General features: G+C 61.4%; 6 protein-coding genes across 10 annotated transcripts in view; 3 read left to right on the top strand and 3 right to left on the bottom strand.

Moving 5' to 3' along the window:
• Window positions 1–15,500, top strand: part of C3H7orf50 (chromosome 3 C7orf50 homolog) — a 67,102-nt gene extending 51,602 nt beyond the window's left edge. For both annotated transcript variants that reach the window (XM_068968926.1, XM_068968925.1), the window contains exons 3-5: window positions 10,462–10,634; window positions 13,463–13,544; window positions 15,068–15,500. In XM_068968926.1, coding sequence (XP_068825027.1) covers window positions 10,462–10,634; window positions 13,463–13,544; window positions 15,068–15,247 — 435 coding nt within the window. In that variant the 3' untranslated portion in view covers window positions 15,248–15,500. The remainder of the gene's footprint in view (window positions 1–10,461; window positions 10,635–13,462; window positions 13,545–15,067) is intronic.
• A 3,282-nt stretch (window positions 15,501–18,782) lies between these two features.
• CYP2W1 (cytochrome P450 family 2 subfamily W member 1) lies at window positions 18,783–22,981 on the bottom strand. Its single transcript, XM_068967395.1, has 9 exons — window positions 22,808–22,981; window positions 22,410–22,572; window positions 21,995–22,144; window positions 21,769–21,926; window positions 20,288–20,461; window positions 19,849–19,987; window positions 19,403–19,587; window positions 19,095–19,236; window positions 18,783–18,979 (listed from the first exon to the last, which is right to left on the bottom strand). Exons 1-9 carry the CDS (start codon window positions 22,979–22,981, stop codon window positions 18,783–18,785), a joined length of 1,482 nt encoding a protein of 493 aa, XP_068823496.1.
• A 5,741-nt stretch (window positions 22,982–28,722) lies between these two features.
• On the top strand, window positions 28,723–34,194 carry COX19 (cytochrome c oxidase assembly factor COX19). Its single transcript, XM_068968630.1, has 3 exons — window positions 28,723–28,821; window positions 29,232–29,343; window positions 31,820–34,194. The coding sequence occupies exons 1-3, from the start codon at window positions 28,740–28,742 to the stop codon at window positions 31,893–31,895; spliced, it is 270 nt and encodes an 89-aa protein (XP_068824731.1). The 5' UTR covers window positions 28,723–28,739; the 3' UTR covers window positions 31,896–34,194.
• Window positions 34,195–41,360: 7,166 nt separating this feature from the next.
• ADAP1 (ArfGAP with dual PH domains 1) lies at window positions 41,361–75,699 on the top strand. Of its 2 annotated transcripts, none has more exons than XM_068967123.1 (11): window positions 41,361–41,442; window positions 56,524–56,654; window positions 63,149–63,240; window positions 65,522–65,604; window positions 69,838–69,950; window positions 70,424–70,570; window positions 72,474–72,557; window positions 72,985–73,047; window positions 73,387–73,455; window positions 73,625–73,853; window positions 73,935–75,699. In XM_068967123.1, exons 1-11 carry the CDS (start codon window positions 41,361–41,363, stop codon window positions 73,961–73,963), a joined length of 1,122 nt encoding a protein of 373 aa, XP_068823224.1. In that variant the 3' UTR covers window positions 73,964–75,699. The 2 variants fall into 2 exon arrangements, with proteins under 2 accessions (XP_068823224.1, XP_068823223.1); XM_068967122.1 differs by having other exon boundaries at window positions 73,384–73,455.
• Window positions 75,598–90,541, bottom strand: GET4 (guided entry of tail-anchored proteins factor 4). Of its 3 annotated transcripts, none has more exons than XM_068967124.1 (9): window positions 90,387–90,541; window positions 86,812–86,890; window positions 86,522–86,603; window positions 86,031–86,180; window positions 84,363–84,501; window positions 83,118–83,258; window positions 80,900–80,975; window positions 80,444–80,516; window positions 75,598–76,223 (listed from the first exon to the last, which is right to left on the bottom strand). In XM_068967124.1, the coding sequence occupies exons 1-9, from the start codon at window positions 90,539–90,541 to the stop codon at window positions 76,138–76,140; spliced, it is 981 nt and encodes a 326-aa protein (XP_068823225.1). In that variant the 3' UTR covers window positions 75,598–76,137. The 3 variants fall into 3 exon arrangements, with proteins under 3 accessions (XP_068823225.1, XP_068823226.1, XP_068823227.1); XM_068967125.1 differs by lacking the exon at window positions 90,387–90,541 and adding an exon at window positions 89,740–89,861; XM_068967126.1 differs by lacking the exon at window positions 90,387–90,541 and adding an exon at window positions 87,634–88,065.
• A 679-nt stretch (window positions 90,542–91,220) lies between these two features.
• Window positions 91,221–132,710, bottom strand: SUN1 (Sad1 and UNC84 domain containing 1). The gene is made up of 24 exons (XM_068967417.1): window positions 132,677–132,710; window positions 124,159–124,295; window positions 120,057–120,153; window positions 116,380–116,529; window positions 114,646–114,830; window positions 113,311–113,337; window positions 113,018–113,203; window positions 108,846–109,031; window positions 108,349–108,432; window positions 108,055–108,165; window positions 106,868–106,966; window positions 106,257–106,350; window positions 105,618–105,676; window positions 105,258–105,403; window positions 104,337–104,513; window positions 103,618–103,704; window positions 102,550–102,593; window positions 100,835–100,970; window positions 99,286–99,540; window positions 98,664–98,748; window positions 96,249–96,364; window positions 95,002–95,169; window positions 93,266–93,358; window positions 91,221–92,910 (listed from the first exon to the last, which is right to left on the bottom strand). The coding sequence occupies exons 3-24, from the start codon at window positions 120,131–120,133 to the stop codon at window positions 92,797–92,799; spliced, it is 2,679 nt and encodes an 892-aa protein (XP_068823518.1). The 5' UTR covers window positions 120,134–120,153; window positions 124,159–124,295; window positions 132,677–132,710; the 3' UTR covers window positions 91,221–92,796.
• Between the last annotated feature and the right edge of the window lie 3,609 nt (window positions 132,711–136,319).

Genomic DNA, 136,319 nt, shown 5'->3' with positions numbered 1-136,319 from the left:
GGTGGGCCCCCGCTGGAGAGAGCCCGGCTTCCCATGGGGAAGGCAGTCCTCCCCGTGCCAGGATCCTGACTGAGGCCTTAGGGGACAGTGGGTGGGGGTCTTTGTTTTTACCCCCTAGGGCCTGTTGAAATGAAGGCAGAGGGGGGAGGGGAGCTGGCAGACTCCCCTGCACAGGAAAACCTGGGCTCAGGACTGAGGCTGGGTGCCTGGCATCTGTGCAGGCTGGCTCCCCACGTGTTGGCCCTGCTCCTTCTGCCTGGGATGGACGGCCAGCCGTCACTGAGCTGCGCACTAGATTTCAGGATGCAAGGTCAGCATACAAAGTCAGCTGTGTTTCCGTGCGCTCGCTGTGAACGCTTGGAAACTGATACTTGACGTGGCAGTGTGGCGCCGTTCCCACCGGCCCGGCCTTGTGCTGGCTTTCCCTGTCCTTGGGCCAGTGGTAACACCGGGGTTTCCCAGGGAGCCCTCCTTGGTGCCTCTTCCTCCTCATTCTCTTTCCTAACCCCAAGCAAGCAGCTCTGCCTGCCATCATCCAGGAGGCCAGAGGGCCGCCAGCCTGGCTCTTGGGCCCAGGGGTAACGCCTCTGAGAGGGAGAGTGCCTCCGGGTGCTCTGGCAGGGTCTGAAGGGTGGGTGTACATGCTTGGTGGGCGGCACGGGGAGGTGACGGGGAAGGGTGCGGGCGCCTGTTGTGGCCCCTGGGAGCTTGGTAAGGATGGTGCCCCTAAGGATGCCTCTAAGGCTTGGCAAGTGCCACTCTGGCAGGTTTAGAAATTTCCAAATAAATATTAGTGGTGAACAAAAAGCCCCTGACAGTGTGGTTTGATGGGAGGAGAGACACGTGTTTGAATAGTGACCCGGAAGCCACCCCGCACCAGCAACCTGAGTCCCGGCAGAGGTGCAAGAGCAAGTCAGAGGAGGAGGAAGGAGGCTCGGTGCGGTCTGCACGGCGAGCGTTGCTGCAGCGACAGGACGTGCAGAAGAGAAGATGCTCAGACTCCTGGGGCCCTCACCCCGCCGGGAGACAGACGGTTTTGTTTCTTCCTTTCCCGTCTGTGCGCCTTTGATTTCACTTCCTTGCTTTATTGCACAGGCTAGAACTTGTAGAGCGGTGTCGAATAGCGCCAGTGAGGACAGGTCCCCTCACCCTGTTCCCAGCCTGCTGGGGGAGGGGGCCAGTCTGCGTGTTATTTACCGAGTCGAGGAAGCTCTCCTCTATTACTGGTTTTCTGAGAACGCATATCGTGAGTGGGTTTCAAACTGTGTCAAGCGCTTTTTCCGTGTCAGTGGACATGATCATGTGATATTTCTTCTTTAGCTTTATAGATTGATTCTTGGATATTAAACCAGCCTTGCATCTGTGAAATAAGCTCCACTTGTTAACCGTGTATAATTCTTTTTATACGTTGCCGAATAAGATTTTTGCATTTATATTTATGAGATTTTCATCTATATTTTTCTTTGCCTTTTCTTTTGGTACTATTTTTGTCTGATTTGATATCAAGGTAGCGTTGGCCTCATAGAGCAAATTGGGAAGTGGTTTCTTTGCTTCCATTTTCTGGAAGAGGTTATGTAATTGGTGTTAATGCTTCTTTAAGTGTCTCAGAATTCCAGGAAAACCATCTGGGCTTGGACACAGGCTTCTGGAGCCAGGCCTGCCATCACCTGTCACTTTAGTGATGGCCGGGGCTAGTGGGCAGCCGCACGGAAGCCTCCGGAAGTACTTTGCTTCCTCCTCTCGCAGACTCTGCTCCCCTCCTCTACCCCACCGGGGGCTGAGGCTCCCCTCATGCCCACACTCACAGTTCCCACCTGCCAAGTGCCTCCGCACAGGCCTGCGGAAGCTTGTGGGTGTCCCGGTGGGTGTTCCAACGCCCCGCAGCATTTCCTGTGGATTGCACCAGGGCTTGGTTCTGGGAGGCAGGGAGGCGCGTGCCCGGGAAGTCGCGGTTGGATCAGCCAGATGGTCTCCTTGATGGCGTCTGTGTCAGACAGATTTACTCTTCCCTTAATGACTCAGAACGAGCCCCGTGCTCCTGGGCACTGGCGCCCTGGTTTCGAAAGCTTGCTCTCACTGTCTCGGGGGAGGGGTTTGGTGGCACCTCACGCTCCTAGAACTCCAGCTTGGCAGAGCTGTTCTGTCCCCCCTCCCCATGCCCCCAGCCATCCTGACTTCTCCTCTGCCTCCCGCGGGACCCTGTGCGCTGCCCCCGCCAGGATATGGGCTTGCTGCACCCCTGGCCTGCGCCGCCTCTCCCCCAAACGGCCGTGCGAGGTCCCCTCACCTCCGAGTCTCAAGAGTCACCTTCCTGAGGCCGTTTTCCTTGGCCTGTGCCCTCCTACAACCGCTCTAAATCACAGAACGAAGATGAACCTGCTCCCTCTGAGGCACCTCGTTTTCCTCCGTAACGTTGTGGCCTTCCAGTGTAGCCTCCCTGCAGCCAGGTGTCTTAGTTCAGCCTGTCACAGAATACCGCAGGCTGGGTGGCTCAGAAATAGCAGGTTTATTTCTCACACTTCTGGAGGCTGGAGGTCGGAGATCAGGGCGCTGGCGGGTTTGGTGTCTGGTGGGTTCTCATCCCAGATCTCGCGGTGTCCCCTTGTGGGGGTGGGAGGAGCTCCCTGGGTCTCTCTGATGAGGGCACCCATCCCCTTCAGGAGGCACCCATCCCCTTCAGGAGGCCCCCACCCTCACCATCTGATCACCCCCCAAAGGCCCCACCCCCTAGTGCCATCACAGGGGGTGGGGGTGGGTAGGAGTATAATACGGGGGTTCTGGGGGACTGGAGCTTGGTCTGAGGTAGCAGGCATTTTTATCTGTTCTGGTCCCCACAGTGGGCCAGCTCTCCGCTCTTCCCGATCTGTTCTCGTCTCTGTCCCAGTCTCCCACGGCGGCCCATTCGCGTCACCAGGACAGGACCGTGGGAGGAGGAGGCCAGATCAGGGGTTCTCGGGTCAGAGGAGTGACACAAAGTGCAGAAGGCCCTAAATGGAGTCCATTCCACGGAATCGCAGATCGTGAAAACTGCTTGATTTCATTTCCGAGCCTCAGTTTCCTTCTCTGTGAAGCGAGAGTACCGATGCACGCATCCAGGGAGTGAACAGGATCACAGAGGTGAGACCTCCTAACACCGAGGCTGGGCTAGCAGCGAGCCCAGTCCTCCGCTCTGCTCCCCCGACCCAGCTCTGGCCCAGTCCTCTGTGATCCTGCCCCCACCAGCACCACCGAGCCCGCCTGTGTGTGGACCGGCCTTGAGTGGCGGGGAAACGGCCAAGAGGGAGAGCACAGAAAGACGCAGTCTTGGCTCCAGACCTGGGAGATCCTTATCGGGCCGGGAAGCTGGGACACCTACGCCCAAAGCGGGAAGCCCACAACCGCCAGCGCACAGCGGGGGGTATGAAGAGAGGCTGCCAGCACCCTCAGCAGCCAGGGCCAGCGTGCCCTCAGGCCAGGGGGGGCCCCCCAGCAGCCCCCGGACCCAGCCCCGCCTCCAGAGCGCACGCGGGCAGCTAGAAACGCTGGCCTGCGGCGTTGTCCCGGCGGCGGGGTCCTGCATGCACCGACTGCGAGCCTCTACTGAGCACCTGCCTTTTGTCAGTCCCGGTGGTGGGCAGACGCGCCCCCACCCCCGGGCAGCTCACAGGGTGGGGATCGAGACCCTGATAGAGGCCTCCAGGGTGAGTTTAGTGGGCGAGGCAAGAAGGCCTCCCTGAAGCTGGGGGCTGAAGTGGCGCTCCAGTCCGCGGGCAGGACCCAGCCTGTGGTCGGCGCGCGTGCGTGCGAGGTGGCGGCACCGCGTGGCCTTCTGCGCCCCTGCGCGCCGCCAGGCGGCCGGGCCCCTGTGCCCTGAGGGGAGCTGGAGGCCGGGCCCGGCCTCCGCACTCGCTCCCGGCCCGCGGCCCTCGGCCTCCCCAGCCGGTGCAGACCGGCCGCGGCCCCGCCCCCGCGCCCCGCCGCGCCTGCGTCACCGCCCCCGCGCCGGCAGCCCCGCCCCCGCGCCCCGCCGCGCTTGCGTCACCGCCCAGCCGGCTGGATCTGGTTCCAGCCGAGCCCGGCCGGCCTGACATGCGCGGTGCGCGGGGGCTGCGGCGGCCGGGCGCGCCGCGCTGCCGGCTGCTCTTGGCGGCGGGCGATCCGGAGGTCAGGGCTCCGGGCCGGGAGGGGGCCGTGGGGGGCTCGGGGGCTCGTCCCGCGGGGCGGGGGCGGCGCCCTGCGGACCGCGGGCTCGGGGCCGGCCTGGGCGCGCTCGCCGCGGGGCGGGCCCGGGCCCCGAGCTGCGCCTCGGCCCGTCCCCCTGCCGCCGAGGCCTCGGGCCCGCTGCGCCCGCGCGAGTTCCGGGACCCCGCGCGCCTTCTCGCTCTGCCGGCAGGCGGCGTCTGCACCGCGCCCGCCGGGCTGTCCCCTCGTGCGGCCCCGCACTCGGGCCTTGGTCGCCGGAGGCCTCCGTGGCCCCGCGAGGCCCACCGCCGCAGCGTTAACTGTCAGGGCCTGGGGGCGGAACCCGCCGGAGCGTTTACCGCTTTGCTTGCGAAATCGCTTGAGTGTGAGTAACTCGTTACTTGGCTCTGTGAGTTTTTTTAAAAATTCATTGTTACACTCAAGAATTCTTGGGAAGTGAGGGAAAAAAAAAGCCAGCCAGCAGTTCCCTAGTGTTTTGAAGTGATTTTGGAAATTACGTTTAACGACGAACGAAGGGATGAGGTAGTGACGTGCTTTGTTTCGTGTTTTTCCCTGAACAGTCTTCAGCCTGGTGCCCGGAGGGCCGCCGGGCCCCCGAGAGGCCCGGGTGGAGGAGTCAGCACTCGGCCCTGGTCGTGCAGGCTTCTCTCCGAAGGGCCCAGGGCCCGGGAGCCGCTGAGGACTGTCCAGAGCCTGCTGGGTCGCCGCGGGGCGAAAACGTGATTGAAAATCCTGTGCAGAAACGTGGGGCTTTGCTTGAGGGAAGCAGTGTCGGGAGTGGGAAAGCTGGTGCCGGGCCCACCTCGACTGAAGGGGAAAGAGGCCTTGTACGTATTTCTTAAAATGACTCTGGTTTTCCTTTAAATGGCAAGATCGGGGCTGCCAAACTAGGAGCGGCTTGGCTGATTTTTCGGGAGCCGCTGGGAATGGCGCCTTCTGCGTGTTGCAAGTTGTTTCCAGGCTCGCAGCTCCGACACCTGGCGTTTCGCCCCGCTCCACCGGTGCTGACTGTTCGGCCGGAACAGTGTTTCCAGGTGAAACGCAAAATGCAGCCTAAACCCCTCCCGGGCCTCACGTCTCCAAAGATGAAAGGGCAGCGGGCTCTCTAGGGAGGAGGCGGGCGTAGCCGTGGCCTGCGGAGCACAGCGGCTTCTTTGAACACTGGCAGTGGAGCCCGGGTGACCTTTGCCTTCCGATAGCTGGGATGGCCCACGTGAGGCTGTTGACTGAGCAGAGGGCAGCTGGGCTGCAAGCCTGTGTGGGCCTCCCAGTAGTGAAAGTTTCAGGGAGGGTCGTGCAGTGCTGCCCTCCTTCCTAAAGCCCGAGGACGGCCCACGGGCCAGTGTTCCTCATGCACATCGAAGCTCTTGCAGAGGACAGCTGACGCCTGTTGGCTCCCTGGATGTGGGTGAGATCAGCCTAGAAGCCTAGCCGAGATTCTGGGGAGCGGTGCGGTCTGGGGGTTCATGAGGATGCCTGGCCCCTGTAGCTGGGAGGGGCTGTGGCAGAGGGAGTGGGGCAGGCAGCCCCTCCTGCCCTTAGAAGGCCCTGAAGGCTGGGCGAGGAGCCAGGTTCCCCTGTAGGTCAGTAGGCGCAAGCGGCTCCCCGCTAAGCACCCGGTAAGAGGACTCACTGGCCCAGCTCATTGGGGAGCCGGTGGCCTCTGGAAGCAGAGTTGCCCCCAACTTACTGCCTTGGAGCGCTGGAAGTCTTCCCGATGCCGCATGCTGTGTGCTCGTGGCCCTCTGCTGTGTGTTCTGAGATCTCGTCTGAGACCTCAGTATCTCTGGGGACCATGTGGGCCTGCACACAGCGCCCTGCGTGGCAGATGCTGGGTGCAGCAGGTTCCCCAGGTCCAGGCCCTGGGCCTCGCGGGGTGGTGCTGGCCGCCTGTGTGCCTGCCAGCGGGCATGATGCTTACTGCCCCCACTGGCTGACTGGTGGGGGAGGGGTCTCATTTGCATTTTTGCTGGACTTGGCTCTCCTGTGACCACAGGTCCCCGAGGGCTCCCACAGCCCTTCCCTGGGATCGGGGGTCCTGCCTCCCAGCCCTCCCCCAAAGCTCTAGCCTGGCTTTGCTGCCTTGTCCATTCACGGGCAGGAGCAGATGGACGGCCTTTGGAAAGGGAGAGCGAGTGAAGTGTCATTTGCAGCATCTCAGGATTTTCTGTTTCCAGAAATCGAATCTGATCTTTATAAACAGGGTTTCTGTCTCAGGGGGTTCACACCAGGCCTCCCCTTGGACACGGGCCGGGGCTCACAGTCTGTCCTGGCTGGGACACCACCACCACCACCCCACTCCTGGCCAGAGGAAACCAGAAGGTGGTCCCAGCACAGCCTTGTGAGGTCCCCCCCTCTGCCCCCAGGTCACACAGGCTGAAGCTCTGGGCCCTTGAAGGGACTTGTCTGGCTGGTCACCAGCTCCCTGGCTCCGGCTCCCTGATCTGTGTCCTGTGTCTTCTGGCTTTTCCCGTGCACATGGACATAAACGTTCATTTTAATTCTTGGGTCACAAGAGAAGCAGGATGAAAGTTAAGTCTGTGATCCCTGGCGCCCCCAGCCCGCTGAGCGTGCCTCCCAGCTCAGAGCCTTGGTTCTGGAGCTGCTCTGAAGAGGGCCAGTGTCTCCCACCCAGGTGGAGAGCAGGTCCTGCTTGCAGCCTAGGCCGCAGGGTTTGAAAAGATGACTGTGAAATACCCTCCCCAGAGCCCTGGCTTGTCTGCGTGGGCCGTCAGCCCATGGCTATGGTGAGACCCCCGATAATACCCGAAACTCCCCTCTTGCTCTGTAACTGAGCAGCCGGTCTCACACAGGATTCGTGTGTGTAAACAGGGTCTGATGTGTGCGTCTTAACTGCCCAAGCCCTGCGCAGAAGAGGCTGGAAGGGCAGAGGTGGGCTTGGGAAAGGGACGCCCTTCTACGAGGTGCCCGTGGAGCCCGGTGCAGCCCGGGGGCCTACAAGCCGGAGACTTGGGCTGGGCCTGGTGGGGTCAAGTACGGGCTCCGTCTCACCAGTTCAGGGGCTGACTGGATTTTAGCGTTTCCTTCCACTGGTACCTGTTGCCAGTTGATGAGAGTGGCCCAAGGGGCGGGGGTGGGGGGGTGTGCAGGGAAATCTCAGCGTGTCCTCTCGTGTTTCTGAGCTGGGGGGGTTGATGACGCAAGGAGGCTGTGTGCTGTGATCTGGTCTGGTTCCCTCATCTGAAGGCCCTGCAGCGTCTGGATGGAGGGCCCTGCTCCGAGGGCCGCCCAGCCGGGGCAGCCGCTGTCCCTGTCCTCCAGGAGCTCACTTGGTCCGGCCGTGCGCTCCTCGAGGCCAGAGCCCGCGTCTGCTTCCCGCCAGCACCAGCACCTCTGCAGGGCCAGGACCCACGGCAGCCCCGCATCCCTGCCGAGGTTGCTCACAGCCCCCTGCGCTTCCTAAAGTTGTTTGGAATCGTTTTCACCAGGACACTGCAAATAAGAGATGGCAAACAGCACTTCCTGAGTCAGCAAAGGCCGCTCGGCGGCGGGCACTGGGGCCGCGAGCCTCTGAAGAGCCCAGCGGTTTGTCCCTGCAGTTTGTTTGTAGGGGCAACTGAAACATCTCTGTCTCCTGTGTTTTGCGTGTGTAGGGAGGCTGGGTGGAGGGCTCGTGGTGTCTGTATGTTGCTGTCCAGGTTGCATCTAGTTAATTTCAAAATATAAAGTTTTATTAAAGTACCGTAGGAAACACTCTCTCTTTTGTTCTTTATTTTCGGAAAAGGAAACGGTAATTGGCTACTGTGAATAGTGCGCGGCTGCTCAGTCGCGTCCGACTCAGTGAGACCCCTGGGCCTGCGGCCCCCCAAGCTCCTCTGTCCACAGGACTTCCCAGGCGAGGACATGGATGGGTGACTGTTTACTCCTCCGCATCGAGAGTTACGATTTTGAGTCTTAATAACTGCAATAGCGCTTCTGGTGAAAGTTCAGTTCTCACAGCGGAGCAGGGTCCCCTGGGGGCTGAGCCAGGGGCGGGGCTTCAGGCCGGAAGGAAGAGCCGGCTGTGTGGCCTGGGGAGGCCCCTGGCCTGCAGCCCTGAGCAATGCGAGAGGGGGCAGGGCTCTGGGCCTCGGTGGTGGTTGGACAACGAGCACTGTGGGCGCTGGGCAGCTTGGGGGAGAGCTGTGCCCTTCGGCGGCCGCCCAGCCTGTGTGGGCAGACAGCCGGGCAGAGGACTGGGCTCTGCCGCCCACACACACACAGACACGCACGCCAGGGCCACTGGGACTGTGACCTCAGCCTGCTCAGACCTGGTTCAGGCTCGTATGCCACTGACAGGGACTGAACACACGCCTTTCTGGTCTGCTGATTGTGCGGGGTTGGTTGAGATGTTTCACCCAGACAGCATGTGGGTTATGGGCTGGTGGGTGGGGGTGCTGCCCTGCAGCTGGCCGGCCCCCACCCCAGCCTCCCCTGCCTGTACGCATCTGGTCAGCCAGGAGCAGCCCCTTTCCCCCCGGAATCCCACGCAGGGGGCACATCCTGCTGGCCCAGCCCCGTCCAGGCACCTGCAGGTGATGGGGGGCAGGGGGCTGGACCCCTAGGCTGTGGTGGATGCTCTTTACAGCAGGAGGCTTCTGGGGCCCATGTGGGTGATGGGCACTGCCCTCCCCCTGCTGGGTCAGCCCACCCCAGGGCCCCCCAGCTCCTGAGAGTTGCTGCAGAGATCTCACCACCCCCAGTGGGGCCGCAGCCCTGCAGTGAGGCCTGGGGGGACCTTGAGACCAGAGGTGGGCTCCCAGGGTCTAAGGGAGGAGAGCCCGCCAGGCCCATGCCAACCCGAAGCCCTGGTGTAACCGGTCAGCACGAGATGGCGAGGGCCCCCAGCACAACCCCACTCTGGCCGTCCCAGCTGACCCTTGCTTGGCCCCTCCCCAGACCAGGGGCCCTCAGGGTGGAGAGGCAGACTCCCCCACCCCCGCTTCCCAAGCATCAGCCCCTCGGGCGGGAGCTGACAGAGGGTCCAGGCTCCAGTGGGAACCCGTGTGTGTGGTTTGGGAGGCTGAGGTGGTCAGGCACCCCACACAGTGGGACCTGAGATGCCCCAGGGGCTACACTGACTGGCTATCTCCAGACGCACACGGAACTCCGGAAAGCCTCACGTGAGCGTGGCGCGGGATCCGTGTAGGAGGGCCCCAGGGGAGGGACACTGACCCAGCTCGCAGACTGCCCTGCCCTCCTGGGTCTGTGCTGCGCCCGCCAGCCTCCTCGTGGCGGAAGACTCTGCTCCCCGAGGCGAGGGAAGGGAGGAACGGCTGGGAGAAGCCTGTGTGTAACCGGGACCCTGGGCCCCCTGAGTGTGGGCAGGACGCCAGCCCTCCCTGCGAACTCTGGAGGAGCGGTTGGACCCTTCAGGCCCCGCCCAGTGCCCCGCCCCCCGGGGGGCCTGGGCCCGTGCCCCGCCCTCCCAGAGCACTCTGGCTCACGCTGCTGCTGCCCTTCTGCAGCGGACCAGGCCCCTGCCAGCCTCCTTCCTGCGCCCCTCTATGGGGCCGCGGGGCCAGCGTAGGGTCCTCAGAAGCAGCAGCTCATGATGGTGCGAGCCAGTGTTACTCCAGCAAAGAATATGCTGTTGTAAAAATCTGATTCTATTCCTTGTCAGCAGGAATCTGGCCGTGACTGGTGTTGGTATTTTAGGCACGGGTGTGATTCTTAAAGTGCGCACGCACCCAGGGCAGCCAGGTTGGGGCCCTGCTGTCCTGTCCTCTGGCTGTTCTGGAACCTGCCCCCACCCCAGGGAAGGCGCCTCCTGTGCGGGTGGGCGGTGTGTCTCACGGCAGGGCTGCCGGGAGTCCTGGGGTGCAGCCCTGAAGCTCCACGCAGGCGGGTAAACCCCAGCTGGTTCCAGGAGAAGGCGGGAGCAGCTGTGGAGAGCATCTCTTGTTTTAGAAGATTCCGGAAGGAGGGGTGTGGCGTGGGAGCAGAAAGGGTGTCATGCGCTGGCATCTAGGAGGAGTCTGCCTGCCAGAGGCCCCACTGTGCCTCACTCTGGGGTGCGGGGGCAGCGCCCAGGGCTCGGGGCCTGCACTCCACTGAAGTCGCTGCGTTCCGGGGAGGTCCGGCGGGGCGGGGCAGGGCGGGTTGCATCACAGCCCTAGTGCCCCCACCCCTCCTGCTGCCCTCAGGCCTGGGTGGGAGAGGGGGGGTATCCTTGCAGGCAAGTGCAGCTCCCCCCAGGTCCGGGGCAGAGGGGCCCAGGGGTCCCAGATCCTGTGCTGCCCCCTCCCGACGCCCTCACGGCGGTCCCTGTGCTTCCAGGGGCCTGCATCCACGTCCCTGTCCCCGGAGGAGCAGAGGGTCCTGGAAAGGAAGCGGAAGAAGGAGCGGAAGAAGGAAGCGCGGAGGCAGCTGCGGGAGGCGGGCATCGCTGCGGCTCCAAGCCCGGCAATCAAGCGCTCAGGGGCCGCACTGGCCCTGGAGTACTTGTGCAGGTGAGCGGCGCTGGGCCTGCACCTCGCCAGGAAAACGAGGGTCAGGCGGGCACCGGACGAGAGGCGGTCTCCGAGTTTCCTTGAAAGGCTCATGGGCACGTGATAGAGGTGGCGTCTCAGCGCCACCGTCGGCCGTCACCCCGTCACCACCCCGTCACCCCGTCACCACCCCGTCACCCCGTCACCACCCCGTCACCCCATTACCACCTCCATCACCCCGTCACCCCCCCCCCGTCACCCGTCAGCCAGCCCTGTCCTCTGGGGCCCCCACCCTCAGCATTGTTACTGCCCCCACAGTCACGTGCACTGCAGGCTTCCCTCCAGGAACTGTTCTTTCGTGGGATCCTGGACACCCAGCCAGGAACTGGGGTTGGTGACCTGGAGCCAGTTCAGGAGCAGGGCTGCTGGGGGTCCCTTGGGGTGGTCTGGGGGGGCAGACAGGCCTGCGCATGTGTGCAGAGTGAACCCAGAGGTCAGCCAGGAAGGGCGCTGTGGAGACGGTGGGATTCTGGAGGCTTTTTCTTGGAAGGAGCTGCTTTGCCCAGGCTCCCTGGGGCTTGGTATAGGGCAGAATCCTCCTGATCCCTAAACAGGGCTGACCCCCCCGGGAGTCAGCTGCAGGGCAGCCATTCCCCTCAACTCCCCTCCCCTCCCCTCCCCTCTCCTTCCCCCTCCCCTCCCCTCTCCTTCCCCCTCCCCTCCCCTCTCCTTCCCCCTCCCCTCCCCTCTCCTTCCCCCTCCCCTCCCCTCTCCTTCCCCCTCCCCTCCCCTCTCCTTCCCCCTCCCCTCCCCTCTCCTTCCCCCTCCCCTCCCCTCTCCTTCCCCCTCCCCTCCCCTCTCCTTCCCCCTCCCCTCTCCTCTCCTTCCCCCTCCCCTCCCCTCTCCTTCCCCCTCCCCTCCCCTCTCCTTCCCCCTCCCCTCCCCTCTCCTTCCCCCTCCCCTCCCCTCTCCTTCCCCCTCCCCTCCCCTCTCCTTCCCCCTCCCCTCCCCTCTCCTTCCCCCTCCCCTCCCCTCTCCTTCCCCCTCCCCTCCCCTCTCCTTCCCCCTCCCCTCCCCTCTCCTTCCCCCTCCCCTCCCCTCTCCTTCCCCCTCCCCTCCCCTCTCCTTCCCCCTCCCCTCCCCTCTCCTTCCCCCTCCCCTCCCCTCTCCTTCCCCCTCCCCTCCCCTCTCCTTCCCCCTCCCCTCCCCTCTCCTTCCCCCTCCCCTCCCCTCTCCTTCCCCCTCCCCTCCCCTCTCCTTCCCCCTCCCCTCCCCTCTCCTTCCCCCTCCCCTCTCTTGGGGAAATGCTAGAGCCTGGGGACCCCGCCCTGGGCCTGGGCAAGGCCCACAGGCCCCTGTTGGACAGATTGGGGCCTGCCTTCCCCCCAGCCCATCGGAGCCTGGCACAAAGTGGGGGCGCAGGCCACGAGCAGGACGGCATGGGCGCGGGCTGGGGGGCCTCGGCCCTGCCGCGGTTCCTCGCGGGGCGGAGGCATGCTCCCCACTGAGGCCTGCCCACTGCCTGCAGGAAGTCCACCTTCGGCCACCCTGTCCTCACAGGAAGTCCTTACCCTGCAGTGACCACCCTTGACCGTGTGGAACCCAGGGAGCAGGAGCCACCTGGCAGAGCAGCCTTCCCTGGGCCTGGGTGGTTCTCTGCGAGGTGGGGGGTGCCATTGGGACCAGGCCCTTTGTTTACACCTGGTCCCATCCAGGCGCTTCCACCTGCAGCAGCGGCCCGCTGGCACTAGGGGGCAGCTCTGAAGACGGTGGTCCCAGGGAGGGGCGGTGGACCCACCCTGGATCCCTGGAGGACCAGCTTCCTGTGGTCTGTAGTCGCGGGAGACTCCTCACTCCTGGGGCCTGCCCCGTGGGCGGCACCTGAACCGGCCTCTCCTCGTTTGGGAAGAAAGAGCATCCTCCTGGGGGTCGGGCTCAGCCTTTTCTGTCCCCCGTCCCCTGCCACCCCCCACACACACCCAAGGGTCAGTGCTCCCTCCATGCTGACCTCTGACCTCACTGTAATCACACAGACTTTCAGCTGCAGGCCCTCCCCCACCAGGGCCACGGTCACGTGGTCCTGGTGCGTCTGCAAGCCGCCTTTCGGCTTCTGTGGGGCCCCACACTCTCGAGGCCCCAGTCCAGTGCCCACTGCCCCCCGAGGGCAGGGCATCCGCAGCCAGCTCAACGCCCCCAGACCCCAGAACCACCTCTGGGGCCCCGCTGACCGCACAGGTGCTGAGTTGGCCGTCAGGAGGAGGCATTGCTTTGAGCAGATGCCCTGCCCGTCCACGCCAGCAGTGAGGGGATAGGGCCGGTGGGGCCCCAAAGCCGCGCTCCAGACCTCCGTCCCCCTCGGCGCCTCCGTCCCAGCGTTGGGGCCTCGCCTGGGCTCTGCCCAGTGTCCTCGTCACCCGGGGGCGGGCACATCCAAGGCCACGGGGACCCCCGCGTGGCCCTCGAGGTCGGGGGGTCCTGGCTGCTCCCTGCCTCCCCTTCCCCATCCTCCAGGGCAGGAAGGCTGTGCCTGCGCCCCTGGTAGTCCGGGGGACCCTGGCTCATCCGTATTTCTGGAAGGACAGGGTTTGTGAAATTCAGGGTATATCCCATTAGAATCGTAAAACAGTGGCCACACAGAGCTGAAAGAAAGTGGCCTCGTGCCCCCCTGGGCCTGACGTCCCGGCCGAGGGCCCCCAGCAGGCGAGCAGAAGCCTCGCGGACGCCCTGAGACTCCCCCACCCCGGCCGCCCTCCCTGGCAGGATCCTCTGCAGACACCCTGGCCCTCATCAGGGAGAGGCCGCTGGCGTCTCCCCTTCGGCACCTGAGCCGCCCTGTCCTTGCTCCCCAGCTGGGCCCAGAAGCACGGCGACTGGAGGTTTCAGAAGACAAGGCAGACCTGGCTGCTGTCGCACATGTATGACCGCGACCAGGTGTGGCTCCTCCCCTGGGGGTGGGGAGGCCTGTGCACACCCAGGGGCCAAGGGGGCGGTCCGGTCTCGCTGGGATGGAAGGGAAGGACTGGCCGGCAGCGCCTGCTTGGGCCACACTGGACTCGGAATTCCTCCAGGCATGCGGAAGCCCTCCCCCTCCCGGGGCCTGTCTGTGTTAGGAAGACAAGGAATCATGGCGCTCAGGCAGGCCACGTGGGGGAACTGCGCTGAGCCCTCCGCCTAACAGAGACGAAACTGGGCTCAGAGGGAGGGACCCCTGGGGGCTGGGGACAGAAGCCCTGCCGGCTTTGCCCAGCGGCCGGACTCAGCCATGGGGCTCCCGGCTCCCAGCGCCGGAAGCGGCTGCCGCTCCAGGAAGGCCACGGTCCATGTGCTTGGAGGTCCTGCCCCCTCTGCCGAGCCACGGCTCCTCCACTGAGACCGGGGGCCACCGTCAGACCCGGCGGTGCGCGTCTCCGATGATGGGGCATCCACCAGGCAACGGTCCTGCCGTCTCTGCAGAACCGCGCTCGCCCGGGACCTGCCCTCTGACCTGACCTGCCCCGCCTGGCCCTGCGTGCTCCCAGAGGGCAGCTGCGTGGCACTTGTGTGCCCGGTGTGGCCAGTCCGCGGTGGCTTGACGTTACCAGCCGTGTGACCCGGGTGGGGGGTGGGTGTGTGGCCGTTGGGCTTGTTCCTGTAGCGTCTCTCCTGACTCCTTCAGTGACGGGCACCTGCCTGGGGGCTGCTTTGAGCTGCGCTCCCTGCCCCTCAGTGACCCTGCCCGGGGCCTGTCTGTGTCTTGCCGCCACTGCCCCGCCCCGCCGTGGGCTGCGAGTTCCGCGTCAGCCTAGACTCGCCCGTTTCCCTGGACGGGCTGTAATCCGTTTCTTTGGGGCCGTCATATCCACCGTGACGAGCATCAGAGTCATCCCAGTTATGAGGGCTCCACCGGTGGGGACGTCGAGGGCCGCCTCTGCGTGCGCGGGACGGGGTGGAGGGGGGGAGGCCCTGCGCGGCGGGGCAGCACGCGGGGCGCAGAGGCCGGAAACACGCGCCCCTCCCCACTCGGCGCGCGGGACACCCGCCGCTTCTCAGGTTCTGAAGGCCGCGGGGCGCCAGCCGTTTCTCAGGTGGACCCCAGCCCCCGTTTCAGCCCCGCCCTTGCTGCTGCTTCTAGAAGGGCCGCGCAGCCAGCCCCGGCCGGGCTGGCGGTCGGGAGGGGCTGAGCAGGCCTCCCGGGTCTCGCTTCCTCTTCCTGGGACCTGGCACCCTCATCCGTCTCCGCCCCAGAACGCTGTCAACTTTTTCCTGGATTCTCTGTCCCAAGAGAGTCCTCTCTTTAAAAAACGATCTGCCGACAGTTAGCAGTGTTTCAGGAGGGCCGACGTCTGCCAGCCCCTGGAGCGTAAGGAGAGCCTGTGCGGGGAATGGGGGCGCCGTCTGGGAGCAGCTCGTCGGGGTGAGCCCTGGACACCCGGTGTCTCCACGCTCCGCCCTGACGACCTTCCCGCCCCTTCCAGGTCCCTGACAAGCACTTCCCCGCCCTGCTGGCCTACCTGGAGGGCCTCAGGGGCCGCGCCCGCGAGCTGACGGTGCAGAAGGCGGAGGCGCTGATGCGGGAGCTGGACGAGGCGGGCGCCGGCGCCCTGCCTCCCGGGGGGACCCAGCGCGCCCGGCAGGTGCTGCAGCTGCTCTCCTAGCGGGTGGCTTGGGGGCACCTGGGCCTGGTGGACCCCAGCGAGGGCAAGGGCCCTCTCTCCTGACTCCTCGATCAGGGACTCTAGAGGGGATGACGAGTCACCCCTCCATGGTAGAACAAGGTCACTCTGAAATGACCTGGTCTCCTGGTGGCCCGCAGGCTCCCACGGAAGGTGCTTTTTGCGGGAGACGTCTTGTCTTTCTACCAGGACTATCCTAGAGCTCAGAGCTGGCCTTTCCTGTCAGCTGGGGCCCATCCGCGTGGGGGCGAGGCCGCCGCCTCCTCATGATCCCGCCTGTGCGTCTGCCTGGCCACTTGCCTGCCTTCGCTGACAGCTGGGCTGGGGTCCATCGCGCCTCCCCCAGCTGTATTTTCAATAAACACAGGCCCCTGGGGGCCGTGGCTCATCACGTGACTCGTTTTCTGCCCGGGGGCGTGAGCGTGGGCTCCGTGGCCTCCCTGGGGTGATGTCTGGGGGCGCCCCTCGGGTGGGGCGTCTGCTCTGCAGCCACATCTCCAGGCACCGGGAGGGACGAGCCCTGCCTAGTCCTCGGTGCCCAGTGGCGCGCCCGAGTTCAGGGAGCGGCTGGGCCGCCTCAGACAGTTGGACAGGTGGGGGGCGGCTTTGGCCCACCAGGTCTGGTGCTCTGCCCTCGGGCATGGTCGGCGTCCAGCGACTGTTGACATGCTGCTGGGGCCGGGGGTGAGGTGACTGAGGACACTGCGCTGTGGTGCCCTGAGCCCTGGGAACCAAGCCCTCAAGATGGACCACAGGGCATAGAGGTCACAGGTGGAGCTCCCACCTGTCCCCCACAGGGATTCTCGCCTACGAGAGCTTCAGCCCAGAAACGAGGTTCCCCAACTCTGCCACGCAGGGACACCCCTGGGGTCACCGTGGTTCCCAGTCGCGTCCGGGGCCTCTGCCCACCCCACCCCCCAACCTCTCCACTGTGCCCAGGGCAAGGCATGTTCTCTCAGCCCCCAATCCAATGCCTAAGTGTTTCAGACCGACAGGAAGAGGACACAGGACTGTTGGTTCAGTGGTGAAGCATCCACCCTGCAGTGGAGGGGATGAGGCTTCGATCCCCAGCCGGGGAGACTCAGATCGCACCTGCCTCGCAGCAGTCGAGCCCGTGAGCGCTGAAGCCCACTGACCCAAGCAGTCAGTGCACCCCAGCAAGTCTCCTCCTGCCAGGATGGAGGTCCCGCAAACCGTAACTGAGGCCACCTTGGAAGTCACTGACTTCGCTGAGTTATTCGGAAAAAGGGGAAACTGCCAACTTCAAGCTTCAGCTCAGGATGCCCTGAGCCAGGGTCACAGCACAGCCTGACGGGCACGGTTGTCAGCTGCCCTCTGCACCACGCTGTCACCTGGGACCTGGCCATCGCTCAGGGTGCAGGTATGGGAGGCCATGGGACATTCTGTCTCCCTGGAGCCCCTGACCCTCCAGCCTCAGGCCAGCTGGGGCCCCCTGGTGGGACGCGGCCAGGGTACTTTCGGCAGGAAGTCCAATGTTCTGCCAGCCTGAGGCTCCGCCAGTCCCTGCCCCATGCCCATGGCCTCAGGTCCTGGAGAGATGGGGCTGGAAAGTACACGTGAGCCCCGTGCCACCAGACACACATGCCCCGCCCCCACCCAGACACGCGTGCCTGAGCGAGTTAGAGTTAAAACTGGTCACGGTGCCTACACATTAGGAACACTTATAAGTTAGTGGCTCAGTTGGTGAGGAATCCGCCTGCAACGCAGGCGACCCGGGTTCAATCCCTGGGTCTGGAAGATCCCCTGGAGAAGGGAATGGCACCCACTGCAGTGTTCTTGCCTGGAGAATTCCTACAGTCTGTGAGATCGCACAGAGTCGGACACCACTGTGCAACTAACTTCCTTTATTTTTAAGTTCTGGAGAAAAACGAAATGCACGCAGCCATGAGGTTTGGAAATCAGGGCTGGTCCTCACGATTCCTGACTCTGGAGGAGGTTCAGGGACTGGAGGGAACCGAGCCCCATTTCCGAGAGGAACTGCCCAGGGCCACCCCCACCGATGAGCAGGTGCGCCTATTACTGATTTGATGGTGGGCAGGTGGGGACCGCTGCCCTCGGCTCCCCTGATTTCCAGGAGCGCAGGGCACTGGCCTGGGGTCAGTGGGGCAATGAAAGCCCAACCAGCTGAGTAAAGAGACAAATCCAGAGAAGAGGAGGGCTTGGCGGCGCCTCCACCCTCCGCTCCCCAGGCCCGCTGTGCCGTCCATCAGGGCACCCACGCATGGCGCCCACAGCCCTGCCCCAGGTTCTCGGGAAGCTTCTCCTCCCCACCTCTCCCCCAGATCTATGTGCTGCCCGAGGCGTCCTGGGCCGGTCCATGTGAACCTCTGGAGGGAAACGTGCCTGTCACCCAGTTCCTCCCACCCCAACCTGTCCTGCTCACCAGCTCACGCCCCGAGGGCAGCCTCCCCATGTGGTCACCGACACTCAGCAAGGGCAGACCTTTAAATTCGTGCTCCTCGGATGCACCCCTCCCCCCTCCTCCAGGAAGGCCCTATGGCCCCAGCTGGGAACCAGGGCCCCATGCCTCCCTCGGTCCCGTCAGTTCAGTCGGTGAGCTCTGAGCTCCAGGAGGGCGGGAACCATGCCTTGATTGCCCATGTCTCGCTCGCAGAGGTGGTGTTGGGCAGGCAGGGCTGTGATCTCAGCTGACCTCCTGCACGTCCTGGCCCGCCCCTCGCCCCTCAGAGTGTGGTCTCCACTGAGAGACCAAAAGCTGACTTGTGGGGAGGGTCCTGGGGGATTGTAGGGCAAGAGCTCTTGGAGGAGGCCTCCCTGCAAACTCCTACGACCTGCCCCACCCCAGCCTGGCTGACCCACTCTGGGCAGCGGCTCTCCCTCGACTGGCCCACGGTCCACAGGGCACCTAGGAGCCCTGAGAACAGGGTGGGGTCTGCAGAGGTCCCGGTGGGCCCAGGGCCTGGCGCGGTGCAGAGCAAGCCGGGGACGCTGGTCCGAGGTTGGCCTCTGGGTGGACGTTGCCATGGGGCCCAGTAGCCCTGGCTATCTCCCTGCACCCCAAGTTCAGGCGGGTGACACCCCTGTGCCTGGCACGTGGCCTTGCTGGGGAACTGGGTGAGGGCCAGTGGGGAGAGGAGCATGGGAGAGGGGGCAGCAGGAAGCCCGAGGTGCCTGTGGGAACGGGGGGTTGTGGCACCTGTTGAGGGGTTCTCAGAGGGCTGGCAGGGGCCCTGGTGTAGACAGAGGCAGCAGAAACGCTCAGGGTCGGGGGGCAGAGTGGAAGGGGACCCAGCTCTGCCCTGGGCTGTGGGTACTGGGAGCCGGAGAAGAGAGCTAGGCTGGGAGGGGCCCTCGGGCCGGGGGGGGGGTCACCCCATCCCCTATGGTGCCCAGATGAGGCTCCCTGGCCCGGGACACACAGCCCGTGGTGGCCGCAGCAGAGAGCCCCAGTGAGGGCCTGCATGTCTGTCCATCCATCCTGTCCTGACCCCAACCCCGGGGCCCTGGGAGTGTGTCACAGCCCAGGCCTCTGCGGTCAGCGCCCCTGCAGCCTGGGCACAGCGCACAGTGCCTGGGCGGACGGCCGTGCGGTGAAGGCAGGGGCAGGCGTGGTGTCCAGGGCAGCGGCGCTGAGGCCGGGCGGGGGCAGCAGGCGGTACCTTTGCAGGAGGCCGGCGAACAGCAGGAACAGCTCCGACCTGGCCAGGCTCTCCCCCACGCAGACACGGCGACCTGCAGGGACATGGGGCGCCGGTGGGTCCCGGAGGCTGTGGGGGAAGCCCCGAGGGCGGGGCCCTGAGCTCAGAGGCCCTGGGGACCAGGCCACCGCCGGCGGGGACTGCAGTACCTGCGGAGAAAGGCAGGAAGGCCGGCCGCTTGACAAAGCGCCCGTCGGCGTCGAGGAAGTGGCCCGGGTTGAAATGGCGGGGCGTCTCCCACTGGGTCTCGTCCAGGAGCACGGAGTTCAGTAGGGCCAGCACGGGTGTGCCCTGTGAGGGCGCCAGGTGAGCGGCGGGGCTGGCCGCTCTCCGCAGACCGGGAGCACGGGAAGCCCTGCTCAACATCTCTGTCCCTGAGACCCCGTCCCAGCCCCATCTACCGCGGCCGAGAGGAGAGGGGGCAGGGTCTGGAGCGGCGGGGGCCTGGCCCTCGCACCTTGGGGAGCAAGTAGGGGCCCAGCTGGGTGTTGGCGACCGTGCACCGCGGCGCGTGGGGCAGCAGCGTGATGAAGCGCTGCACTTCGTGCAGCACGGCGTTAGTGTAGGGCAGGGCGTGCACGTCCTCCGGCCGCGGGAGCCGTGCGGGCCCCAGCGCGCGGTCCAGCTCCTCCTGCACACGGCCTGCGGGCGAGACAGAGGGCCAGCATGCCGGGACTCCGCCCTGCGCCCCGGGCCCCGCCCCCCGCGGCCCGGGCCCCGCCCCCGCTACCCCGGGCCCGCCCCCGGCGCCCCGGGCCCCGCCCCCCGCGGCCCGGGCCCCGCCCCCTGCGACCCCGGTCCTGCACCCAGGCCCCGCCCCCGCGACCCCGGCCCCGCCCCACCGCGCCCCGGGCCCCGCCCCCCTGCGCCCCGGGCCCCGCGGAGACGCGCCCCCCGGCTCACTCTGCACGCGCGGGTGCTTGCCCATCAGCAGGGCGGCCCACTGCAGCGTGGCGGCGGTGGTTTCCGTGCCGGCCATGACCATGTCCAGGACACAGGCCACCACGTTGGCCTCGGTAAACAGGCCCTCGGGGTCTTTCCCCTGCAGAAGTGGGCGGGGCCGCGCTCAGCGGGAGGCAGGCTCCATGGAACCCCCAAGAAGCCAGCCCCCGGCTCGAGACAGTCGTCGAAGACAGGCGCATGCTACGTCGCGGGCTCACGCGGCCTCGCAGCCGCCCCGCTTCTCAGGTGAGGTGACCGAGGCTCAGAGGGGCCCGGCCAGGGGGTGGAGGGGCACGGCCCAGAGTCGGTCGGCTCCCTCCCCAGCCCCTCTCCCCCAGGCGGGGCCCCAAGATTCCCCCCCTCCCGCGGCCTCTTGGGCGGGGGCGGGTCTCGCCCACACCTGGCCCTGCTGGATCAGGGCGTCCAGGTAGCTCTGCTCCGGCCCTCGCGGGGGTGTGCGGCGCCGCCGAGCCTCCAGGAGGGCCCTCAGGATGGCCCGCACCTCCTCGATCTTGCGCAGGACCGGCCGGTGCAGCTGGAGGAGGGCCCCGAGCCGCGGGTAGAGGTTGAAGAGCTGGAGTGGGGGGGCAGGGCCGCGCGGTGAGGGCTGAGGGCAGGCCATCCGCTCGGAGGTGCGGCCACCTGTGCGGACCGGCAGCGCCCCAGGCTCCTGGCAGAGGTGCCACCTGGGTGCAGGCCTCCCCATGGGACCAGCAGCCCCGGGGCACGGAGGAAAGCCTCCACCTGGGTGCTCAGAGGAGGGGCCAACCAACAGGTAACACACCTGGGGTCCGTGCAAGTCACAGCAGGCAGCTGTCACCGAGGCCCCTGCTCCACACCCACCAGAGCGGGGGAGAGGGAGGTGGGGCCGGCCGCTGCCTTGGAAGTCACTGACTTCGCTGAGTTATTCGGAAAAAAGGGAAACTGCCAACTTCAAGCTTCAGCTCAGGATGCCCTGAGCCGGGGTCACAGCACAGCCTGACGGGCACGGTTGTCAGCTGCCCTCTGCACCACGCTGTCCCCTGGGACCTGGCCATCGCTCAGGGTGCAGGTATGGGAGGCCATGGGACATTCTGTCTCCCTGGAGCCCCTGACCCTCCAGCCTCAGGCCAGCTGGGGCCCCCTGGTGGGACGCGGCCAGGGTACTTTCGGCAGGAAGTCCAATGTTCTGCCAGCCTGAGGCTCCGCCAGTCCCTGCCCCATGCCCATGGCCTCAGGTCCTGGAGAGATGGGGCTGGAAAGTACACGTGAGCCCTGTGCCACCAGACACACATGCCCCGCCCCCACCCAGACACGCGTGCCTGAGCGAGTTAGAGTTAAAACTGGTCACGGTGCCTACACATTAGGAACACTTATAAGTTAGTGGCTCAGTTGGTGAGGAATCCGCCTGCAACGCAGGCGACCCGGGTTCAATCCCTGGGTCTGGAAGATCCCCTGGAGAAGGGAACGGCACCCACTCCAGTGTTCTTGCCTGGAGAATTCCTACAGTCCATGAGATCGCACAGAGTCGGACACCACTGTGCGACTAACTTCCTTTATTTTTAAGTTCTGGAGAAAAGCGAAATGCACGCAGCCGTGGGGTTTGGAAATCAGGGCTGGTCCTCACGATTCCTGACCCTGGAGGAGGTCCAGGGACTGGAGGGAACCGAGCCCCATTTCCGAGAGGACCTGCCCAGGGCCACCCCCACCGATGAGCAGGTGCGCCTATTACTGATTTGATGGCGGGCAGGTGGGGACCGCTGCCCTCGGCGCCCCTGATTTCCGGGAGCGCAGGGCACTGGCCTGGGTCACGTGGCCGGTGAAGCCTGGAGCCTCTCCCTGCCCCCACCTCGCTCCTTGCCACCGCACCCCCCGGCCCAGGCTAGAACATCGACCTCTCACCTGCACACTTGGCTTCCCCAGGAGGACCATGACGTCGTCAACGAGGCCCAGCAGGGACCGGAACACAGGATCCCGGTAGTCGAACCGCTGGCCGAAGAGGAGCGCGAAGGTGATGTTGGAGGGAGCCCAGCGGAGCACGGCCAGCGGGAAGGGCCGGCCTGCGGGTGGAGAGCGGCTTTCAGGGCTGCGGGCCGCGCGGGGTGGAGGCGCCCCGGCCCCCACTCACCTCCGTAGCTGTCCAGCTGTGCCGCGAGGCACCTCAGCTCCTGCAAGACCTTGTCGGCCACGGGCGCCCTCCCCACGCCCAGGCTGTGGAGGGCGCGCACGGTGAGCTGGCGGGCGGCCCGCCAGCGTGGGCCTGAGGAGAAGAAGACGCCTGCGGGCCGCACATGCCCGGTGGTGAGTGGCCCTGGGGCAGGGTCTCGGCGGAGCCTCCGGCCCCCTGAGCCGCCAGCCCCCACCTCCAGCTGGCCTGGCGGGGCCTGTCTGTCGGTGTGCCCTGCCCCCGTTGCTCTGGGCCCGCCAGGCAGGCACCCTGGTGCTGCCCCCTGGGCCTCCTGGGAGCACTCACCCATGCCGCAGAGAGGGACAAGCCCTGCAGGCCCCACGCATGCGGGCACCCTCCCCGCGCACACACCTACCCCCGCCTCTGTTGATGAGCTGGAAGATGGCAATGGGGGGCCGGCCAGCCAGCTCCTGCCTGGTGCCCACCAGGGCCTCCTTCACCGCCTCATAGCCAGTCAGCACCACCGTCTTCTGGTGCCCAAGATGCACGGTGAACACCGGCCCGTACTGTTTGCTGAGCTGGTGGAGAGGGGCAGGGTCCATCCGCTGCCCCACCCCCAGGTCCCTGGGGTCCCCTCACGCCCCTCCGGCCCCCTCTGTCCTCACGACTCCCCTGCCCCTTCTGCAGATGAGGCCTGGGGGTGGGCAGTGAGCCTCTGTGCATCACACAGCGGGGCAGGGCCGGCTGCTGCTGTCTGCCGGCAGCTCTGGCCCCAGCCTGCGGACGGCGGCCCCCAGGGCCCCGTGGACCCACCTGCATCAGCGCCTCATCCTGCTGTGCCCCGCGCAGCAAGTGGAGGTTCCCGACGAGGGGCAGGGGCCGCGGTCCCGGGGGCCAGCGGGGGGCCGGGGCTGGGGTACCGGCGCGGGCACAGAGCAGCCCCCAGAGCGCCAGCAGCGCCAGCAGCGCCAGGAGCAGCAGGGCCATGAGTCTGGCGGGTGGCGGGCAGCTCCCCTCCCGGGTGCCGCCCGCCCTGCACCTTATGGGCCTCACGGGAGGGCGTGCCGGCACCCCACCCTCCCGCCACCCCACCACCCCGAGAATGTGGAAGGAGCAGTTTGCAGGGACAGCCAGGCGCTTAAAGCGACAGGCGTGCAAGGATCGTGGGGGCCAGTCTGTGCCAGGGGGCGGGGGACCGTCTGGGGGGCCGGCGTCCAGTTGGGCCCTCGGGGCCTCCTCGGCCCTCGCCTTGTTGCGGGGGACACAGCGCAGTGACCGTCTACTCCCCGCGGGATCCGCCTCTGCCCCGGCTCCCCACCAGAACCAGGGCTCCAGGGCCTTGGGCCCCACCCTCCCCAGGCTCTGAGCCTCCCTCCCCGGGAGCCCCGTGGCCCGCCCAAGCCCACCAGCGCCTGTGTCCATCCAGCACCTCTGTGCCTGGGCCAGGGCGGGCATCAGGTCTACACGGCCAGTGCCTGAATGCTAGGGCTCCAGAGCCCGACAGCGAGCTTGCCAGAGTGGCAGTGTGCCCCTTGGGGGCTGTCGGAGCCCGGCCCCCGGGAAGACGGCCCTGGCCTCCCCGGGACAGGGTGGGCATGAGGGCAGGTCGGCCGCGCAGAGGGGCCCAGCCTGCAAGGCAAGGCCGCTGGGGCGCCAGGTGCCGGGTTTATGAGCTCTCTCTGGGCTGCACTCTGCTCCAAAGCCTGGAGGCCCAGCTGGGAGGGAGGAGGCGCCCTTTGGAATCGAGCTCTGAGGGGCCAGAGGCTGGTGGCCCCAGAAGCAGCTGGGCCTGTGCTGGGCCTCCCGCCCCGGCAAGCGGCAGCGGGACCTCCCTCCCTGCCGCTGGGCCCCTCGCCCCGGGCCTGTCCCCTGGGCTGACATCTGTGCCCCTACACCCACCCCAGAGCCAAGGCAGTCTGCGGGCCCTTAGCCCTCCCAACCTCCATTTGCACACCTGCCGTGATGGGGTGCTCACTGCCTCACAGGCAGCCCGTCCAGATACACAGTCCTGGGGTTGCCAGGAGGGGTAACTGTTCTCTAGCCGCTTGGTCTCTGGGTCTTTTGGGCTGAGGAGCTGTTCCCAAGGTCCCTACTGGGCGCAGAGGCTGAAGGCACAGCGCAGTTCAGGTGGTCAGCTCAGCGTGCGCGTACTGAGCTCTGTGTGTGACCAGGCTCTCTAGGGGCTAGGGCTGCAGGAATGGGCGCTGCAGGGATCCTGAAGTGTTCTTGCAGCCCAGCGGGGGCGACCGGGGGGCATGTGGCCGTGACTTTGCGCAGAAAACCCCTCGGGCGTTGGAGCTGGAGTGTGGGTCTCAGGAGGACGGGCATTCGTGAGGAGGGGACAGCTTGTGTGGACCTGCAGGGGCGGTGTGTGTGGGGGCCCTGGCAGCCGTGGGTCACAACCACAGAGCCACACTGTGGGCCCAGCCTCGTGGGACGGGCAGTGTGGCTGCGGGGCCGGAGGGGAGCACACATCCCCGTCGGGGGCTCTGCTCCGGGCCGGTGAAGCCCGTGCGCAGGGGCCTGCTGGGCGGGAGCCTGGTCTTGGTGCTGCTGCCGTGCGCGGGGAGGCCGTCTCGAGGCCCATCCTGATGGAGCCGCCCCTGGCGTCTGGGAGTGGGCTCAGCTGGGTGGCGCGGTGGCCTGTGCCCCAGGGGCGCAGGGGGCGGGCCCCACAGCACCTGCTGAGTGACCTGCTGCTCTGCCTGCGTCCCGTCCAGTGAGGGGGGCACCGTGGGGAGGGTCCTGGGAAAACCCAAACTGGCTGGAGCAGGGCACTGGGTCTAAGGACGCTCCCCCGACAGTCACAGAACAGGGGCCTCTTTGGAGGGCGGCTCTTTAACCCAGTCACCTCGCCCTTCATTCAGTGACAGAGGCAAGGGACCCGGGAGCCCCAGAAGCTGGCGGGGCTAGGAAGGACCCCCCCTGGAGCCATCTTCGGTAGGTGCCCTGCCTTCTGGCCTCCGGAGCTGAGTGGGTGGTGGTGGTGTTTCCAGCTCCCCCAGGCTATGTCCGTTGTGGGGGCAGCCCTGGGAGGCCTTGGGAGCCTTGGGATGGTTCAGAACATCACGCAACTCCAGAAACACGGCAGACGGGTCTCATGGGTCCCTTCGTGGGGTCGCCATCTAACCGCCTGCCTGGGCGTCACTTCGTCCCCCCGGGAACGGGGGTTCGCTCCATTTGTTGTCTATGACCGATGGGGCCCAGAGGCCACCAAGCCGACCAGTAACAGGACAGATGCAGCTGAGCCCCCGTAAACACACAGAGGACTTCTGTCTCATGGAGGAGGTCACCCCAGAGGCTCGGCTCTGCTGTCCGTCAGACGTTAACGCGTCCTGAGCCTGCTCGGCGGGCTTGTCCAGTGCTCTCTACTCTGACTGGATGTGATTGTCGGCATTTGCACATTTCTCTTTGAAGCAGCCTTGCCGTCTCTCCCTGCTCCCTCGTTAATGGGTAAGATAAAGCTCGGCCGTGTGCTCCATACCTGTTAGTCTGAGAGCCTTTTGAAATTACACTTGGACAGCAGAATTTATTAACGTCATAACACCAGCAAGATCTGGTTTCAGGCCAGGGTGGGTTTAGGGGCCCAGTGACATCATCAGGACTCTGATGAACCCTCCTCTCTCTTGGGTCTGCGGGCAGCACTCTGGGCTGGGCTGGGGAGTGGGGGTTGTCGGGCAAGTGGTGTTTCCGTGTCTGCCCCTGGTGGCCAGGTGACCACCTGCTCCGAGGCTCACCTCCTCCCAGCTGCAGTCCAGGGGGCAGTTCTGCCAGCCCCGTACTGCTGCTCGAGCAGAAGCCTGGGAACTGTGTGGTCAGAAGTGAGTGGCTGGGGTCCCCTGGGGCTCAGGTCACACCTGGCCTGACGCCTGAGGCGCAGGTTGTTCCCTAGAGGGCTCTGGAGTTGCACATACCACACTTGGCCCCTCCATCTACTCCTCGGCTGAGATGGCGTCTTCCAGTGGCAGCTCCCAGCCCATAAGCTCTCCATCTACTTGGCCCTCAGCCATGGCGAGCCGGGGACTGTGCCCTTGAATCTGGGTGGGGGATAGTGACCGTGATGGAGGCAACGTTCTGAGACTTTGGAGGTAGGCCATGAAGGCCACACGGCTTCCACCTGTTGCTTCTGGGATCCTTTGTGCAGGACGCAGTCAGCATCCTGGGAGGAAGCCCTGGGAGGCGGGCGGAGGGCCACGGGGACAGGAGCCACCGCCCCCAAGACCCAGGCCCAGCATGCAGCCACGCGTGGTCAGTCCTGAGGGGCTTCCCTATCCTGAGGTGTGGCCCCAGCGGATGGCCCATGGGGCCAGCCCCACGAGGCCTGCCTTCTCCCCGCGTTTCGGAGCACAGCGGATCACTGCTGTGAGTCTGGGCTGTTTGTTACACAGTGGAAGAACACTCATACACTGGCTGTGTAACCCTGGGCAAGGGGCTTGCCCTCCGTGTGTCTCTATGTGTGACCTGAAAACAGCATCTATTCTTCAGAAATCATTTGTAACTTCACTTTGCAGTTTCTTTGTTTTTGGCTGCACCAAGTCTGTGTCCTACGCACAGGCTTCCTCTGGTGACGAGCGGGCTTTCTCGTCACTGCAGCTCAAGACTCTCGCTCAGGGGCTCCGTGTGGTCCAGGGGCTGTAGCGTCCGTAGTTGTAGTTCTCAGGCTTTCGAGGGCGGGCTCAGGGGCTCCAAGGCACATGGAGCCTTTCCTGACTGGGGATCGAAGCCACGTCCCCTGCATTGGCAGGGGGATTCTTAACCGCCAGACCACCAGAGTCTCCCCAAATGTTTTAAATGAACTAATTAATTAAATTTTTGGCTCTGCTGCATGGCTTATGGGATGTTAGTTCCTTAAGCAGGAATCGAAACCAGGCCCCAGGCAGTAAAAGCATCAAATCCTAACTACTGGACTGCCAGGGAATTCCCTCTTCAAAAGATACTAACTGAACAGCTGCTGTGTGCCAGGCACTGTGAGCCCATGAACAACAGCCCAGCGTGTAAGAGGGTTTCCAGAAGCATTACTCCCCGCTTTTTGACCCAAACATTTGATGAACTGCTGAAAATCTCCTATGAAGCAGTAACCACTTGGCAGGCTGACACCTCCTGGCCGTTGGGCCTCGGGGCTTCATGGGTCCCCCAGGGCCGCCCCACGGAGAGGAGAGGCGGGGAGAAGCGGTCCCTTCCACTGCTAAGTGGTGCGATCTAGTCGCAGGGACAGGTGCTCTCTGCTGGGTCAGAAACGCTTCTGTTGCTCGCAGCCCTGGGGCATTAAAGAGTAACCGGTGCAGGGCCCCTGGCTCCTGTGGTGTCCACAGCTGATATGGCAGGAACGAGGAACAGGTGCCACCGTCCTCCTGTCGCTTTCTGTGGCCCAGAGCCCCAGGCCGACTCAGGCCCAGCGACAGGGCTGGGCTTTCCCCATGGGCCCGGCCCACTGACTTCGGTGGAGCTCTGGGCGGGCTCCGGACAAACAAGGTGGAATCCCACCTCAGGCCAGAGGTTGGGTGGTGTGCCCAACGCGGGGCCTTGCGAGTGGGTGCGGGCATACTGGATGCCTTCTGCAGAAGGGGGCATCCGACCCAGGCCCTGTGGGGAGGGAGTGCTGCTGGGACTGGTGGGCAAGCCCCCGACATTACAGGGGGCAGTGGTGCTGGGCCTGGCGGGGAGACTGCTTGTCCAGGGGGCCAGCTGGTGACTCTCGGTCCTGAGCGCCCTATGTGCTTATGACTAGGGTCTGGCACGTGGCTGGCGCCAGGGACCGCTACGTGGGTGGAGTGGATGCGTGAACGGGGGTTGGAGCTCAGGGAAGAATCAGACAACAGGGTGGTGGGCGGGCGGCCACCCACCTCCATCAGCTCTGCCCCGGGTACAAGGTTGGGAGGAGCCCTGCTGCAGAGAGCTGGTGACCCCCGACCCCAGCCCCTTCCCTGCTTTTACTGTTGCTGTTTTTAGTTTTTACTGTTTACAGTAATAAACGACCACCAGGGGCTTTCCTGCTGCAATGCGTTTTCACTCTTTAATCTGTTGAATTGTGTGCCTGGATTCACGTGTTGAAGTCCTAGCTCCCCCTACCTTAGAATGTGACCTTTCTGGGAACAGGGCCGCTGCATATGTAGTTAGCTAAGGTGAGGTCATGGGGTGGGTCCTAATCCTCATGGAAAGATGCTGTGTGGACACAGACACACCGGGAGAGGCCACGTGGTGAGGCCGAGGGGGGGATGTGTCCACAAGCCAGGGGCACCAAGGGTTGCCGGCAACCCACCATCAGGGAGCGAACACCCGGCCCCCGGATGACCGGCCCCCTGGAACTGTGAGAGAAGGAATCTCTGTTGCCCTAAGCTGCAGCCTCGCGGGGATGCAGAGACCCCCCTCACCCCTGCCAGGGACAGCCTTCCAGGAGCGCCCACCTGCCCTTTGGCTTCTTATGGATTGAAGCTGTGTGTCCTTGGGCAAGTTGCTGGCCCTCTCTGAACTTCGTTTCCTCGTCCTAAATAGATGACGGCTGGACCCTCTGCCATTGTGTTGCCTCGAGGATAGTAAGAAGCCCCACCGCAGAGCAAGTGCCCGAGGGTCCCGGCCTTTCGGAGCCCAGGGGCGGGGCCTGGGTGCGAGGGGCGGGGTCTCGGAGCTGATCAGGGGCGGCTCGCCGCTCGACGTGCTCGGCGCTCCCGCGGGGGCCTGCTCCGCGATCGGCCGGCCGGCCTGCGTACGGCGCGCGGCGCGCTGGGAGCGTCTGGGCGCCGCCGGCATGTCGACGGCTATGAACTTCGGGTCCAAGAGCTTCCAGCCGCGTGCCCCGGACAAGGGCAGCTTCCCGCTCGACCACTTCGGTGAGCGCGGGCGGGCCGGACTCGCCGGCCGGGCCCGCACAGCGCTGGGCCGGCCCTCTGCGGCGCGGCCGGGGCGGGGGCGGGGGGCGCGCCTGCTCGCCGCGGCTCCGCGGAAGCGAAGGCCTCGAAAACGGCTTTCGAGAGGCTCTGTATTTGCCAGTCTTTTACCGACAGATATTCCAGGCAAAGGGCGACGTCGGCAGGGAGCGCCTGGCGCCGCCGCTGGGACGCCCGCCGTTTCCTGCCCTCGCTCTTCCGCCTGGAACATTGTCTTTTCTCCTGTTTCCAGAGGGTTTCTGAAGGAAACTAGTTTCCCGAGGAGGAGGAGGAGGAGGGCTGCCTGTAAGGTTGCTGGGCGGGCATGTCCTGTGTCCACTTTAAAAAGAAAGTGTTTTTCTGTTTCGTTCCAGGTGAATGTAAAAGCTTTAAAGAGAAATTCATGAAGTGTCTCCGGGACAATAATTTTGAAAATGCTTTGTGCAGAAATGAATCAAAAGAATACCTGGAGTGCAGGATGGAGAGGCAAGTACCTGCCAACCAGGACTTAGGCCTTCCCCGCCCACCGGGTCTCCAGCGGAAGTGTTCGTCCCAAGAGGCCTCACCCAGGCCTGGCTTCTCCTTGTGTTTGGACCCGAGGGGCTGCCTGCCTGTGAAACTGAGGCATTTCGGAGATGAGTTGTACTCAGTTGTTGGCAGCCGTGGGAACCTTTTCTCCGGTGATTGCATTCCCAGAGTTTTTTCCTTCCAAATGTGTGATGAGTCATTCAGGTTTCCCAATCGTACATCATAAAAATGCTGTGAGTGAAAAGATCTGTGGGTACAAGCTTGTTCTTAAAACATCCTCAGAACATAAAATACCTGCTGCTTTGCTCGACATCCGCTCGGAGCTGTCTGTAGTGTCGACAGGCAAGACAGTGGGCCGGAGAAACGGTGAGAGATGAGTGACTCTTCCCGTCTCAGCCAGAGTTCACAAGACCCACCTTTAAACAAAACGAGAACTCTTCTAACTGACCCACTGAGATTTTACTTCAGAAGTACCATTGTAAGGCATCATGGGGAAAGCATGCAACCCATTGTTATGTGCTTTGGTGGAGAGTTTTATTTCTGCCTTTTGAGCCCTTTGCTCAGGAGGGAACCCAGTCTGTCAGAGGCCTTGTCTGATGACAGGTTGACAGAAAGCGATGCACTTGGGCCTGTTGTCAATATTTCCTTAACAGACTCGGACCTTCCCCTCCAGGCAGGCTCGGTGGTGCTCCTTGGGCCCCAGGTGCGTTGAGGGCTCTGCGGACGTTTGGGAGTTTGAGGGAGGTGGGCCTTCTTGGCGCTTGGGCCTCAGGTGGTGCCCTTCTCCTGCCTCGTGAGTAACGCAGGCTCACAGGTGTTACAGGATAACGGTGGGCTGGCCTGACGCCAGCTGTCATCTCTGCAGGAAATGGCAACCCACTCCAGTGTTCCTGCCTGGAGAATCCCAGGGACGGGGGAGCCTGGCGGGCTGCTGTCTATGGGGTCGCACAGAGTCGGACACGACTGAGGCGACTTAGCAGCAGCAGCAGCATGCTTCACTCACTCCAGTCGAAACGTTGAGCTCAGTGAGTCTCTTCTTGGCACTGCCGACCTTGGTGACAGAGTTTGGAGCTCGTCTCAGCCTCCCCGAAGCTGGGGTCACCATCCCCGAGTCGGTCGTCCCTGGCCCAGCACAGGGTTGCCTGGAGGGTCAGTTGCTTTGGCTCTGGAGCCACTTCTGCTGTGAGAGAGGCCTTCCCTGCAGGGCCAGCAGAAGGGCCGTCTTTTCCCTGTTCGCCCCTGGGCCTCTGAGGAAGGCCCGCAGACGGGAAGGCATCAGCTGCTCTGCGAGTTCCACGATTCAGGTGGCCTCACGGGTTGATCAGGCCACATTTGGTTGTGAGGGGGTGTGTGTTTCCAGCTGGGTCCGTATCTTGCCCACTTGCTTCTCCATCACTCTTTTACAAAGCTGCTTTCTCTCCGTTTTTTTCCTTTTTGCTGATGCCCCACACCTTCCTTCTGTGTGCCTCACGCGCGTCTTTTCAGGAACTGGGCCTCCGTAGGATTTGTCAGGTGGCTCCCATGGGCCCCGTCGGCCCGGAGTGGAGGTGTCTGCTGCTGAGGGCGGGGCTCCGCTTCGTCACGGCAGCTTCTGTTAACATTGGGCTTGCACGGTCAGCAGAGACACAGCGTATCCACGTGGGATCCAGGGCCTCACGTCGGCCGGGCCTGCTGACCTGGCGTGGAGTGTAGAGCACCTGGTCCTGGGAAGGCGCCGGGCCCGACCAGGTGCAGCCCGGCGCTCCCCTCAGGAGGGTCTGTCCTGACCGGCCCAGCTCCCGGGCTCCGTGCCCTTGGCTGTGGCGCGCCTGCTGTCCTCACGGCCCGCGGGGCTGCGTCTTCAGATCCTCCCCCGCTTTGCGCCTTGTCTTTCCGAGCAGAGGCAGCCAAGGGTCTCTGATTTTAAGGATCCTGGGATTAGGTTGGGTCCCCTTGGATAATCCACGGTGGTCTCCTCTCTGAGTTGGCTGAGGGGCAGCCTCGTTTCCTCAGCAGCCTTAATACTAACCCCCTGCCCCTGGTATCAGGTCTCACTCAGATTCTAGGGCTCAGGGCGTCACCTGGGGGCCCTGGGCCTGTCAACCACGTTGGGTCTGAGTGGCCGGTTCTGAGACCCGTGTTCTGACTGTAGTGGGAGCTCATCGTCCTTTGCGTCCTTGGGTTTCAGGAGCGTCTCGTGCATTCTGTCGCTGTGGGGTTAGTGTAATCTGTTGCCAGCTAGGTTCCGTGAACTGGTGTTTGTGATTCTGGGGGCGTTGTCCGAAGGGCTGTTGCCAAGCCTCTGGGCTTTGTGGGTGTGGCGGGTAGGGGCGCAGGGGCCTGCGCACGGGAGCACGGCAGGGTGCGGGTCGGAGGCTGCTGTTCCTGGAGGGGGTGGAGGTGCCTGGGCCCGAGCGGGCGCGTGGACCCTGACAGCTCTCACTTTTCCTTTCAGGCAACTGATGGCACAGGAACCCCTGGAAAAGCTCGGATTTGGAGATTTGATTGGTGGGAAGTCAGACAAAAACTGAGCTGTGCTGGGAGGAAGCCTGCCTCCCCAGCGGCGTGCTCGTAGGCGCCGTGACTCAGGAGGGGACTGTGGGGGGTGCCTGCGAGATGCCCCTCGGAACCGTGCCAGATGCCTCTCCCTGGTGGATGTGCCTTGACGCGGGGAACGGTGCGTCTTCTGAAGCTCCTGGAAGGATTTTGGAAAAGCGGTCTCCCTTTTGGATTGCTGTTTCCCTCGGGCTTGTGACGGTTTATCCTAAGTTCGCGTGGGTGATGGCCCCCAGGGAGGTGAGGTGCCGGGTGGCGTCTGCCCACCGAGAGGGCACCGTGGGCACCAGTGAGATGCTGGGTTCACGTCACAGGCTGTGTGTGTCCTTTCTGTGCTGGTGGTAGTCAGCTCAGAACGTCACGTAGAAGTGACGCAGACGTCAGGAGAACGCTCCTAGCGAGTGGGTTGCTCTTGGTATTCAGCATATTCTCTGTTCATTTCTTTTCCTTTCCTTTTTTTTTTTTAAAAAAAACAAAAAACAGTGGGTAAGCCTGGAAGGGGAAACTGGCTTCTGACATATCTGACTTGCTTCTTTCCTGATGATGCCTGAACACCACACGTCTTCTGATCCGTAGCAGGTGACACTGTACAGTCAGATGCTTAGTTTCAAGAAGTCGTCTGCTGTAACCGAGGAGGGGGCTCTCTGTCCTTGTCAGGCGGGCACGCGGCGGCCTCTGGCGCTTGTCCTCTGAGGAGCGGCCAAGCCTGCGGCCAGCCGCGCTTCTTGCCCGTGAGGGGTCAGGGCAGCGTGGGCCCATTGAGCGCTGCCCGAGTGCTGGCAGACCCCAGGGCTGTGTTTCTGGGGCGCCTTGTGGGTTCAGAGCCTCAGCGAAGACCCTGGACCTGCCCTGTGACTCCCTCCCTGGCCCCAGTCAGCTGAGTTTTGTCCCAGTGTGGCCGGCGGGGGTGGGGGGGGGTGGGGGGTGCCAGGAATACCCAGGTGAGGGCCCTGACCCCCTCCTGCTTGGCGGCCCAGGCCGGCTGTGGGGAGCCCCCGCGCCTCCCCAGCCACGTCCAGTTGTCTGCGTGGCCTCCCTCCCCTTGGTCCTGCGGGCGGCCGTGCTCACTCAGGCCCTCCCCTCGCTCCCTCCAAGGCCGGCTGTCTGCTGGGGGCTCCGGCACCACTGGCCCCGTGGGGGTCCAGCCCCCGGGGCTCAGTGTGTGCTTTGTCAATGGGCAGCATCGTCTCTGCCTACGCTTCTAGCTAGTTTATGAAAAGCCTTGCTTTTCATCACCAGGCCGAGCCATGGCAATACCCAGTGTGATGCACAGGGTTATTGCGGCATTGTTTGTAATTGTAAAGCATTGGGGCGACCCGGCCACCCATGCTTGTCCCCAAGGCAGGGCCCTGGGCGGCTGCCGGAAGGGCTGGGGGAGCCACGGCGTGCCGTGCATGGCCCTGCAGGTGGTGTGAGAGAGAACTTGGGGCCCAGAAGGCAGCGTGGCGGGAGAGGGCCGTGGGTAGGGAAGCAGACGCACAGAAGTGTGTGCCCGCGCTTGTCCCTGTTCAGACGGACCTCCCTTCTCTCTGGGGCCTGGGGTCAGTGACCCCTGGCAGCGAGGGGCTTGCCTGGTGGCTGACTCTTTGATTTGAGCCTCTCTCCAGCAGGAAGAACCAGGGCCAGTAAGTCCATTTGACCCTGGATCTTCTTGTGTCAGTAAGGAGTTGCTGAAGCCTTGATGGGCTTGTCAGGAGCACGCAACAGGGCTCCCCATGGCCTGGTTGGCAGCAGCAGGAATGACCGTTAGGGTTTGGCCGCAGCATCAGTTCCTGCCCAGGAGTCTCGCTGAGGGAGTCACAAGTGGATGAACTTTCCCGCGCAGGAAGAGACAGCCCTCCTCTCAACCCCGGCCCGTGTGGGAGGATGGGCATCTGGGCGTCGGTGTGTCCGGAGGTGGGTGGGCAGCGTTAGGTGAGTGGGTTTGCCTGTTCTGGAGGACGCCCCGGGAAGCACTCAGCCAACAGCTAAAACCTCTGGGATGTTGCCCACAGCAAGGTCCACGGCACCTGCCCTGATCTGCCCCACGGAGGCGGTGTCACTGCTGTTTTCTCTGAGTGCGTCACCTCCGTTTCCGAGGACACACTGACCTGCCCAGCCCGAAGGCCAAGCCTGGCGTGAGGACCCACGGTGCCGTCCCCGAGGACGGGTGAGGGGCTGCTGGTTGGTCACAGCGTGTCATGTCCATGCACACGGGGTGTCGTCAGGAGAAGCGGGCAAACTCTGGCCTGCTTCTGCAACTTTTGGAAGTTTGGAGTTATTTCAAAATAGAGAATTTTAAAAATGTTCCGTGCTCATCTGTTCGTAGCTGAACTTTGTTCATACGCGACTGGGTGAATTCGTGTTTTGAAACACATTTGGGAATCCCACAGAGAACGCAGCTGTGGTGGCGTCGGGAGGGGGCGCGGGGCCGGAGGACACCGCACGTGGACCGCGGGCTCCTCATGGAGGCGCGGCAGCTCCTGCAACCGCTGCTAAGAATACGAGGCTTCGTCTGGTCCTGCCGAAGCCCCCATGAGGTGTTTTTGGTTGCCCATCATTTGTCAAGTAAAGAATGCATGTTACTTGTCGTATCTACTTGTCTCAATGAGCCAGTGACTTTACTAGAGGGCCCCTGAAGACAATGGGCAGAACATTCTCCAAGCGTCTTCCTTAGGATTATGTCAGGGCAGTCTGACGACCACCGTCAACCCTGGGCCCGCAGCCACCTTCCTGAAGAGCGATGCTGATGGAACCCCTGGGACGGGAGCTGGGGGCCGGGCCCCCCGCCTTAAGAAGCAAGCCAGCTCCTTGTAACAGCTCTGGAAAACTCGAGTGGAGGAAAACAAGGTGGTTGGAATAGCTTTTACTCTGTCTGTTTAGGGAGGCAGTGCTTTTGTTAAAAAAAGCAAGTTAGGTTCTTTCCCCACTAACAGATCAGCACAAACTTGGTGGCTTAAGCAACAGTTACGCTGAAGACCGGAGGCCCCACGTTCAATAGCTCCCGCGAGCTGGCTCCTTCCGGAGGCGCTGGGCAGGGTCTGCGTCCTCCTCTCCCAGCTCCTGGGGGTGCCAAGCTCTGTGGCCCGTCCTCGTCCTGAGCTGGTGGCTTCTCCCTCCGCGACTGCCTCCTCCCCCGTCCTCTCTCTGACCCGGGGCCCCCACCTCCCTCCAGGAGGGTCCTTCATGATGATGTCGGGCCGTCCAGGTACGGGCAGCTTAGAACCGGGGGACACGATAGAGAACCCCGCTTGTTTCATATATGTGAACAGCTTAAACTGGAGGACACAGAGAACCCTGCTTGTTTTACACATGTGGCTCACGTGTTACCGTGTGCGGCGCTTTGCGGTGTGTGGTGGTTTTATTACTCAGTAGACGTCCTTCAAAGGGAACTGAAGGGTGTGCGCGTTGACCTCACTCCTGCTGGAGAGAAGCCCCGTGGCCTCTGCCCTCCCTGCATCCTGGACGGCGCGGCTCCAGCCCTTGGGAGCAGCGGGGGTCTTAGGTGGCTGCTCTCTGTCCTTGGGAAGCATGCGGGGGCAGCGGGAGCCCAGAGCAGGACAGCCCCCCAGCCCCGGGGTTCGGGAGAGCTTCCCGGAGCGTGTGGAGTAGGCCCCGGGCCGGCCCTTGGCGAACAGGGCCGTCTCGGCACCGTGCACAGGGGGCCGCCTGTTTTTCTTTGTGACTGTTTATAACAAGCATCTATCGTTTTTTAGAAACAATAGAAACATCAACTAGGGGAACAGCCTTGTGAAGGTGCCAGGCTGTTTTACTAAGCTCGGGCTTACAACGCCGCGAGGCTGGGGTTAGGGTTGGCTGGAGGGGGCCGGCCGCCCCGTGCCAGAAGCTGGACCTGGGAAGGGCCCTTCTCCACGGGCACAGACTGTGGCGGCGTGGCGGCCCCTGCTGGCCGGGGGTGGCGCCGCACTGCCTGGGGACACCTGCGGGAGGGCGGCCGCCTGGGGCCCCCAAGGGCGCAGCGAACCTGCAGTGGCCGCCGCCCTCCGGGAGTGACACCGCAGGCCAGGGCTGTGCGCCTCTGAGGCCCTGGTTGCTCCTGACACGGGGGCCAGGCTGGAGGCCCCAGCTGAGGTCCAGCCCCCAGCGCCCGCGCCCCTGGTCACCCCGGGCTCGGAGCAGTGAGGGGCTGCGGGCGCTCGCCGTCCACACCTGCGGGCTGTGTGCCCAGGGGGCAGTGGGGCCCCTGCAGAGGAGACCGCCCCGGGGCAGAGGGCGCTGGGGGAGGGCCAGGGCCGGGCTTTTGCCCCACTCTGAAGAGTCCCGGGCGTGGTGATGCGGGGAGGGCTCTGGAGAGGAGACCCCTGTGCCCGCGCTGGCGGCAGCTCCCCAGGCTTGGCTTCTGACCCCAGCGCCTGATGGTTGCCATCCTCACGGCCCCGGATGGGCTGTGGTCAGATGGTGGCTGATGCCCCTCTGACACCGTACCCGGTGCCTGGCACATGAGCCGGGTGGGGGGCGGGCGGGAGGTGGGGGACCCCCACTGGGCCTTGGCAGGTGGCGGCTCAGGAGAGACTTGGGGAGACAGGGCAGTGGCGGGAGCTGAGTCCTCTCCCAGTCTTGAAGGCGGGGGTCCTGGGTCCTCCTGGGTTGGAGGCTTCCGGCCCCACCTTTTGGTGGGCGGGGCAGCGGCTAGGCCCCACCTCTCGGTGGGCGGGACAGCCACAAACCCCACCTCTAGGTGGGTGGGGCGGTCAGTAGGCCCCACCCTATGGGGCGGGGCAGTCAGTAGGCCCCACCTCTGGGGCGGGGCAGGAATCTCCTCGGGGAGGGCGTGTGGGAGGCTGACGCGCGGACAGGGTGGGGCAGAGACCCTCCCGGGGAAGGCCGGGACCCCTCACGCCCCGCCTGTCCCCCCGTCCGCGGCCTGACCTGTCCTGCCCCTGCGTGTCAGCCCAGGACCTGGCCCTGCCGTGTGCGCAGCCTGCAGGGCCTGGTGAGCTGAGGGGTGCTTCCACAGGGCTGTGGACTCCCAGCACCTCGCCCTGCAGGTGGGGCGGGGTCCCTCGCGCTCATTCTACTGACAGGCTTGGGGCTGGTCCTGCAGAGAAGCCTCGGGCAGCCGGTGAGCAGGGCCTCGCAGCCCCGGCTCCCCGCCCCTGAGGACCGCTGACCCGTCCATTCCGCGGGCCTGGTGGCTCAGCACGGGCTGGAAGGGACAGGCCCGAGGCCCCGGCCCGCCATGGGCGTTCACGCCCGGCTGCCCTCACCGACCGCTGCGGTTCGTCCGGGCTGTAGCGCTGTAGCGCTGCTGTCTTTTCAGCGGCCGAGTCCAGACCCCCGTACCCACGCCTCGGCCGACGGACAGGGGCTGCCCCGCTTTGGCTCCTGTGAGAGCGCTGCGGTCAACGTTCAGGCACACGTTTCTGAGCGGGTGCGCGTTCTGTCTCAGGCGCGCACTTGGTGGAGTGGGTCCGCGCTGCTGCAGCCGCCCCCCGTCTCCCGATAGCTGTGATGCTGGGTGCGTGTACGTCTGTGTGTCTTCCTGGGAGCGAGTGCTGCTCAGGTTCTCTTCTCACTGGAGTGCTGCTCAGGTTCTCTTCTCACTGGAGTGCTGCTCAGGTTCTCTTCTCACTGGAGTGCTGCTCAGGTTCTCTTCTCACTGGCTTGTCAGAGGTCTTTGTGAGTTTTGAGTCACGCTAATTTGTGAACTTTAAGTCCCGGGCTGGATGTCAGTGCTCAAAGAGCCGGGGCCCGGGACACTGAGCATCACCGCGGCCGCAGCCCGCTCCCCAGACCGCACCTGGGCCTCCCCTGGCTCCCACGCCCGCCCCAGGGGGGGCACCCTGGGAGCCCAGGTCCTCCAGGAGCCCGGGGGGCCTGCAGACACCTCCCCCTGCCACACGCTTGTTCTCTTCAGGATACCAGGCAGAAACTCTTTAAATGTCCCCACACCCACTGAACGAGCCCTGGAGCTCTGCCCCCACCGAGACCCCACCCCACCCATCCCCTCTGGGCATCCCCCCGAGACCCTCCCGGGTTGCTAGGGCCAGCGCCGCTCGTAGAAGGACACACGGTCCTGGTCCCGGGACCGTCCCCACCGCCCCGGCTGTGGTTCGGGGAGGGGCGCACACCCTACACACTGAGGGTCACCTTCCTTGGGGTGTTTCCGTGTCCCCGCTGGGGCGGGGCTGGAGGCTGAGGCTCAGGAATCACACAGGATGAGGGCTTTAAAACAGGGACTGTGCCAGCCACACCGGAAGCCGCCGCTCATGGCCAGGCGTGTCAGCCGTGCCTCTGTGGGCCTCCCACATTCTGGGAGGTGCTTGCTTCCTCAGCCCCCGGAGTCCCCATGGGGACCTTGCCCTCCGCTGCCACCCAGTCCCCAACGGAGGACTGACCCCAACCTCCCAGCTTGTCCACTCCTGGGAAGACCCATGGGGTTCCCGGCCCAGGTGTGGCTCAGCGGGCCGGGCGGGGATGGAGGGTACAGGGAGGAATGCCCCAAGGGCCCTCCCAGGCCCAGGAGGGTTTGGGCTGAGCCAGCTTCTGGCTGGGTTCCTGCCCTGCTCCTGTCTTGCCCAACGCCACCCCGGAAGCTTGTGGTTGCTCAGCCCCAGCCACGACGAGGCCAGGAAAGGCTGGAGGGCAGTGTCCACTTTCCCTCCCCCACGCACCCCAAACCCAGGTCTTAGGCAGGGATGCTGGTGGGGGCAGTGGATACAGCCTGGGGCTCCCTGTTTTCTCCCCTTGGTAGACTGCTGCTCAGGGCTCTGCACAGAACAGGCGCACTGAGGGTGCTGTCCAGGGCCTGGCTGCCCAGCAGGCCCCTTCTGGGTGCCCTGCCCCACCCAGGCTGGAGTGCCAACCCCTCTGCCCTGCAGAAGTCCCTCAGGAGTCTGGGCACTGCTGCCAGGGGCTGGTGGCCGGCATCCCGTGGGGCGCCCGCTTCAGCCCCGGCACCGCCTCCTGCCAGCTGTGTCTCTGTGCCTGCACCCGTTGCCCTGCAGCCCCTGGGGCTCAGATCCTGCCTCTTGGGCCCTCCCCTCCCTTGCCCTCCACCCCGTCCTCGTGACTCCCCCACCTCCTGCCCGGCCCCCCTCTATGCGGCCCTGCTGGGGGGCCCGCTGCGGCCTCCATGCCATCGACTGCCCCAGACTCTGTCTCCAGCCCTCAGGAGGACCCCTCCCCGGGTTTCCCGGGCGCTTTGGCGCCCTCCCCAATCCTCAAAGCCATTCTCAGGCTGCAAGGCTCTGAGTCCCAGGCGTTTTCCTGTCAGTGTGTCCCCCACATCTTGGCGGGCAGGACTGGCTCCTGGTCACACTCAGGTGCCCCCTCCCAAAGCAGACAGTGTGGTCACTCCCCTTCCTCCTGCCCCCTCAGCACAGGGGCCGGGCGCTGGCCTCCAGCCCCTCTGACAACCCCCCGGAGCCTGGGCAAGGGCCTGTTGGGCATGGCCCGCCCGGGGCTGCGTGTGTCCTGCGCCCTGGGAGCCCCACATCAGCCCAGTGCACCCTGTGCTTCCCTTCGGCCTGGGAGCCCGGTCAGGGGCTGCAGAGCTCCGTCCTGCCTGTCTCTTTAAGGATCTCACGTCCAGACCTCTGTCCTTGAATCCGCCTCCCTGGACGGTGTCATCACCCCCATAGTTGGATGGGAAGACAGAAGGCGAAGGACCCGCTGCAGACAGGCCGCGGCTGTGCGCTCGCCCGCCTGCGCCTCCTTGCTGCGAGCCCCTGTCTTCCTGCCCCCACCCATCCCTCCTCGGCCCTCAGCAACCCTACCGCTGGGGTGGGGGGCTCAGCTCTTTCCCCCCAGCTGTGTGTTCATCCCAGTCCTTCCACCTAGAAGCCACGTGTGGCCTTGGGTGTGACTGAACAGTTCCATGCCTCTGTTTCAGCATCTGTAAAATGGGGATTCAGTGGGAAGGGGTTTGACCTAATGCCTGATGTCGGGTAAGTGTCAGTGAAGTCACTCAGTCGTGTCCGACTCTCTGTGACCGCACTGACGGTAGCCCACCAGGCTCCTCTGTCCAGGGGATTCTCCAGGCCAGAATACTGGCGTGGGATGCTGTTCCCGTTTCCAGATCTTCCCCACCTAGCGGTTGAACCGGGGTCTCCTGCGTTGCAGGTGGACTCTTTACCATCTGAGCCGCCACTAGGTGAGGTAGTTGCTATTCTGACTGACGCCAGTTTGTCTTCGTGAAGCGCCACCCCCCACTCTGCTCTGTGGCAGATACTGACCCTGGCACGGGGACCCCGAGATGAGGACACCAGCCATCCCTCCCGGAAAAGCGCCATCTGATGAGGGAGAGGGGGGCCAGTTCAAGCACGTGGTGATGCAGGACCTGTGGTTTAGAGACTCATGCCCAGTGGGCTCCCGTGTCCTGCCCGAGGGACCCTCAGGGCTCTGGAAGCACCGCGCCCCAGTGTTGGCCAGAGCAGGCCTCGGTGGGCAGTGCCCACGCCGCCTCCGTGGAGGGCGAGGTGGCAGGTCCGCCCCCGGCCAGAGGCCCTTCCCCTTGTCCTGGAGGCGCTCTCCTGGTTGTGGGCCCCCCGGGACTCCGGCACAGCATCCAGCAGAGACCCTGGCAGATGGAACGCACCGGCAGCGCCGCCCCTCCCCGCGGACTGACCGGCGAGGAGCATTCTGGAAGAATGCTAGCAGTTGTCGACAACGGCTGGCTCCGTCGCCGGGGCGGGGTGGTGGGGAGGCTGCATCACCGCATTCATAATTTAAGAATCTGAGCAAACAGGGGCCCGTCCCCTCCCCTCCCCCATGCTGTCCTGGCATCTGGGTGCTGGCCTCCTGACTCGGAAGGCTTTATCCAGAGCACCCTTCTCCCCCCACGCCCTGCCCCGCCTGTCCCCGCTGGGTGCAGAGTGGGGCCCTTCTGTGGCCTGAGCGCCCACCGCACTGGGGCTTGTCACCCGCCGGCCTCTCCGCCGAGGACAGGGAGGTGGTCCTCAGGGCCGCGCACGCACCCCTCCCAGCAAGCATCCCCTGCTCGCCCGCTGGGCCCGGCCCACTGCCCCGGGGCACAGTAGGTGTCCAGGCGCTGTAGCGGCGAGTAACCAGGGATGGCCCCACCCCCACCGTGGCTGCTGGCACCTTGCCCGGGCAGGTGGGCCCTCTGCACGGGGATAGGGTGGGCGGCGGCCCGCAGACCGCCCCTGAGGGTCCCTGGGCGGGTCCTGGGAGCGCGGGCTGGGGCGTCGGGCCGGCGCGGGAGGAGGCCGTCCGCCCGCCCTTCCGCCCGCGCCGCTGGGGGCCGCCCGCGGGCCGCGCCGGCCAGAGCGCGCCGTGCGCCCCGGGCCCCGCGCCGGCACACGCTCGGCGGCCGCGGCGGCGAGGAGAGCGGCGGCGGCGGGGCCGGGCGGGCGGCAGGAATGCGGAACCGGCGCGCGGGCTGAGCTGCCCGGGATGGCGCAGAGGCGGCGGCGGCGGGCGGCCTGCGTGGGGCCCTAGTGCGGCGGGGCGGGCGCTCCCCACCCGGCGGCGCGGCCATGGCCGAGGAGCGGCGGAAGGCCGTGCTCGAGCTGCTGCAGCGGCCGGGGAACGCGCGCTGCGCCGACTGCGGCGCCCCGGGTAGGTGCGGGCCGGCCGGGCGCGCCGGGGTGCTGTGGGCCCGCGTGGGTGCGGGCGCGGGCGGCTGCGGCCCGGGCCGGGTGCCGGCCTGGATGCCAGCCCCGGGCCGGGGAGGGCTGCTGCGGCGCCGGCAGGGCTGGGGGGGCGCGCGCCGCGGAGCCCGGCTCCCGCTCGGGTGGGGCGCGGGCCCGGATCGCGCCAGCCCCCGGCCCCTGGCGCTGTCGCCGCCTCCCCTCCCCCAGGCTGCGTGTCTTGTCACCCGCCGGCAGCCACCGCCTTGCGAAACCCGGGGCTCCGCAAAGAAAGAGGAAATCCCGGCGGGAGCCCGGCAGCAGGGAGGGGATGGGCGAGCGGGGCCGCGGCTCCTCCGCGGGGATGGAGGGTCCGCCGGCGCCCCCACCTGCGGTGACGTCATGGCCCGTCTGCAGCCGCCCCCCCACCCCCGGCCCTGCGCTGGGAGCGGGGGAGGAAGCACCTGCCGCGGCCGCGTGGGCCCGCTGGGAAAGGGGTCGCGGGGCCCCTCACCCCCAAGCCTCGCTGCCCTGGCCAGTGGCCGGTTCAGGTGGGGCCCTGGGCAGGTGCCGTCTCCCGGCGCGCGTCTCCTGGACTCCGCTCCTGGGTGGTGCCTGCGCTGGGGCGATTTCCGAGTCGCGGGAGCCCTGGGGCTAGCGTTCAGGGATCGGCAGGAAGAGCAAAGGCTTTGCTCTCAGGCCCCGCGGACCCTGCTAGGGAGCTGGCCGCCCCTGGCGGGTGGTGCTGCAGTGGGGGTGAGGCAGGAACAGCCCCCAGCAGCCGGGCGGCCCTCCGGCCTGCAGGGACACGCTGGGTGCTCCTGGGGGCGCCTAGCCTGAGCCCCTCAGAGCAAGCCGAACAGCATGGAGTGGCTGAGGCCCCAGAGAGGGCCGGTGGGGACACGGACTGTGGACATCGTCGGCCAAGCAGGACCCACCGCCCGGCTCCCGGCCGCGGCTCGCGCACTGGGCTGGGAGAATCTGCTGGCGCGCCCCGAGAGGAGGCAGCGGCAGGCTTCCCTGGAGGCGGGCGGGCCGAGGGCCTTCCCCACGGCCTCCCTCCGAGCCGGCTGCCCAGGGCCTGTGGCTGTGCGCGGAGCCCGCATCGCCGCCGCCTGCTGCTGCCGCCCGCCTGTGTTTCCACTTGTCAGGAGGGCGAGCCGTGCCAGGGAGTGGTCTGGGGAAGAAGGCAGCCTGCACCGGCTCCTGCCAGGCCTGGTCTGAGGGGCAGGGCCATGGGGCCAGCCTGCCCAGAGAAGCTTCTTGGGACACCGAGCCTCCCTGGCAGGAGGGAGAGGGGGCCTCCTTGGTGTGGTGGTCCTGCAGCCGCCGCACCCACCCACACACCCACTTGGCCAGGGGCACTCCGCCCCTGCCCCGCGGGCACAGGCGCTCAGGAGAGCCGCTGCCTGGTGCTGGGCCACACCCCTGCCCTTCAGACTCGCTCCAGGGCCTCAGATCCTTGCCTCGTCTGTTTGGCAGCCTGAGGAGCAGCCAGGACCTGGGCCCCTGTTTCACAGCTGGGGACACCGAGGCCTGGAGACCTGCAGCTGACTCCGTGGGCGTGGGGCCTCAGGGGTGACCGCTGTCCGGGTGCCCGGCCCCCTGACCTGTGTCACACCGCAGCCCACCCGGAGCGGCGCCTTGGGGCTGGGGGTCCCCAGGGCCCTGGCCCCCCAACCACCAGGTGTGGGGCTGTGGGGATAGATTTGGGCAGGTCGCCACATGAGGGCTGCTGGCAGGGAGGCCGTCTGGGGGTGGTTGCAGCCCCTAGACCCTAGACTGTGGGGCTGTGACCTTAGAGTGGGCGCTGCTGCCCTTGAACATGGGGCCTGGTCTGAGGCTCCTGGAGGTGCTTCTCACTGCAGGCCTGCACGGGGGGATCTCCGTTCCAGAGGTGGGGGGGCTGCACTTCTTTCCTCTGGGTTACCCGCCTTGTTGGTCACCCACCAGGTGACCGTCTGGCCTCCGACAGGCAGGAAGGGCGAGGCCTCCACGCGTTCCCTGGGCTGAGGTGTGGGTGGCCCTCCTGTGGGGCTTTGATGCCTGTCACCTGGACCGCCAGGTGAAACCAGTTCTGACTGGCGAGGTCTGGGCTTGTCAAGGAGCGCTTTCTGGGAGTGCGTGTGGTGGGATGGTGGTGTGGAGACCCTGCTGGGGGCCCGGGGCTGGGGGCCGGGGCTCCCTCATCCCTCAGCTGGGACTGGAGCGTCTGCTTGCCCGATCTCAGAACAGGAGGTCTGTGCCCCACCCCAGGGGGCTTCAAGGCAGAGGTGACTTTTCAGACGTTGCTGTGACGCGGGGCAGGAGCGCCCAGGCTGGGCTCCGCAACGTGGCTTGATTTGGGAGAGGGTCCCCTGAGAGCGTGGCCGGCAGGGGGCTGCTGAGGAGTGGGCTGGGCAGATGGTCCCCGCCCCCTGGAGCCGCAGCCCGCTTGGGCTTTAGGTCGCTATTTTCTTCATTGTGGGGAAGTACGCGCAGAGTCACCCTGTCACTGGGCGCTCGGCGGCGTTAAGTGCATCCACGTGGCGCAGCGTCCCCACCGTCCGCCTCAGTCTGTCTCGCGAGCTCTTTCCATCTTGCAACAGAGGCCTGTTCAGTTAGACACTGCCTCCCTCCTCTCCCCAGCCCGCAGCCTTCCCTGGCCGTCTGTGGGCTCGCCCCAGACGCGCAGGATCGCGCAGGCTCTGTCCTGCGTCTGATGCGTTTCTCTGAGCAAAACATCCTCAGCGTTTATCCTGCTGAGTCTGGCGTCACAGTTCCCCGCCTTCTTTAAACAGTAGTGATGTTGTTGGCTGCGGCATCGCGCTGGTCTCAGGTGTGAACACAGTGACTCGACGCTTGTGTGCCCTGAGAAACGGCCGCCGCAAGAGGTCTAGCTAGCGCCCTCGCACAGCGTCCCTTCCTCGTGGCGAGCGCCTTGCAGACTTGCCCTCAGCAACTCCCGGGTGTCTGCTGCCGCGCTGTCGGCCCCAGTCAGCACGCTGTGCATTCCGTCCGCAGGCCTCGTTGATTCTGTAACTGGAAGTTGGTACTTTCTGACCCCTCTTCACCCAGCCCCACCTCTGACAACCTGTTCTCTCTCTGTGAGTGTGGGGTTTGGGGTTTTGCTTCTTAGATTGCACGTGTTAATACAGCATTTGTCTTTCTGTCTGGTTTATTTCACTCAGCGTAACGCCCTCAGGATCCATCCACGTGGTCACGAATGGCAAGGCCTCCTTTTTGACGGCTGAACAGTATCCGTGTGTGACACGTCTTTATCCAGCCATCCGTAGCTTCACTGTGGTAGACGGTGTGTGGTAAACATGGGGATACAGATATCTTTATGAATTCATGTTCGTTTCCCTCAGTGAAATATCTGGAAGTGAAATTACTAGATTGTACGGAAGTCCTTTTTTAACTTTCTGAGGAACCTCCGTACTCTCTTCTGCCTGCAGGTCGCCCAGATGTATCCTTATATCCACCGCCGCCCTTGCATCCTCGTCTTTGCAGGCTTCTTATTTCCCGTCTTTTTCTTGATGGCTCTTCTCATGGGAGTGAGCTGACACCTCCCTGTGGAGTCGATCTGCGTTTGCCTGGTGGTTAGTGGTGTGAGCGTCTCTCCACGCACCCGGCATTGGCACCTCTTCTTTGGAACGATGTCTCCTCAGAGGCTTTGCCCACTTTTTAATTGAAGTGTTGAGTCTTTTGCTGGTTTGCTATCACGTGAGTTCTTCGTGTGTTTTTGGATGTATTTAGGCCCGTCGTTAGGTACACGATTTACAGATGCTTTCTCCCATGGATCGCCTCTTTATTTTGCTGGCGGTCTTGCTGTGCAGGAGTCTTTAGCCGCACTTGTTCATTTTTGCTTCTCTGCCTTTGCTTTTGGGGTCAGACCCCAGACTCATCGCCAGGACTGGCGTCAGGGAGCTCGCTGCCTCTACTCCTCCGGGAGCTCCGCAGCTCCCGGCCTCGCACTCAAGTCTTTAGTCCATTCTGAGCTGATTTTTTGTAAGACAGTGGTCCCATTCATTCTTTTGCACATGGAGGTCCAGTTTTCCTGTTCATTGAAAACACCGTCCGATTTCCTTTGTATAGTCTTGGTTCCCTCGTTGTAAATTAATTGACCACACAGGTGTGGGCTGACTTCTAAGCTCTCTGCCCTGTTCCGTTGATGTGTACGTCTGCTTTAATGCTAACGCCATCCTTTTCTGCGCACTTTCTCGGTTACGACAGCTTTGGAACGCAGTCTGAAATCAGGAACCGGGATGCCGCCCGCCTTCTTCCTCTTTTTAAAGCTTGCTCTGGCTGTTTGGACTTCGAGGTTCATAAACATGTTAGGATGGTTTGCTTTGTGGTGCCATTGGAATCTTGACAGGGGTCTCTGTAGATACCTACTTTGACACTGCGGATGGCTTTGGGGAGTGTGGCCGTTCTGATGTCAGCTGTCCCTATGCGTGAGCGCAGCGCGTCTCCATCCGCCCGTGTCTCCGGTCTCTGGCTTCAGTGCCTTGCAGCTTTCAGTATATGTGTCTTTCACCCCCTTGCCTAAACCTATCCCTGCTAAGTCGGCTTCAGTCATGTCCGACCCTGTGCGACCCCATAGACGGTAGCCCACCAGGCTTCCCTGTCCCTGGGATTCTCTAGGCAAGAACACTGGAGTGGGTTGCCATTTCCTTCTCCAATGCATGAAAGTGAAAAGGGAAAGTGAAGTCGCTCAGTCGTGTCCGACCCTGTGCGACCCCATAGATGGCAGCCCACCAGGCTCCTCCGTCCATGGGATTCTCCAGGCGAGAGCTCTGGAGTGGGTGCCATCGCCTTCTCCAAACCTATCCCTAGGTGTGTTATTCTCTTTGATGCAACTGTAAATGTGCCGTTAGCTTACTTTCTCTCTCTGATACTTTTATTTGTGTGGCTTTGTTTTGGGCCGTGCCGGGCGCTTGCTGCCGCGCGGGCTCTGTGTCGAGCTGCGGTGTGTGGGCGTCTCTTGCTGCAGAGCAGACTCCGGGGCACTTGGCCTTCAGCGGCGGCGGCTCCTGGGCTCTAGAGCACAGACTCAGTGGCCGGGGCGCAGGCTGACCCCTGCATGGCGCGCGGGGTCTTCCCGGCTCAGTGGCCCTGGTGCAGGCTGGCCCCTGCACAGCGCGTGGGGTCTTCCCGGGTCGGGGCTTGGACTTGTGTCCCCTGTCTTGGCAGGTGGAGTCTTTGCCGCTGAGCTGCTAGGGGAGCCTCTGATCATCTGTGTGTGTTGGTGTCTAGTGTAAAGAAACACAGTAAATTGATGTACATTGATTTCTGTCCTGCAACTTTGCTGAAGTCGTGGAATAGTTCTAACAGCCTCTCCATGGAGGCTTGGTTTTCCACGTATTATACATTGTCGTCTGCAAACAGCGACAGTCTTACTTTCTCCTTTCTTGCTTAGGTTTCATTTTTTTCTTTTTCTCGCCTGTTTGCTCTGGCTAAGCGTTCCAATACTTCGTTGAATAACAGTGGCGAGCCTGGGCACCCTTGACTTGTTCCTGGTCTTGGAGGAAAGGCTTTCCGCTGTTCTCTGCTGACTATGCTGTCAGGGAGGCTTGCCGCGGCCTTTGCTGTTGAGAGGACTCCCTCTGCTCGCTTTCCTGAGAGCTTTTCCATAGATGGGCACTGAATCTTGTCAAGCGCGTCTTCTGCGTCTGTCGGGAGGGCCGTGGTTTCCACTTTCCGTCTGGCGGACCGCACGGATCCTGTTGCTCCCCTGGCGGCTCAGTCGGGAATCTGCCTGCAGTGCAGCCGACAGAGGAGGCTCGTGTTCGATCCCTGGGTCGGGAAGATGCCCGGAGGCTGAAGTGGCTAACCCACCCCAGTATTCTTGCCTGGAAAATCCCATGGACAGAGGAGCCTGGCGGGATACAGCCCATGGGGTCTCAAAGAGTCAGACACGACTCAGCGGCTAACCCACCACCACTGATTGATTTGGGAATATTGAACCGTCCTTGCATCCCTTGTGAGAGTTGGACTGTAAAGAAGGCTGAGTGATGAAGAATTGATGCTTTTGAAGTGTGGTTGGAGAAGACTCTTGAAGAGTCCCTTGGACTACAAGGAGATCCAACCAGTCCATCCTAAAGGAGATCAGTCCTGGGTGCTCATTGGAAGGACTGATGCTGAAGCTGAAACTCCAATACTTTGGCCACCTGATGTGAAGAGCTGACTCACTGGAACAGACCCTGGGAAGGTTGAAGGCAGGAGGAGAAGGGGACGACAGAGGAGGAGATGGCTGGATGGCATCACCTACACGATGGACATGAGTTTTAGCAAGCTCTGGCAGTTGGTGACGGACAGGGAAGCCTGGTGTGTTGCAGTCCATGGGGTCGCAAAAAGTCAGACACGGCTGAGTGACTGAACTGAACTGAACTTCGTCCCTAGAATAAATCTCAGCTGATGATGGTATATGTCCTTCTAATGCATTGTTGAATTTAGTTTGATGACAGTTTGTTGAGGATTTTGTATCAGGGATATTGGCCTGTGATTTCCTTTTTGTGTATCTTTATACAGAAAACCAGGTATCTATCTGATTTTGGTATCAGGGTAATGCTGGCCTTGTACAGTGAGTTTCAAAGTGTTCCCTCCTGTTTCTGGAAGAGTTTGGGAAGGACTGGAATTAATTATTTTTTAAATGTTTGGAAGAATTCACCAATGAGGCTGTCTGTCTTGCACTCGGGGTTGCTGGGAGGTTTTCGATTATGGACTCAGGATCCTGGCTCGTTATTGGCCTGTTCAGACTTGCTGTTCCTCCGTGATTCAGTCTCGGCAGGTTGCATGTTTCTAGGAAATAATCAGTTTCTTCCAAGTTGTCCAATTTCTTGATTTCTAGTTTCATACTACTGTGGTTAGAAAAGACACTTGATGCGATTACGGCCTTCTCAAATTAGCCCTGTTTTCTGGCCTAACGTGTGATTGATCCTGGGGAATGCCCGTGTGCACTCGGGGAGGATGTGTGCTCTCTGTGGCTTCTGGATGGAATTTCCTACGTGTGTTGTCCAAAGCCAGAGCTTCCTGCTTGGTTTTCTGTCTGGATAATCCAACCACTGGTGAGCGTGGGTGTTAGCGTCCCCTCCTCTTACTGTGTTGCCGTCTTTTCTCCTTTTACGTCTGTTGACATTTGCTTTACATTTTGGGGTGCTCCTGTGTTGGGTACCTCAGTTCAGTTCAGTTGCTCAGTCGTGTCCGACTCTTTGCGACCCCGTGGACTGCAGCACGCCAGGCCTCCCTGTCCCTCACCAACTCCCGGAGCTTCTCAAACTCATGTCCATCGAGTCGATGATGCCGTCCAGCCATCTCCTTTGAGTGCCTAAATATTTGTGAATACTCACACTGCCTTGCTGGGTTGATCTCTTTATGGAACGTCCTTCTTTGTCTCTCATTGCCATACTTGTCTCAAAGTCTTTTTTTTTTTCTGAGTATTTTTTCCTAAGCATAGCTATCCCAGCTTTCTTTAGACTTCCATTTCCTTCCATTTTAAGGTCAGATCATACTCCATTGTACGGATGGACTATTTTACTTGCGCGTTCTTCCATCGGTGGGCGCTTAGGCAGCGTCCACGTTTCAGCTGTCGTGGACAAAGCTGCTGTTGACGTGGGTGAGCAGACGTCTCAAGGGTCTGCTCTCGGTCCTTCTGGGTGTACTCGCGGAGGTGGACTTGCTGGGTCACATGGTTAATTCTTTCTTTACTCTTGTGAGGAATCTTGTGCTGCTTTCCAGAGTGGCTGTAGCATTTTATATGCCACCAACAGCGCACGTGGGTTTGAATCTCTCCCCATCGTCACCGTCTCTTGTTTTGGTTTGGGGGCAGCAGTTGCCTCACGGGTGTGAGATGCTATCTCGCTGTGGTCCTGATTTGCACTTTCTTAAATCATTCATCACGGTGAGGATCTTTTCATGTGCTGACTGGCCGTTTATATATCTTCTTTGGAGAAATGTCTTTTTAAATCCTTTGCCCACTTAGAAATTGGATTGTTGGTTTTTTTTTGCTGTTGAGTTTTGGGAGTTTATATATTCTGGATATTAACCCCTTATCAGATATGTTATTTGAAAATATTTTCTATGTTTCTGTGGTTTCAGTTTTTACTTGGTAGATAGTATATTTTGATGCACAAAATTTAAAATATTTTCATGAGGGAATTCCATGGCAGACCAGTGGTTATGACTGAGTGCTCTCTCTGCTGAGGGCCAGGGTTCAGGCCCTAGTCAGGGAATTAAGATTCCACAAAGCCATATGGCATGACCAAGAAAAAGCTTTTTTAATTTTCATGAAATCCAGTTTGCTTGTTTTTTCTTTTCTTGCCTTTGCCCTTTGGTGTCACGTCCAAGAAAGCATTTTCAAACCTGGCGTCATGAAGGTCCTCCCGTGTTTGCTTCTCAGGGCTTTGTTGGCTTAGGCCTCACACTTAGGCGCCTGGTCTGTTTAGAGCTGATTTCTGCATCTGGTGTGAGTCAGGGTCCAGCTGTCTTCTGCAGGTGATAGCCAACATTCCAGCACTGTTTCTTGAACAGACAGTTTTTCCCGCTGATCTTGGCACTTTGTCAAAAAATAATTTGACCATATATGTGAGGTTTATTTCTGGGCTCTCTATTCTGTTCTGTTGGTCTCTGCCTACTTTTATGCCAATATGTTTTGATTATGATTTGATTACTGTAGCTTTGGAGGTCCCTTCAGATTGCATATGAATTTTAGGATGGGTTTTCCTATTTCTGCAAAAAAAAATTTTTGGAATTTTGATAAATATTGCATTGACTTTTTAGATCATTTTGGGTAATTTGGCATTTTAACAGTATGAAGTTTGCAATCCATGGACGCACGATGTGTTTCCTTTTATTTATTTCTTCTTTAAATTCTTTCAGGAACGTTACGTTGCACAGGTCTTTCTCCTCCTTGGCTAAGAAGATTCTGAAGCACTTTGTTCTTTCGATGCTAATGTGAATGGCGTTACTTTCGTGGTGTCCTGCTGAAACTGTGCTGTGTGTATACGTGGTGTGTGAGCATAGACACGTGTGCGTCTGTACGGCAGCTGGTTTCCTGCGTGTCAACGTTGAACCCTTTGCTGCTTTGCTTAATTCATCTACTAGTCTTGGTGGCTTTTCGGTGGCGTCCTTACGCGTCTCTGCGCACCGGGCCGCTTTGCTGGCGAGCGAGATGGTGCTGCCGCCGCTCCTCCTCTGCCGGGTGGATGGCTCTCACTTCTTCTTCTCGCCTGACCCTCCGGCCAGAGTCCCCAGAACCCTGCTGAGCACAGAGGTGCAGCTCCTGTTCTGGTTTCTCTGTGTGTCTCGCCAGCCGTTCGAGTCTAAGGACACGGAGACTCTGGGGTGGGCAGCCACGTGGGCTCAGAGCTGAAGCTGAGCAGAACCGATGCCGTTGACGTGCAGACCGCCCCTCGAAGCTGGCTGGCTCCCGCAGGCTCCGGAGCTCAGGACCAGTTCTGTCGTCCGAATCTGCAGGCGCCGTGACGCTCCAGGTGGAGAGACTCCGGGTGCTCCCTGCCCCACCAGCTTCCCGGAATCTTGTCCAGGATGGGCCCTCCACTGTGGCTGTGCAGGACAGCGTGTAGGCCCAGAGGTGGCCAGCAGCGGGCCAGCCTCACCTGGCCCACGGCAGCCCCACCCAGAGCCAGAGTCAGCCGTTGCTGACCTCGGATCTGCCCCAGAGCCGGCGCTGCCCTGCCCGTGTGTGAGTGTTGGGGCACCTTGCCCTGTGCCTTGCTTGAGCTGTGCGCTCTCGTGGGGGTGGCCGGTGGGCAGGTGGCCCCGTGCAGAGCCCAGACGGGCTGCGGGCGCGGCAGCCCCTCCTTCCTGGGGGTCGGGAAGATGCTGCCTGCTGGAATGTGGAGGACAAGCTTTCGGACTGTTGGAGCCGCTGCCCACCCGGCCCTGTCGAGGCTGCTGCAGGGAGTGGGCGGCGGCTCTGGGGACAGCAGGGGAGCTCGGGGTCACCTCAGCTAAGGGCCGGCCTGGGGTGGGTTCAGTGGGGAGCTGCCTGAGCCGTGTTCGGGGGCCCGGGGGAGGGGAGCTGGAGGACACTGAGCCCTAGGCGATCCTCGTGGGGACCCAGCCAGCAGAGCATTCGGGGGACCACAGGGAGGGGGGCCCCACTGTTACAGAGGGGCAACTCGGGGTCACCAGTTGGTGGGGCCCGGGATGGTGGGAGCTGCCCCGCGGAGGGAGCAGGCCCGCCCCTGCTGTGACCAGGATCCCCAGAGGAAGCAGTGCTCGAGGTGCTTTTGTTGTGGGGGGCAGCTCTGATGGAGGGGCCGGATGCCCCCGCCTGTGTGTGGCCCCAGGTTAACCGGCGAGCCTTTTTGGGCTGGGCTTCCCCTGCCTGTGGCCGCCCTGGCACAGGCCTTGGTAAGAGTGGGGAGCATTGGGCAACAGGGGGCCGTGGAGCCTTGGCCAGGCGGCGGTCAGCACGGGGCCCCCGGGTGGGGGTGAGCGGCCTCCGTGATGGGAGCGTGTGGGTGCAGCCGGGCCTGGGGCTCTCACGGGGGGAGACTGTTGCTGCGGTGTGACCTGTGGACAGGTGGTACCGTGGCTGCCAGGGTCCCCCGGTCACGGGGGTGCAGCTCCTCCCGAAGCAGGAACCTGCCGGGCCCCTGCGAGCCTCGCTTGTTGCAGGGAGAAGTGGAGAAGGCCGCGTGTCCAGCGCTGGGACGCGGGCTCGGAGGTGCCCGCGGTGCAGAAGGACTGAGTGGTGGGGGGACCGTCGAAGCCTGAGGAGCTGGGTGTGCCGGCAGCTCGGGTGTGGGCAGAAGGGCCGGGAGGGCCTGCGGGAAGAGGGGGAGCCGTCCAGGCGCCCGGGACGCGGGCGGCGGATGGACTGGAGATGCCTGGCACTCGCGGGGGTTCCGGAGCTGAGGGCCGGGCTGGGGGCGGCAGAGCCGGCCGAAGGTGCTTCCCCGTTCGCTCTCCTTCACCTTCACTGTGGCGAGAGTCACGCAAGGCAGAGCTGACCGTGGAAAGGGAAGAATTCACGGCTTTAGAACGTCCCCTGGTTGCGTGACCACCGCCTGCGTCGAGCTCAGATCGTAGAGCCAAGAGCCCAGATGAGAAGCTGGAGGGCCCCTGGTGGGGTGTGCGTAGCCTGCGGGGGGCTGTGGGCAGGGGACCCGCGGTGGTGCCTGGTCCAGGAGGGCTGGGCTTGGCACCAGGGAGGCCAGGGTCTCAGAGGGCACCCGGTGGAGCGGCGGAGGTGCGGCTGGGAGGCGAGGAGGCCCTCGGGCCCAAGAGGGGCTCTGACCACTGGGTCTGGCCGCTGCTGGGAGCGATCCGAGAGAGAAGGGAGCGGGGCCCAGGCGGGGAGGCCACGCCAGGCCCGGGTCCACTGCTTGCCTCTCCAGGGACTGGGTGGGAGGAGAGAAGGTGTGGCCACAGACAGGCGCTGAGTGCCTGCTGGATGCAGCGCCCCCAGAGCTCGGGCTCCAGTGGGAGGCGAGGGTGGGCACCCCAGCAGCGCTGGACGCATGGAGGGCGGCTCAGCAGGGGGCGCCTGCAACAGGCGTGGGCAGTGCACCCCGAGGCTGGCGCCTGCCCCCCACCTCGGTGCCCCTTGGGCCTCTGCCCAGAGCTCAGCCCTCCCCGCTGCAGCCCGCGGCCTTGCCGGGGGCCCCCCACCCCGGGCTCAGCAAGGGGCACACCTGCTCCTCCTGCCTCAGCCCCAGGACGTGTCTCATCTGCCCTGGAAGAGCCAGGGGGCTGAGTCACGCAGTGTCCCAGGAGAAGGCAGGGTAGCTGGGGCAGCTGCAGGGCAGGAGAGGTGAGTGGGCAGCTGGCGGCCTGGGGCACAGTCTGGCTGGCCGGCGGGTCTGGTCACCGCCCCCCCACCCCCCAGTGCCGGGGCCCAGAGTAGCGCGGGGCAGCCCCGACCCCTCTGCCACGGGGCGCTGTGCTCCCCCGACGCAGGCCGTGCCCTCGGCCAGAGCTGCTGACCCACGGCCTCTGCTGGGGACACAGGTCCTGGCGGCTGAGTCCAGGCCGTCGGGAAGGGGGTCCCTGTGTCCTGAGTGCACAGAGGGGCAGGGCAGCCCCTCACCCTTGGGGCCGGGCCAGGGCGTGCCCCCAGAGCAGAGCTGGGCCCAGCATGGGGCCCTCTGCTGGGGCGCCCGACCGGCTGTCCCGCCCTGGGGCCCTGGGCTCAGGGTGAGGCTCTCGCAGACGCGTGCACCCCAGCTCCCGCGCTGTCTCCTGGTGCTGGCGTGGGGGCACAGCTGGCCCCCCGGAGCCGAAGGTCTCCCCGCCCCCAGCAGCCCCCACCCCCCGCCTGGGGCTTTTGGCCACAGGGTGGGCATTGAGCGCCCCCAGGAGACTGTGCTGAGAGGCTGTTTCCAGGAGGAGGGAAGGGCTGGGCGAGTGACTTGCTGACCCACTGAAGCGCAGACACCCAGATGGACCGGAAGTGGTCATCAGTTATACCCAGAGGTGCTGCAGGGTGCCGGCTCCCCTGAACAGCCGCACACGCACTCGGCCCCACTTCCTGCTCTGGCAGCTTCAGGGGGCTGGGGCAGTCACTCTTCTGATCCCTGAGGCCTTAGACTGCTGTTCAGAGTCACCCCCAGAATTCTCCCCCCAGGGTCTGAACCCTTCCTTAAATCACTTGATTGGAGCGCCTTTCTGGGCCCTCCAGGGATGCCCTGCTGCCGCCTGGAGGGTTTGAAGCCTTTTGCAGGGCAGAGGGCAGACAGGCACGCACCCGGCCAGCGGGTGACTCGAGCACCCGTGCTGCGGGCCCTGGGGCAGGGGCGGCCGGTGCCTCTTCACCCACACGGAGGGGCCACTCTGCAGGCAGCCTGCGTGCTCACAGGCTGCAGTGTGGAGGCTTCCGGCTGAGATGCCCCTGCCTCCAACTTACTCGAAACCATCTCCCTGTCCCGGTGCTGCCAGGGACCCCAGGCAGGAGGAGACAGGAGCCGTCTGCCCCCGAGAGGAGGACGGGCTTCCTCGTGGCCTGGCCGCTGGGCGGGGCCCCTGTGGACGCCGGCCGGGGGACGCTCCCGGCACCTGCCCGCTCTGAACCAGGAAGGTGGTCCTGGGAGACACGGGCCGGCCGCCTGCTGCTGTGCGACCTCAGTCCCTGCTTATGCCTCCCTGGGCTTCGTTCCTGTGGGACTGCGCTGGTGGCGGGGCCGCAGCCTGGCAGCGTGGCCAGCTGTGGCCAGCGAGGGTAAGGAGGCTGTGGACCCCAGGACCCCAGCGGCCGAGCTGCGTCCCGAGTGGGTGTGAGGGTCTGGGGTAGGCTGGAACACACCTGCGGATGCTCCTCCAGGCCCAGCCGCTGGATGCCCGTCCGGGAGGATGCGGGAGCCGCCGGCCCCTCAGGCCCAGCCTTCTTGCTTCTCTGTCTTTTGGGATGGGGCTGGGGCTGTCAACACACACACAGCACCTTCCTTGGGTGTGACTGTCGGAGAGTGAAGGGAGCCCTTTTGAGTGCAGACGACGTGGCCACTGTCACCCCGAGACTCCGGGGCGGGCGTGATGGAGCCGCAGGGCCGTGAGTTCCGCAGGGCCGTGAGTTCCGCTGGGCCGGGTCCCGCAGGGAGGCCGGGGCGGGGGTGCCGGGGCGGGGGTGCCGGGAGGGAGCCGTGGCCCTCACCCTGCCCTGTGCCCAGGCCCCCACCTCGTCCCCGCTCCGGCGCACGAGGGTTCCTGCTCAGAGGACCTGGGCTCCCCGCGAGGGCCCCGGTGCGCCTGGTCCTCATGCCCCCGGGCCTGTTGGCCTTCCATCCCGGCTTCCTCATTCCCTGCGGGGGCTGTGCTTTGGCTCAGAGGGCGCTCTCCTGGGAGGGGGTGGGCACAGTAGCCGTGCCGGGTGGGCCGTGCCCTGGGTGCAGCCTGCTCAGGGCCCTGGGCAGGCGCTTTCCTGGGTCCTCGGTGGCAGCCAGGTGACGCTCGCGGGGAGCGCCCTCGCAGATACGTGTTCTCCGTGGTCCCACGAGCCGGTGGACAGCAGTCGTGGGCAGGGCTCTTCTGTCAGGAGCCCCGGCTCTGGAGGGCATCGGGGGCTCCCTGACGCGCAGCGTTCCCTCCCACCGCTCCCCGGGAGGCTCGGAGCTGGGGGCCTGGCGTTCTCCCTCCGCAAGCCCGCTGTGTTGGTGCTGGGGTCCCCACGCGCCCAGGGGCCCAGGACCTCGGAAGCCTGGTCCTGTCCATGGGTCGCGGTGGGGGCCTTGGGGTGGGGCATGTCCCTGTACCCCCCTCCCAGCGCCCGCCGGGGCCAGCGGGTGGTCATGGAGGCCTGGGGGCCACAGCTGAGTGGGGCCTGGCGGCACAGGGGCTGTGGCCGGGCCGCCACCCTCTGGCTGGAGAATCCCCTGGGGTTCCACCCAGAGAACTGACGTGGTGTCTGTGGGCCCCGCAGGCAGGGGTGCAGTCGGGGGATGTGGGCAGTGGACAGGAAGCGGGTGTGGGGAGGATGGGCCTGCTTACGGCTCTTCTGAGCTGGCTGAGGCCTTGGGTCCAGGCCACCCCCGCGCCAGCTCTGCTTGGGACCCGCCGACGTGCAGGGGTGAGGCCGGGGCGGGGCTCCCGCTGGCCTCAGAGAGCCAGGCCCTGTCTCTGGGCTGGGTACCCCCCCGACAACCCGCTGCCCTGGCTACAACAGGAGCCCCTTCCTGCAGCCGCTGCCTGTCAGTGGCCAGAGGCCCCCTATCAGGGGTTGGGGTTTGGCCGTGCCCCAGCCCCCAGCGGAGAGCCTGCAGAGGCCGGGTTGAGGGCCCTCGTGGAGACGTGGCAGGCTTCCTCCTGAACCTGTCTGTTCCGTGTCCCGCCTGCTCTGAGAGTGGGCGGAGCCCCGGCTCCCGGCTTCCAGTCTCTCCCCTGAGGCCCTCAGCGGGAAGCTAGCATGAGGGGGGGTTCCTGGGACAACGGGGGCTGGTCCTTTGTGGGGGTGGCCGGGACCCCTGCTCGGGGCCCTCAGACCCCGTGAACCTGGTGTCCTGTCCCCCTCGCATGGCTCCAGCAAGGAAGCGAAGCCCAGAAAGGGGGGGTGGGCGTGCAGGCCTGTGGGCCGGGCTCCAGTACCCCCGTCTCGGGGGAGACCCCCCTGACGGCTGGCCTTGTCTTGCAGATCCTGACTGGGCCTCGTACACCCTGGGGGTGTTCATCTGTCTGAGCTGCTCTGGGATTCACCGGAACATCCCCCACGTCAGCAAGGTCAAGTCCGTGCGCCTGGACACCTGGGAGGACGTGCAAGTGGAGGTATGGCCGGGCCGGGGGGGCCGGTGGGGGGGTGCCTGCCCACTGCCAGGTGGCCTCAGACCCAGCTGGGGGCTAGGGGGTGCCTGCCCGCTACCACGTGGCCTCAGACCCAGTCAGGGGGGTGCCTGCCCGCTGCCACGCAGCCTCAGACCCAGCCGGGGGCCGGGGGGGGGGCCCTGCCTGCTGCCATGCGGCCTCAGACCCAGCCGGGGGCCGGGGGGGTGCCTGCCCGCTACCACGCCGCCTCAGACCCAGCCAGGGGGGTGCCTGCCCGCTGCCACGGCAGCCTCAGACCCAGCCCGCAGCCCAGCCCGCGCAGGCCCCTGCCTGCCCGGTGCCCCGGGAACCCACACGGGCCCCTTGTGGTCAGGGCGTCGTGGGTAACTCGCACAGAGTTGCAGAAGGTAACAGGAGCCAAGCCTTGGCCTGCTGTCCGCCCACAGAGTCCCGGGCCCACCCCGGCCTCCGTGCCAACTCAGAGTCCACACGTACCCTAGCGAGGCCGCCCCGTGCACGCGGACACACACCATGTGGCTGGAAGCACCCCCACCCTAGGGCCAGACGGGAGGGCGAGGCCACCTTGACACAGCCGCAGCGCGCGCACCTCGTGAGGAGTGGGGGACAGGGAGGTCCTGGGGAGGCCGGGCTGGGCTGGGGGTGAGGAGCGAGCAGGGTCCGGGGTGAGGGGCTCCAGCCTCTTCTGCTCTCTGCTCCTTGCTCCCTCGTGACCTCGAGGGGCCGGCGGGGCTGAGCCTGCAAGGCGCTGGTGAGTCCTGGGCCGGAGGCCATGAGCCAGGCCGGCTCCTGGGAGGCCCAGGGTGCGGAGAGCTGGGCACAGGGCACCCTGCTGTGCGTTCTGTTTGATGTTTCTCCCTGAACTTTGTTTTTCTGTAGCACGTGCTTTAAAGAAGCTTTATTGAAATGCGGCTCACACGTGTGACTCGCTCTTTTAGGGACACTTCAGCGGTTTTCGGCACGCTCACCGTCGTGCGGTCGTCCCCATCAGCAGCTTTAGAACATTCCCATCACCTCAGATGGAGCCCGGCCCTCCGCTCCAGCCCGCCCCAGGCCTGAGCCCCGCACGTGTGCTTCCCCTTTCTGAGGCCGGTGACACCCACCGTGCGGCTGAACCCCGGTCGTGTTGGCGTGCACAGCTCCGGGAGTGTGGGGGCCCTGCTGAGGCTCGCTGTGCTCACGGGGTGCGGGGGGGTCCTTCCCAGACAGCCCCTGGGCCAACGGATGGCCCCACGGACGCATCGTCCCGCCGGGGCAGCAAGGCGGCCTCCATTCCTGGAGGGGAAGTCGGAAGGCTCTGACTGTAACTTCAAGGATTCTGCCAGGCTTCCCCTCCTGGCCACGCCCGCAGGCCTCTGCCTGGCAGCCTCACTCAGGCCCTTCCCCGCCTTGGGGGCCGTTGTAGAACCAGGTGTGACCTCCAGGCCCCGGGCTGGGCTGCCCGCTGTCACCGGCGTGGGTTGCTTCCGTTTTGTGGGGGTTTCACAGAGGCGGGTTCGCTGCCCTCAGAGACAGCAGGTGAAGACGTTTCTCAGAGGTTGTCCTGACTTTGCTCGTGGTGGTTTTCAGGGTGGAAACTTGCAGGTTTTGCAGCGATCAAGTCTACCAGCCTTGCCTTCTGTGGTTCCAGGGTTTGCAGCACACCGAGACGGGCCTGCGTCGCCCTCAACTATTTTTACTCAGAGCAGCCTGATCTGTGTTGCTCACACACCACACCCCTCACCCTTCCAGAGTCTACGGTTTGGTGGTTTTCATGAATTCTCAGGGCTGTGTGACCGCCGCCATGATCTAATTTGAGAAGGTTTTCATATCCTCAAATGAGCCCGCACCCACTGGGGCCCCTCGCGGCCCCCGCCCCGGCCCTGCCGAGAGAGGGGCCCTGCCTCCCCGCGGTGGGTCTGTCTGTCTGGGTGCTTCGTGCCGGTGGACTCACCCATGTGGTTCCCGACCCTCTCCCTCCTCTCGCTGAGCATCGATCTCTAAATCACCCCTGCTGTCGGGGCGTCAGCACTTCTTGTCACGGCGAGGTCACGCGGTCGCGTGGGGACCACAGCTTGTCCGCCCCTCACCAGCCGCACACCTGGCTTGCCCCGTTTTCCCAGGCCTTCTGAGCAGCGGGGTTCAGGGCAGTGCTGTGCCCTCCGCTCTCTGGGAGGGCGCGGCGCTGCCAGGCCTCAGGGTGACCGCCTGATGACTGAGGGTCGGCGGGCTCTGCCCACCACCGCGGCCTGGCCCGCTGGGAGCTCGCGAGGACAGCAGCCCCTCCGCGTCTCGTCTCGTCCGGCCTCAGCCCTCCTCGGGGCGTGCGGGGCGTCTCCTTGTGGTGTCGGCCCCCCCTCCCTGGGGAAGAGTGACGCTGAGCGCTGGTCCACGCGCTGCTTGGCCATTTGTGTGCCTTCTTTGGAGCAATGTTCATTCAGGTCCTTTGCCCACTTTAAAAATGGGTTGTCTTTTTATTACTAAGTTAGGAGATTTTATTACTAAGAGCGCTTTATATATTCTGGACACAAAATCCCTTTCAGATTTAGTACTTGCAAGTAATTCTTCTCATTCTGTGGGCTGTATTTTAACTTTCATTTTGAAATGATATTTTTAAAATGAAAAGGTATGGTTTATATTTTTAAGGAGCTATCTATAATTTTTTACATCATTGAGGGGCAATTCATATAAAATCCATTTTAAAGTGACCACAGTGGGACATGTGTATGCTGGAATATTACGTGGCCATAAAACAGAATAAAATCACGCCGTTTACAGCTACATCGATGACCCGAGAGGTTATCCTACCAAGCAAAGTAAGATCAAGACAAATACCACATGATGCCACTTACATGCGGGATCTAAAACACGGCACAGCTGAAGCTGCCTACGAAACCGCAGGGAGCTCCCGGGCACGGAGGACAGGTGCGGCTCCAGGGGGAGTGGGGAAGGGCTGGGGGTCCGGGGTCAGCACGTGCAGACTAGAACCGCAGGATGGATAGACAAGGTCCTGCCGTGCAGCTCGGGCGCTCTGTTCAGCAACGGGGGAGTCCAGATGCGGGTACCCCTGCACCTTACTGCTACATCAGAAGTCTGCAGCGCTGTAAGTCAACCAGACCTCCGTAAAATAAGTGTTTAGAAAGTGAATAGTCCAGAGGCAGGAACGCACAGTGGGGAAAGGAGAGTCTCCTCTGTGAAAGGTGCGGGCAGAGCTGGACGGCCCGCACAGCGTGTCACACCGTGTACAAGAGTGAGTCAAAATGAATCGAAGACCTAAATGTTTAAGACCCCAGCCCATACAGCCCGTGGGAGCGAGCACAAGCCCGTGGCCGTACTGTTCTGGGTCTGCCTCCTCAGGCAGGGCTACAGAAGCAAAAATAAACAGATGCGGCTGCAGCAAATGAAAGCGCTTTTGCACAAAAAGGAAACTATCGGCAGGATGCAAAGGCCGCCTTCTGGACGGCAGAGTGCTTGTAGACGACACGTGTGTTAAGGGGCGCTGCACAAAGTGTACAGAGAGCTCACACACTCGGCATCAAAAAGGAAAACAGGCGATCCGGTTAAAAGCGGGCGGAGGGCCTGAGCAGACGCTTCTCTGGAGAAGACACACGGTTGTCAGTCAGCAGCTGTGTGAAAGACGCTCAGTGTCACCGTAGAGATCCAAACTGCACCGAGGTGCCGCCTCACGGTGCGAAGCGTGGCCTTCGAGTCTGCAGATAACAGGGGCTCTCCTGGCCGCCCGGCGGTGAAGACCCCACGCCTCTAGGGCAGGGGCCGTGGGTTCCATCCCCGGTAGGAGAACTACTGAGATCCCACGTGCCATGTGGCCAAAGAGAAAGATTCTATGAGTAACAAATGTGGAGAAAAGAGTGCCTTCTGCAGCGGGTGGCAATGTGAACTGGTGCGGCCACTGTGGGGGGCAGCGTGGAGCTTCCTCAGAAAACGGAAGAGACCCACAGCCAGCAGCCCCGCCAGAAGGAGGGCTCCCCGGGCGGCTCAGGCGCCAAAGAGCACGCCCGCAGCGCTTCATTCCTGGGTCGGGAAGGTCCCCTGCAGAAGGGAACAGCTGCCCACTCCAGGATTGTGGCCTGGAGACTTCCATGCACAGAGGAGCCTGGGGGGTACAATCCCACTAGAACATTTTTAATCAAAAGGGTCTCTGTGCTTGCGCATCCCTGCAGCGTGAGCTGTAACAGCCGAGATGTGGAGCGTCTGCGGGCGGCCTGATGGGAAGCTGTGTTTATACGGCGGAATATTCTGGAGCCAGAAGAGCGGCAGGTTACAGTCCGCGACAACAGGGGCGGGCCTGGAGGGTCTCACGCTGAGAGAAATCTGCCAGACACAGAAGGACAAGCAAGTCCGATCTCACTCCCCCATGGACTCTGAAAGAGACCGACATGGATGACGCATGGGGGACAGACAGGTGGTTGCCGGAGGGCGGGCGTGGGGCCGCAGGAGACACACGTGCAGGACACTGAGGCAGCGACTCCAGCCCCAGGACAGACAGGTCACGGCTGTAACGGCAGCACGTGGTCCCCAGCCCCGTAACCGGCCTCTCACGCCTGAAACCAGCTCTGTACGTCAGCCTCCCAGCAGCGAAAAGCAGATAAAGCACGTTCAGAGCCCAGCTCAGCCGTCGCCTCCAGCTGCCAGGACACTGTCGTCCTCAGCTCAGGGGAGACCCCTCCCTGAGACCCCCCCAGGCGGCTCTCCTGTCTGGATTTGCCCGCCTGGGACATGTCGCGCCAACGCGGTCCTCGGCTGTCTCGGGACCTGGCCGTCTGCTTCTGCGGAGCCTTGCGTTTTAGGGTTCACACGCCTTTTCCCTTTCCTGACGGTGCCCTTGGAAGCACAGAAGCTTTCAGCTCCGGCGATGTTCCGTTCATTCTGTTCCCTCTCGTCCCTTGTGGTTTTGCTTGCCTCTAGGAAGCCGTGGGCTCATCTGAGAGCTTTAAGAGACCTGAGAGAAACCGAAGGGCTTCCCTGGGGCGCAGCTGGTAAAGAACGGTCTGCAGTGCGGGAGACCCTGGGTCGACCCCTGGGTCAGGACGATCCCCTGGAGAAGGGACGGGCTGCCCACTCCAGTATTTTGGCCTGGAGAATTCCATGGACTGCAGAGTCCACGGGGTCGCACAGAGTCGGATACGACTGAGCGACTTGCACGCTTCACACACACACTAAGAAACCACTCCCAACCCCCAATCCTGAAGATTTCCTTCCGTGTTTTCCTTGCATCATGTTTTAAATCACCCTGTGATTTTCATCTAGTTTTAAGCTGTGCCGCGTGGTCTCCAAGGTCTTGGTTCCCTGACTAGGGATCAAACTGCCCCCTCCACCGGAAGCTGGACTGCCCGGGAATTCCCTTCGTCTGCTGTTTTGATTGCTTAACTCTGGAAATGTCAGCCTCTCATGAAGTTGGAGTTTTGTTTTGCTGAAAGGCAAACCCCCTTTTCTCCAGTGGTTTCTGGGTTCTCATTGGTTATCAACCCCCATCGATCTGAGATGTCACCACCGTGGGGCGCCAGCTCGTCCGGCTCAACGTGCAGATACTGGCCCTAAAGACCGTGGGTCTGCTTCTGGCCCTTTGAGGTTTTCTTGTCGGCACTGTGACTCAGCAGCTTTATCACAGGCTTTAATGTCTGCCAGGAAGCGTCTTCTCACATTTTCTTCTGCTTGCTAACTTTGAAATGAACTTTAGAATCGTTCTAGCTCTTGAAAATTCTATTCCTGGTTTTCTTTTTTGAGAATTGCTAACAGTAGACCCACATGAGGAGACGGCGTGCCTTCCGTCTCCTCATCCAGAGCCGGCGTGTCTGCTCCCCGGGGCGCGCGGAGGCCTCTCTGTGGAGCCCGAGGGCCCTCACCCCGCTGGCCCTTAGCGGTGACGCCCGGCTGCTGTACTCAGCCGGCCTCCTCTCCCGTCGGGCCTCCGACCAGGCGGGTGCTCTGTATGGAGAAGCCTCCGCTTTGAGGGTCCCACGTCGGTCCCCGCCTTCGCTGAAGGGCCCGTCGTCTGTGGCTCTTGCTGGTCATCCTTCGCACCCTCGGCCGGACGGTCCTCGGTGCCCTGACCGAGAGGGCGGGCTTGGAGCCCCGGGGACCTGCGCCACCCCCAGCCCTTGAGGCCGCGCGGGAAGCCCCCGTGCCTGACACCAGGGGCCTCGCCTCCGGCCCCACCTCAGGGGCTTTGCTCACGCTATTTCCGCGCCTAGACACCCCGAACACCGGCTGCTCCAAAGGCCCCCGTCGCCCCCACCCTGCAGGGCGCCCGGTCTGCACCCCGCAGGCGCGTTCTCTGCAGCCCGGCTGCCTCACAGCACGTGGGCTTCCGGGCCGGTCTGGCCTCCGTGCCCCGGGACCCGTGGGGTCAGACGTGGGGCGGGGGCCCCCCTCCCGAGGGGCCCTTTCTGGAGGGCCGGGGCCCCGGCCCCTGCGGGGAAGGGCAGTGCCCCAGGCCGGGTCAGCTGTGGGGCGGGGCCCTGACGCTGTCTCTCTTGCAGTTCATGGCCTCCCGCGGCAACGCCATCGCCAGAGCCACGTTCGAGTCCAAAGTGCCCCCCTTCTACTACCGGCCCTCGGCCTCCGACTGCCAGTGAGTACACAGGGCCTGTCCGCGCCGCTGCTCTGAGCCGGCCCGTGTCGGGAGCCCTGTCCAGGCGCCCCCCGCTTGCTTTTGGTTTCCGGTGTGGCGGCGGTGGCGGGCAGGGCGGGGACAGCTGGCCTGGGCTCCCGGGCCGTGCAGGTGTCCGGGGGAGCCTCAGCCTGGGTCCAGGGGTCCTTGTGGCACCCCGGCCATCTGGGGGGCTTGCTGGGCGGCCGGTCCTGCGTGCAGCCCACCTGGCTCGGTGCCCAGGGCGTGGACGCGGGGAGGGTCAAGGGCAATGGCCCCACACGATCCCAGTCACCAACCTCTCTGGGCCTCAGGGTCCCTGTGGGCACCCCTGGGTTCCGAAAGGTTCCGGGGGTCAGGGGAGGTGCTTGGGGTGAGGTTGGGACCCCAGCCCCTGGGAGAGGCCCCCATGTCGGGCTCAGCACCAGCTTGGAGAGGAAGGCCCTGTGAGGAGGCTCCTCCTGGACTGTCCCCCACTTGGGACGGACGGCGGGGCCGCAGCCTGCCCTCCTCCCGGGCCCTCCCTGTCTGGCTCCACCCCCAGGCGGCACCTCCTCTGTTTGCTCAGCACTGTTGCCCCCGACTCACTTGTTGAACCCCACACCCCGGGGGCCCTGCCCACACCTGGACCCGGGCTGCACGCGGGGCTCGTGTGTGCCTAGCTCTGCGCAGGTGGGCGCTGGGAGGCGAGGGGGCTGCTGGCTGCCCCAGCGGGGTTGGGAGCGGTGACCCACCTGGGAGGCGGGCCAGCTCAGACCCCGCTTGACAGGTGGGGAGCCAGGGGCTGACCTCACTCTGCACGCCGCGTCCAGCCCTTCAGGCGCTCGTGTGCAGGCCCCTTGCCCGGCCCCGCCCCTCCTGGCACCCCCACCTGGCCGCTCTGCCCAGCTGTGAATCTGCAGGTCAGCAGTTCTTCTGCGGTCAGCCCACCTGCACGCACGGCTGGGTCCCCACCGCCTGAGCCGGCACCGTGGACAGACTCCCACGGGCCTGGTTCCTACGAGGTGCCCCGGCAGGGCTGTGTGGTCAGGGCCTCTCGGCTGACCCAGCGGCCCCAGCGGGAGGGTGCTCTGAATCCCAGTGGGCCCCACTTTCCAGAAACCTCTACTGGGTGAGAGCTCACAGGAGCCGAGCCCACTCCATTCCCCAGACTCAGGTGCCTGGGTCTGCTGGCAGCGGTGGGGTCCTGGGAGAGGCCCCTCACCGGGCTGGTATCAACAAGGGAACCTGACCAGGCAGCCATGAGACCAGGAGGGTGTGGGGGCTGACAGCCGAGCTCACCATGGAGGCCGTGCAGCGGTAGAGGGCGCGTGGATGCCCGTGTTTGGTGTGAAGTGCCGTGCAGGGGTGGATGGGGCGTGTGGATGCCCGTGTTTGGTGTGGAGTGCCGTGCAGGGGTGGACGGGGCGCGTGGATGCCCGTGTTTGGTGTGGAGTGCTGTGCAGGCGTGGACGGGGCATGTGAATGCCTGTGTACACTGTGAAGTGCCGTGCAGGGGTGGACGGGGCGCGTGGATGCCCGTGTTTGGTGTGGAGTGCCGTGCAGGGGTGGACGGGGCGCGTGGATGCCCGTGTTTGGTGTGGAGTGCCGTGCAGGGGTGGACGGGGCGCGTGGATGCCCGTGTTTGGTGTGGAGTGCCGTGCAGGGGTGGACGGGGCGCGTGGATGCCCGTGTTTGGTGTGGAGTGCCGTGCAGGGGTGGACGGGGCGCGTGGATGCCCGTGTTTGGTGTGGAGTGCCGTGCAGGGGTGGACGGGGCGCGTGGATGCCCGTGTTTGGTGTGGCACCTCTAGCTATACCCACTTAGTGCAGCGGCTGCAGCAGCCTCCCACAGGCAAAGGCTCTGGGGTGCTGTTGAGATGAAATAGGTGGTGAGTCAGGAGGCCAGAGTCTGGGCCGAGTGGGGTCTCTCGACCCGGGGCCCTCCCCGCCCCCTGCCGTCTGGGTAAAGGGAGGGTCAGGTCCCAGGGATGCGGTCAGTTTCAGCAGCAGGCCGGTGACCCAGGGCGGCCGGGGACCCGGCTCCCTTCCCGTGCCCCTGGTGCCTGACCTCGGGCTGGGGGGAGGTCAGGCCAGCCCCGTTTGGCCTGTTGGAAGCCGGCCCCTCCTGCTTCCTGCGTGAGTGGGGTGGGCTGGGCCCCCCTGCTCCTGGCAGCCATGGCTGGGCTGCCCCCTCGGTGGGCGAGCCTGGCCCGCCTGCTCGTCCGAAGTTCCCCTGGGCCGCTCTGGCCAGGCGTCGCCCAGCGCGTGCCCTCTCTCCTCAGACTCCTCCGGGAGCAGTGGATTCGGGCCAAGTACGAGCGGCAGGAGTTTGCCCACCCTGAGCGGCAGGAACCCTACTCTGCAGGTGAGGCTGCCCCCGCCTGGGCGTCTGCCCCCGCCACCGCCCCCCAGAGCTGGAGCAGGGCCCCAAGGAACCCAGGCGGCCGCTTCAGGGTCTGGGCCCGTGTCCCTCCACCAGCCCTCAGCACTGGCTGGCTGACCTGGCCGCAAGGGCCCTACAGCTGCTCACAGCTCCGCCCTGAACCCAGCCTGCGGGTGGCCCTGCCTTTGGCCCTGCAGGGCGGGCGGGGCTGTCCGCAGGGGCGTGGACGGGCCTGGGGCCCAGGTGGGCCTGGAGAGGGTGGGCCAGGCCCCGGGGGCTCGGTCAGCACAGGGCTGCTGCTGCTGCGGTGATCAGACGCGGGCAACGGGACCAGCCCCCGTGCCGTCTGTCGGCCGAGGGGCTCCGCGTATGCCCCTCTCCTACCTGGCAGGCGGTTGCAGGACTGGGCTGTGGCCTTGATTCAGTTGCCATCCACCCCTGAGAGCCGTGAGCTCGTGGGCGCAGCTCTCTGTTCAGCCCCAGGACTCACACTTGTCCTGCCTGAGGCCCCGGGACGCTCACCCCACAGCCTGTCTCCCGTCCCCCAGGAACGAGCACCTCAGGGGTCTGGAACGTGTGCGCGTGGCCTCGGCTCAGAGGCAGGGTGCCGTCTGTTCCTGCATCAGGACCTCTGGCTGTGGGGGTCCAACCCAGCGGGCGTCAGGCAGACAGGAGGGTGGCCTCGCGTGGCGCTGGCTCCAGGCCCAGCCTGACCCTGGGCCTCAGCCAGCAGTCAGGGCCCTGAGGACGCGGCCCGCTTCCCCTGGTTCCACCTTGGGTGGCAGCCGCCCGCGGAGGAGGCTTCGCTGCGGCAGCTCCAGACTCCCCGCCTTGGCTGGAAGCGCCCTCGGCTCCCACTTCCCCCGGGTGCCGCGAAGAGCTGCTGGGCACGGTGTGGGCCTCACAGGGGACAGCTCCCACCAGGCGTCAGCTCCTCTGCGGGAGGCCACCCCCTTTTCTCCGAGCACTCGGGCCCAGGTAGGGAGGCCCTGGCCTTGGCTGCGTCTCTGCCCCCGGCTCGGGGCAGTGACCCCTGGCCAGGCTTTCTTCTCTTTGCTTCAAAGCCAGCACCTCCCAGAGTGTAAATGCCGCCACCTCGAGCCTGAGGATCCAAGCCTGTGGTCCCCCAACCCCCTCACCCAGTGGAGCTCTGGGTGCCCTGAGACTCTCAGGGAGTGTCCCGGGTGTGCAGGACCCCATGGGAGCCCTCTGCAAGGGCCCTTGGGGCAAAGCCCCCCTCAGGGTACCGTGGGGAGGTGCCCTGGGGACCCAGAGGTGCCCAGCACTGCTCTGAGTGTGGCCCTGAGTGGCCTGTCTCGTGGTCACGGCGGGGCTGCCCCTTCCCCGCCTGCCTCCCCAGGCCTCCTGGGGAGAGGGTGGTGGCCCGGGGCACGGCTCCCCACAGCTGCCCACCTGGCTGGCCGGAGACCCCGAGACTGGAGCCCTGCCCGCGCTGTACTGCAAGGAGGGGGCTAGGCCCCAAGCCCCGAGTCTCCTGCCCCCCGGCCCCCACTGCACCTCCCCGTGCCCCTGTCTCTCCCCAGCCCTCGCCTCCCGGCAGTCCAGGGCGGTGGGGCAGCTGCCCCGGCCGGTCATCCTCCTCAAGGCGCAGCCCTTGCGAGGAGCGCCGGGGTTCCCGGGGCCTTTCCCACGCATGGGAATCCGACACAGCCACGGCCACCAGGAAGGGGGCCCGCGGCCCAGAGGGAGGGCGCGCAGGCTGAGCCGGGCAGCCTGAGCAGCCTGCAGCAGGTGGATGCCGCACATCCCAGGATCCAGGGACCCGAGCGCAAGGGGCGGGGGCATCATCCTGCCCAGAAGCCACTGTGGACGAGGTGCCCGTGAGGGTCACTTCCCAGGTCAGGGTCGGCATGCCCGGGGGCGCCCATGTGCCCCTGTCAGGCAGGGACCCCCAGCGTGAGGCTGTGGCGGGGACCGCAGGTGCCAGCCCGGCTCGACGGCTCTGCTGTGGCGGCGGGCGGGGCAGTAGGTGCCCCATGCTGCCTTGGCCAAGGTCGGGTGTGGGAGGCGCTTGCCCTGAGATAATGCAGCAGGGTTTCCCGCCGCCCACAGGCCCCTCGGCCAGCTGACCCCAGGTCCCGGCCGCTCCTGGCTCTGTCCCCAGCCCGTCCCCGCCTGCACCGAGCCTCAAAGGCCGCCTTTCACAGGCAACAGGGCCCCTGTTGTCCCTAGGGCCGCCTGTCACAGCACACCCGGCCGCACAGGTCCCAGCCCCTCAGAGCCCGGGGGCCCCAGGGCCTCGTGGGACGTGTGTGTTGAGCTTGATGAGAAGCTGCCCACTGCCTGTCCCCTCGGGGGATGGTCAACTGGGGAGCTGGCTCCCGTGTGTCGTCCCCGGGGTGGGCAGCACTGGAGCCTGGAGCCCCTGCCGTGTCCTGGCCGCTCCACGCAGGGCTTCCCGAGCAGAGGTGGCTGCTGAGCGGGGGGCAGCCTGGGTTCTCCAGCGGCCCTGCGTGGGGCATGCAGCTGGCACTCAGTAGATGCTGAGTGAACCCTGTGGCCTCTGCCCCAGCACTGGCCAGTCTTTTGGGAGCAGACGGTCATGCCGCACGCAGCCGGGCCCCTGGTATGGGCTGCGGGTGGGCGCTGCTCGGGGCCCCTGGGCTGGGCTTGCTGGCGGGTGGGTGGCCGGGGGCCCGGCTTGGAGCCCAGGGCGTGCTGGGTGGTGGTGCCCACAGCAGGGACTGGGCTGCCGCGTCCTGCATCACGGGACAGGGGTACGGAGAGAGCATGGCTCGGCCGCGGGCTTCAACTGTGGCCTAAGAGCTGCCCATCCCCCGGGGGCATCAGAGGCTGGCGGGTGCCCACCTGGAAACACCGCGGCCAGGCCACACACCCGAAACCAGGCCTCCTGGCGGCTCGCCGTCAGGCCTGGGGGCCCGTCCGTCGGGCCGGCCGCGGCGGGTCAGCGGGGTCGGGGTCCTGGCCTGGCCACAGCAGGGGCGCCCCAGCCCAGGCCGGCCAAGGCGCTGCTGCCCCCTGCTGGGCCCGGCCGGCAGCTGCGCGCTCACTGGCCAGCGGCCTCGGACAGGACTGCTGCCCGCCTCAGCCGCGTCCTCAGCAGGTGGGCGGCCGCAGGACGGCCCCGGAGGCCCGTGTGGGGCCACGAGACTGCTGAGTGCGTGCCTGGCCGGCCGTGTCTGGTGTGGACAGGGTGCTGGCAGGGACCATCCTCGCAGAAGAGCTGTTCCTCGGGCACTGCTCTCTCTAGCTGACGCAGGGTCGGGGAAGCCGCCCAGGGGTCTTCCGGCCTTGCCCTGGCGGGGCGCTCGTTTAGTCAGCACACGTGCCAGGCTTGAGCTGGGGGCGTGGTGGGGGCCTTGTCCTCCAGCACGCACACGGGCACCGGGGCTGTGTGCAGGGCACCGGGGCTGTGTGCAGGGCACGGGGCTGTGTGCAGGGCACGGGGCTGTGTGCAGGGCACGGGGCTGGGCCTGTCCCAGGCTCCGAGGCGTGGGGCATGGGCGGAGGCCCCACCTGGCCTGTCGCACTGCAGACTCGGGGGGCCAGTGGCCGCCTTTTTATGGCCGTCTGGAGCGCAGAGAAACGCCCCGTGTCCATGGTGTCTGGGGCGGGCGGCGGGCAGGGAGCTGGGGGCTCCGGGGTCAGCACCTCGCCATGGCGTCCCTACTGGGACAGCTGCAGCCTGCGGTCACCTCCAGCAGGGGGCAGCCCCAGGCACGGCCGGCTCAGAGGGCCAGCGGGGGGCCCTGCCCTGTGACGCTCACACGGGGCCCAGAGCAGGCAAAGGGGAAAGAAAGGGCAAGAGGGGTCAGGGCGGACGCGGCCCCTGTCGTCCAGCCCCCCTGCCTGCCGCTGCAGCCCTGACCGCAGTCTACCTTCAAGCCACACGACAGACCCCGGGCCCGGAGGTCAGGGCCGGCTCCCCGGTTCCCGGCCGAGGCTGTCACGGCGCCGCGTGTCCGAGCTCGCCTCCCACCTCCCTCCCCGTCCCCGTCTCTCTGGGCCCGTGGTGCTCTCGCATCTGGGTGTTTGGCCGCTGCCAGCCCCTGGCCTGCAGAGCCCGTGGGCGCCACGTGCCTCCCACCCACCCGGCGAAAGGAAGGGGGAGGCCCGGGGTCCAGAGACGCTCAGGAGCCCCCACCCCCACCCCCGGGGGGCAGGCCCCCGCACAGGAGTACGACCACCCGGTCCCCCCATCGGGGCGGCTGTCCAACCGTGCCCTCCCCCCAGGGTACCGAGAAGGCTTTCTCTGGAAGCGCGGCCGCGACAACGGGCAGTTCCTAAGCCGGAAGTTCGTGCTGACGGAGCGAGAGGGGGCCCTGAAGTACTTCAACAGGACTGATGTGAGTGGGCCGGGGGCCGGCCCCCCGCGCTCTCCTGGGAGACACACTGCTCCCCCGCGGGGACCCGCCGCTGGTTGCAGCCGCTCCCTCTGGTGTGGGTGACTCCGGGGGCACTCCTAGGCCCTCGAAGGACAGGGAACTGCCACCCTGAGGCAGTCAGGGGTCCCTGGGCAGTGTGTGGACGGGCTGGCCGGCCCTGCCCGAGGGCACCGGGGCATCCGCAGCCCCACGGCAGGGAGAGGGGAGAGGTCAGGCTGGCAGGGTGGGGGGCAGGAAGGGGCACCCGGCCTAGCGTGGGGTGGGCCACAGGGCCCCCCTCGCACCTCCTGGGAAGGCGCAGTTCCCTTGGATGGGGAAGCCCAGGCCCAGCAAGTGTAGGGAACTTGCTCAGAGCCGCACGGCACGCACGTGTGGGGCCAGCATGCAGAGCCCGCCGTGCCTGCCTGCTGCTGAGGCCCGGCCCTGCTCCCCAGGCCAAGGAGCCCAAGGCCGTCATGAAGATTGAGCATCTGAACGCCACTTTCCAGCCGGCCAAGATTGGCCATCCGCACGGCCTGCAGGTCACCTACCTGAAGGACAACAGCACCCGGAACGTCTTTGTCTACCATGAGGACGGGAAGGTGGGCACACGGCTGGGCCCTGTGGCGGAGGGGACCGAGGAGCCCCGGGCGGAGGGGGGTGGCAGCTGGCGGCTGCGTCCCCACCCGGCGAGCCTGGGCCTCCGAGCAGACCCTCAGGCCTGGCCTCAGCGTGTCACTCTGGCGTGACCTCCGAGTGCTCGGCCGTGCTGCGGGTTGTCCGAGGCGCGCAGTCTTCTGATGCTCTGCTGCCGCTGCTGAGTCGCTCAGTCGTGCCTGACTCTCGGCGACCCCATGCACTGCAGCCCACCAGGCTCCTCCGTCCATGGGATTTTCCAGGCGAGAGCACTGGAGTGGGGTGCCGTCGCCTTCTCCACTTTGAGGCTCAGTGTGTTTAAATAGCCAGGCTTCCCTTCGGCTGTGTGCGCCTTTGGGGTCACAGTCAAGAAGTCTCTGCCAAGGCACGTCGTGGCCCCGTGTTTTTCTCGTAAACTTTACTGTTCAGGGACTCACGTTTCAGCCCTTGATGCATCTGTGGTTGAGTAAGGGTCCAGCCTCATTCTCTGAAGTGTGGACATTCAGTTTTCCCAGCACCGTTTGTTTAAAGGACTGTCTTCTCCCAACGACCAGTCTTGACACTGTTACGGAAATCACTGAACGCCAGCATTCGTTCCTGGGTTCCCTGTTCTGGCCCATCCTGGGTTCCGTGTTTTTGGTTTTAGTTTTACTGAACTATAGTTGCCTTACAGTGTCAGCATCTTCGGACTCTTTCTCACGTTCCCATCCGCTGCGGTCTGTCGCCGGGGGCGGAATAAGGCTCCCTGAGCTGTGCAGGCCTTACCCTCCTTACCCTCCTGCCTCTGCACGGCCCTGCCTCCCAGCTCACCCTTCCCACCCCCTCCTCCTCGGCAACCACGGGTCTGTTCTCTGCGAGCCTGTTTCATGAAAGCTCATTTCTGTCATAGTTCAGATTCCACGTGCCAGTGATTTCAGGTGGTATTTGCCTTCTCCTGACTTACTCTCTGGACGCATCCACAGAGCTGCAGATGGCATTCGTTTCGTTCAAAAATGGCTGATATTTGTGTGTGTACACAAACCTTCACCCACGCGTCTGCCCGTGGACGCGCAGGCGGCCTGTGTGTCTTCAAGCGCACCTGCTAGAGTCAGTCTTCTCTACTGCTCCCAGGAGTAGGACCGCAGGTCACATGGTCATTCTGGGTTCTCTGAGGAACTTCCGCACTTGTCCACGCGCTGCGCCGGTTCACACTCACGCCAGTGAGGGTGGCCCCTCTTGCCCACAGCCCCTCCAGCGTCTGTTCTCTGCAACCGTTCGGCGGCGGCCGTTCTGTGTGAGGTGGCTCGTGGTGGTTTCGGTTTGCGTCTCTCTGATTGCTGGTGATGTTGAATGTCTTCCCATGTGCCTGCTGGCCACCTGTGTGTTTTCTTTAGAGAAACGTCTATTTAAGTCTTCTGCCCGTGTTTTGACTGGGCTGTTTTTGTGTCACTGAGTCATATGAGCGGTTCGTAGATATTTGGGAATTAAAGCCTCATCAGTTGCATTGGCTGGAGATATTTCCCCCCAGTCTGCAGCCTGCCTCTTCAGTTTGTTCAGTTTCCTTTCCTCTGGCATTTGATTAGGGCCCACTGATTATTTGTTTCAAGTGCCTTGGGAGACTGACCTATGAAGTCTGGTGCGGCTGGTGAGAGCAGGCTGTGCGCGGGTCTATAAACAGATGCGCCTCCTTGGGCCAGCGTCCGGCCATAAAAACAGCCGCGTCTGGGGAAAGGCCCGGCACACGGAGCAGCGGGGCTGAGGGGCAGCGCGGCCGCAGCCCACCGCCCAGGCCTGCTCTGGGGCCGGCCGCGGGCGGCCTGCGGGCCAGGCGGGCGGGGCTGGGCGCGTGGCGGCCCCGCGGCGCGGCCCTCACCCCGCCTCTGCCCCCAGGAGATGGTGGACTGGTTCAACGCGCTGCGCGCCGCCCGCTTCCACTACCTGCAGGTGGCCTTCCCGGGGGCCAGCGACGCCGACGTGAGTGGCTGCGGCTCCCCGTGACGCGGGCGGGACGTGTGCCCTCGGCCGGGACTTGCGGCTGGGGGCCGACCGAGGGCCACGCGGCCCCCAGAGACCCCGGCCGCCAAGGGGCCTGAAGTCCCTGGAGGCCACGGGGTGTTGTTCCAGGGGGGTCTCGGTGTCACTGTGGACGGGGAAGGCAGGCAGGGGCGGGGGGCGCAAGGGGCGGGGCGCGGGGCAGGGCAGGGGGCGTGGTGAGGGGCGTGGCGCGGGGGCAGAGCGAGGGGCGCGGTAAGGGCGGGGGCGGAGCGAGGGGCGTGGCAAGATGGCGGGGGCGGGGCGGGGGCGGGGCGGGGGCGGGGCGGGGCGGGGCGGGGCGGGGCGGGGCGGGGGGCCGGTTGGGAGGCCCCCAGGCCCACGCCGCGCGGTTCCGGTTCCGCCCCAGCTGGTGCCGAAGCTGTCCAGGAACTACCTTCAGGAGGGCTACATGGAGAAGACCGGGCCCAAGGTGGGTCTGACCCAGCGCCCCGGACGCCCAGGCCTCACAGCGAGGCCCCATCCCCGTCACCCGGGGCTGGGCCGGACAGGGTCGGGGGTAAACAGTGCCGGCAACTGCCCATGTGTTTTGTGAGCGTGGGCTCCACTGACCCCGCTCCTGGGGCTCTGGGTCCGGCCTGGTCAGCTGCGAACCCTGCCTCCCGCCCTCGGCCTCCCCGACACGCCCCTGTGCACCCGGGGTCCCCGCCACAGGGTGGGGCGGGCAGGCACGGGGCCCAGCCTCCGGGACCAGATGGGGCCCCTGGGGAGGCGCCGCCTCGGGCCGACCTGCGCTCTCACCCCCCAGCAGACAGAAGGCTTCCGCAAGCGCTGGTTTACCATGGACGACCGCAGGCTCATGTACTTCAAGGACCCGCTGGTAAGGCCGGACACGCCCCGGGCCCCTGAGGCATGGGCTGTGCCCTCCCGTCACTGCAAGGCTGGCCGGCCCGGGCGGTCTGCTGGGTGAGTGGGGGGCGGGGCTGCACGCAGCTGAGTGACTCCGGCGGGAGCAGCCGCCCTGTGCAGCACCCCCGGTACCCCCCCAGGACGCCTTCGCCCGCGGAGAAGTCTTCATCGGCAGCAGAGAGAGCGGCTACACGGTGCTAGACGGGCTCCCACCGTCCACCCAGGGCCACCACTGGCCACATGGGATCACCATCGTCACGCCAGAGCGCCGGTTCCTGCTGGCCTGTGAGACGGAATCGGAGCAGCGGGCGTGGATGGAGGCGCTCCGGAAGGTGGTGGACAGGCCCATGCTGCCCCAGGAGTACGCAGGTGAGGCGGGGGGGGCTGGCCGAGGGGGAAGCCCGGCGACCCAGGGCAGCTGTGACCCGGAGGGGCCCTGTCCTTCTGCAGTGGAAGCCCACTTCAAGCACAAGCCCTAGCATGAGGAGGTCCCGGAGGCCCGAGGACCCTGGACTGCCCGGACGTGGCTGCAGGAGGCCGCGGCCAACGGGGCCCGAGCTTCAGCCACGAGCACCCGTGTCTCTGGAACCCCTTCGCGGGCTGGCCCAGCCTGACCCCACCACGCTGCTGCCCACCCCCCATGGGACACCCACAGCACCCCCACCAACCTCTGCCCGCCAGACCCGCGTTCCTCTGAGGACCAGCCCCCAGCTGCCACTGCCCACCTGATCGGGAAGCCCCTCCCACCAGGAAGCTGGGCTGTGGGGACAGAGCCAGCCTGCATGCCCCCTTCCTAACACGTATTTATTGAAACCTGCCGTGTTGGTCCTGGGGTCCTGGGGGCCAGAGCGGCAGACGTGGATCCCATCCTCAGTGAGCTGACCCACGGATGTGTGGGTATGGGGGGTCAGGCCCCCACGGCAGGAGCCCCAGGACCTCAGGCCTGGCTGCCCCTGGGCGCCTGCCACGCCGACTCGGGACTCCGCGCTGACTGTGACCCCCCCATCTCTGCCTCCCCTGTCTCTGACCCCTCAGAGGATGGAGCCTGGGCCCAGCTCACGTCTGCAGCCCAGCATGCTGCTGGCCAGTGCTAACTGCCCCAAGCCTCCGTGTGCCCGGGGTGGGGGGACAGGGCTGTGGTGGAGCAGGATGTGTGTGGGGGTCACCCGCCAGGGCATCTGGGTGCTGTCCTGTGTGGCCATGACATGCTCCCAGGGGACCTGGACCAGCTGCTGGGACCGAGACGAGGGCACCAGGCCTCGGCCTGGCCGGCGGGCCCACAACCAGGGATGGGGACAGGCGCCCTCCTGTGAGCCCGTCTCCCCTGTGAGCCCGTCTCCCCTCGCACAGTGCAGACCCATCAGAAAGCTGGACCCTGGGCAGGGGCTGCAGGGGCCAGCAGGCAGCACAAGCCCCCTCCACTGGGACCACTGCCAGGGCTCGCCAGGTCAGGGGTCACCAAGATGGCTGGGCCAGGTGAGGACTGCTGTGAGGTCACCCGGGGCCAGAGCTCTGTCTCCCCAGACCCCCTGCCCCTGGCGGCTCCTCCAGTCCAGGTCCCAGGAAGCCCAGGTCCTCAACTTCCAGAGCAGGCAGGGGGCCTCGCCCAGGGTCCCCAGATCTTCCTGACCACGCAGGGCTGCCCAGGACTCGGCCTCGGGCCCTGGACAGCGGCAGCCCACTCTGTCAGTGTGCTCTGCACACCCACATGCTCTGTCAGAGAGCTCTGGGAAAGAAGAGCTGCGTGACCAGCCCGCAGGGAGCATCTCTCAGAAAAGCAGAGCCCACATGGCAGTGCGGGAGTCAGAGGCACGCAGCACCTCCTGCTCGACGAGACCAGGGCTCAGGGCACCCAGCCCCACCGGCCGCTCGGAGGGCCTGAGAGGCCTCACCTGTCCGCAGATTTAGATACAACACTGTTCATACCTAAAACCATGACACTCTCCCAACACTGGCCACTTGGTGCCACCCACCAAGGACACACTCCAGACAGAGCTGAACACTGGTCCCAGTGCCCGCGGGCCTCATGGGGCATCCAGGCCGCTGCTCCCCGCCCACACCCGGCCCCAGGAGCTCCCTCAGAAAGGACCACTGCTGCTGAGCCCAGTATAAAGGATTTATTTAAACTCAACAATGAACACAAACCTTCCTTTAAATTCCATTTTTACAGTAAATAAAATTGTGTACTGCGTTCCTTCCCATGCATGATCACCGGGTATTAATCTACAACTCTTATTATAATTGTGAAAAAATAAAGTGTTTCCCCTTTTGTAACCGTCCCGGGCATCTGGTGCAGCGTCGGTGAGGCACAGGCCTGCTCGTCCCGGGCCGCTCACCTGTGTAAACCCGAGCCGTCAGGTCATGGCCTCCATCACCAGCTGGTGGTAACGCCGCCCCACAAAGCTGGGGGTCCCGCAGTCTCCTGACGAGAGCTGTTCTGATGGCCAGGCGCCGTCTGCCCAGCTGTCCCTGGGACACGGTGGCCAGGCCCCCCGCCCCGCCGAGCCCTCCCCAAGCAAACCAGACACGAGGGCCGGGAGGAGGCGCCGCAGGGCCTGCGCTTTATTGGGGTCATCAAGGTACACGGCCCGGCCCGGGCCCCCACGCGCCCCGGCCCCGCCGCGGCCCGGACGAGTCTGCGGCTCCGCGGGCGTCAGTCGAGCTCGATGGGGCTGCTGTCATCCTGGCTGTCCTCGCCCTCTTGCTCCGAGGAGCCCATGAGGCTGCTCAGGAGGTTCCCTGGAAGGGGCGCGGCACTGTCAGCCCCAGTCCAGTCCTGCCCCGCGTTCCCACCCTGTGCCCTCCTCCCGCCCCACACCCTCCTTCCGCCCCGGGGGGCCTGCGGGGGCCCGGCACGGCCACCAGCACAGGCCTGGGGCACCGGGGACCGAGCAGCGGGTTCACTCGCTCGCAGGTTACCTCTCCAGTGCCGCAGGAATAAAGGAGATGTGATGGTTCTAAAGCAACTGTGGCCGCCTGTGGGCCTTGTTGGGCCACTTTACCTAATTTTTATCCAAAGAACCACTCCTCCATCGATACAAAGAGCAAAGTTTATAAAGTGCCCGAACCCACCACACAAGGGAGCAAGGAAGAAAGGGTGTGTGGTGCCCCCAGGGTGAGCCTGCCCCAGGGCGGCACTCTGGGACTGGTTCTGCGGGAAAAGCAGGGCTGCTGACGAGGCCCGAGGGGCGGGAGGGCTGGACGCGGTGAGAGCCCAGAAAAGGGGAGCGGCCCCCACCCCGCCGCTGACACGCCACACCACTCCGCCTACAGGTCAAGTCTGGCTTGTACCTAAGCGGAAACAGCTGCTCAAATGATTCAGGAGACCTGTCCCTGTGGCAGCGCCAATCGACAACGCTCACCCCAGCCTCCCTGCAGATCCCCATGGGGCAGGCTCGCCCGTGACGGCCTATCGGGCAGGGGACGCGCCGAGGGACTTGCTCTCCCGGGCCTGTGGCCCTGAGGCCCACGGCAGCTCCACAGCAAACGACAGGGGCTGTGGGTTCATAGAGAAGGGGCTGTCTGCCTGTCTGCGAAGCTCCCCCCAAGGAAGCTGAGAAGACCGGCTGCCTGGCCTGCATGTCCCCCGGGGACAGTGGCGGGCCCGGCACATGTGGGCTCTGTAAGGCGCTTTATCTGCTCAAGGGGAAGCCTAGAGCGCTAGCGATGCCAAAACCCACGTCTGAGTGCAGGACTCGGCTGGCCCCCGCCCTTCGGGAGGGCAGGGCAGCCAGGACTCGGCAGATAGAGGCAGCACAGACAGCGGGGCAGGGGGAGGCCTGGCCCGGAGAGGCGGCGTCCGGGCCCGCACCCGCCAGCGCCCAAGACACACACTCCCAGCACGCTCTAGGGTCAGGGGACAGACCTGGAGTCAGGCTCCAGCAAAGAAAATCCCAGAACCTCACAGCTTCCCTGGTGAAACTGCTGAGCTAGGACCACCCGCCCGTCAAGTGCCAGAGCCAGAACAGACACCACAGGGAAAGAAAGCTACAAACCAACATCCCTCATGAACACTGACGCAAACGCCTCAGCAGGACACTCGCAGACCCAGCGCGGCAGCTGGGGAAAGGCTCAGCGCCACGGCCAGGCGGGCTCTGCTCCTGGAGTGGAGGGAGGCTCCACATGCGGAAACCAGTCAGTGTGACACAGCCCGACAGGTGAAGGGAAACCAATGGTCATCAATGGGTACAGACAAAGCACTTGACAAAGTTAAGACTTTCATAAACACACTCAGAAAGGAACCATCTCACGCCAGGATGTGATGAAAGCCAGACGTGGACCACAGCAACCACCGCAGCGGTGACAGGCTTGGAGCTCCTGCCCTGAAACCAAAGGGTCGCTGCCCCACTCCTGCTCAACACGGCCCCGGTGGCCCTCAACACGGGCACTGCGCGGCCCACTCACACGGGGGCTTGTTTCCTATGCTCACACTGCAGCTGGCTGAGCCCATGAACAGCCGGCCAACTCTAAGTTACACACCAGTTTTCGGCTGCTCAGGGAATCAACACCCCAACCTCTCCACGTATTCAAGGGTCAACTGAACTTGAGGTTCTAGCCAGAGCAATTAGGCAAGAAAATAAAAGGAATTACAAATTGAAAAGAAGTAAAATTATCTGTCTGCAAATGGTATGATTTTACATGTAAAAATTTCCAAAGAGTATAGACAGAAACAATTCTATTTACAATAGCATCAAAAAGAATAAAACAGTTAACTAGCTGAACCAAGAAGGTGAAAGATTTCACGACGGAAAGTATAAAGCATTTCTGAAAGATACGTAGGTGAAGACACATCCCATATTCCTAGACAAAAAGACTTAATATTGTTTAAATGTCAATACTACCTAAAGCTGTCAACAGACTGAATGAAATCTCAAATCCCCAAAACATTTTTTGTGGAAATAAAAAAACCCATCCTAAATTTCACATGGACTCTCAAGGGACTCAAATAGCCAAAACAATCTCGAACAAAACTAAAGTCTTGCCCTTTTTCATCTGAAAACTTACTATAAAGCTATAGTCATCGAGGCTGGGCTTCCCAGGCGGCGCTAGTGGTAAAGAACCCGCCTGCCAACGCAGGAGACGCAGGTTCGACCCCTGCGTCAGAAGATCCCCTGGAGGAGGAAACGGCGACCCGCTCCAGTGTGCTGCCTGGAGAATCCCGCGGAGAGGAGCCTGGCGGGCAAGGAACAGCCTACTGGGGCGCAGAGAGACAGACACGCTCTAGTAACGAAACAGACCAGGGCGGCCGAGCCTAAGACGCGCCCCAGCCAGTGGGAGAGCGAGCCCAGAAAGGATCCCTCACATCTGCGGCAAGAGGCTTTGGACAAGCGGGATGTGCCCACTCGGTGGGGAAAGGGCACGCGGTGCTGGGAAAACTGGAGACCCGCACACCCAGGAACCAAGCCGACGGCCGCGCGAGCAAACACCACGTCAAAGATCCCTCAGACCGGACCAAGGACCCACATGGAGGCCTCAGCCAGCAAAACTCTTAAACCACAGGGCAAACGCTTCGCGACGCTGAACTTGGAAATGACTCCAAAGGCACCAGCAACGAAGAGCAGCAGAAAACACGGTGGAAATTTAACGTTCGTGTCAAAAGACGCTCCAGGGTCGCGCGACGAGCGGCAGAAGCCAGCGCGGCGCCGTAAAGCGTCACCCTCCAGCGCGGCGCCGTAAAGCGTCATCCTCCAGCGCGGCGCCGTAAAGCATCACCCTCCAGCGCGACGCCGTAAAGCGTCACCCTCCAATTAAGAATCTCAGACAGACTCCAGGGAGTAACACGGTGCCGAGGGAGGGGAGGCGAGAACAGGCGGACAGAGGCTTTCAGGGCAGCACCAGAGTAACGGCGTGTGCACGTTACCGGGCGCTCGTCCGAACTCACAGACACCAGAGTGACACTGGCGTACTCAGCCCCGGGGGGTGAGGCCGTCAGAGCAGGGGCGTCCTGACAGGTGGACCCGCTGGAGGCGGGGAGGTTGCGCCGCCGGCGGAGGGGCACTTGTGGGAAACCTCCCTACCTTCCTCTTGGTCTTGCTTGGACGTAAAACTGCTTAAAAAAAAGCCAACCCACAGAATGGGAGCAGATAGTCGCAACTCATGTGTCTGGTAAGGACTTGGTAGCCAGTACGGATTCAGAGCTAGGCAAACGACATGAACCAACGGCCGACAAGCACACGGAAGAAGGTGCTCGGTCCTTGAGCAAACACGCGGCAGCGCGGGTCCGGCGCCGCCGCCAGCAGACGGCAGCGAGTGCTGGCGGCATGCGGACGTGCAGGCCCCGGACCCTCCGCCCCGCCGGCGGCCGTGCAGAGCGGAGCAGCCGCCGTGGGCGGAGGGCGTGTGCTCAGCAATCGCACAGGCCCAGCAACTCTGCTTCTGGGTGTCCCAGAAGCACCGAAAGCAAGACCTCACGGAGACGGCTGGCACAGCCACGCTCACAGCGGGCCAAGGGGGAGAACCCACGCGCCTGCTGATGACGGGCAGGTCAACAAGACGCGGTCCACGCGCGCGACGGGACACACGCCGCCTCAGAGAGGAAGGGAGTCACGGCACCGGCCGCAGCCAGCACGGGACAGGCACCGACTCCACCAGGTGAGGCCCCGGGGGGCGCCCGGCTCGCAGGGACCGAGAGGAGGGCTGGGGCCCGGCCAGGACCAGCGCCCTCTGCAGCCTCACGGCCCCACGGCACGGCTGAGGTGGGCAGCGGCATCTAACGTGTGTTTTACCACAAAGCACAGCCGGCTTTGACTCTGCGGCCAACAGACAGGAGCCCCGGGGAGGGCATTCACCAGGGGCAACAGGCCCTACCGCTCTGCTCGGGAGGCGGAGGGCCGGGGCTCCCAGCGGGGCCGGGGAGATGGGCCAGCAACCCCCCTGCCAACGTCGGGCGCGCTCCAGGCCCCGGACGCACTCTGTGCTCTGAGCCGCACCCACGGACCCCCACCCGTGAGCCCCCTCACCTAGCAAGCCTCCGTAGGATGACGTCTGCTTGGGCGGCACACCGAAGAAGAGCTGTCCTATCCTGTCGAGGTACTGTGGGGGGCGGGCACTGAGCCGGGCCGCGCCCGGAAGCTTCTCCCCCGCCCCCCAGCTTCTCCCACCGCCCCCCAGCTTCTCCCCCACCGCCCCCCAGCTTCTCCCACCGCCCCCCAGCTTCCCCCCAGCTTCTCCCCCAGCCCCCCAGCTTCTCCCCCGCCCCCCAGCTTCTCCCCACCGCCCCCCAGCTTCTCCCACCGCCCCCCAGCTTCCCCCCAGCTTCTCCCCCAGCCCCCCAGCTTCTCCCCCGCCCCCCAGCTTCTCCCACCGCCCCCCAGCTTCCCCCCAGCTTCTCCCCCAGCCCCCCAGCTTCTCCCCATGCCCTCTTCTCCCCACCCCCCACGCCCATGCAGCTTCTCTCCACACTCCCCGGCCCTCACCTCGTTGTACATGGGGTCCCGACGCAGGGATGGCTGGTACTGCTCACACAGCACCGTGAACACTGTGAGCTTCCCCCTGGAGCAGGAAGAGCCAGCACACTGACGCCGTGCAGGACCACGGGCATGGGGAGAGAAGCCACACACCTCCACACATGCTCACACGCCTCCACACACTCACACACGCCTCCACACACACACACGCCTCCACACACTCACACGCCTCCACACACACACGCCTCCACTCACACACGCCTCCACACACACGCCTCCACACACTCACACGCCTCCACACACTCACACACGCCTCCACTCACACGCCTCCACACACTCACACGCCTCCACACACACACGCCTCCACTCACACGCCTCCACACACACACGCCTCCACACTCACACGCCTCCACACGCACACGCCTCTCCACACGCACACGCCTCCACACACACGCCTCTCCACACACACGCCTCCACACTCACACGGCTCCACACACGCCTCCACACACACTGACGCCTCCATACACACATGCCTCTCCACACACACTGACGCCTCCACACACACGCCTCCACACACACATGCCTCTCCACACACACACGCCTCCACACACGCCTCCACACATGCCTCCACACACACTGACGCCTCCACACACTCACACGCCTCCACACACACGCCTCCACATACACACACCTCCACACACACACATGCCTCCACACACACGCCTCCACACACACGCCTCCACACACTCACACGCCTCCACACACTCACACGCCTCCACACACTCACACGCCTCCACACACACATGCCTCTCCACACACACACGCCTCCACACACGGCTCCACACATGCCTCCACACACAGACGCCTCCACACACACACACGCCTCCACACACTCACACGCCTCCACACACACACATGCCTCCACACACACACACGCCTCCACACACTCACACGCCTCCACACACACGGCTCCACACTCACACACCTCTACACACACGCTTCCAGACACACACGCCTCCACTCACACGCCTCTATACACACACGCCTCCACACACACGCCTCCACACATTCTCACACGCCTCCACACACTCACACAGCTGAACCCACACACGCCTCCACACACTCTCAAATGCCTCCACACACGCCTCCACACACTCACACGCCTCCACACACACACGCCTCCACACACACATGCCTCTCCACACACAGACGCCTCCACACACGGCTCCACACATGCCTCCACACACAGACGCCTCCACACACACACACGCCTCCACACACTCACACGCCTCCACACACACACATGCCTCCACACACTCACACGGCTCCACACTCACACACCTCTACACACACGCTTCCAGACACACACGCCTCCACTCTCACACGCCTCTATACACACACGCCTCCACACACACGCCTCCACACATTCTCACACGCCTCCACACACTCACACGGCTGAACCCACACACGCCTCCACACACTCTCAAATGCCTCCACACACCTCCACACACTCACACGCCTTCACACACACACGCCTCCACACACACGCCTCCACACATGCCTCTGCATACTAACCCTAACCCTCCACCCACACACACGCCTCCACACACTCACATGCCTCCACACACGCCTCCACACACTCACACGTCTCCACACACATGCCTCTGCACACTAACCCTAACCCTTCACACACACTCACATGCCTCCACACACACACATGCCTCCACACACGTCTCCACACACATGCCTCTGCACACTAACCCTAACCCTTCACACACACTCACATGCCTCCACACTCACACGCCTCCACACACTCACATGCCTCCACACACACACATCTCCACACACATGCCTCTGCACACTAACCCTAACCCTCCACACACACACAGCCTCCACACTCACACGCCTCCACACACTCACATGCCTCCACACACTCACATGCCTCCACACACACGTCTCCACACACATGCCTCTGCACACTAACCCTAACCCTCCACACACACTCACGCCTCCACACACGCCTCCACACACTCACATGTCTCCACACACATGCCTCTGCACACTAACCCTAACCCTCCACACACACACGCCTCCACACACACTCACATGCCTCCACACACTTACACGCCTCCACACACACACGTCTCCACACACATGCCTCTGCACACCTCCAGTGCCTTCACACAAGCACACGCTTCTATGCACACACCTCCACGCACACACTCACCCATCTACGGCCAGCAGCAGAAACCAGATGAAGTTGAGCAGGGGCTGCACGAAAGGAGGCCCGCTCTCAATGGACGGGTGTTTCTGTGTGTACGTCGTGAACACCACCGAGGCGCTGCTTTTGTTTTTTAAACAGAGAAACCTGGAAATAAGAAACATCCCAATCAGTGGTTGCACACATCCGCAGGAGGAGGAGATGGGGGCCCACGACCCTGCTCCGCCCACCTAAGGTGCCTGCCAGGCTCAGCGCAGGGACTGACTCCAGAGGGCGCAGCAGCTCCCTGAGCCCGAGCGCCTGCCTGCCCGGCCGGCGAGCACTCAGGCTGGATGCTGCCCAGCGCTGGCCTCCTCCCTGTGGAGGACGTGTCTGTGGCCAGATTTCAGCGCAGCGTGGGCCCACAACACAGCCAGATGGACAGGGAAGGGCAGAGGCCGCAGGGGACATCAGCACCACGCGCCAAGCTGGGGTCAGGGCGCTCCTGAGTCCAGATTCAGCAACAAGTGGGGTTCCGAAGCTCCCTGTCCCCCAACTCACGAGACACGGCCTGGCCCGAGGCCTGGCCGCCAGATCTAAGTCCTCTCTGGGAAGGTTAATCTCATTCACAACAGCGGTGTATCTGCTGGGGGGTGGGGGGGGGAGGCCGGGCCCCAGTCACCTCACGTGAGCTCCCCACCATGTGGGCCTGACACGGTGCTCGTGCCTCCAGCGACTCTGCTGTGCCACAATGTTCTTAAAATAAATTGTCCAAACAACTCAAAAGAGAAGACTCAGCTGGGACAGAAGAGTGGGGACACAGAGCTGGGTGGGAAGCTGCGGGCGGCCCCCATCACCATGTCTGGACCAAGAGACGTCGGGAAGACAAGCCGCCTCTGAACAAGACCCGTGTCATACGGACACTTCACATCCCAGCGTGGCGCTGAAACTTCAGTGAATACCTGTGTCCCACCGAAAGAGTAACTCCCTCCCAACCAGATGTGATGGATACATAGGAAAACAAAATGCACGGCAACAAAAAAGTAACTTAAGGCGTAAAAAGTACTTCCGTCAACAGAAGCGTCCAAGTTGACCTGAGAGAGGGCAGGTCTGGAGCCCCGGGAGGCCAGCGGCAGCGTCATGCTTGGGGACGTGAGGCGTGTGTGGGATGCCAAGTGACTTCAGACCTGTGCTTGCGTGAGGTTCGGCCAGAGGCCAGCCTGGGGCCCCGGGACACCACACGCGAGGAGGGGGCAGCAGGCGGGTACCTACTGGAGGACGGCCTGGGCCACGAACATGTCCGCCTCGCTGCGGAAGCCGCGGGCCGTGGAGTACTCCACCAGCATGTTGGCGCAGCCCTCGCCGTCGCTCGAGTGCAGGAAGTGGTACCGCGACTCGCCGTAGTTCTGTTCTGCGGGCGGAGCGCGGGGGGTGGGCGTGAGCGTGACGTGAGCACAGGGCCCCGTGGCGTCCGCGCACTCCACCTGCTCGGTGGACCCAGCAGAGGCCAGACTGCCCCCACCGTGGGGACCGCTGGGAGCAGGCCAGGAAGGCAGAACCCGAGGCCCCTGGGAGCGGAGCACGCGGGGTGGAGCCCAGGGGCCCTCTGCCCACGTCTGCCATCCTGACGAGGACCCGGGGCCGGACGCGGGCTCCTTGGGGACCAGCCGTCCTCTGCTGCTCAGCTCTTCTGAGCCTCTGGCTCCATACTGGGTACTGCCCTCTGGGTGGGTGACCCCAGCCCCAGCCTGCCCAGTTTCAGTAGAGGACTGGAGCTGTGAAGGGGCCCCCATCCCCCAACCCACCTTCCAGCCAACATCTCCCACCCAGAGCCACTCAGCTCCTACCCCAGTACCCCAGCCACTCAGTCCTACACTGGGATGCCTGGAGCTGCTGTCCACCGTCACAGCTGGGGGTGCCAACGGTACCCAACCCCAACCCCAGACCACCCAGCAGCTACAGAGCTGGCAGGACGCCCGGGATCGGTGGCACAGAGGCTGAGACCCAGCTACAGGGTAGGGACCCTAGGTCCTGCTCACCCGCCACACTGGGTCCCTCTCCTCCAGGGGAGTCTCACTGCTTCGGGTTAAGCCTTCTCCACCTTCCAGCCGTTCCCCAGCCCAGCCCCAGGTCACAGCCAGCTCCTGGCCGCCTCCCGCACCGAGCTAGTTCCGGGGTCTCCTCTCCCTCCAACCCCAAGAGCTTTCACAGCCTCCAGGTGAGAGGAGAAACCTGGCAAGTCTCCAGCGCCCTCCAGCCCCGGGCAAGCAGCTGCACAAGACCTCAGGGGGCCAGGGCTCCCTACAGCCTTTTCACAGGACATCGGCCCCGTGCACACACCCCCGGGGGCTGCCCATCGCAGGGGGGACCTGCAAACGCCCCTCAGCATAGCCTCCCGTGTGCGCAGGGCCCCGCCAACCTCGCCACCATCTGTGCTCGAGGCCCTTAAGACACTCAGGTCTTCAACTGCAAACCTTTAATATACGTGCGCCAGAGATACACAGCTCCCGACCTCAGCAAGGTCTCTGCGCAGGCGCCGGCTGCACACACCCGGTTCCGCAGACTCGGGTAGGCTGGGCACGCAGGCGGAGAAGGCAGCGCAGAGCGGCCTTCGGGCCCAGCCAACCTGCGGACAGAGCCCGGCCGGTGTGGACAGAGCCCGGCCCGTGCGTCCAGAGCTAAGCGGCTTCTGGCCTAAGCCTTCTGAACCGCCACAGGCTGGGGCGGACAAGGCCGCCCGTCGGTGCGGTGTGACGGCCCCTGCCCGTGGCCGCCATATGTCCACCTGGCCTGAGGACTGCCGCAGCGCTGATGGGTCGGCGACGCCCCGCCCGCGGTTGCCCATTTAGAAGAGAGCGGCGGGTGCAGATGGGCCGGTGGGGGTGGCGGACGCAGAGCCCAGCGCCCGCGGCCTCGCGGCCGCCCCCCAAACACATCTACCTTTCCACAGGGTGAGGGCCAGCAGCTGGTGGAGCCGGGGGTGGCCCAGCTTCCCTGACCCACCGCTGGACCACTTGAGGGCTCGGGACACGAACGCCACTCGCTCCGGGGAGTTGGGGTCCATCAGGCTGAACAGCTTGGCCAGACTTTCTGCAAAACGACAGCACACAGGCCTGACCCGGAGGCACGTACACTGCTTCGGCTCTGGACCTGGCATCTAAAGGAAGCGAGGCCCGCCACTCCCGGGGGCAGGCACGGTGGTGGGGCCCTGGGGCGGCCCGACCGCTCGCCGCCCGCCTTCACCAGGCGCCTCCCCAGCGGGGCCCTCGAGCGGCGTGGGCAGGCGGGAAACGGGCTGCAGGTATCCACAACCCCCCCCGCAGGGTCCGTGCAGGCCTCAGTATATGAGCACGTGAACGCGTGCGTGCAGATGTGAGTACATGCGTGCGTGTGTGGTGTGTGCGTGCACGGAGGGGCTCGGGCCGCCTCACCCAGCAGCTCGTCGGCCACCTCGACCTCTGCCTTCTCCAGCGACTCCAGGACGAGCATGGACAGGTCAGCGGCGCTGTTTTGCTGTAAAACGTTAGAGAGGCCGGTCAGTGGGAAGAGAGGCTCCTGCCAGTTTTCAGAAGGCGGGGAGGCTGGCCGGTGGCTCTGGCTGCCAGTTAAAAACCAGTGGCCGACCGCACCTAGGAAACAGTTCCGAGCACCGAGGCGAGACACGGGCACGCTAGGGCCGCCCTCCAGCCCTCTCCCTGGATGCTCCGCGCTGACGGCTCACCTGCCCGTGGCTGAAGAACAGCAGGGCTCCAGAGCACATGAGCTCACGGGCCTCGGCGTGCTTGCTCTGGGCCATGTACCTGCGGGAGAGAGGGCGGGCCGTCAGGTTCCACCACACAGGCCCGCTAAGCTCGGCCACTCCCCACCCCCGTCTGGTGACCGCGTGTGGGCACCCTCTCCGACCACAGCAGCACCTTCCTGGTGCAGGGCAGGGGTCTCAGCAGAGGGACCAGGGAGGGGCTGAGGGCCACTTCCAGCTTCAGACACAGGTCTGACCACGGCAAAAGGCAGGGGAACCTGGCCAGGACCACGCGTCGGGGCCGATGGGCTGCGAGGACATCCCCTCCCCTGAGTGCTTTCCACCGGGAAGGCGTCTCACTGGGGACAGGAGTTGGGAAAAGCTGGTCCCAACTGCAGGCGGACAGGAACCTGATGGGCAATGAGGCCCACACAGAATACAAAGGGTGCTTCCTCCACAACAAGCGAGACAGAGATCCAGGGTGGCAGGGTCAGGCCTGAGCTGAGCACAGGACACCAGGCCCACTGGCCACATGTTCCTCTCAGGGACAAACAGGCCCGAAACCCGCCTAGCCGGTCAGACCTGCGTCCCAGCCCAGACAAGCCGAGTGGGAGATGTGAGAGGTGCGCGGCCAGCAGGCGCGCAGGAGAGGCGACACGGGAGCCCTGCTGCCCTCAGGCTCAGGCCGGGACCAACCACGGCAAAGGGCTTTTATGGACCCGGCTCGGGAGCAGCAGCCTCAGCCTCAGCGCACAGGGTGGGACCAGGAGGAGACACCCACAGCCCGAGAAGCACCCAGGGCACCTGCGGGCGTGGGCCGGGCTTCTGGAAAAGCGAGCCCTCACATGGCCGCGGCACAGATGCTCACAGCAGGCTCTGCTTCACGGACACGACAGGCTCCGGATCCTCCCCCGAAGCACAGCTAGAGACAAGCACCTGAAAAGCCAGGGAGGGACCGGAGGCCCGAGAGGCAGACAGGCCGGGTTCCTGGGGCAGCAGCCCCGGTTCCCAGTGACCACAGCCACACAGTCCTGGCAGCCCTGCCCGCCGGAGAACCGCCAGCGGCTGGAAACCCCCCAGCAGCGACAGGTGCCCCGAAGCCTGATGCGCTTTCTGCACGCCGCAGAGGGACGTGTCTGAGCCCTTCCTGTCCCGGCACAGAGAAGGCTGAAGAGAGTGCCCGTAACACCTGGGACGGAGCTCGGTCGCCCTCGTCCTTGGAACCAGCAGCTCCTGCCCCCCTTGCGCAGCACACACCCCGTAAATCCAACCCAGTTCCTCTCCCCCTCCTCAAGATGCTGAGGGACACAGTGTAAGCGAATTAAAATAGCACAGATAGGTGAATTTATCCAACAGGTGAATGGATAAGATGATGCGGCCCACCCATACAACGGAATGCCACTCAACAATAATTAGTGACACGTGTAAGGGTGAATCTTCAAATGATCATGCTAAGGAAACTTGAGAAGTCAGATGAAAAGAGGACATGCTATATAATGCTACTTACATAAAATCCCAGAAAATGCAAACCCATGCATCATAACAGAAATCAGTGGACGCCTGGGGGCAAGGGGTGAAAAATTCATTTTAAAGGCAGAATAGAAAGCTTTGGGGCATGAGGGGTATTTTCAGTACTTTGGTGATAATTTCTTGCGTGAATACGTACGTCAAAACCCATCAAATTGTACATTTATATAAATGCTTAAAAGCACTTATTAAAAGTCATTACAAGAGTGAGGCTGACTTCTTCGGAAGCTGCCAGCCACGAAGAGCTCTAAGCCAGGACTGCAACCGCAGGTCTGAGCATGGATGGCGCCCTGCAGGCCGACTCAGCTGGCCCCTCTGGACGCCCACTAACGCCACCCTGCTTGGGTCCACAGCTGACTGTTCACTTCTCAGGAGTCCTGAACACGTGTAGGAGCCCCTCAAAGACCAAAGAGGAAGCCAAGACGTGGAGAAGAGGTTTAGCAAGTTGTCCTGGGTTTCAGGTCACTGAGCAGAGAAAAATGTGAATACAAGTCAAGGCAGGGCTGGTGGCCACCACAAAGCACACTTTGGGCACAGGGAGGCCTCTTCAAAGCTAATCAACAATCACGCTCCCGGTACAGCGGTGACTGCAGAACTGGCTCACAACAAGGAACGCTGTGTTTATTTTTGGGACGATCCAGTTTTGCTGATTAATCACTGGGGCAAATATTTATATACAAATCCCTGAGAACAGCAAGCACCAGGCAAATCTAAAGCGCTACAGAGCTCCCATCCTACAGATCTCATTGGCTGGGCTCCGGGCAGAAGGCTCCACGTTACAGACTTTAAACCTGCTTACACCTTTGACTCATCCCCTGAAGGACAATTAACCCCCTGCTCCCTGGTCCTCTGGGCCACCGAGCCCAAATACGATCTGAGGCAGGCTCACTCGCACTGCGTCCCAACCAACCAACAACCAAAACAGAAAGCACTGCCAGAGTTCCCAAGACACTGATTCAACCTGCCGTTAAAAGAAAAATTTATACCCAGGCCTAAATGTACTAAGGCAGACCTGACTGCCCATAAACATCACAGCAAAGTATTTGCCGCCCTGGGACAGTTTGGAGAAAAAAAAACAAAACATTCCGCAAAACAGATTAAATCCTCTAAAATTATCTTTAAATGCTAACAAACGGCCCAAATGTTTTCTGGCAAGAAACCTAAAGGCTGATAGCATTTATGTAATACACAGCAATGCCTGACGCGCAGAGGGACAACTGAGAAATCACAGCAGCCGCCGTAGTGACCGCAGAAACGGTGTGACACGCTGCAGTCCAGAGCAGAACCGAGCTAGGCGGCGCCCGGGCAGCTCCTGAGGCCACACCAAAAGCGACGTCGCATTTAATCCAATACGTCCAAGCGGTCAGTAGTTCCTGAAGTTACCTGACATTTCCTCTGCGCTCACAGCCCATCCTGTGAGGGACTCACATTCCAGAAGCTGAACTGCCGCACGTGGCCAGCGAGCCGCACACGCACAACAAAAACACCGGCTTCATGGAAACAGCCGGGTCAGTAACACGGGGAGCAAGGGCGACGCAGCAGGAGAAGCATGTTTACAGCCTCGCGGCCGGGCGCGGAGGGAGAAGAACCGGGGGGCGCGGAGCGAGGCTGTCGGACTCAACGGCGCTCAGGGCGGCGGAGGGGGCGAGCGGCCGCGGCGGCTCCGGAACCCGGGCCGTCTGCACTCTCGGCCAGGGCTTCGGGCCCACCCGGGGTCCCGGCCGGGGCGCTGGGTCGGGGGGTCCAGTCCCGGGCGCGGCTCCGGGTCGGGCGCCGGAGTCCGCGGGCCCGGGCGCCGGCGGGGGCCGCGGGGGCGGGTGAGGGGCCGCGGCGCCGCTCCCGGGCTGCAGCCCGCCCCCGGCCGCCTGCCCGCCGCCCGCTCCCACCGCCCAGGCGACGGGCAGCGGCGCGGGCCAATGGCGGCGCGGGGCGGCGCGGCGCGGCCAATGGGGGTCGGCCGGGGGCGGGGCGCCGGGCGCCGCGGCCGGGCGGAGAGCCCTGGAAGGCGGCGGCCGCGGCGCGGCGCCTACCTGAAGAAGAGGGTCCGGTACATCTGGTGCGCCTCGTAGTAGTCGCCCTTCTCGACGCTGGCCCGCAGCTTGCCCTCCACGCGCTGGACGCCGCCGCGGTTGCGGGCGCCGTTCCGGGCGCTCTCCTGCTCGGCCATCGCCGCCGCCGCCGCCATCGGGCCGGCGCTCCGCGCAGGGCTGACGCTGTCGCAGGCGCGGTCGGCAGCGCCTCTCGGCTTCCGTCCCGGCGGCCTCCGGGTGCCCTCTACGGTGGCCCGCGAGGAGCCGCGCGCGGCCGGGGAGGCGGGGCGCGGGCGGGCACGTGACCGCGGGGCGGGGCGCGGGGGCGCCGCGGGGCGGGGCGGCGCCACAATGGCGGCGGCGGCCCCGTCCCCGGGAGCGCGGGCAGGGCGCGCCCCGCCGTGGCTGCGGCCGCCGAGACACCGAGGCCTTCCGGGGAAGACCGCGCTCCCGGCCCTTCAGCGGGGCGCCGGCGGCTCGGGGTCCGGGCACAGCGCTCGGCCCCGGCGCCCGACACCCGGCCCTGCCGCTGACTGCTCGCGGGGGGCCTGTGGGAAACGCGGAGACGCGTCTGCGGCGGGGGCGCGCGCACGGCGGGGGGGCGCGCACGGCTGCCGCCAGGGGCACGCGCACGGCGGGGCGGGGGCGAGCGCGCGCCGAGAGGCTCGCTGTCCGGCGACCCCGGCCCAGACCTGGCAGAGGCGACCCGGCCGGAAAGAGTCGGAGGAGGGGTCGCTCAACGCGCTGTGTCCCCCTCATCGCCCGGGGCAGAGACGAAGCAGGTAGAGAAAAGAACATACTGTTTATTATTCATCTGGAACGTCACATGCACTTTTAAAAATTAAAACTCTTTATTTAAACATTTCGGTAGCGTCTTATTACTTTGGTGGCAGCAAAGAAGCTCTACCAAAGACAAGTATGTTGAAAAGCATTTACAAAAATACGCTGCACAAAGTCCTGTCTCGCATCTTTAAAAATAAATATTCAAAATATTTCCACCCCATCTCCCAAATTTAGCTTTATATAGGAAATTTTGATTTATATATTTATCCTGTAATATATGAAACATATGTATACATTTTATTCAACTTAACTGCATAGGCATTAGTTTCAATTCTAACGAGTGAAAAAAAATCCTAGTTTATGTAGTTTTTGTATATTTGAGGACTGTTGTGCAATATACATAAAACTCTTCAGAAAACCAGTCAGCACCATCATTTTGTCTTTTTTGAAAATACATTTATGGTACACCAAAAAACTGTCTTAACCCAGTAAAACTTAAATAATTCTTAATGTAAAACATCTGTAACTTTAAGTGCCTTGCAGATACATTTATAAAGTCTGCTCAGTAAAATAGTCTAAATATTAAATATTAATTATAACCAAAACAAAGAGAATGGCCAAGTCGTAATAAAAGGCAAATCCAACCAGAGCCAGCACAAAGTGCTGCTGTAAGAACAGCATCACCAAATGTCCTGGTTTCATGAATTTGCCACGTGGGACAATCTCCTTTAATAACTGTAAGTGGAATAAAAACATAAGCCTCTGAAAGACAGAGCATGTTAGTGTTTGCTGTTCAGCAAAATTCAAGACAAAACCTGAAAATACCCCAAAGATTGGATTTCTTGGTTCCTATTCATAGTGTGAAGTGAAACTGCAGGGAGAACCCGATGGGATGAGCCCAGTGGAGACCTGAGAACTCTATTTACATTTTATACAGATCCAGACCATCCCCTCTTGAGTCAGATACACTTCAAACCTGCAACAAAGGCAAACGCTCCAGGGTTCCTGAAGGGATGATGGAAAATCCTTCGCAGCGGTGGGAGCATGCTAAGCAGGAAACCCCATTTTCATTACTTCTGCACCTGGTGATATAAAGGACCACTTATGCCAACAGAGGAGCATCTCACCCTAAAGGAAGGGAGTTCAGCTCTCAGCCTGGGTGACACCGTTCATCCCTGAAAGACGTGTGCTGGGTTGAACACATGTCTGCTCCCAAAGGCCCTTTCAAGGGGCTGGTGAAAGCTGCTGTCAAGGCCTCAAGAACACTCCAAACTTTTTAACTTCCTTTGCTTTGTTCCTGATGTCAAGCAAGTAGTTTTATGTTCAAAATCAAATCCCCCCCACCCCCCAAAAAATAAGTGTCTGTGTGAACCATACATTCAGATGAATCCCCAGAGGCCACCTGTGGCTGGTAGGCCTCTGAGCCCACGAGCCAGCATGCAGTGTCTGCTGGGGACGGGGCAGCGGCCGGGCAGCGGGCATCACGCCACCCTGGGTCCTGCCGGTGGTCGGCGTGTGTATTTCAGGGGCGACTAAATGCTGCAGTCTACGCCTGAGCCCATGAAGGATTCCAGTGTTCCAGGCTGTCCACTATATACAAAATGTACAAGAATAGCGAGTCGTCTCTTTACTCAATAGGCTCTCCATGAACTCTGAACCGGTAAAGACACGTGTATTCAGGATGGCCCCAGTTAGAAAAAATCCGAAGTTCCACTATTTGGAAAGCTCTTTCCGGTTTTTTCTGTAATTGAGGGGAAAAGAAAAAAAAAATCACATATTTCATATTAATATGCCCAAGCCCCACTACCTCCCCAGCTATGAGCCTTGAGATGAAGTAGCCAAGTTGGAGATTAAGCTTTTAACATGAAACGCGTCATTACAGCACACAGGTTCAGGTCGCTGCGTGCAGCACGCTCACGCGGGACAAGCTGCGCACTGGCGAGGTGCACTCGGGCCGGAGGCGCTGGGAGGCGCGGGCCCGCTGCCTCGGGGGCTGGCCCTCCCGCCCCGTGGGCGGTCCTCTAAGTGTCTGTGGGTCCTGAGGCCGGGACCGTGGCAAGGGAGCCTGGGGTGTGCAGGAAGCACGAGGTCCTCACCGGGGCTGCGAACATCTGGAGAGACTCCCCTTCCTGGTCGTAGGTGAACCGTCCCAGGGGCTGCCCTTCCTCCTGATACTCGTCTTCCAGCCCCTGAAACAGAGCCATCTGGTCACTGAGTAAAGGGAAGAGACCATGTGGTGGGCTGGGCTGGGGGCCGCGTTTCCCGTTAAAGCAGGCGGAGGCCCTCCCAGGAAGGCCTGCTGCGCGCTGGCCACTGTGCTATGCGCGCCTCACAGGCCACAAAACCTGTGACGCAGGCGTTGCTTCCCGTTACATGGGTCAGGAAAACAGGCTGGGAGAGGGCGAGCTGACCAGGCAGCACACCAGGCAGACAGCCACGTGGCCCGATGCCGCCCTCCACACTCCAGAGTGGAGCCCCAGGGCACCTGACGAGTGCGGGAGAGGAGAGGAGGCCAGCAGAGTGAGGTCGGCTCACTGCCAGAAAGAGGGCGGCGGGTGAGGGACGGGAGTCAGTGTCTGTGGAGACTGTCTCCGTTTGGGAAGATGACGGAGCCCAGGAGATGACGGTGGTGACGGCTTTCCACAGGGTGACTGCGCCTAAGACCCCTGAACTGCGCACTCAGAGAGGCTTAAGATGCTAAGCTTACGCTCTGTGTATTCCACCACAATAAAAAAGCAACCAGTAGGAAACAAGTGACTATTTAGAGGTCTGTTTCATAAAAGGAAAAAGGACTTTCCAGGTGTAAAAATGGCATGGAAGAAATCACAGGTGATGATCAGGCGTAACTAAATATGGAATTAGGACTCCACAGGAGAAGTTTATCTCACAGAATGACTCATGATCAATATTTTTATATTAAGAAGCTAAAATGTTCGTAAGGAAACTAAGATATCGAAAGATAAATAAATAAAGACTGAACCAGACTCCACAAAAAAAGGAAACTCGCGTGTGAGACACAGTCACGAAGATTAAGTAAGAGCCATCAGGCCAGCGGAGACTTAAGACCCAGAGAGGGGCCTGCGAGGTGAGGAGCGCCTCTCAGGCTAACAGCACACGCGGTCCGAAGGATCAAAGGCCGCTCGCACCCCCAAAGCCTCCCGCTGCCCGAGTGTCTTTCTGCGGAGTCACCGGAGAGGGAAGAAACTTTGGGGAAGCTGGCACGTGGACGGGGCACTCTGGGTAAGCGGCCCAGTGCACAGCGGCAGGAGGCGCTCCAGTGCACCCAGGCGCCAGATGCTGCTAAAACGCATACGCTGACGCTCACTGCCACGGACAGATTCTTAGGGTCAACTTGCTCTTTCAGGGTGAGAAGTGAAATTTTATGAATGGTGTTGCCTCAGACTGTGCATTTTTTCTGCCAAGCTATGCAGCTTGTGGGATCTTAGTTCCCAACTGGGGCCTGGGCCCGGCAGCGGAGGCAGAGCCTGCCCGCTGGACGGTGGGGAAGCCCCTCAGCTGTGGCTGTCGTGGGAAGTGCCAGTGTTGATGGTGGCATCCGAGGCGCTGGGACCCCGGACGTCCTCTCCCCAGCACCCGCACTGTCTGCACACCGCAGTCAGAACAGACTGCACAGCTGCGCGATGAGAGGCACGTCCTCCCGCAGCCCCCCTCCCTGGAGAAGTCTGGGAACGTCTCCGTCCACGTCAGTGGGCAGAGGGGAGGACACAAGCGGCAACACCGGTAGCATACTCATGTCCCAGCCTTCTCGGGGCTCACGTCTGGGAGGTTCCCAGAGGGCTGAGGCGGGGTCTCGGGGTTCGGGCACACTCACGTAAACTGCAAAGTCCTTGGGGGCGCTGGTGATGCTGCCCGTGGGTGACAGTGTCTTTGGTATGTGCTCCAGGGTGAAGGCAGTCGGGCGGATCGTCATTGACAGCCTCACCACCAGGTACCCCTGGGAGCCTCTGAACGCCCAGCAGTTCCCTGGGTAGATGTCAGGCTGGGGAGAGGAAAACACGCACACTTAATGCTGAACAAGCTCCTGCCACTTCAAGCAGGAGCCGCGAGAGAAGACTGGCTGATACTGAAAAAGGCCACAGAATTTCTGCTGGTAAGAAAAACGCGTAAAATCAGGAATAGGGAGCGAGGAAAGGCATCTGTGGCTTCACCCCAAAGGGCCACATGCGCAGCGCGAGGTGAGCGCCCAGTCAGGCGAGCCTGCGGGAATGGGCGGCACGCAGCGCTGCGAGCGCCTCGGGCGCAGGGAGAGACTCCGTTCCCAGAGCAACAGGAAAGCACAATTCGACCGACACCTGTCACCACCTCTCACGTCGCAGACAGACCGTAATCCCCACCAGACAAAAGCCGCTCTGTGCTGGGGGTGCACGCCCCACGTGCTGAGCCCAGAGCAGCGGGACGCAGCCACCCTCTGGCTGAACGGGGAGCCCACGTTCAGGCCCTGTGTGTGGACACAGCCCCAGATGACAGAGGCAGAGAGCTCCCCGCGAGAGAGGGCTTGTACTGCGGCGGAGGACCCGCAGCCCTCACCCGGGGCCTGCCGTCCAGAGGCTGGGACCACCTCCTGTCCACCCCGGCACCCCGTGTGCGTCTCCGCCTCTCCAAGCGCACCCGCCGCCCACCCTGCGCCTGGGGCTCCGGGCCCCCGGCAGGGTCCTTCCAGCCTGCAGAGAGGCCAGGCTCCCCAGGGGCAAGCCAGGCTGTGCCCTCTCAGACAGGCCTGGGTCTGAGCCGTAGGGGACACCCCTGAGAGACCGTGAGGCCCAGCACAGGATGGCACGGGCAGCCTCGCCTGCGCCAAGTCCAGAAACAAGCCGAGCCAGCAGAGGCGTCCGAAATCGCCTCTGAGTGAGCGGGGATGGCGGGGCCCGTGAGGTGCGGGACTCTGCTCCTGGGTCCCGAGCTGCTGCGTGAGGCACACCCTGGACCGCGGACTTGGGACTTGCACGCTCCAGCCTGCAACTCTGTGGAAGCAGAACGCGCACAGCCCCAAACGGTCACAGCGGCACCACGCCTGCTCAAGGCCAGGACACGCACGCGGCGGCCCGGACGCCTGCTCACCTGGATGGCCACGCGGGGCGACTGGGAGAAGTACCAGAGCGGCACACCGAACAGGCTGATGAGTGCGGTCTTGGTCTCGTACGTCTCGGAGCAGCGGGTACTCAAGACGCTCCCCCCTGCAGCAGAGCGGAGACGCGGCTCAGCGTCTCATCCTACTGTTTCAGAAGCAGCATCACTCCCACCTTAGGGATCTGGTTGTAGTGTTCTAAAAATTCTCAGGTTTCTAGTCCTGTAAATAATCTCACATGAAGACCAGCTCCAGCCTTACTTTTCAAATGTTCATTTATGTGCCTGATGGGGTCTAGCTGCAGCACTGGGGAGGCTCATTCGCGGCTGTGCTTGGCCCCCCAGCTGTGGCCTGCGGGCTCCAGAGCAAAGACTTAGCAGCTGCAGCGCTCAGGCCTAGCTGCTCTGTGGCGTGCGGGGTCGTCCCGACCAGGGATCGAGCCGTGTGCCCTGCACTGCACGGCGAATTTTTCACTGCTGGACCGCCGGGGAGCCCCTCCAGTCTTAATTTTACTTTTTCCAAATTCAGAGTCAACAGTTCAGAAATGTTTCAAGACACACAGTCCTAACGCCAACAAGACACTGGGCTCCCCACCTGCCACGATGGGGGCGGTGACGCTGAGTGAACTTTTGTTCCCATTTTGAAATAGAGAATGAAGAATCTAACCGGGCATCAGCATTGCCTGACAGGGGAGTTTTCGGACGGCCTCCTTACTGCTGGGGTGATGGGAAGTGTCTAATAGGGCAGGATTTCTATTTGGAAATAAACAAAAACGTCCTGGAAGTAGACAGTGGTGACTGCTCTAACACGGCAGGAATACTAAAAGCCACCCAACTGTACACTTGAAAATGGAGAAGTCTGTTGTATGAGTTATATCTCAGTAATTCAATAATAAAAATGTTAAAAAAAAGTCCAATTTGCCTCTCAGTAGGAAATGGGATAGGGTGTTGGTGCCAAAGCAGGTCAAAATGAGTTGGGGTGGGGACAAACAGCAACTCAAGTGAGCTGAGAAGAAAGTGAGTCTGTGATTAGTAAGTCCGAGCAGTCCCGAGCCGTCTGTCCGCTCGCAGCCAGCGGCGCCTCGGCCAGATGCACGCCACCACCCCGGGGACGCCGGCAGACACAGCCCCGCCCCCTCTTGGGGCTTCTCACCTCCCAGTGGGACAACATTTTAAACAAGAGAATAACATGATTTTGCTCTAGCTGATCAGCAGGTCCAAACGTCTGAATTCTTTATCTAAAAAAGTGTCTCCTCAAATCCAGTGACTCAGTTTTTTCACTTAAGAAGAGCCAATAAATGCTCTGTTCAGTAACAGAACCTTCAGTTCAGCCTTCTCGGGATGATGGGAATTCTCAATCAATGACATACCAACCTGTGAGGACTTACACCTCTAAGAAAACATGGCAACTACTGGTCCCACCGAACTGGTAAAAGTCATGTGATGTCTCTGAGTTGTCAAAGTTTCCTCAGAAACCACTGAATTTCAGACACAAAACTAAAATCACTTAATATTCTAAATAGTCTAAGCACCCGACACACAGCGAGCAGCTTTTGCACGCTGGCAGAACCTGGCTGCCTCTGGCAGGAGCAAGAGCCCATGAGGGTGAGTGAGGGGAGGCCCCCGGCCCCGCCCGCGCCCTGCCAGCTGCCCTCAGCCCTCCCACAGGTGCTACACGGTTACTGGCGTGTGCCAAGAACCTCCCTTCCTCCAAGAGACCCTAAACGTTCAGTAAACCAGGATTTTCTCCAACACGTCTGCTGCCAAACGCTCCCTGAGCTGATGTGATGCCACTCCCGTTTTCACACGCGTCCCGCGTGACCCCAGGTGCTGTCCTGGAGGTCACTGAGGGCTGGCGACAGAGGTCCCTGGGCTCGCCGCCTCGCTGAACCACAGGCTGGCCCTTCCAGTGCACCTGGCCCGGGGTGCAGCACCTCCGACCAGCCTTCCTGAGAAGCTGGAACGGTGCCCGTCTTTCCCACCCACAAGCTGTGGCTTCTGGCACGGTAATGGCCATTCTTCTGTCATCTGTCTCCCCCTGCAGAGGAGGTTCTGGGGGGCAAGGACTGTCTGATTCACTGCTGTGTCCCTGACGCCCCCAGCGGGCCTGCACGTGGCTGACAGAGCACTACTGCCCTGGGACAGTTTGGAAAATACCCTACAGTCAGTGGGCTTCTACCCTTTAAAAACCCACACCCTTTACAACACACAAGACTGTGAGTGAGCGATCAGTAGTTCTGGGGTTCTGCTGCTGCTCGTCTGGCCGCGCACCCCACAGCCCGCGCTCCGGGGGAGCTGGCCCGCCTCCAGCAGACCCCAGGGGCGCGGCGGGAGTCCCGCTCCCCTCGGGCCGTTGCGCGACCTCCCACGCCCCCGCCCCTGCTCTTGACTGAGGAGTCGGGCACTCACCCCCGGACTCCAGGGCGAAGTCCACCATGCCCGTCTTGTCCTGGGAGTACAGCTTCAGGGCGTTGTTCACGATGACCCGTGCTTGCTGGGCAGAGGCGGCGCCCACAGGAGCAGAGACAAGACTCACACGTTAGTGACAGAGACAGACTTGCAGTCAGCTCTATGTGGGCGCCTCAGCAACGCCAGACTCGAGCCCTGCCTGTGACCGCAGGGACCTTGGCGGGAAGGCCAAAGCCAGACACCCAGGCTCAGACACAGCACAAAAGGCTCAGGGCCAGAGCCCCTGGCGCCATAAAAAATGGACAAGCAAGGGACAGCATCAGAGACGGCGACTGGGACCGACTATGGGACATTTCTGTGTAATTCCAGAAGGCATGTGGCCGCCCAGGCAGGCAAAATCTTTGGGACAAAAAGATCAAGAAAGTGTAAAATGTGATACTTCCAAGAAGTAGTATGGCAGCAGGAAGCGTGCCCCCCACACCTGCTTGGAGTCGAGCGCTTTCTACACCCTCGTCACACCCTTCAGGGACCATCCCCAGAACAGGGCAGCAGCACCGGCTAGCCTGACACCTACACGGGCAGTGTCATCGCCACGTGACGGAAGCACTCGTCACCTACTCACCGCTTCTGTTATTCCCGGAACGCCCGCTCCGCTCACAGCAGACACTACAGTCTCGGAGGTCGGCATCTGTCTTGTCACAGAGATGTGGTGCGTGATGTTCCTCAGGACCTGCAGCTCTAGGCCTCGTAGCAAAGCCTGCACGTCATCCTTGCTCACAAACTGAGCAGACAGCTTCTGGAGCAGCCAGTTGGCAGAAGCATCGTGCTCATCCCCAGAGAAAATGAGTCTGAGAGTCTCTCTGATCTGGACATCCACCTAGAAGCATCATTGGTGAGGGTCACGTGAATCTATCGTTTCAGATGAATCTTTTCAACTAGCCACTCAATCCCCTTCGGCACCCGGAAAAGACCACACAGCTGACCAGAACCCACAGCAGAGGCACGACACAACTCTTCCCTCTCGTACAAGATTTAAGAGCCTCCAACGACGCTGGGACACATTCAAGGAGCAGGGACAGAGGTAAGCAAGTCTGGGCGCCCTGGCTGCCCAAAGAGGGGGCTGGAGGGGGCCGCGCCCCAGGTGAGGGAGGTGCAGAGACGACAGGGCCCCGTCTTCAAATTCAGTCTGAGAAGCTAACAGTCCCATACACAACTGCAGAGGTGACTTTGTGCAGGGAGGAAGCATCCCGGGGCGGTGCTTCTACGCAGACACCACGGCGAGCACACGCTCCTCTTCAGGCTCCACAGAGCGCGAGCTCGGGGCAGAAGCCCCTGGGGAAGTGCAGCCCCTGTGACGTCCCCCCGGGACATGCCCCGCCTCGGGGCACCTCAGCACTGACGTCACCACGCTGCACGCGTGTCCATGGCCCCCGCGTGTCCGTGGCCCCGCGTGAGCTCTTTGACCTCTGTACCCGGGTCCCAAGAGCGGGGCTGCCTGTCCCCAAGACAAAGTCTCTGCGACCCATGACCGTCTCAGGGCCTTCCCCCAGGAGGCTGCAGGCCCCTGTCCCCCAGGCCCCCTGCAGGGACGGCCACCCCCTCACCAACCTGGGGACCGAGGAGCGGGTGTTCAAGCGACCTGCACACCCACTCAGGGAGACGGGTCGCCTGCCCGGCTGGGCTGAGTCTAGTGACCGACTAAACCAAAACCACACAGCTTCAGGGCTCCAACAGTCCTGTTTCACCGGAGCCGTTGTGTGCTCTGACAGGTGCTCACGTATTTATCGGTGCCTGCCCGCCCCGCTCAGCAGGGCCTGCGCCTCTGGAGCGTCTGCCCTCGCCGCCCGCAGCTCTGAGCATGGGCGGCCCCGACGCCACGTCCTGACGCGCAGATGTGAGGCACAAGTGTCTGCTCTGGAGACAGACAGACAAACTGCCCCCCGCCATACAGGCGCGCCCTTGGAGGGCAAGATAGGCCCGGCACCCACACCTCGTATCACTGGAATGGAGGGAATTTGAGGGGAGCTGAATTTTTAATTTCATTTAAAATGTTCAAAAAGCTTCAAACATCGTAAAATAAAAATTTTAAACAAAGTTGAAATTAAAAAAACTTAAGACACCAACTCAGTGTCTCTATTTTCCATGACAAACATAAAAGCTGAGGCACTTGCCTTTTCACGGACGGCCTCCACCGTCTCACAGCTGGCCTGCCCTCGCTGCCAGCTGGACAAGTCCGCCTTCAGGCGCCCCAGCTCCTGCTCCAGATGCCCGACCAGCGCAGGCAGGCGGTGCTCCTCACCAGCTCCACTGCCGGGAAGGACGACAGACAGTGCCGTCGGGGAGAGGCCCCGTGACAGGCAGGGTGGCTGGCAGCGTACCCCTGCCCCCAGCACACGGAAGGTTCAAGTCAAGGGCCCAGAGACCATTCCCACCTCAACGTCGGTGCACACACCACACACACTCGGCTTCGCCAGCCTGGCTCGCCCGCCTCTGTTGCCCTTCTGTTACTCCGGTGACTCACTTGGGCGCGAACAGCGGGGAGCTCTGACCCCCAGTGTTCCTGTCTCTGGCCCCAGTGTCTGTGGGTCCTGTGTCGTGATTTTAGGCCTCAGGACAGTGTGCGGGCGGGGGCCGGATCCGCTGTCAGCAGTGGTTACGCCTCCACTTGGGGGTGGGCACCTCCTATACACCATTTAATATGTAAAACCTACCCCCATCTCCTTAAAATTCTGAAAGACTTCATAAACTCATAAACGAGGCTGTGTTTATGGTCATCATCATGAAGTATGAATTTTTCACGCTACTGGAAGAGAAAGCGAAACTAAAGACATGGCTTCAGGGCTCTAACGGTCCTGTTTCAATGCGGCCACCCTATGTTATGAAACGCTAGTGTTCTATTTTGGAGAAGGAAATGGCACCCACTCCAGGGCTCCTGCCTGGAGAACCCCAGGGACGGGGGAGCCTGGTGGGCTGCCGTCTATGGGGCCGCACAGAGTCGGGCACGACTGAAGCGACTCAGCAGCAGCAGCAGCAGAGTTCTATTTCTCTTGTCTACAGGCAGGTGCCATCGTGTGGAGACACCAACAGTTCGAGTCTCACGAGAGGGCCCTCCGGGGTGAGCCCTGCGGGCCTGCACGGTCCTGTCAGAGGGCTCCGGCTCGTAAGGGCCCTGCAGGAGAGCTAGAAGGTCTGCCACGCACACTGTCCTGAGGCCTGAGATCACGACGCAGGACCCACAGGCACCCTGGGGCCAGAGACAGGAAGACTGGAGGTCAGGGCTCCCACCTGTTCGCGTCCGAGTGAGTTACTGGAGTAACAAGGGCGACAGGGGCGGGAGAGCCAGGGTGACAAGGCCCAGAGTGTGAAGAAGACGGGCAGCTCTGAGGCTCGCAGGCAGGGAGGCGCCGCGTGGCCGAGGGCACCGAACGCGCGGAGAAGCACGCAGGCTGTGAGGACCGGACACAGCACCCTGGGAGCTGCCGAGAGGCCAGGGCTCACAAGGCAGGTCTCCTCGAGGGGCTGCCGAGCAGGGCCCAGGGTTGCACTGCGGGGCCCTGGGGCGAGCAGAGGCCCCGGCAGGAGGCCCACCACACCCGGCTGTAAGCCCATGGCCGCTCCTTACCCCGGGGGGTGGCCCTCCGAGGCGCGTCCAGGGAGGGAGGCTCCCCAGAGCACACAGGGCCCCGCGTCTTTGGTGCTGCGTGGAGGTGGATGGCAACAAGCCCCCCCCCCCGCCCCCCATCCTCAGGTGCCCTGAGAGCCTCCCAGGAAGACAGCGGCTGCAGCTGACACAGCCCCGCCACTCCCGTGCTGAGACGGTGCGGCCCACAGGACACCGAGGAGGCCAGGAGAGTTAGGCGGGAGGGAATTACGTGAAACGGCCTACCTGGCTGCTCTTAGCCTGGCCTGCTCTAGCTCCTTCTGGATGGCCTAAAACGATTGAGAAACTGTTTAAGTACACAAGTTATGCACCAACTTTCCAGGAAGTCACATACATGACTACATACGTGTAAACAGGAAGACACACATTTATCTGGGATTCTCCCCCTTAATTTAAAGCCCAGCCCTGGCTGCTGGCAGGCAGGTGAGGGACATTCACTTTACTTTCCACAACAGACTTTAAAAGACACACAGTGTCCATTCCGAGGGGCACAGTTCACCTGGGAACAGCCTGACAGATTTTCAAACTAAGCAGCTCCCGTAACCAGTACCCAGGCCACGAAGCCAGACTCTGCCAGCCCCAGCGAGTGCCTTAAGCGTGGCAGGGTGCGGAGGAGCAGGTGTCAGGTTCACACATGAAGCCGTGCCTCCCTCATTAACACGGTTTGTTCACAGGTCATAACTGGACCGGGGCCCCACTCCGTGGCGGCAGCGACACGTGTGGGACAGCCGTGGGCTCTCCCGTGGGGGGCCACGGAAACTTCCAACCGATGAGCAAAGCAAACCCTCTGCCTTGGTTGCTGTGTGCGGCCAGCCCCGCCCTGAGGGCCACGGTCTCCCCTGAGGCAGCAGCTCCACCCCCTCTCGGCGCCCCCGGGCCTCCTCTCTCGGCCTCTTCAACACCTGACGAGAGCAGACGTCCCCCAGAAAATCCCTCTGCAGAAGGGTCAGGGTACTGCTCCTGTCCCTGTCCACAGACACTCAGCCCGCAGAGGTGGGAGACAGCGAGGCGAGCCTGCCCCACCCCACGCCTGGCTCAGACCCTTCCCCTCTAAAAGACTGCTTGGAGCCCGTGAGCTGGACACGCGTGGCAAGCACTAACGCACGCCGGAGCCACCCAGGGAAGCGGGGGCAGGTCAGAAACGCTGCTCTTCAGTCTCACAGAGGACGGCAGCAAACGCGCTGCGGCAGCACCTCCAGACGGGCTGCGGATGCGGACGCAGGACGCCTGCTGACTTTTGCCAAGGAAACCGCGCTGCTGGGGCCAGAAGTGGAAGGTCAAGTGCATGAGTACCTCAGATCTTTCTGTCAGTTCTCCAAGTACATCTTCCAGGCTGGAGATGCGAAATTCATGCTCTTGGTGGAGCGTCACATAGTCAGTCTTGAAAGGGAAAATTAATGAAAAGTAGTAGAGAAAATTAAGCATCAAATAAGCCCAAACCTGTCAGCCAGGCTGTGCCGTTCCTCCACAGCACAGCCCGCCACAGCACCCCGCAGGGAGGACATCTTCTCTAGGTCTACGTTCTGGGTCTGAAACCTGCCCTACGGTGGTTTTCAGGAAAAAGGACTGACAATCCTTTCTTTGAGAACCACACAGATGAGACAAGAAACATATATACAGAAGCTCATGGTTCCATAAGGCTAGTAGCTGCTCTTAACCATCTCATGATCTTGAAGTATTTTAACTAACGGCTTTGAGCAAACTTTCAGTTCAGTGACAGTAAAATTTCACGCGACTGTGTTCAATCCACTCACAGAATACCTGCAGGTCAGGGACAGCTGTGTGCCCAGCTGCAGCCTGCCCCAGCTCCTGGGCGACACCCACAGGCCTCTCCGCCTGCCCCACCCTGTCCTCAGCCGGGACTTCTCCTCGGGAGTGGCCGGAGCACCACAGTGCCGGCCCCCGCAGGGCCCACCTGCTCCCTGTGCCTGAGAACCCCCTCGTGTCACTGTGGAGCCCGGGAGCCCACCAGCGCCAGCCCCCTTGAGACGCCGCCCTCCCACACTCCTCACCGGGGGTGACACCCCCTCCCTGCTGCCGTCCGCCAGGTCCACCCGAGCCTGCAGCTTCTGGAGCAAAGCCACCAGCTGCCCCAGCTTCTCGTCGTGCCGGTGACAGTGTCCCGACAACGTGGCCACTTGCCTCTCCACCTCGCTCATCCGATGCCAGTGGAAGGCCTCATCGCCAACCTGCAGAGTGAGAGGTGCCACAGGGGACAAAAAGACAGGAAAAGCCCAGACAGCGAGGAAGAGTGCTATGGGAGAACGCCAGCTACAACTCACACCGCCCGAAGGAACAGACAGAAAAACAGTCCTCTTTAGGGAGGTCCTTCACATGGAAGCCTATAGGTGGTTTTTATTTTCTGCTTTATGCTTTCTACATTTTCCAAAGTAGTGAAAACTCTTTTTTTAAGTGAAAATGAACTGAATGATGAGATGAATTGAAACACAGAACTCCACTGAACTTCACGGGCACTGCATTTTCACAAGCACAGGTTCTGTCCACGCACCTTCCTAACTACACAGAGGAGCCCGTGCTCCTGTGTCTGTATCACACTTGGGTAATTCTCAAAATATTTCAAACTCCACCAGCAAAAGCATTATATGACTCATTAAAGGCTGAGACGATGGTTAGCATCTGTTAACAGTGAAGTATTTTCAACTGAGGTCTGTACCTTGTTTTTTCAGATGTAATGCTGTTGTACACTTAAAGTACCATAAGGTAAACATAACTTTCATACGCTCCAGGAAACCAAAACCTCCGTGAGATACTTGAGCTAACACAGTCCTCGAGGTGTGCCTGCGCATTAACTCGAACTGGTTCAGGACAGGGAAGGGGCCCAGCTGAACTGCCCTGCCATTTACAAGGAATGAAGAGACTCGCTTGGGAGAACAGACTGCAAGGCCAGGGAAGCGGGTCCCCTGACTGATTACCTGCAGAGGCTGGTTGGGGTGGGAGCCAGCGGGTGTGAGCGTGGTCCCGGGGTCATCCACTCTCTGCACTCTGTGGCTGTGCGTCCAGTTTAACACAGGCAGGAGTGAGAGGACGTCACCCTGGCCCCATAACGAAACACCTGCACCTCAAGGCAGAGAAGAAGCACCTGTACACACGCGTGTGCGCACACTGCTCAAATGACACACATGTAAACGCTCTGCAGAAGCACCTGTATACACGCGTGTGCGCACACTGCTCTTCAAACGACAGACATGTAAACGCTCTGCTTCTTCACTAATTCAGACACGTGCATGTGCACATACTAGGCACGTAAGGTAACAAAGTTAAACTGGACTTACCCAGTAAAAGTAATAGTGGGATGAGCAAGATTAAAAACTTGCAAATATTTCGAAGGCACCTAGGAATGAAAAGATGTAACTTGGGAAAAGTGAAAAGCAGGGCTCACCATCCTGTCTGCCCTTGCTAGGTAATTTTATACAAAACGCACCCCCCGCTCTCATTTTACATGGGAAGTCCACAGGCCAAGAAATGCAGCTAGCTTTACACACAAGGTCAGTAGACGCCTACAAGAGAACCTGCCCACGCGGGTTGTCCTCAGGGCCCACGTGAACAAGCCAACAGGTCATTAAGTGTCAACACGCTGGGCTGGGTGCACAGGAGGGCACTCAGGGGCCACGGGCACTGGCCCACAGGGGCACCCTGGCGCCAGGGCGAGTACACCAGAGAGGGAGCCCGGGGCCCGGGCCCAGCCCTGAGCACCCTCCGCGCCGTGTGCTCCAGGACGCGCTGCTCAAGCTCCGCACACCGGTCTCCCTGATGACACCTGCCTTCCCTTTGCACAGGAGCGGCTTGAACAATCATGTGAGAAAATGAAAGCGCTTTACAGAATGTAAAATGGTTAAGTCAAACGAGATCGTTAAACCAGCACAGCATCAGCTTTTTAAAACACCCAGCTGACACAGTGTCGGCTCCCTTACCTGGTAAGAAGAAACACATTCAGCCAAGAGATCAAAGTAACAAACTGGTACCATCCAGTCCCAAGCCACCAGAACACTTCCGACGCTGCCTTCCCTAGAAGAGAAAACACCGAAGGTCCTGTGGAGACGTTTCTAGGAAGAGCAAACCCCTAATGGGCCAGTTTTGTGCAGACACACGAGAAGCACAGGAAGCGTGTTACCAGACACGCGAAAGTCTACCAAGATGAAGTTAGGGATGAGGCACACGGGATGATGCTTCGTCACCACAGCAGGAATGCCCATCACTCAGACAGGAACATAAATGAGCCACAAAGCAACACGCCACACACAAGATACAAAGGGAAGCACCAAGTCCATGCACTCCCAAGCACAGCAGACGCAAGCAGCCAGACTCACACAGACCCCACACCCCGAGACACGAAGACTGCCCTTGCAGCCTGAAGCACAGGATGCGATCGAGAGCATTTCTAATGAAGGGCAGAGCAAGCCACACGAGGATGAAAGCACGGAAAGCGAAAATGAAATGTTTACTTGGTTAGGTAAACAGTCTATTGCAGGTGCTTAGCCGCCAAAAGCCAAGGAGCGCTAACATGGAAGGCCAAAGTAAGCACCTGGGGCGGCCGTGGCCCAGCAGAGCGCCAGCAGCAGCATCCGGGACACGTGCCATCCTGCGGCTCCGGCCCCGCGCAGCGCCTGCCCCGAGAGCTGACCTGTGCCGGAGAGGGTGGGGCAGGAGGGGCACCTTCAGACACCAGCCCCAGCCCTGGGGCAGCGCCCGTCCGCACCACACCCGCGCGTCAGAGCCCACAGCCTCCCCTCGGAACAGCCCCCGGCTGGCCTAGCCCAAGCAGGACGCTGACACTGACGCAGGAGGTCCCTGCTCCGGGTCGCAGCAGTTTTCACTCACTTCTGCCTGCGGACATGTAGGATGTAACATGCAGAGGTTTCTCATAGACCCGCGGGGGCTGGCTGGCAGCTGCCCTGCACACACGTGCAGCGGCTACAGGCAGAACGTGTACCAGAGAGACACTGCCATCACGCACAGTAAGTGCACGCCACGCGCGCCAGCAGTGAATAGGCTCTGGGTGAGACAGAGGTTACTCAGACACCAGAACGAAGTCTCCCCACACTGGTGAAAAGTGTCTCAGACTCACAACCAGCAGCCCCACTGGGCGACAGAATGAAGCACAGCAAGCTTTCTGCCAGACGTCGCGCCTGACACGAGGCAGAATGCTGCTTTCGAGACAGCGGTTCTCATTTTAGAGCGACCACGGGAAGCTAAACACTCCCAGCATTTGCGTGCTGACTCCTGAAAACGCTAAGTAATTCCAGCTCAGCTGATGTGTAGAGACGCATGGTGTTAGAGGCTCATCTTTTTTTTTAATCTATAGCTTCACGTTTATTAATTAACAACGAGAGACAAAAATTTTTGAAGTTCAGCTTTTTAAAAAGACTAGCGCCCCTCTGCCAAGAGGCTGGCAGGCATGAGCTGGAAGCACAGCCGTCTCTACCGCGCACGGGCCGCACAGGCTCCGGCCCAGCCCCAAGTCCCGGGCGACAGCGCCCACCCAGGCCCGGCCTCTTCTCAGCCACTCAGTTCACCTCGAATGTGCCCCTCTCCACACAGAGCAGCTTTTCAAGAACCATAGACTCCATATGTTAAACCAAAGTCACCACCTTCCTGTCGGCTTTACTAAGCCCTTGAATTTCAAGCACAAAGAAACAGTGGACAGGACCATCTCTGACACTGACTCACGACAGGCATGTCTGAACTAGCAAGAAGGCAGTGCCGGACAACCTGCGTGGGCCAGGGCGAGCCCCAGGGTCCCTGCCAGCCCTCCTGGCCGCGAGCGCTGCGAGCGGGTGGCGACGTGCGTTTCCAGGCGCTTCCTCCCCTTACAGTCGTCGCCTGCAGGGGTGGGACAAGCAGTTAATCGGACAGATGGACACACCCTGTCAATCTCAACCGTGCGCGGCAACAGTGGTTTGAGACAAGCAGGAAGCTCAATTCACGCAAACTCCCAGCCAGCGCCGCCGGTGCTGCTGGCTCCCGGCCGGAGGCCCGCCGGCCTGCGAGGCCCGCCATACTTACACAGCGACGCCCCGTTTGCACGGAGGTGGCCGTCCTCAGCGAGGCGCGCGCTCGCGTCCGTCCTCCCACAGTGTCTGGAATGAGCTGCAACACAGGTGAGAGGGGCTGAGCGGGACGGGCTCTGCAGGACGCCGAGCGGCGGGGGCTGCCCACCTGGACACGCCCGCCAGCACACAAGGGGGCCTGCTTCAGCCACTTTTGAAACATCATTCTAAATGCTATTCAGATATTTTTTTTACTTTGAAAAGGTCGTAAGAATAAAAAGATGAGCGTATTAACTTTTTGTTTACTGTTTAAATGCTGATCGACGTCCAGGAAACGTCCAGAACTGCAGAGAGAGAGAAAGAGCTGCAGAGCAAGGCTGCAAGCAAGCGAGAGAGAAAGGCCGCACAGGTCAAGGGGAGGGCGTGAGCGAAGCGTCGCGTGGGGAGGAGTGTTTTCTCCACCTTGAAAGCGCACAATTTGGTGCAAAAAGGAGGAAAAAATTATTTAAATACCTTTTGATTCATGGCTTTCTGACTCATAGCTTTTTGATTCACAACTTTTCAATCTGTAATTTTCTGATGCATAATTGAGCTTCATTAAAATCACTTGGAAAAGTTGCACCAAGAACGGGGCACAGGACGCCGCGGTGCGCACGGCCAGCGACCAGATGCCATCCCCGCGGCGGGCGGCGCGGCCTGCTGAGAGACCGTGAGCAGTCACTCTTCTGGCCAGGAGGGGTGGCGCACTTCAGCTCAGGCGGGGCCCGCCTTTTTTCTGGCCGTGCCATGCAGCGTGTGGGGTCTGAGTTCCCGGGGAACTCACCCTGGGCAGTGAGAGCTCGCAGTCCCAACCACTCGACAGCCAGGGCGTCCCCTGGAGCCCGCTATTAAGTAGGCCCCTGCTCGGCAGAGCCACACACCAGCCGTCCCCGAGGGCACTGGCAGCGCCACACGCGTCTCTCCACGGCTGGCTGCGGTGGACACGGGCTCTGAGAACACCGCCGCCTTCAGAAGCTGGCAGACGGCCTCTGCCCTGACCTCTGGCCCAGCAAGCCCATGGTGCTCCCAGCTGCAAGAAGCCCCTCAGAGAGGGGCAGCCCCCTCACAGGCGCTCCACAGCTCGTGCAGCAGGGGACGGGGACGCCGACACGGACACCGAGCCTCCGTGAACTCCGGGTGCCTGCCCGTCCCTGGCTCCCTTTCCACAGCACCATGTCAGGAGAGACACTGCAGCCCCCGTAACCCCAATGCACAGGGCGGCGTCTACAAGTCACAGTGGCTAGAAACTTCTATCACTAAAGAAGAGTTTCTTCCCTGCGTGGCAGCTGAAGAATGAGGCTCGCTCCTGCCCCGGATGGCCACAGGGCGGCCTGGAGACGGGCCCGCCGGGAGCAGGGAGAAGCAACCCGGTGCACGCACCCCCACTCAGCTCCGCGAGGCCAGGCGCGCGCGAAGCCACGGGGACCGGAGGGACCTGCGCGCGACTGGGTCACAAGAAGTGAGGTCGGGGCTCCCGCCCTCTCCCCAGACGGCCTGAGTAAAGCATCAGGCTACTTGTGAAGTGGAGATCTGAACACAAAAAACTGGGACCAGAGACCCCGTCAGGTCGGCTCTGCGCTCCTCCACTCGCGTTCCTCTGCGTTTGACACCACAGTGTAACCTTTATTCAGAGATCGGTATAAACAGGAAAAAATTAACGAGCAGGTTCATCCACGGCCTGTTTCACTGACAATCAAAAACACCAAAATCCACTTTTCGTTCATCAATTGGCAACACTTAAAAGAACAAAAATACAAAGACTCCTACTTAGCGAGAGAACATGAATGGGACCCTCAGCTGGCCTGCAGGAGAGCAGTCCTGGTCAGTCTGCTGGGAGGTCAACGGGAACAATCTATCTAAACTGACACTATACACAACCTGCTTTCAGCAGCGATGATAATGATTCAGAAGCTGCCAGCTGCAACAGTTTTTAAGTATATCAAATTGCTGACTGGTTTCTGCAGAGGACAGGCTCAGTCAGAGCTGCTCCTTAGCATCCTGCTCTGTTGAACACTGCTCAATGTCCAAGGAAAGCATGTGCAAGGCTTTTAAGGCCTTTCTGGTGTAGCCCAGAAAGTTGTATTTTTTCTACAATGCACTCAACCTATCAGGTTTCAGACTCAGAAACTGCACGGCTCAGACAGGATGCACGGTGTGTAACACAGCTGTGCTGCTTTGGGCCTGCCTTCCCTGAAGACTTGTGCACGACCTCACGCACACCCAAAGAGAACACAGTTTGTAGACGTGTACAAACAGCAAAGCCTGAATGTCCACGTCCACACCAACTAAACAAATTACGAAACAATCATAAATGCAGCATTAGGCATCAGAAAGAATCTACGTTCACGGCGATCACTGTTTAACAACACGAGAGAACTTGCAAAGCCACCTACTGGAAGCAAAGACAGAAACATGCTCCGCGTCTCTGCAGGAACGTGAAGACGCCGAGCGTGGAGACGCCGAAACAACCCTCTAAAACATATTCCGCGTCTCTGCAGGAGCGTGGAGACGCCGAAACGACCCTCTAAAACATACTCCGCGTCTCTGCAGGAGCGTGGAGACGCCGAGCGTGGAGACGCCGAAACGACCCTCTAAAATGGCAGACAGCTCCGTCCACGCTATGCGACTTTCACCTCCTTGTTCCAGTGAACAGGTGAGGTGAAGGTCCCTCCAGAAGGGACACCAGACAGGGGCTGAGGAGGACCAGGGAGGGGCTGCGCTTACCTGCGCTACTTAAAGATTCCGCAATGAGAAGGTAAGGAAAGAAACTGTAGGCTGGAGTTAGCTTATGATTATTACGCATATTTTGAGTAAATATGCTCATATAACAGATTCCACAACAGTGTGACCTAAACCACACAACAGAGAGAAGAGCCTCCGCGTACAAGTTACGCTAATTCTTCTTCTTGCACACCTCTGAGGTTTTCAAAAGTTCTTTGATAAACACTTCCCTCAAATAATTAGGAACAAATGTTTTTCAAAGGTAAGTCAGCTGGCACGGGCTCCAAAGAGCACTGCTGTGGTCTACGGCAAGGAGCAGTGAGGACAGAAGCTCCGAGAGCCGTCACTGGTTTTCTCCCCCAAATACTCAAGACCGACTGAAGCAGGAAGTGGGGTGAGGGTCCAGAAGCTCCCCCTGAAGACCCCACCTCCGGCGCAGTGGGGCTCAGGCCACTGTCCCCGGCGGTCAGGACGAGTGGCTGGCAGCCAGCGACAGAGCCGCAGCCGGGGCGAGCGGCAGACACGGCCAGAGGCGGGCGACGCCGAGGGCAGCGTGTGGGGCGCACTTTCACCCTAAGGAGGGCGCTGCACTCCACGCGGCAACGGTGAGCTTCAAACGCAGCCTCAGTGCGCGACGTGCGGCGCAGCCGGGCCCCAGCCCCAAGGGAGCTCCCAGAGGACCGGCGGCTCGGGTGCCAGGTCCAGGCTCCGTCACTCGCCGGCAAGCGTCTGGAGCTGGCTGAATGTTTCCTGGTCTGCACGACGGGGGCGACGATGCCAAGAGCGACCACGACTAGGGGGACAGCCGTCCCGGGGGGCTGCTCTGGGGGCCGGGGAGGTCACAGTGCAGAGCCCTGGGCAGTGTGGGCGCGTGGGACGTGGGTCTCCATGGCACCCAATGCCCTGCCCTTCCCCTTACAGCGTCGCCACTGTTCTGGCAGCCCCGAGGAGGGCAGGAATACAGCAACTGGCAAAACAGAGCTCCCAGCCACGGGGTGAGGTGCGGGAATGGAACGGCTCGGCCTGGGCCGTCCTCCTTCATGGCGAGACCCGCACAGGGGCGCCGCCCGCCCCCCGCACTGTTCCCTCCTGACTCTGTCCGCCTGCACGGCGTGTCCCCCGGCCCTGCCAAGCAGACCAGCGCTCGGATCACACAGATGCGGGATCGAGGGCTTGGAAACAAGGCAGCGCGGGTTTCAAGTCAAGCGCTCCCAGCCTCCCACACCCGAAGGCAAAGAGCAACCACAGCGGCCACGAAGCCACTGGAGGGGCACCTCGGCCAGGCGGCCCCCAGAGGAGCCTCTGTAGCTGCGTTCTCCATGGAGACACGGCAGAGGCTGACTCTCTCTGGCCAGGTATTGATCAGAACCGATCAAGCAGGCACACGGGGGCCCAAGGGCCTCCCCCTGCCAGTCACTGGTTGCCCTACAAGACCCTCCGCTGTGCCTGCCACCCTCCCAGAAAGGCTGGTGTGCCACGTGCCACCTAGCACCCCCGTGCTCTGGTGGGCTGTCCCCGCAGTCAGGACGGCGACCCACAGAGACCAGAGATGGCCCACGGCCCGCCACCTCCTGAGGCACCTGGAGCCTGTGGCCCTCAGGAAGGAAGAGTGCGTCTGCACGGACCGCACAGCCCCGCAGGCCCATTCGGAACAGGGTTTCTCCTGCTTACTCTGAAGTTCAAACGGACAGACTCTCACACACTCCTAGGGACAAGGCCCACCACATCAACTGCAGGCTGGGAGAGGAGGAGCAGGAGCAGGGCTCAGCTCACTGGTGCATCTCTGAAAGGATCACTCTGACCTCCCGGCTATGGTGAAACAGTGCAGACCATGAGGCCTCAAGACAAGGCTGGTAAGGAGAAAATGAAACACCTAGTGTTTGGACATGAACTCTTTTCCTCACTTTTAAAAGAGCAAGACTCACGTTTCTGACTCCTGTCCCTGGAGTAGATCCTGGAGGCCGGGCCATGCGCTGCAGAGGAGGTGGTGAGCACGCCCTTGCGCTCGGAGAGGAGGCTGCAGTCGCTGCAGGTGTAGCCGTTGCTCCCGGCCGCCTCTGCGGCTCCCACAGCCACCTCACCGTTTCCCTGAATGGCGACTTTATTCCCACCTAGAGTTTGCAAAGAACAGATGGAACCTGCTTGTTACAATCTGAAGATATCTAACTAAAACCTCCATCTTGAGAAACGTGGGGAAGAAAAGGAGGAAAATAATTACCTTTAAGATCTCCGTCATCGTCAAGACCTAAAAAACACATTTTTTTGCTGTTGAGCTACAATCATCAAAACCGGACAAAATGCACACAAGCAAAGATAAAGGTTACAGAAAGGCTACATAAAGGTTCATAAATGAGCATTACGGCCCTGGTCAAGGCTGACTTCCTACAAGGCCCACAATTAATGGAGGTTCCTCTAGGCACCTGCAGACGTCTGCTTTCCTTTCCAGGAGAAGGTGCATCTCTGGGGAAAATGCCTACACACACTCTCTGTCTCACATGCTTACACACCTCTCCCTTATCTTACACACACACACACACCCACCCCTCACACACACCACCACCCATTATCTCACACACACTGACACACCCCCTCACATACACCACCCCATCTCCCACACTCAGACACCATCTCACACACACCACCCCATCTCCCACACTCAGACACCATCTTTCACGCACACCATCTCACACACACTCACACATCCATCTCACATGCTCACACACCGTGTCACATACACTCACACACACCCCGTCTCACACCATCACACACCCCTCATCTCAGTCACACACCCCTGACATGCTCACACCCCCGCCGTCACACACACACCCACCCCCATCTGACATGCTCACACGCCCCGGTCTCAGTCACACGCCCCCGTCTCACAGCCACACGGCCCCGTCTCACACGCTCGCACGCCCCTGTGAGTGGAGGAGCAGGCAGGAACCTCAGCGCCAGTGCGCTTGCCCGCTGCCCAGGCGCTACTCCGCTGGGGAACAAATCCGAACCACGGGGTGCGCCAGGCCTCCCCAGACCAGCACACGCCATTTCTAGAGCCAGGGCGATCTCCACGTCGCCTCCAAAGGGACAGCCTGGACGTCACGGGGACACAGGAGCTCTCGGCCCCCCAGCAGGGGCCTCTGCGGCCGCCGCGCCCTCTGCAGTGAGGGCGGGGCATGCTGCTGCCGCCCAGGGGGCTAGGTCACAGCCACGTCGCCTCTGGAGTCGGCCTGTCTTCACCAGGTGCCTTCCAAGGAGTCAGAAACTGGCCCAGAGCCTGAAACCACGCTGCTGAGTGTACCAGTGACTGCGCGTCAACAGCGCACAGAAGTCCCGCATCAGATGGTCGTGAGCCTGGCCCGAGCCCTCCACGCCACCTTCCGCACAGGACATGTGCTTGGCCAAGGGAGGTGGTTTCCTGGCATTTCCAATCTGATTCAGGGGAAGACCTCAAACGCTCACTGGGCTCCCCCCACCAGGAAGGGGCACACCGACAAACTGGCCACAATACCCACTGTTCGCAGGACAACCGGAGACATCACCAGAGACAACTCACCCCAGAAGTGGGCCACTTTGGTCTGCTCACGGATCAGAGACTCATCCAGCACAGGAGGCCGCAGACAGGCCGCGGCCTGCACGGTGCCCGAGCCGCTACGGCTGGCAGCCGAGGACAGGGCCCTCCTCGAGCTGCGGTGGGCGCTAAACGCCGACTTGTGTGCGCTGCCGCGCTGTCTGGTTAGTCTAAAGAAGAAATGGTGAGAAACAAGTCAACAAACTCCGTCTGGCAAATGCAAATGACTGCCTTTCACCAACACAGGATCCCTGCCTGACAAAGAAGGGCCGTCACAGCAGCACTCTCTCACATCCTTCCTGCTACCTAATAAGCCACCTACTAATCTAGGAAAGGAACTGCTAAGCTGGGCTCCAATAACTCCTTTGAAAATTGTATGCACAGGTAGTTTTTGGATTAGCTGGGGTCCCATGACCCCGATAGCTCAGTTGGTAAAGAATCTTCCTGCAATGCAGGAGACCCCACTTTGATTTCTGGGTCTGGAAGAGCCCCTGGAGAAGGGAAGGCTGCCCACTCCAGTGTTTTTGGGCTTCCCTTGCGGTTCTGCTGGTGAAGAATCCGCCTGCAATGCGGGAGACCTGGGTTCGATCCTAGGGTTGGGAAGAGCCCCTGGAGGAGGGAAGGCTGCCCGCTGCAGGGTTCCGGCCCGGAGCTCCATGAGCTCGCTCGACAGTACATGGCCCTCAAGGGCTCGGACGCCCCTGGGCGGCTTTCACTTCGTGACCCAAAAGGGGTTCAAACTTAAGAAACAAGTCACGGCACCACAGCCACACCCTGCAGCTTCTCAGTCACAGTGAACACGGAGCCGCGTCCAGCACAGCGAGGAGGGGCCGCCACCAAATCCTCTCTGTGCTGGGCTCACTGCGACGATGGACAGGAAGCCCACGAGGACAAGCTCCCTCCCCTGCTCCCCAGGGACGGAGCGGAGACAGGAAGGCCCCCGAGCACATAGCCCAGGAAGCCTGGTCCTGGAGTCCCGGGGACAGAGATGCAGCCTGTCAGAGCCGGGGAGCCCGCAGCCGGCCCAGTGTGAGCCCCGAACCAGGACGCCCGGGAACATTCCTGCAAGTGAGCTGCATGTGGCCGCAGGGGGCACAGCCTGCATGTGTGTCCTGTGGATGGGGAGGCGGTGCCACAGACGCTCACGCCCAGCCCTGCTGTCAGCCCAGAGGCCCGTCCTCTCACCAGTCAGCAGCCCACTCCTGAGAGACAACTACTCAGGCTGGAGACCCGTCGCTCTTCACCGAGCAAAGCTGAAGGAGAGCGGTCACTCTCACTCTTCATCTCTAAATGGCACAGGGACCCTCCACACTCCTTCTTGTGCACAAATAACTCTCCACACGCACGTGCAGAGTTCCGAAATCAAGTCAACAAGACAACTGTGAACACAGGTGAACATCTCAACTGAGGCGTGTGCCCATCGGTCCACAGAGTTCACAAGCAGCCTCCAAGCGCCGGCGACACGGACGTCGCAGGGCCGCGCGACGGCGGGCAGGCCCCTTGCTCCCCACTGGGAGCCTGCACGCGGACGAGCGGGGAGCACTGGCCCGAGGCAGGGGTGTCCTCGCCCTCTAGGCCCGCGCACCCCAGCCCTGGTTCCAGCCTTGTCCACAGCTGGGCTAGAACCACGTGAGCACCTATGTGCACACGCGCAGCGTGAACCGCCAACACTGAGGGTCTGCAGGCCGGAGCGCGCAATGCGGTCTCCGTCTCGCTCACCTGGCCGCGCCGTCCCCGGCGGGGCCGTCCCCGGCTGCACGGGCTGTGGTGACCAGGCGCAGACTGCGGCGGGACATTCTCGGAGAATCAAATACAGGATCCAGCTTGTGTTCAGTCTCGAAATCCAGAGCATCAGAAGAATAGCTCGAGCTAGAAGGAGAAAGCCTTGTTAGAGATGAGCTCCAGTTACAGCCCCACTTTGAAAACAAGCTAACAGAATGCGCAAGCTAGTGTGAATTTTTAAAAACAGCCATTAGGATGTGAAGCCTTTCCTACAAAGCAAAAGCAAGCTGGGACCAACTCGGCCCACAGCTGACACTCCCTCCATGGGCTCCGACCGCAGCCCCTGCCTGGGGTTCAGGTCTAGGGCCGGCTCTGGGAAGTGCGAGAGATGCGCTGAAGTCACCGGCACCCCGCCATGGGCCATGAAGTCAACCCTGTCAGGAGACTACAACCTTCACTGTCAACAGCAGACCCTGCCTGATAACGCAGGTAATGAGACAGGGAGCCCAGGAAGCTGCTGAATAATCAAACAGGAGGAGAGGAGAAGCTGGAGACTGAGCCACCAGCGCCACTTTGCGTCTAACTCACCGTTAAGTCCAGAGACGAACGGTACAAAGAAAACCCACCTCCACGTAATTACCTTAAACCAAAGCACAGGCCCTTCTGCGCTGCCAGCAAGCTTCCCAGATCCGGAAACAGGAGCGGAGAGCCTGCTCAGGGCCCCGTGGGGGCGGGGGGTCCTACCGGCAGTCCAGCAGCAGGGCAGGACAGTGAGGACTCCCCACCTCCAGGAGGTGAGCTCACACCCCGGCAGGAAGGAAGAAGGTGAGGGAGAGGCCACAGCCGCCACAGGGAGCAAAGCAGGGGAAAAGAAAATCGCAGCCCAAGGCAAAGGGCTGCGAACAAAGGCCTCCTGGAAGCTAGGGGGGGACCCGCTCCCTGGAGGCCCTGGGCAGGCCTGGTGGTTTATCTGCAGGAGGTGGAGACTCTGGGGACACCTGGGAGGATCTCCAGAAGGCAGCAGAACAGGCCCACTCAAGACAGCGGACCCCCGGGCCAAGGGTCCGGACACCCGGGGGAACCAGGGGCACAGGCGTAAAGTAAATGGTCTTGACATCTCTGCAACTTACTTTGTATTATAAAAATATTTCCAGAAGCGCCCCTGGTGGTTCAGTGGTAGAGAATCTGCCTGCTGACGCAGGAGACACGGCTGGATCCCTGATCCGAAAGATCCCACGTGCCACGGCAGCTAAGGCCCTGCACCAAACTCCTGAGCCTGGGAGCCACCACCCCTGAGCCTCTGCTCCGGAGCCTGGGCGCCACCACCCCTGAGCCCCTGCTCCTGAACCTGGGCGCCACCACCCCTGAGCCTCTGCTCTGGAGCCTGGGCGCCACCACTCCTGAGCCCACGAGCTGCGACTCCCGAAGCCCGTGTGCCTTGGAGCCCGTGCTTCACAAGAGAAGCCGCCACAGTGAGGAACTTGTGCGTCCGTCACAACCAGAGGGCAGCCCCACCCTCCACAGCTGGAGAGCAGCCCGTGCAGCCCCGGAGACCCAGCACAGCCAGGAACAAAGAAACAGGATCACAAAAGACTCTTCAGAATCCAGCTCATCACAGACTCAGACCTCACACTGCGCTTAGCCGCTCAGCCGTGTCTGACCCTTTGCGGCCCCATGGACTGATGCCCACCAGGTTCCTCTGTCCATGGGCTTCCCCAGGCAAGAACACTGGATGGAGTAGGTTGCCATTTCCTTCTCTAGGGGATCTTCCCAATCCAGGGATCAAACCCAGGACTCTCGCATTGCAGGCAAATTGTTTACCACTTGAGCCACCAGGGAACCCCACTGGTGGGCTTTAGGTCTGACACTGAAAAATGCTAAACCAACAGAAAATCAATACAAATAGCTCCAACTTGCTGTATCTACTGAGGCATCACCTGTAACTTAAGGAAAAGGTTCTTAACGTTAGAGGCTGGAGTGGAGGCAGGACAAAGGCTGCACTAACCCACACTGAATAGTGAGGATGCTAAGCTCAACATAATTTTAATGCAGACTATAGTTATTACTTTTTCCCCAAAATTACTTTACATAATTTTCTTAAATGGAAACTAATTATTTCAAGTCAGAACTCACCACGCAGATGTGGACCAACACCCCTCCACCAATGTCCTCTTCCCAGATGTGGGCCTTGACCCCCGGGGCACTGGGGTTCCCATCTGGGCTGGCTGAGGGCCAGAAGGTGCCTGCCGCCTGTAGAGCTCTTGGGCCTGAGTATCACACACCCTCCCATGAACTGGTCCTCTCCCAGGCGCTCCTCCTGTGCCCTCCCAGGCGGCGAACTCACCCTTGCCCCCACCTCGTCCCCTTCCTACCATCGACCACAAGGCCTCCAGTGTCCCCTCCCAAACCTCGCACCCTGCCCAGCACTGCCCGAGCCCTGCCCCCATGGAGTCTCAGCTGAACGTCTGCCAGGCTCTGCAGAGCTCTGTCCCCACTCTCGAGACCCGCACAAGCCTGGCCCCACCCCCCCGCCAGCACACCTCGGCTCACCGGCCTTTCCACTCCAGTCCTCGCCCGGCCCGCGGCCCTGCTCCAGTGGCCTGACCGAAACAAACAGCGCTGCTCTCCCGGGGAGAGACCCAGAGAAAGGGGCGCTTAAAACCTGGCTTTAAAGCGGATCATAAAAACAGACAAGTAACTATAAAAACAAAATTACATGGGCTATAAAAGCTAATAACAAAGTACCAAAGAGTTACTTTTATGCTCCACAAACACAGAATAAGGGCGAGCTTTGCGTGAGCTGGCCCACTCCTGCTCTAAAATCCTAGGACTCTCCATGAGGCAGCACGTGCTACTATGGGAAAGCCTGACGTGATTTAAACTGGTGACTAGAAACTCAGATCATTAACTGTCAGCTTTGACTAATGTTGCCACAAAGCATCCTTCTTGAAATATCTTCCAACTTTAAGTTCCGACCGCATCTCCGAGTCTCGGAAGACAAGCCGCGGAGAAAGCTGGCACCTGCACCTTCCTTGCGTGCTCTCGACATCCCGCCAGGATACGAAGGTTTCCCTGTCGGCTAACCAAACCCTCACCAACCTGGGAGCATCTTCCCTTTGCTGTTGGCCCAGAACGTCACCACACTTAAGTTTCATCTCAACCGTCCTTTCTACTTAGTAAACTAGAAAGGCAAAGAGCAAGTCAACACCTCTTAAGACTCGGACTTTCAGTCACAGCGCGAAATCACAATACAGATGAAGACCGGAGGCCCAGCACCCGCGCTCCGGGGACGAGGCTTTGCCAAGGCTCTGCGCAGGGCGCCGCCTCTCAGAGGCAAACCACTCTCCAGGTTACTTCTGTTAGCTTTAAACTGCTCGGCCGTCAGCATAGATCACAAGCCCCAGCATAACACACAGGTGTGCTCGACACCACAGCCGCCTGGGTGGAGGCTGAGAGAGTCATTGGCAGTGATGGGTCACTGAGTCATCAGAAGCGTTTGGTTTTCAGAAAAAAAACCCTCACAACTTCCACGCCAGTCTAGCAGTTTTGTAAAACCAGAGCATGACATAAAGTTCACAGACATTTTCACTTTCAACACAAAGCAGCTGGGTGCGAGTACTATAAAAGCCCCAATGACCCCACGGCGTTCAAGACCGCACACACGTGCAGCTCACCTGAGTGCATACGTGTAGCCAGTGTTCTCGGGAACACACTGGGGAGGGGTGTACGTGTGGAGCCGAGAAAAGTCCATGTTCACGGTCTCAAAGCATACTGCAGAGAGGGGGAAAAGCAACGCAGGCTGTTAAACGCTGGACACACAGAGGGGCCCTGTACAAACTGACTGCAGAGCCGCCAACACTGATCAAATGGGGCCAGCTGAAAGTTAAAGCAGGGCTGCCTTTTTCCTTTTGAAGTAAAGGAGACACGTTTTCTCATGGCTCCCAGTCCAGAGTGTAGCTAGCCATCAGACTGGGTTCCCTAAGACGAGGAATCTACAAAAGCGAAGGGGGAAACCCTAGACTGACCGACTGAAGATGGAGCGAAGGCACAGGGTGGCTCGGAAGCCCCTTCAGGGCGTAGCTTCTAAAGCCCCGAAGGTGTCAGAACGTTCTCCCGCCCTGGGGCCCTGGGAATAAATCTCCGTTGCCACTAAGTAAACAGCGCTGACTCTTGCCCCATGGCCGAGACCACCCCCACGCATTCCTCCAAAGTGAAGTTTTCAATTTCAAGTGCCTCAGAATCAGAAGACCCAGGCTGAGTAAGAGAGAAGCTACAAGCTCTGGTTACACTTTTATTTTTCCCCAAAGAAAGACACAGATTATTTTTAAATCTAAAAGTTTTGAACATTGTTTTCAAGAGTGTCATCTAGATTTCTTTGAAATGACTCAAATTTTCCTGTGGCTAAGAATACACACTTAAAAAAAACACACACACACACACACCACCACACCCTCACAGGCGTAACATGAACCTTAATCTGCTCCTCAAAAACCAAGGACGATAAACCTGGAAAAAAGCACTCACGCATGAATGACCGATTGCTACAAACTCAGCCAAAAGCACTTAAATTCACCCCAGATTCTTTGAAACAATCCAGGCAGACCTTTAAAAACCGAGTTCCCACGGAAACAAACACCACCGCTTACCACTGCCCCGCTCCTAACTGGGGAACCGGCTCATCGGCGCAGGCAGCACACGCGCCAGACAGGGCAGGTCACTCTATTAATAGGCGCCTGGAGCTCCTGCTGCACAGAGCAGTGGCTGCGCGGAGCCCCCGTGCGTGCTCGGCACCCGCCCCTGTGCCTCCCTGCGCCCCGCCGGCAGCGGAGCCCAGGTGCGGCGCGGTTCCGCAGGCGGGGCCACACCCAGCGGCGGGTAACAATGGCTCTGCCGGAGACCCGCGGGCGGCAGCTCACCAGGCAACCAGAGGAGCGCCTGCTCCCAGCCCCAGCTTCGTTCCCAAAGCGGCCTTCCACTCCGCTGTCTACCAGCCCCTCAGCACCGTCCCCAAGTTAAAGCTGTCCTTGCTGCTGCTCGTTTTAACGACAGTTTTATTTCATCATTTCCGATCCTGCACCTCTATAAAAATTATTTGTTTGGTTTTGGCTGTGCTGGTCTTCGCTGCTGCAAGGCTTTCCTCCAGCTGCAGCGAGCAGGGGCTGCTCTCGCTGCAGTCGGCACAGGCTTCTCACCGTAGCAGCTGCTCTCGCTGCCTGTGGAGCGGGGTCTCGGGCGCCCAGGCCCAGCAGCTGGGGTGCATGGACACGGCTGCTCCTCGGTGCCTGGATCAGGGGTCGAACCCGTGTCTCCCGCATCGGCAGGCGGAGTCTCCACCATGGGCCCACCAAGGGAGCCCCGCTGCAGCTGATTCTGGCCAACTCGCATTCAGCACACCCTAGTGAGCTGAGCGTCCAGATCGGTCCACACAAAGTCGCTTGCAAAGTAACAGATGACTGAGTGGCAGGTGGCCGAGAGCCAAGTGGCACTGAAGCACCATGACGATGACATGGAGACGTCAGAGCGGCCAGCTGAGACCAGGGCCGGGCTCCGACGGGTCTGGGCTCTGACCTGAGCTCTGCCACGAGCTGACTGCCCGCCTGCGACAGCTCCTCATACTCAGAAGCTGTGAGATTGGCGGCAGCGCTTCAGGCAAGGCCACTGAAGGGCTGCAGGGAGGGCCAGCCCGAGACTCGGCACAGAAGAGCCTGGGGGGGAGGCCACTCGGAGAACTGACACATTCTTACTTTATTCTATTTGCAATTTATCTATAATACTTTCTGATTTCATTTAATTGAAGTATAGTTGACCTACAAGATTTCAGGTGCATAGCAAAGTAATTCAGTTACACATACGTACAAACATATACACGCAAACACATACAAAGTATTTTTCGCGCTTTTCCATGACAGGTTATTACACGATATTGACCACAGTCCCCTTTGCCATACAATAGGTCCTTGCTGTTGGCCTAGTATAGCCTTTTTATTTTAAAAAGTTACATTAATATGTTCTCACGTTTTCATCTATCTAAAAGAGAGATTAATTTCTAATGCATAACAGCGTTTCCAAAAGCTGCCAAAGGCACAGGGCCAGCTGCAAGCACACTCCTCAGCCTGGTTCTTCCGATCACGGAGACAGACGAAGCTGCGCGATGCCACCCTTGTCAGCCTTAACGGAGGCCTTCTGCCACAACTCGAAAAGAAATGTGACTCCTTGTCTCTGAAAGAAAATTCTATCCAAGAACCAAGTGCAGCTAATGGCCATCAGACGAGTTTCCTACCACGAGCAGGATAGGGTTACAGCAGTGGCCGAGCAGACATCCTACGGGCGACAACACAGACACAAGCTGGGTGCCGGGCCAGCGGAAGGCTGCTGGCTAAACGTTTCATGAGGGGAGCTTCAAACGCAACAAAACGCCCAAGGGTAACACCGTGGAGAGAGCACTGGTGTGGACACCCACGACTCTAGCAGACCAGCCACGGTCTGGAGGAAAGGCAGGCGGGAGACAGTGGAGGAGGTCTTGGCCCGAGCCGGTCGGACCCCAGCGGCCACAAGAGTGGAAGCGACGGGAGCCTGTGGCCGGGGCTCCCACTCTCCCCTACTCATCCCGACTTCACTCCTGTAAGCACACAGACTTTGTGTTCAGCACACACGCGTAACATCATCTGCAGAACCCAGCCCTGTCTAATCAGACCTGCGGCCCAGGGAAATGCCGCCCTGGCCTTGACTGCCTCCAGCGCCCAGACCACCACCTCTCCACGCAGATCCTTCCAAAGCAGCAGGTGGGTACGGAAGCCGCACCAAGCTTGACTCAGAAACACGCCGCGGGGCGAGGCGCGCTCCCCCGCGCTCGGTGTGGCTGCGCCACGGGGCACGGTTGCTGCCGCTCCTCTCCACGCCCAGCTTATCCCGCCATCCCTGCCGCCTCACTTTTCCTCCCTGGACACACCACAACACGCTGAAATTAATCTCTAGCTCCTTTCATAAAACACGAACATTAGACAAAATTATAGAATAAAGGAAAGCAAAAGAGAATTAAATGATGCGTGTAAAGCGACGCCTGACACACGGCAAACACTCGACAAGTAAGCTTTCATTATCTTGTGCCATACGGTTACAAAGTCTGTTTTAATTGTTTTTCAAATAAGGATTTGTTTTTGGTCTTCTAACAATCCCTGAGATGGAAGAGTCACTCACCCTGGCCTCAGTGAAAGAGAGAGCCCGGTGGCAGCTCAGATGGCCACACCCCGGAGGCCAACAGGCGGAAGCCTCAGCCCAGCAGGCCCCCCGGCAGCGGTCTCCCCGCTGCACGGCTCGGCGTGTCCCCAGAGCTGCTCCCGGCTCCTCTTGCACCGCCGCTCCTTCAAGCCTGAGTGTAACCTTAGAGCCCTCCCACTTGCAGCAGGGCCTGAAGGTGGCCCCAGCCTGCGACTTGAGGGAGATCAGATTTGCATTTATAATCTGAGCAGCATCGAAAGAGCAAGTGAAACAATGAAGTGAAAATGTGTTCATCAGCATCAGAAAATCCTGAAAAGAATTCCAAGTCAGCATGTTGCAAATCCGTGTTTATAAGGAGCTTCCCGGGCAGCCTGCAGTGTCCCCACTTCTCTAGACTCTCGGGCCACACCCTTCTCCCAAAGCTGTCACCATCGGCTGACCTCCGCATGGCCCACGTGTCCTCTGAGCCCCTAACGTGGACATGGGGGGTGGAGCTGGCTCCCACCAGGGCACCTGTAGGCCCAGCAGGCTAGCGCGGGTGGGGGGTGCAGCGCTCACCTCGGCAGACGAAGCCGGGATTGGAGAAGGAAGCTCCGGCGTCGCCCTCTGCTCGGGTCCCAGCGGCCACACACGCAGGCCAGCACGCGCGGGCAAAAGAAGGTCCTCTGTCTAGGCTGCAGACGCTGGTCTCAAACCTAGGAAATCAAAGAAGCGTCTTTACCAACATGTAGATCCTAGCGGGGCTTTAAAGTATGAGTTACGATGCCTCATCGGGGACACGTGGCTTCTCCTTTAATGCTCTCCCCCTGCCCTGGGCACACTGTAATATTCACACCACATGGGAGATGTGAAATACAAAGTTCAGTTTTTGTTCTTGAATGCTTTGGTTAAAAGTGAATTTTAGTTCTACCACGACATATAATTTGAATCTCTACTATTTAGAATATTTGTACTCATCTAGTAACAGCTTAGAAAACATGCCTGAAAAATATTAAAAATTACAAGTCACATGGTTGAAAATAGAGACTGAAGTAAATGGCAATACCAAAGAAAGAAAACAAAATTGTTAATAGCCGTGAAATAAATTAGCACAAAATATTTTCTTAAGAAATGCTATCAGTTCTGAAATAAAACTAGAAAAAAAAATCAAACTTTAAAAATGGTCTGAGCATTTCTCCTCATTATTCTGGACCACAAGCATCACCATCTAGCAGACAGCTGTCACTAAACCATGTGTGAGACCACCAGAACTTGCTCCAAAGGCACTCTGCTTATAAAGACAAGCATGAACTGACGGGGCTGCTGACCACGTGGCTGAGCCCACAAGTGAGCCTGATGGACACAGGCTGACACGGCTTCCCTGCACAAATCCTCGGGAGCAACACGGCTGCCCTGTGAGCCCCAGCCGGAGTCCCCTGTGAGCACCGCACCTCATCCTCAGGAAGCGCAGCCGTCCAAGGGGACGCGCCGGACGGCACCCTCCCTTCTCTGGGCGCAGGGCCAGACACCATCTGCCGCAGGACGCCGGCCCTGAGCTGATCTGACGGTGGAGGCACGGCCCGCCCCAGGCCCTCGCACCACACGTGAGGCCCAGCCTCACTCCCACCAACCCTGCCCAGGGCTTGGCTGTCAACGTGCACTTGGGCAATCGGATATTTCTTTATCACATGCCTTGTAGAGAAGAATGTTAAAACTAAAATTCAGAGGTGCCCTTTAAAAATTAATACTATAGTGATTTTTAAAAAACCAGTACTATATCTTACTGGTGATTTTGGCCTCACCGCAGGGCATGTGGGATCTTAGTTCCCTGCCCAGGGACTGAACGCGCGCCCCCTGCGGTGGGCTTCACCACTGGACTGCCCGGGAAGCCCTGAGTACTCCACTTGAACATACTCACTTTGCTCAGGCTTAATCCTGTTAACACGCCTAACCCAGAGACTAGACGTGTTAGTTATATTCGCCTGCAGATTAGAAAAGACAAACTGGCTTAGACACCACTGTTTTCCAAGTATCGTGTTCAACGTAATCACTTCCACAACAGAATAAGCAGGAACGGCATTACCTGCCTGTTTCCATTTTAAGGAAGCAAAACGTTGCTAGTTCACGGAAAACCATGGTTTACGCTGGAGTACTTAAAGCATGATCTTGTTATTTAAAACAGTGAATCAGAAACAAATGAGTATGACCTAAAAATACGTGAAAGGCCTTTACAGAATATCTTAGAAGCTTTACATACACTTGAATATATGCTTTATATACACTCGAATACAGAGTTAAAACTTCAAGAAAAATACCACACCAAATTTAACTGTAAATTACAGAGAATGAGACCACCCCACCTGGGGCTGCTGGACACTTTTTTAAAGGGCAGGTAGATAACACGTGTAACCTAGTCACTCTGCCGTCCACCTGAGACACAGCGCTGCTCATCAACTATATTCCAGCACAAAATAAAAAGGTTTAAAAAATAAATAAGGAGGAGTTTTTGGTCTTTTAATTTAAACAATTAACCCAGTAACTATTATTTTCAAAAAGAAAAAGAAGGCTGGTCTTATCTGTGAAGCGGTGTGAGGCGGCCAGACCCGGGGTTCTCGCTCGGAGTCGGAGCCTGGTCCCCGGGCTGCGGCAGGACTCGGCCGGTCACCAGCAGCAACTCTGTACTGACAGCTTCCAGCCAAGATCTGAGGTTTCTTTTTTCAGAAATGATGAAATAGGAAACGAGGCAGGCATAATAGCGGAGTTTTCGGGGAAATAACTCCTTCTATGAGAAGATGCGTTATCACCTGCTTACATCTCCCAATGATATGTGCTCCAGATGGTTTTAATAAAACCTGTTTCCTCTCAGGGAGATCTGCCTCAGTGTCTCAGCAAAGGCAACTTACTTTCTGCCCGTTATTGTAAAGGGTCCTTCTTCTCAGAAGACGGAAAACATGACCCCACACCTCTCAGACCCAGAGAGCACTGACTTTCCTTCCAGCAGTGCGGTCAGGAGAGACGCGCCCGGCACCTCCCCTGGAAAGAGCTCGGCGACCGCGCAGGACGGAGGGCCTTCCGGGGCGACGCCGGGTGGTGGTCCGGGGCCCCCACACCCCACAGGGCTCCTCGGGACACTAGAGGCCACTCTGACGGGCGAAGCCCTCTGTCTCATCCTGGAGAGGCTTGCCTCTTCCGCACCGTTGCCAGGAGCTGGGTGGCACATGCCTGGGCCGGCCCCGTCTGCTGCTGAATAGACGCGTGTGCCCGGCCGAGGCTCGGCCCTGCCCTGGAGGCCTTCCTAGCCCAGAGCCCGGGGACAGGCTGCCACGGGTTCCGCTGCCCACGCAGATCCGGCCTCCACACTTCCCGCCATTTCCAACTCACCGACCCCATCTTCTGCCCTCTGCACACCTGAGGCGCATCTGACTCGGCTTCTGCACGCTCACCCACTGAGTTCACGGGGAGCGACCGCCACCTCCCTGGACAGCGGTGCCCTCTCTTGGGCCAGCCCTCCACCCCCGCCCCCCACCATCTCTGGCTGGCTTCCTGGGAGCGAGCACCCCTAATTTCCCCCTATCCAGCCTTGCCTTCTCAAGCCAGAAAACTGCCAGAATGGTCCAAAAAGAGATTCAGCCATCTCCCTCCCTTCAGATCCCATGACTCCACCTCCCAGCACCCACATCACAGCTTCACCGAGAGCCTGGGCCCAGGCGGCCCTCTCTCTCTGCTCCGTTTGCATAGAGCCCCAGTGCCCTTCTCTCGTCTGGGACGCCCTCCTGATCCCGATTCCCACTCCCTTGGTCTCCTGACACCCCAGCTGCACCCAGCTAACTTCTACGCACCCTCAGGCTACAGCTGAAAAGACCACGTCCAGGAAGCATCCAACTTACGGGCCAAGTTTAGAGCTCCCTGGTGTTTAACCACGTAACAGAAACGTGCGATCTGTTGATTAACGAGTCTTTTTCTCCAACTAGACGTGAACTCTCTGAGGGTAGGAGCTAACCCTGACTTGTAGAGCCGATGGGCATCACACAGGGGCAGACGAACGGAGGAGTCGTTGCTGCCACACTGCTCTGCCTTTAACCTGGAAATACTCCTGGCTCCCCTCACCCCTCTCAGCACCCCCCACCCCGTGCTGGATGAACTCCGAAAGAGCAGTGTGGGCCCGCACATCTGGCCCCCACACTCCTTCTCCTAATCGACCTGAAGCACCTCGTGTGTCTCCTCATCTCATCACAACTGTGGCGTCCGCCGCTTCACTTCCAACTATAACTGGGAACAACCAGAAACAGTAATTACGGGACTTTCCTGCTACGGTAAATGTAAACACTTAATCCACACCATTTCAGGATCACCCTTTTTAATGCTCTGTCGTCCTGCATGTGAAGTACTGGCCTAAAAGTGAGTGCTCACCAATACTAAAAGGGTTTGTAGTATAAACAGCAAGTAAAGAAACCTTTAGATAGATGTTTTTTGTATTTTTAGATAAGGCTCCCATCTTCCAATAAAATTAAAGATCAAACAAGGAAAACAGAGTGACTGAGAGCAGAGCGGCCGGGCAGAGCACTCTTGTTTTGAAGCCGTGGGTGCCCTGGGGAACCCCTCACGGCACCCGGGGAACCACTGACCCACGCTTAATTACTCTCACGCGACTTGGGTCTTGCCCCTGCAGCTTTACTCTGCACAGATATCTAAAACCATCTGTCACATGGCTCTTACTCCCTAAAGTAAAATTCACTCAATAACGGCTCACGGAGTGCCCGTATGCCACTAAATGAAAAACAAAGCTCTCAAAAATGAGCAGGGTTACAGACACAACTCAGACTGCAAGCCTGACCAATGAGTCACACAGGCCACTGAGCAGAGCAGTGAAGTCCCGCACTGATCACAGTGAACAGCAAGTCGTAGACAGCGACACTGTGGTCTATACTCTGTCTAGCCTGCATTTATTTTGGCCCAAAGGAAGTAAAGTTTCAGATGGAGCCAGCCTAGCCTCTTCTATCTGGACATCAAGTGGGCTAAGCTGTCCAAAATAGCAATGCGCTCCAAACTCAGGAAGAGAGAGGAAGCAAGCGCAGGTCTTTTCAGTCGGGAAGAGAACCCTGCAGCCCTCCCGCAGGAACCGCGGAGCACGCCACTCTCCAAACGCCCACAGCAGCGCCGCGCGCGCTCGCCTGGGATCACTCCTTCGCTTCACCGCCCCGCGAACCCCAAGGTGGGTGCTCAGATTTCGGGTGTGTTCAGGACCGCTCAGCTCGTCGGCAGTAGGCCCCATGAAGCACCCTGCAGTTCTCTGGGCTCTCTCCTCTCCCTGAGACACAGAGGAGCAGACAGGCGCTGCAGTGCCGAAGCTGGCTTCATCCTGTCACCACTGCCACCAAAGCGCCTGCCGTTTATTGAACAGGAGAAAAAAACAATAGCAAGAAACTTGGAAACTAGAAAACGGGTGGATGAACGAAAACTGACGCAGGCCAGAAAGAGCGGACTCGTAAGCTTGCAACGGGCAACACTGAGAAAGAGCCCAGTTTTCATCACGGTATCCCCAAAACCTGAAGATGGCGACAGCTGTCAACACTTGGAAGTAAGGACGTGGAGTGGATCAAAATACAGGACGGCTCAAACACTGAACGTCTGTTTAAGGAGCAATTAGGCAAAACCACGGGATCATCTCAACGGTGCAGGAAAAGCATCTGCCAAGATCCAACAGTTCTTCGCGACAAAAACAGGGAACCAACTAGGAAAAGAGAACTTCCTCTGACAAGGGGATTTACTAAAACTTACAGCTAACACCACACTCTATGGTGAAAGGCTGAAAACTTTCCCCTGAAATCAGAAACAAAACAAGGACATCATTTTCCCACTGCTATTCAAGATTATACTGGATCTAGCCAGAGCAATTAGGCAAGAAAAAGAATAGATGGCATCCAAATTAGAAGGCAAAAACTAAAATTGCCTCTATTCACAGATGGCATTATAAAAATTTTAAAGAATTCACAAAAATCTATTAAGACTAGTAAACTGAGCGAAGTTAAAGTTGCAGGATACAAGATCAAGACACAAAAACAAGTTATATTTCTATTTACTAGCAATAAGCAATCTAAAAATGAAATGAAGAAAACAACGGCTCTTAAAGTAGCAACAAAAACAGTAACAAACTTAGCCAGAGGTTGTGAGCCTGTTCCTCACCTGGAGCACCAAAAAAAAAAAAGAAAAAAAAAACAACCCAGTAACAAACTTACTTGAATAAGTTTAAGAAAGTATGAAACCGGCACACCGGGCATGATAAAATACTGCAGAAAGAAATGAAAGACATAAATGAGCAGAAAGCCTTCTGTCTGCGTATGCCGGAAGACAATGGTGTTAACCAAACAATACTCCCCTAAGCAAGGACAGATTCAATGTACTCAAAATCGAAAGGCCTGTTTTTGTAAATGGTAAAGCTCATATTTAAATTCATATGAATTGCAATGAATCCTAAACAGCCAAAAACAGTGTTGCAAAAGAGCACCTTTGGAGGACTCTCGCTTTCCGATTCCAAAACTTACTTCAAAAGTGTTCCCGTCGTAACGACAGACACACAGGCTACCAGGGCAGAACTGACAGTCCAGAAATAAACCCATTCGTTTACGGCCACCGGTGCGCCAGAGGGTGCCGAAGCCAGGCAGCAGGGGAGGAGCAGCCTCTCCAGTACATGGGGTCGGGGCGTCTGGACATCCGCAAGCAGAGCTGGACCCTGACCTCACCCCATACACGAAAGCTGACTCAAAATGAACCGAAGGCCTACATTTAAGAGCTGAAACTATAAAACTCTTAGATTAAACACATAGAGGTTCGCCTCCACGACCCTGGATTTGCCAACAGTCTCTTAGATACGACATCCAAAGCATGAGCAACAAAAGAGAGAATGTATGTGGCTCCATCGGCAGGGTGAGGGGGCAGCCCAGAGAGAGGAGGGCGGTGCGCGCAAGCCGTGTGTCTGGTGGCTTCATCAGCAGAGTGAGGAGACAGCCCAAAGAAAGGAGCAAACTACATGCAGGCCGTGTGTCTGGAAGGGTCCAGCATTCGGGAGAGCTCTCACAACTCAAAAGGCAAAGAGCCCAACTACAAGATGGACAAAGGACGAGAATGGACACTTCCCGAGAGGAGACACATAAATGGCCACCAAACACGTAAGACGATGATCACCATCAGCCACTGTGGAAATGCAAATAAAAATCAGACTGACACACCACCTCCCAAGTACCAGGACGGCCGCAGTAAAGCAATACAAGATGGAAACAGTTGGAGAGGACGTAGAGACCCTGGAACCCTCGCACAGTCGGTGGGAAGGTAAAGCGGTGCAGCTACCGCGGAAAACAGTTTGGTGGTCCCTCTACAAGTTAAATAGCGTTTCCATGTGACCCAGCAGCTCCACTCCGCTACTGATGTAGACCCCAAAAATGAAAACCGGCGCTCGAACACAAACTTGTACACAAATGTTCATAGCAACATTATTCACAATGGACAAAAAGTGGAAACAACTCAAATGCCCACTAACAGATGAATGGATAAGCAAACTGATATATTTGTACAATGGAATATTATTCAGTTGCAAAGAGGAATCCAAGTTCTGACACACTCTACAACACGGATAAACCTTAAAAACGTTCTGCTAAGTGAAAGAAGTCAGCGTAAAAGGCCACATACTGTAATAACCCATTTGTATTCAAGAAAAAAAATCCAGAGCAGACACATTCACAGAAACAGAAAAACCCTTAGCTGCTGCCAGGGGCCACCTAACAGGCACCCGACTTCCATCTAGGGTGACGAAAAAGTTCCACAACCAGACGGTGACGGCTGCACGGCGCTGCCAGGCGCTGCACAGGTTAGAACGCAAACTTAATCAGGCGTATTTTTTACAACTTAAAAAAAGAGCAGTTAGCTACTCCGCATGGATCCCCTTCCTGCCTCCCCCCAGAAAAGACTGGGGCATAAAACCAAGGGCTCTCTAGACCAGCAAGTGAGAGGGGCAGCCGAGCTCTAGACCGCCTTCCTGAAACGGGGGATAAGGAGCACTTCCTCTCCAATGTGTGAAGCCCACACCATAGTCTTCCACTCTTAAAATGAGGCAGGAGATTGCGAAGCCCTTCTCTGGACCTCTAGAAAGTCCAATCAAAGGACCCAAGGGCAGCGACACTGGGTACGGCTCAAGGAAACCCAGCCCGCCCTCTCAGCCAACAGCGGCAGGCCCAGCGCAGGTGCACAGAGCTCCCCCAGGGCTGGGCAGGTGAGCTGCAGCCCTGGGGCCGGACAGGAGGCCTCAAGCAAGCCAACACCTAGGCCACGGACGGAGAGACGCCAGGGCGTTCAGAAACACGACTCAAAATTTTAGAGGGAAAAACAGTAACGACCAAACCAACCTCCGGGAAATGTGCAACCTGGTGGTCAAAACAAAACGCTCAACAAATGAGTCAGGAGATTAAGGAAACCTAGAAAGTCAAACAAGAAGACATCGGTGGAAAATAGGAGATAAAGATAACAAACCAAGAGCTCCGATGCCCGAATACAGCAGCATTTCCGAACAGGAAAAAAAATTAAGGACAAAAATAAAACTAGCAAAGCAAATACAACGAGAAAATTAAATTCTCCAGAACGTCCCAGTCTCCCCGCGTTTCCAGACTTGAACCAACTCTGAAGGGGCCGAAGAACCGGACGAAAACACAGGCGGACCGCTCACGTCCCGGAGCCCCGAGGGCGGGCCGAGGGAACGGGGCGGGCCCGGAGGAGCCGGCGCGGCGCCGGGCACCAGGCCCGGCCCGCCCGACGTCGGCCCCCGCCTGCAGCGCCGGGCGCGCGCGGCCCCGGGCCGGAGCGGCGAGCCGGGCGCGCGAGGCGCAGGCGGCGGGGGGCGGCGGGCCGCGGAGCGGGCGCCGAGGGGCCGCGGCCTGAGCGGGGCCCGGAGAGCGTCCGGCGGCGCCGCGCGCGGGCACCACCGCCGGAGGAGGCGGCGCGGCGCTGAGGCGAGGCCGCGGCCGTTGGCGACCCCGCCGGGGCCCGCGGCCGCCCCTGCCCCCGCCGCGCCGCGCCCGGCCCGCCCGCCCCGAGCCCCGCCGCAGCTCACCTGCCTCGCGCCGCGCTCGCCGCCGCCGCCGCCGCCGCCTGAGGCCTTGTCCGCGCCGCCCCGGCCCGGGAGACCGCGCCCCTGCCAGCCAATCGCGCGCCGCGCCGGGGAGCAACGCGGGCGCCCACCAATCGCGGGCGCGCGTCTGGAAGCTCCTCGGCCAATGCAGAGGCGGCCTCCCGAGGGCCCACCCAATCGACGCCGGAGGCCGAGCCGCGGGCGGGGAGGTGGGCGGGCCCCCAGGGCGGCGCGCGCGCGGACGGGGCGGGGCGAGAGGGCTCCGAGGCGGCGCGCGGCGTCTTCGCGCCGAGCCGGACCCCGGGCGCGTGGGGGACGTCCTCGTGGCCTCCGAGCAGCCAGGCCGCCCTCCCTGCGACCCCCGTCCCCGCGCCGCGTGACCGTCCCCGCGCCGCCGGCCCCGACCCCGTACGCGTGCGCCCCCGAGCTCCGCCCGCGTCCCTAGGCGTGGCAGGTGCGCTCCTCCGCGGCGGGCGGCGGCGGCACCGGGCTCTCAGGCCGCCGCCTGCGGAGGACACGTGCGCCTTCCTAGCCTGCAGGCTTCTCCACCCACGGATAACGACAGGCCACTCTCCCGTGGAGTTTTGCGGTGTTTGAACCCGACCTTTGTCATCTCTTTGAGTTTCAGAACTGATCTGCCCGGTAGATAAAGAAGCTATTATTATCCTACTCTACAAAAGAGGAAACGCGGCTCCAGCAGATTAGCGGGCGGGTGAGGGGGAGAAGACTGTGACAAATTGCCCTCTCTCGAGACTTCCAGCGCGGCGAAGAAAAGCCAGTTGCAAGGGCTGTTTTCCGTGTGTATGACGGTGATGGCAGGGGACTAACCCAGTGTTAGCTGGCTGTCCTTGTAGGGTCTGTTAAGAGAAGGGATGGCCTTTTTCTTCTCTCATTTTACTAACTCAGCACAGGGGCTGTGTCTTTAGGTGAGCTCGCGGGAAGTCACATCCCCGGTATTAATTTTACAGATGCCGTTTTGTAAGCAGGTTAGGTGGTCAGCAGGAGCAGTGCAGAGAGAGGAGAGAAGGTTGTGGGTTTGGGGTTTTGTTCTGTTGTGTTTTGAGTGTTGCCTGGGAGGGCGGAGCGGGAGTGGGGCGGAAAGCGGGGGGGACTGGCCTGAGGAGAATAGATACCTGGACTAAGTCTGGGCCTGCCAGTTGTCCACAGTAGCTCCCGGCCCTGTGTAACTACTATCACTGGAAATATGGCTAGCTGAAATGGAGGCGAGCTGTGCATTGTATGAAACACACAGAATTTTAAAGACTTAAGTGTGAAAAAGAAGGTAAAATATCTCATTTAAAAATATTGCCTATTTGTTAAGTAGCGATATTTTGGGTTTGGCTGTTGCTTAGTCGCTTCTTCGAGTCTAACTCTTTGTGACCCCACAGACTGTAGGCCGCCAGGGTCCTCTGTCCATGGGATTCTCCAGGCAAGAGCACTGGAGTGGACTGCTATTTCCTTCTCCAGGGGCTCTCCCCGACACAGGGATTGAACCCTTGTCTCCAGCCTGGCAGGTGGACTCTTTACCACTGAGCCGCCAGGGAACCAGTATTTTGGATGTGCTGGTGAGATAAAACATCTGTTGTTCCGTCACTCAGTCATGTCCAACTCTTTGGGACCCCGTGGACTGTAGCACACCAGGCTTCCCTGTCCTTCACTATCTCCTGGAGCTTTCTCAAACTCATGTCCATCGAGTCAATGATGCCATCCAACCATCTCATTCTCTGTCATAATATTAAGTTAATTTCATCTGTTTCTCTGAGTTTTTAGTGCAGCTTCTAGAAGATGCGAGTTTTCATAGGTGGCACGCATTGTGTCCTAGCGGACAGCGGTGTAGACGTCGGGGGCGCTTCTGGATAAGGATTCCACATGGAAGGCAGGCCACAGAGTCCACCTTTTTCCTCCCGATGATTACAAAACGCCGGAGGCCAATTTACAAGAAGAAAAAATATTTCACCAGCAACGACAGACAGGGAAGAGTGCAAACCCACATGCGTAAGGCCGCAGGAGGGGAAGAGGTGCTGGTGGGGCTCTGTGGAGCCCCCAGTACGTAATGAAGGGAGCTCGCGAGATTCTGAGGGTCCTGACAGGTACGCCCCCACCCGCCAGGTCGGAGGGAGAGAGTCGAAGGCCCTGCTTCCCATCCTGGGCCCCGCCCCTACTGCCCTCAGCCTCGGTGCTCACCATTCAGACCTCCAGGCGGGGGAGCGGGGAGCGCAGCGAGCAGCGTAGGGGTGGGTGGCAGGAAAATGTTCCCAGCTGAAAACAACGGAAACACTCCGCAGTGAAAGAGAAAACAGGCGGCCCCTGAGGGCAGAAGCAGCGCGGACAGCCACCGCCCCCCCACCTCCGGCGCAGCCGTGGGGGAACGCAGGACTCCGCTCCTCTCTCCTCCACCTGGTGGGGGCGGGCTGTGGAACCAGGGACAGATCCCTGGTGGAAGGAGGCCGAAACCAGGGACAGAGCCCCTGGTGCCAGGTCAGGCGCACGCCTGGAGGTCTTCCCGGGAGGGCTGTGTCCACCCTGACGGCTTCTCTAGTTCGTGCTTCGGCTGGTTGGTGTCAGCCTCTGGGTGCGAGGCAGTCCAGCTGCCCCGCGCCCTTCAGCACAGCCACAGACACCTGCAGAGCGCCCAGCCCTGCTCCTCGGGAGCCGAGGCCGAGCGGGAACGGGCTTCTCCGCGGGTGCTGTCGGCGGCCATGGAAGTCCTCCCCTCCCCCGGTGCTGGCCTTGTCTCTCCCGCTTCCCGCTTTCCCCTGCAGGCCTCTTCCTCCAAGAAGTCTTCCCCGCTCAACCCACCCACCTGTGTCTCCAGCGTGCCCACCCGGACAGCTTCTTGGATGCTTCCTCCCAGTCTCCCTTCTTGGGACTGCATTAATTTAACGTGCTCACTGGACGCTTGCTGTGTGTCCTGTACTTAGAAGGGGCTGGGATCCGCCACCGAAAATCAGATTTGCTGCCCACCTGCCACCTATATTCCGGGGGGAAGAGCCATGCGTAACACGTGTGTTTGAGCATGTGTCCTGTGCTCACAGAGCAAGAATTCACAGTTCAAACAAGCAGAGGAACAGAGATCAAATTGCCAACATCCATTGGGTCATCAAAAAAGCAAGAGAGTTCCAGAAAAACATCTCCTTCTGCTTTGATGGACTAGGCCAAAGCCTTTGACTGTGTGGATCACAACAAAATGTGGAAAATTCTTCAAGAGATGGGAATACCAGACCACCTGACCTGCCTCCTGAGAAATCTGTCCACAGGTCAGGAAGCAACCGTTGGAACTGGACTTGGAACAACAGACGGGTTCCAAATCAGGAAAGGAGTATGTCAAGGCTGTATATTGTCACCCTGCTTATTTAACTTCTAGGCAGAGAACATCATGAGAAACGATGGGCTGGAGGAAGAACAAGCTGGAATCAAGATTGCCGGGAGAAATATCAATCACCTCACATATGCAGATGACACCACCCTTATGGCAGAAAGTGAAGAGGAGCTAAAAAGCCTCTTGATGAAAGTGAAAGAGGAGAGTGAAAAAGTTGGCTTAAAGCTCAACATTCAGAAAATGAAGATCATAGCATCCGGTCCCATCACTTCATGGCAAATAGATGGGGAAACAGTGACAGACTTT

This window comes from Capricornis sumatraensis, chromosome 3, assembly GCF_032405125.1.
Source record: "Capricornis sumatraensis isolate serow.1 chromosome 3, serow.2, whole genome shotgun sequence".
Lineage (NCBI taxonomy): Eukaryota > Metazoa > Chordata > Mammalia > Artiodactyla > Bovidae > Capricornis > Capricornis sumatraensis.
The sequence above is the reverse complement of the archived record's forward strand: the minus strand, read 5'-3'. Positions and strand labels throughout refer to the sequence as shown.

Bases quoted from the DNA above. Each gene is read 5' to 3' on its own strand.
- COX19 (XM_068968630.1), top strand. From the start codon at position 28,740: ATGTCGACGGCTATGAACTTCGGGTCCAAGAGCTTCCAGCCGCGTGCC. The intron at 28,822-29,231 runs GTGAGCGCGGGC...GTTTCGTTCCAG, and splicing joins CTTCCCGCTCGACCACTTCG to GTGAATGTAAAAGCTTTAAA. The intron at 29,344-31,819 runs GCAAGTACCTGC...TTTTCCTTTCAG, and splicing joins CTGGAGTGCAGGATGGAGAG to GCAACTGATGGCACAGGAAC.
- SUN1 (XM_068967417.1), bottom strand. From the start codon at position 120,133: ATGGACTTTTCTCGGCTCCACACGTACACCCCTCCCCAGTGTGTTCCC. The intron at 95,170-96,248 runs GTGAGCAGGCGT...TCCTCTCCCCAG, and splicing joins CGCCCCGCGTGGCCATCCAG to CCTGACATCTACCCAGGGAA. The intron at 93,359-95,001 runs GTGAGTGTGCCC...GCTCTGTTTCAG, and splicing joins CCAAGGACTTTGCAGTTTAC to GGGCTGGAAGACGAGTATCA.
- ADAP1 (XM_068967122.1), top strand. From the start codon at position 41,361: ATGGCCGAGGAGCGGCGGAAGGCCGTGCTCGAGCTGCTGCAGCGGCCG. The intron at 72,558-72,984 runs GTGAGTGGCTGC...GTTCCGCCCCAG, and splicing joins CGGGGGCCAGCGACGCCGAC to CTGGTGCCGAAGCTGTCCAG. The intron at 73,456-73,624 runs GTAAGGCCGGAC...GTACCCCCCCAG, and splicing joins TGTACTTCAAGGACCCGCTG to GACGCCTTCGCCCGCGGAGA.
- CYP2W1 (XM_068967395.1), bottom strand. From the start codon at position 22,981: ATGGCCCTGCTGCTCCTGGCGCTGCTGGCGCTGCTGGCGCTCTGGGGG. The intron at 22,573-22,807 runs GTGGGTCCACGG...CCTCTCCACCAG, and splicing joins AGGATGAGGCGCTGATGCAG to CTCAGCAAACAGTACGGGCC. The intron at 18,980-19,094 runs GTACTGCAGTCC...ATGTCCCTGCAG, and splicing joins CTTCCTGCCTTTCTCCGCAG to GTCGCCGTGTCTGCGTGGGG.
- GET4 (XM_068967124.1), bottom strand. From the start codon at position 90,541: ATGGCGGCGGCGGCGGCGATGGCCGAGCAGGAGAGCGCCCGGAACGGC. The intron at 86,891-90,386 runs GTAGGCGCCGCG...TCTCTCCCGCAG, and splicing joins TACCGGACCCTCTTCTTCAG to GTACATGGCCCAGAGCAAGC. The intron at 80,976-83,117 runs GTGAGTGTGTGC...TTCCTGCTCCAG, and splicing joins CTGCTGCTGGCCGTAGATGG to GGGGAAGCTCACAGTGTTCA.